This window comes from Heloderma suspectum, chromosome 3 (genome assembly GCF_057233095.1).
Source record: "Heloderma suspectum isolate Gila_16-S chromosome 3, 16-S_ref, whole genome shotgun sequence".
Lineage (NCBI taxonomy): Eukaryota > Metazoa > Chordata > Lepidosauria > Squamata > Helodermatidae > Heloderma > Heloderma suspectum.
In genome coordinates, this window is record NC_139460.1 from 167,566,927 (window position 1) to 167,688,822 (window position 121,896).

At 42.0% G+C, this 121,896-nt stretch overlaps 1 protein-coding gene across 7 annotated transcripts; it reads right to left on the reverse strand.

The window, feature by feature from the left end:
• Window positions 1-5,151: 5,151 nt before the first annotated feature.
• Window positions 5,152-120,277, reverse strand: TDRD3 (tudor domain containing 3). Of its 7 annotated transcripts, none has more exons than XM_084844870.1 (15): window positions 120,051-120,277; window positions 86,101-86,132; window positions 84,083-84,167; window positions 81,564-81,629; window positions 78,722-78,882; window positions 75,852-75,993; window positions 73,817-73,888; window positions 69,625-69,774; window positions 68,580-68,717; window positions 63,200-63,356; window positions 60,999-61,124; window positions 41,598-42,433; window positions 40,529-40,654; window positions 15,118-15,243; window positions 5,152-5,377 (listed from the first exon to the last, which is right to left on the reverse strand). In XM_084844870.1, the coding sequence occupies exons 5-14, from the start codon at window positions 78,793-78,795 to the stop codon at window positions 15,124-15,126; spliced, it is 1,941 nt and encodes a 646-aa protein (XP_084700996.1). In that variant the 5' UTR covers window positions 78,796-78,882; window positions 81,564-81,629; window positions 84,083-84,167; window positions 86,101-86,132; window positions 120,051-120,277; the 3' UTR covers window positions 5,152-5,377; window positions 15,118-15,123. The 7 variants fall into 7 exon arrangements, with proteins under 7 accessions (XP_084700996.1, XP_084700992.1, XP_084700994.1 ...); XM_084844866.1 differs by lacking the exon at window positions 86,101-86,132 and adding an exon at window positions 108,598-108,816; XM_084844868.1 differs by lacking the exon at window positions 86,101-86,132.
• Between the last annotated feature and the right edge of the window lie 1,619 nt (window positions 120,278-121,896).

Here is a 121,896-nt window from a genome sequence, read left to right on the forward strand (position 1 = left end):
TAACTTCAGTGTAATTACACTGTGCTTACCTTCCTTCAAATTTGACTTCAACGCCTCACCAAATGCATGCTCCTAAAATTATAAAATGATCTGTCACCTCAAACTCTACAATAGGGACAAACTAAGAATCCTGTAAGACAGCCATCTCCAACCTGGGCTGTGTTTCCACCAGCGATTTACTCCAACATGCCTGCTCCATGGAGTCTCTGTGGTTCCATGACATCGTGGCCATTCAGCCCCAGTGCCTCATTTTATCACTGAAAAACCACTTCTTTTGAGACTGCTTATAGTCTGACTTTTCCCCGTTATGGCAACTCCATTACTGACCTGTTTCCACAATCGCACTGGACTTGCTGGCTTAGCCCTGCCCATGGGGCATGTAGCCCGGCCTTTGTAGGTGTGTCACTCTGACCTCAGTGACCCAACACTTTCCCTCCCTGTTTTCCGGAAGTTTCATTGCCATTTTGGAGCAGGATGCCGAGGGACCAACTTTTAAAACATCATTGAAAATAAGCACCAGAACACAGCCCATGACCCCAGTCAAAGGGTGTTTTCTCCCATTGTGCTGAATGAGGCTTGCCCTCTCAATGACCACAGAAATGACAGAGAAGCCCCTCAATTGACATGGCACATATCAAAGCCCAATTCCTTAAATGCGATAAAGTGCAATCTCAAGGCTTCAGTCCATTGCCTTAGGACGTAGCTCCTTCACAGCTACCAAATAGAGATCCTGTGCATTAAATTGGGGGCTGGTTTTGGTCTCTTTCCCACAACTAACCCATTAGTGTCTCCCTCAATTGAAATGGCACACATTAAAGCCCAATTCCTTAAATGTGTTAAAGCCACCAAGTGAGGCTGAAATGAATTGCCTAAGGGAGAAAGTACTTTGCAGCTTCTTTATAGCTATCCTGGGGGTTACAATGGGGGCTGGATTCCGGCTTTGTGTGTACTACTCTTTTTCCCACAACAAACCCATTAGTGTCTCCTCAGAATTAACTCCCATTGTGCTGAATGAGGCTTGCCTTTGAATGCCTACATCAGAACTTACAGAGATTCCCCCTCAATTGAAATGGCACACTTTTAAGCCCAATTCCTTAAATAGGATTAAGCACGATCTCAAGGCTTCCGTCCATTGCCTTAGGATGTAACTCCTTCACAGCTTCCAAATAGAGATCCTGTGCGTTAAAATGGGGGTTGGTTTTCCTCTCTTTCCCACAACAAACCCATTACTTTCTTGTCAGAAGTAACTCCTATTGTGGTCAATGAGGTCCTCTGGGTTAAAATGGGGGCTAGTTTCCCTCATTGTGTTCTCCACCCCCCTTCCCAGCACAAGCATATGTGTGTCTACTCAGAAGTAAGTCCCATGAATGAGGCTTGCTCCTGAAATGCAGGTGCATCTGGACTTTCAGGGGAAAGGAGAAAGGGGGAGAGAAGGGGAAAGCCTTTTTAAAAATCCCGTACTCCTCCATTAGCTTCTCCTTCTGTTGTCCTGGAAACACAGCCAAGGAGGCGGGAACACTGAAGTTGTGTGAAGGAAAGGGGGAGATGATCTTGGAGGGAGCAGTCAGGCAGAGATGAAAAGATGCACACATAAGCACCCGTTTTAGGGGCAAGAAAGAAAGTTTAAAGGGGTGTGAGATGCTCCAGACACAGCACTTTGATTTTTTGCCCCCTTGTTAATGCACAGTTGTGGTTTCAATCTCTGTTTTAGGGGCAAGAAGGAATGTTTAAAGGGGTGGGGGATGCTCCAGACACAGTTCTTTGATTTTTCGCTCCTTCTCTAAGGCAAAACAAAAGGGCTGGGAAGGCAAGGAGGAGACTGGCCAGAGCGGGAAATTTCAGCAGGGCAGAGGGGGCAAGGGAGGGGGGAATCGGAAACAGGAGGAGGTGGGAAAACAGAGGGGGTAAGCAGACCCAACCCACTCCAAAAAGGTTCCACCCAGCCATCAATTATAATAATGCAATTAGGGCTCCATGGAAACAACTCAGCCCACCAGGGTACAACCATGATAGACCCGGTCCTTCTGGGATGTGGAAACACACAAGAGAGAAAATGAGCTTGGGGAAACAGCACAACAAAGTTGGGAAAGAAGTGAAGGTGATAGTGTGGAAACACCCCTGGCGTCCTCCAGATGTTTTGGACTTCAACTCCTATCAGCCCCAGCCAGCATAGCCAATTGTCAGGAAAGTTGGACTTTTAGTCCAAAACATGTGGAAGGCACCAGGTTGGAGGAGGCTGCTCTAAGAGCTAAACTACATGCTATGTTAAATGACTAGCGTTTAGCTGATCTTTTTTTTTTTTTTTACTTGAATATAAGCATACAGGGCCCTGATTTGCATCAGGACCACCACTCATGGGTAGAAGTTAAACCTTTCCGTCCAGCCACTCCCTGCCTAAATCCCCCTCCCCACCCGCTCGGGGTTTAAAGAAAGGAAGAAAAATTTCATTGGCACAAGCTACACACTTACACTTAGAAAAAGTTAGGATCACTGACATGTTATGCATTTAATGTACTGTATAGTTTAGCCCGCAGACACAGAGATGAACTAGAGAATTGCAAAACATGAAAAGTTACATAGAGGCTGCTAAAACACTTATATTGTGGTGATTGTATGCCAGGGAGGCTGTGCTTAACAAGTGAGTCAGGCCACTGATTTGGAGAGTCTTAACAATCGTGCCAGCAGGATTGCAGCTTGCGTGTAGGGACTGTCATGACTGAGACATAATTGCTAGCTTCTTGATTTTCATTACGCTTCATCTGTGTAGTGTCTGCCAACTAATTTCTGGCTTATTTGTTCCTTCCAGAGACAATAATCAGGTAAAGACAAACAGTTGCATTGTATTTGAAATTTCAACTAACATAGTTGCTTGATAGCCTTATCTCAGTGATTAACACTGCAATCTGACACATATCTACTCAGAAATAAGAGGAACTTCAGATTAAGAACAAATTTTAGATAATATTGCAAAGCAGTGTCCATCTATTTTTACTTGAGAAATTGAAGTATGATATAAAAACTCCAGTATGATCCTCTTTCTTACTAAGAATGAATAGAATACAATTAAATGGTAATGTGTGTGCCAGCCTTTGTTGTGTACTGCAAAAAGTGTAGTTTAATGGATAATTTCCCTTTCATGGATCACTGCCTTGTTGTGGTGAAGGGGCTTGCGTAACTCAGTGAAGCCATAAGTGGAGTGAAGGCAAAAGGAGAAGGGGACAGCAGAGGATGAGATGGCTAGATAGCATCACCGATGCAATGAATATGGACTTGAGCACGCTCCGGGAGAGAGCACAGGACAGGAAGGCCTGGCGTGCTATGGTCCATGGAGTCACGAAGAGTCGGACATGACTGAACGACTGAACAACAACAACAATCGATAATTTGCTATATACCCCGCTCCCTTAGAACTGGGGTGCAAAACACTGCAAATGCAGCAAAATAGTATTTATAAAAGTGCCCCAAGGAAATATGTAAAAGCAGGAGAATACTAAAATTCATTGACTGTGGCACACAAAAACAATAATTCTGTTTTAAGCTATCACAGCTCACAGTATCAGGGTAGGAAGGGTAATAGCTGTTATCAAAATAAGAAATAAATTAAATGCTCTGAAAAGCAAACAAAATTATGTTTACTACATACCACCAAAGACAAGTTTGAGCGATCAAGGTAAAGTCAAAGCCACATACAACACGAATGATCTTACATGGTTTCCAGAAGATCCAGGGTACTGGACTGCAGGCTTGAGAGATGATGCACCTTCACCATTTGACAGATGGAGCTGTCAACTTGGCACCAAGTGCCTGGATCCAGTGACTTGGTTGGTGTTGATGTGATTGGAGTGATGCACATGATTGGAACTTTCAAACACTGAGAGAACATGCAATGAGACCGTGGGGTCGGTGCAACTGGTGGCTATCACACCACCTTGATGACGCAGTTGGGTCCAAATTTGTGTGACATAATCCTTATAGATCAATTCAGGCAAACCCTTAAACAATTAATTAGTTGGAACTGGAAAGGAGCGTAGGGAACTGCTTCACCGAGTCAGATTCTTGGTCCATCTAGCTCAATATTGTCTGCACAATATTGCATATTGAATATTGAATATTGCACTGACAAGCCAAGATTTCCAAGATTTCAGGCAGAAGCCTTTCTCAGCCCTACCAGGAGATGCCTGAGATAGAACGTGGGACCCTCTGTATGGAAAATATGTTATCTACCACTGAGATACGGTTCTCCGAAGGGCACTTGAGGTATGTGCGTATGCAATTAACATGTGATCCATCGTGTTCCTAGAAAGGAGATCATAACCCATAATACATATCTCAGTATGAACTTCGAGTGGTTTTGAATGTCTATACTACTGTGTATTAGCACAGCCTTCCATCTCCTGCTGCCCTCCAAATGTGGTGGACTTCAACTCACATCAGCCCCAGCCCAGCCAGCATGGCCAACAGTCAGGAATCCTGGATGTTACAGTCCAAAACATCTGGAGGGCACCAGGTTTGGGAAGGTTGTACTAGTGTTTAACAAATCTAATTTGAATTATCTCAGAATGTTGACTACAGATTTCGGCAGCTCCACAAGCTAATCTAGTATGGTAGAGAAAGGGAATTTTATGAGTCAAGTGCAAGGCCTATTGACTATTGAGTCTCTAATTATATCTAGCAGGAAGCTTTTGGCTCAACTCCCTTAGTTTATGTGGCCTACTGCAACTAAGCCTGTTAGCCAGCCTAAGCACAAATAACAGGAACAGTCATGCATTCTTGCCCTGTTTACCCCTGCCTCCACTGGCCACCCCCCTCTGTTTTCCCTATGTTAAATTTTAGATTGTAAGCTCCTTGGAACAGGAAACTCTTCTCTTGTACCCTTTAAAACACCATATGTGCTGATGGTTCTTTGAATAACTAACTAACTAACTAAATCATGGTAGTAGTAGAAGCAATAACCAATACTAGAAGTTTCATTCTAACTGTACCACCGCAGGAAGTAATGTCCTTCCCAGTTCTCAGCTTTTACAAGTCTGAAGTATACAGACTGTATCAAACTTGATGTTAAAACATAAGGAATTAGGATTTCACCCAATGATAATTTGTGCAATAAGAAATGGATGATACTAACTCAGTAAAAAAAAAATGCAAAACAAGCACAGAGTAGAGCATGGTGGCTTTTATTGATGACAGTATTAACAATGGTTTCTTTCATATGTAAAAAGTTTAGCTTCATAGAACTAACTTTAAAAAAATGTCTCTGGTGGATATATTCTGTATTCCCTGTTTGTTACCAGCCTTCTTTGTCAAGTGCCTCCCTTCAGGCAAAGTGAGACATCCTGAGCACTGAACAAACCTTTGAGAGCTTTTCCACAACAAGTACCTGGAGAGTGGAGAAAAAGAACAACAAGAAGATCTCTTTGTCATTTGCACTCCATCTTCCACTGTAAATCAACAGAGTTCGTAGTACAGAAAACATTTGGAAAGACAGAAGAAGAAGTTTAACTTTTATGTTTTTCTGCATTATATGGAGAAATAGCCGTGTGTGTGTGTGTGTGTGTGTGTGTGGTGTGTGTACACAGAGACAAACACACATGTGCACAGTTTTGTGTAATTCTCAAATAATGGTTTATTCATGAGATAAAGCTATTTTTCTTAAAGAGGGAAGACTTGCTGTTTGAATTGATATTTAAGCATATATTAGGAAGTACTAAGAGAAGAAGCCCTTCATGGATCACTGCCTTATTGTGGCGAAGGGGCTTGCGTAACTCAGTGAAGCCATAAGCTATGCCGTGCAGGGCCACCCAAGACGGACAGGTCATGGCAGAGAGTTCTGACAAAATGTGGTCCACTGGAGAAGGAAATGGCAACCCACTCCAGTATTCTTGCCAAGAAAACCCCATGGAACGTATCACAAGGCTAAAAGAGATGACGCCGGAAGATGAGCCCCTCAGGTCGGAAGGTGTCCAATATGCTACTGGGGAAGAGCAGAGGGTATTTCCAAGTAGCGCCAGAAAGAGTGAAGCGGCTGGGCCAAAGCCGAAAGGACACTCAGCTGTGGATGTGTCTGGCGGTGAAAAGAAAATCCGATGCTGTAAAGAACAATATTGTTTAGGAACCTGGAATGTCAGATCAATGAATCAAGGTAAGCTGGAGGTGGTCAAACATGAGATGGCAAGATTGAACATCGACATCTTGGGAATCAGCGAACTCAAATGGACAAGCATGGGCGAATTTAATTCAGGTGACCATCATATCTACTATTGTGGGCAAGAATCCCTTAGAAGAAATGGAGTAGCACTCATAGTCAACAAAAGGGTGGGAAAAGCAGTACTGGGGTACAATCTTAAAAATGATAGAATGATCTCAGTACGAATCCAAGGCAAACCATTCAACATCACAGTAATTCAAGTCTATGCCCCAACCACTGAGGCCGAAGAAGCTGAGGTTGATCGGTTCTATGAAGACCTACAACACCTTCTAGAACTAACACCAAAAAAAGATGTCCTCTTCATTATAGGGGATTGGAATGCTAAAGTAGGAAGTCAAGAAATCACCGGGATAATAGGCAGGCATGGCCTTGGTGTACAAAACGAAGCAGGACAAAAGCTAATAGAGTTTTGCCAAGAGAACACGTCGATCATAGCAAACACTCTTTTCCAACAGCACAAGAGGCGACTCTACACATGGACGTCACCAGATGGTCAATATCGAAATCAGATTGATTATGTCCTTTGCAGCCAAAGATGGAGAAGCTCCATACAGTCAGTAAAAACAAGACCTGGAGCTGACTGTGGCTCAGATCATGAGCTGCTTCTTGCAAAATTTCGGCTTAAATTGAAGAACGTCGGGAAAACCACTAAACCGTTCAGGTATGACCTAAATCATATCCCTGATGAATATACAGTGGAGGTGAGGAATAGATTTCAGGGATTAGACCTGATGGACAGAGTGCCTGAGGAACTATGGACGGAGGTCCGTAACATTGTTCAGGAAGCAGCAACGAAATCCATCCCAAAGAAAAAGAAATGCAAGAAAGCAAAGTGGCTGTCTGATGAGGCTTTACAAGTAGCTCACGAAAGAAGGGAAGCGAAAAGCAAGGGAGAAAGGGGAAGATATACCCAACTGAATGCAGAGTTCCAGAGAATAGCAAGGAGAGACAAGAAGGCCTTCTTAAATGAACAATGCAAAGAAATCGAGGAAAACAACAGAATGGGAAAGACTAGAGATCTCTTCAAGAAAATTGGAGATCTCAAGGGAACGTTTTGTGCAAAGACGGGCATGATCAAGGACAAAGAAGGCAGGGACCTAACAGAAGCAGATGAGATTAAGAAGAGGTGGCAAGAATACACAGAAGAACTATACAGGAAAGATCTGAATGTCCCTGATAGCCATAATAGTGCGGTCACTGAACTTGAGCCGGACATCCTCGAGAGTGAAGTCAAGTGGGCCTTAGGAAGCATTAGTAACAACAAAGCTAGCGGAGATGACAGTATTCCAGCCGAGCTATTTAAAATCCTAAATGATGATGCTGTTAAAGTGCTGCATTCAATATGCCAACAAATCTGGAACACTCAACAGTGGCCACAAGACTGGAAAAGGTCAGTTTACATTCCAATTCCAAAGAAGGGCAACGCCAAAGAGTGTTCAAACTACCGCACAATTGCGCTCATTTCACATGCCAGCAAGGTGATGCTCAAAATCCTACAAGCTAGGCTTCAGCAGTATGCGAACCGAGAACTACCGGAAGTACAAGCTGGGTTTCGAAGAGGCAGAGGAACTAGAGATCAAATCGCCAACATTCGCTGCATCATGGAGAAAGCAAGAGAATTCCAGAAAAACATCTATTTCTGCTTCATTGGCTACGCTAAAGCCTTTGATTGTGTGGATCACAACAAACTGTGGCAAATTCTTAAAGTGATGGGAGTACCAGACCACCTTACCTGTCTCCTGAGAAACCTGTACGAGGATCAAGAAGCAACAGTAAGAACCAGACATGGAACAACCGATTGGTTCAAAATTGGGAAAGGAGTACGACAAGGCTGCATATTGTCACCCTGCTTATTTAACTTATATGCAGAGTACATCATGAGAAATGCCGGGTTGGATGAATCAGAGGTCGGAATTAAGATTGCTGGGAGAATTATCAACAACCTCCGATATGCAGACGATACCACCCTAATGGCAGAAAGCGAAGAGGATCTCAAGAGCCTCTTGTTGAGGGTGAAAGAGGAGAGTGCAAAAGCTGGTTTGAAACTCAACATTAAAAAAACAAAGATCATGGCATCTGGCCCCATCACTTCCTGGCATATAGAAGGGGAAGAAATGGAAGCAGTGACAGATTTTACTTTCTTGGGCTCCAAGATCACCGCAGACGGTGACTGCAGCCATGAAATTAAAAGACGCTTGCTCCTGGGGAGGAAAGCTATGGCCAACCTAGACAGCATAGTAAGAAGCAGAGACATCACCTTGCCGACAAAGGTCCGTCTAATCAAAGCTATGGTTTTCCCAGTAGTAATGTATGGCTGTGAGAGCTGGACTATAAGGAAGGCTGAGCGCCGAAGAATTGATGCTTTCGAACTGTGGTGCTGGAGAAGACTCTTACGAGTCCCCTGGACTGCAAGGAGGTCAAATCAGTCCATCCTAAAGGAAATCAACCCTGAGTGCTCATTGGAAGGACAGATAATGAAGCTGAAGCTCCAATATTTTGGCCACCTAATGCGAAGAGAAAACTCCCTGGAAAAGACCCTGATGCTGGGAAAGACTGAAGGCAAAAGGAGAAGGGGACGGCAGAGGATGAGATGGCTAGATAGCATCACGGATGCAATGAATATGAACTTGAGCACGCTCCGGGAGAGAGCGCAGGACAGGAAGGCCTGGCGTGCTACGGTCCATGGGGTCACGAAGAGTCGGACACGACTGAACGACTGAACAACAACAAGAGAAGAACCTGACAATAAATAAGGTAGCCGAGATACTATTAACTATCTAATGTCTGTTCCTCATTATATAGAGGAATCACCATCCATGCTGTCCATTATAAACTCCAGAGGCTCCATTAAGTCAGTGGTTAAACCAGCCCTGATTTTTAAGTTAACCGAACCAACAGGTCAATAATAAAAAACCCTGCTGGTTTAAGACCAGAGTTAAGCCCTTCTTAAGTTGGCTCAAGCTCCACAAAGCCAGGAAATGGGAAGCTACATCTGATGCCTTAATGGATGTGCCCCATGATGTTGTGCAATGTCACAAATTGTGCTTGCTTACAACTTACCTCTGTTTCAACTCAAAAGTAAGCTCATGAGCCCTAATAATGGATCAGGACCTTTTAGGTGGACAGGGGGCTTTAACCCTTTGCCCTATGCCTGCAATTTATCTTATAACTAGATGCCATTTTGGCAATGTAAATTGGAGGCATGGGGGGTCTGATCCAGATTGGGACCACACTGGGTGTGTGTGTGTGTGTGTTGGGGGGATGGTTAAAGACTCCCCACCCACCCCAGTGTTAGGGTAACAATGTATATAGTAATATGTGAAGTCACAATCCCTAACTAAAGGAATAGGCATGACACAGAAGCCCTCTGTAATAGAATTCCTCTGGAAACACTTGAATACTGGCAGCATTCGAGCTTCAGACTGAAACTGAGTATGCCTGACATAACTTTGCCAGCAGTTGCTGCCGTAGGCTTTCATGGGGCAGGAAAGCCTTGATAACTTTTAAACCGCTGCACAGAATTTCACCAAACCAATTAAAAGCACGCCTCCATGACAAGCCTGAATGAAGTAGTTTTCACCAGAATTTGAAATATATGCTTTGAGCACAAAGGTATCTCATGAGTGTGCTGAATATATTAAGATCTAGAAGGGCAACCCTGAGGTTATGTGCAAAGCAAAAGGGGGAAAAATGTAGTGCCCTCCTTAATACAGAAGTGTCAAGAAGTGGTTCCAAAGCTTTCTAAGAGAACGCCATATAACAGGGTAATATACAGGTTGTTTCTTTTAATGGAGAAAAAGAACAAGCTCCCAATACTATGTTGTAGATTTAATAACTGGCCAATGGGCATTTGATATAGTGTGTTGGTACACAGGAGTGAAGAACCTCTTACTTTAAGAATTAATTGGATGATGAATTGGTTACTGATAGAGTTTTATAGTCAACATTTTCTAGAAACACCAGGAAATTGCTAAAGGAAAAAAAAGTGATGTGGATTTTAAACGAAGAATACAAAACTCTGTCACTTTTCCACAATCTGCCAGCAGACTTTACTAGCTTCAATTAGAAGCAAAGAAAGATAAGGGGGGTTGGTCAGAAAGAGCAAAGGAGTAAGGAAAAAAGAAAGAAAGGAAGAAAAGTTTGGAATGTAGAAGAGCTGAAGGCAGAAGAATGAAACAAGTTGAAAAGTGTGGAAAAAAGAGCTAAAAAGGGGAAGTAAGAGGGAAGAATTGTAGAAAGTTTTAAGGGACTCTGAGGATGATACAGCTGAGCTATAAAACCTAAGAGTTGCTAAAGAAAGAAGACATAGAAGGATAGTGTATGTTTAGGAAGAGTAGTGTCAAGTATGAGCAGGGCAAAATAATTATTCAGCATGTAGCAACAAACAGAATGAGGAGGCTTAGATACAAGCCATGATAAAAGAGTAGAAAGTGTATCACAAAGCAGACAATAACTAGAACAAAAACAACTGGATAGATAAATATGCAAGTTAAGATAGCTATAATGCAAACAAAAAGTCAGGCAAAAGTTAAGGCACAGACTGTCTCAGGTTTAGCTAAAAGAGAAAATGTAAATAAGCCATACTAGCATTATGAACTGTAAGTCTGTGTGTTTTCAACTTGAAGGTGGAATGAGGGAAATAAAAGAAAAAAACGCATTTAGATTATTTGCAAAACATTTATATCATTTGGACTTTGAAAACCATTTTTTTGGGGGGGGGGGTCAGCTGTTGTCTAGGGTAAAAGCCATCTTCAGTCACAAGATGGTGTTGATCTCGTTTTGGTTTGTGCACCAGGTGTGAGAATAAAGTTGAAACAAATAAAAGAGGAATGGACAGAGCAACAGAAAAAGCATAGTGAACATTTACCAGAAAGTAGAAATGTATTTCTTTATCCCAGCTCAGTAAATTAAGCAATTTATAGTTTGTGTGCAGCAGGAAAAGAAGTCAGTAGCACAGTATGTTTTTAAATTCCAGATTGCTGGCATAATAAGCAGACCACATTAGTTTTAAAAAGAATAAGCCAGATCTAAATAATAAAATAAGGAGTTGTGGTTTGATAGTTTGAAACACAGTGTAATATGCATGATGAGTCTTACTGGGCTAAAAAGACTGACTGACAGACATGTTATGAAAAGCTAAAGAGGTAAAAAGGTTAATATTGCTGGGCGGTTCCAGGGAAAAAAAATAAAGGCAGTAAGAAGGTAACATCCATCACCTATTTAAGCTATTCTGGCTATGTAGATCACAGGGATCCCCAAAACAAAACAAAAAGGAGAATTGGCCACCAAGAGGGGACGCTTGGCCCCTAAGGGGCTATGGACCAAAAGAAAAGGAGAAACATTTAGATCAACGTGAAACAAAAAAAAAGAAAAAGAGTTAAGACAATTGTATCCTGTATTTGTTTAATTTTTCAAGATTAATACTGGTTTTGACGCCTGCATAAAAGGCCTTGCAACAATAGTCCTTTTATTGTGTTGTGTTGTTTCCCCTTCCCCTTTCTTTTATTTTTACACAGCAATACCTATAATGAAAGAGGAAAAAGAAGGTGTTGATCTGATACAGTTATGGAGCACTAAGAACCAAAAAGGAAATGTATAAAGGCTTATACATGTTACCTGTTTATGTTTATGTGGGTGTCTTTGTATGTGATTTCGGTTATGAGTCTAATATGAGTTTAGTAAAAAATGGCCATACAATTATTTGTATTTTTGGTTTTACTGCAGTAAAAGAATTACCTTTGTTCCTTCTGCTTTTAAAAAACATTTTTGTTTTGAGCTCTTTTTTTAATTTACCACAAAGAAGCCCAACTTATATTTTCGTGTATAGAACTGATCAGTCATAACAAATACTTTGTGGGTTGAAAGCCAATATAACAACACCAAAGCTTATGTTGCAAGATTTGTGTTTGACAAATAATAAGCAATAACAGTGTGACCAGAAATGCTTAGAAGTAGAACGTAAAGACAACAAGTTTAGCTTTTGCTGTTCTTATCTGTCTTATCTTACTCTAAGAAGGGTGGCTGCAAAACCACCATAACAGAGCTGCAGTTTATAAATGTATAAACCAGCAACCAGACCTATTAGTTTACAACACATTTTCAAAAAAGGTAAAATATTTTATTATATAGCTTACTGATGCTATGCTATTGTTAACAGTATATTATGGTTGTATTGCAAAATACAAAACTATGTAATCTTTACTCAACTGAAAGAACACCAGCGATTTTGTATACGGTTGAATGAAGAATGAATGCATTTTTGTAATACCATAAGTGTAACTTAGGTATCATTCGGGGGAGTATGTCACATAAAATCCTTTAATGGCCCTCTTTATTGAGTGAAAGGGTTCCTGAGGTTTGAATGAAGGAAAGTTACCGGAAGAAACGTGCAGTAAAGGCTTAAGAATTGGGAAAAACAAGGTGTATGTGTAAAAGCTGCCTGGGAAACAAGATGCATGCAATTAGCTGAGTTTGGGAAAAAGTGCTGAACGAAGAGACTTCCAAGATAGCTCAAAACCTGAGGCAAAGGTTGTATAAGCTTGCCAGTATGTGAAGTGATGGTTAAGCTTTCTAAAGAAAAGGTGTTGCCCTTTAGCATCAAATGGCAGAGTTTCCAAAAAGCCACATTAATGTACATCCAGGACACATAGTCAACAGGTGTGTTTTTCCACATCATGCAGACTTGGAAGAAAGAGTATTTAAGATGTCCCCAAATCAGCAGAACTCTGAGGAAGATGGGAACACTAAGAAGCAGCTGCATGCAGCACACCTCCTGTTTCTGAGTATATGACTTGACTGGCCATCAGGTTCCAACATGGGTAATCTGCGTGAATGTAGAAAGTGTGACTAGGTTGAATTGAACTGCATTCTATATAAATAAATGTGTTCTAGAAATTGCATTTGTATTTTGAGTCTTGGTATGTATCCTGTAATCCCAGCTACCTATTCCTAACAAGATCAAGTCTACCCTTCAGGTTTTAATGTTATACTTAACTAAAGCTGCAATCCTGTACTCACTTAACTGAGAATAAATCCCACTGAACTTGCCGAGTTTTTGTTCTGAGTAGACATGTATAGGATTGCAATATAAATGTAATTGCTAAAGGGAATTTATATATCAAGAACCAACTGTTGTGGGTGCACTTCCTGACAACCACTTGAGTGTATTAACATTCACCAAAATAGTAACAAAAGGCAAAATACAGTGCAGGACAAGAGTTATCTGACAAGACAAAGGAAAAAAGGAAAACCACAGATGACACACAGAAGTCCAGTCTAACATTTGATTCCTATATGTAGCACCTTATGTGGATAACCACTCATCAGTATAGCAGTTCTGAATGTGGCAAATCATTTGTTTGAGCAGCTGTTGCTGTGGCTCAGGTGAATTTTAACTATGCCAATGCACTCCATTTGTGTTGATGTGGTTAAAATGCTCCTGATTGTTTTGAGAAGCTGATCAATATGACACCACAACATAATTATGCTACAAAACACCGCAACAGAAGGAAACATGATTAACTGCAACCAAATGGTAGACTTAGGGGACAGTCCTATTGAGATTCCCGTCAGCCTTTGGACTTGGGAGGCTGATGGAATCCTATGCAGAGCAGGAGCAGCACGGAGGGGATCTTTGCCTCCGCACTCCCTGTTGCTCTGCATTTTTGCTTGACGGGTGTTTTTGCCCATCTAGCTAGAGCTCTGTGGAGGGGGAGGGATGGAGGCAGGGGATCGCTTATATCCCCGCTTCTCCGATCTTCTCCCCTCCCCACCCACAGAACTGCCCCCTTTCCCTGCCCTCCGAGGTTGCCTTTGCGACCTCAGAGAAGCAGCCAGCATGGTTCTCTCTGTGCCAGCTGTGAGTGGGAGGGAGTGGGGAGCTCGGATTCCTGGCGCCGAGGTCGGGGTGGTGTCTCCAGCCTCGGATCCAGGAATCCAAAGTATCCTATGGCCCCCCAAGACTCTTGTCTAGGGACCACAGGATTGCTCTCTTCTATTGTAAATTAAATGAATTAAAAAACCTGCCAGTTTAAGACTAGAGTTAAGGCTATCCCACGTTGCTCAACATCCACAAATCCAGGAAACTGGAAGCGAAGTCTGATGCCTTAACTGAGGTGTCCCGTGAATGGTGAGGATGTTGTGCAATGTCACAAACTGTGCCTACTTAAAATTTACCCTCCATACACCCACACTTTTCCCTGTCAGGCCCAAACTCAGATGGGGTGGATGGAGTGCCTGGGGACCAGCAAAGATGCCCACACTGTCCTGGTCCTGTATTGCCTTATGAAGCATCTGAGCCTTACTGTTTTGCTAGAGGACTCCTCCTGTGAGTTGACCCATGCCAGTTTGTTGCTTACATCAGTAGCTGGCAGGAGGGTTAAACAGTGAGAGGGAGCTCTCTTGTAGCAGTAAGGCTTCACAAGACAATACAGGACCAGGGCAATGTGGAGCATCTTTGCTGACCAAGGGAAGTGTTAGACCAAAATATCTGGAGGGCACCAGGTTGGGGAATGCTGCTGTATTGAATGGGAGAGTGGGGAGAAATGTAGGCCTGCTTATGCCATAGCCAGGCCCACAAGTCCCCTAGTTCCTATCCAGATGTGCCACAAACTCCCACTGCATTTACCATTTGTGGCATCCATGCCACAGGTTGGCCATACCTGCCACAGAAATGATCAGTTCAATACATTTTATAAGGAAGCATTCCTTTTTCAGAGATTCTCTCCATGGATAGCATATTTTTAGCTGACTCAAAACTTTAGCCCCATTAGTGCACATTTCTAGACCACCGTGCCCAGAACACTCAAGTAAGTTCCATTCCAGTGAGTTATTTCCTTAACTGCAGGAAGTGATGAAATGAAACATTAGAATATCTTCCACAACTTGTTTGCATGATCATTATCAGCATTTACCTTTGATCAGTTTCTAGCTCTTGGAGGTTGATAGAACTGCTGAGTAGGCCGTGTTGACCGGCGGGGTTGACCATCACCACCTCTGCGGAATTCTAAAGTTTGCTCATAAGCCATTGCTTCCTCCTCCTGCAGGTAAACAACATGATTTAAAATTGTGCACAGCCAGAATTATCACCCTTCTGTGCAAAAACATATCTAAAATGACCCTTGCAACAAGTCTACAGGAACGGTTGGACCAGATCACAAGCTAGGCTTTTCCTGAGAAAAGAGGTCAGACATGTAAATATGAGATCTGGATACTGGAAAGAGTGCAGAGATGCAGTACTTGTAGCAAGAAACCATATAGATTTTTTTAAAAATTCCCCCAGAACTTATACAAGGAGAAAATTAATGTGCAATAATAATGCCAGAAAGGAATCTTTCAAGATGAAACACATGGCAGACAGGTGACAACTACTCAGGGTACAATACAGAATTTTTAACCCTCAGTAATTGATTAAGAAATATCAAAAGGGCGGTTACTTGACTAAAGTGCTTGTAAGGAGGTAAAGGCAATAAAATGCTACAGAACAAAATATGTAGTAAAAATGGTGTGCCAAAAAAAAAAAGGATTATTATTACTCTTTCTGTAAGAATCCAGTATGTGGGATAATGTCTGTAAGTGTGGAGAACTCCGTGGGTTATAAACAGTTTGTGAACATTTTAGTCAGTGGTATGTGTCCATCCTGAACTACTTTGGTTGGCTAGGAGTGATTAGCCAGCATGGTATATAAGTTAATAATAAACTAGAACTTGGGAGACCCAGGTTCAAATCCTTACTCAGCCACGAATTGACTCTTGGGCCAGTTATCATGAGAATAAATTGGGGACACAGGGAGAACCATGTACATTACCATGCACATTTTGGAGGAAAGGTGGGATATAAATGTAATAAATACAAGCACTGTGCCACACTTGAGTATCTGGGATCTGTATAGTTATTAGTTATTACAATGAGTTATAGGTGATCTGTGTTACTGGGACTTCTCAGGAACAGCATCCTCCTGAAGTCGAAAAAGAGGAGGCTTTGCCCAGAACCGGAAAGCATTTTTGAGTAATATAGACTTTTATTGCCACTGAAACTTAACCAGAAACCAGCTTTGAGAGGTTTGCTCTGTTGGAACTGTGTCTGCTTAACTCATGGTAAGCATAATGCTGTTCTACAGCTTGCAAAAGAGAGAAAACAGCAACACATTGGATTAAACAATAATAGGCAACTGCTTGACCTGGCTTTGATCTTGAATGTTCAGGTATCAACTGTGGCCAGAGGTACATTGGTGCCTGCTTAGCCTGGTGCACCAACTAAACCTGTTTCTGGAGACTGCAGGTTTGGCCAGGGTGGCACATGCCTTAGTTACATCATGTCTGAATTATTGCAATGCACTCTACATGAGTTACCTTTGAAAAGTGTTCCAAACTAAAATTGGTCCATAACACTACAGCCAGACTGTTAATAGGGACTGCCTATAGGGAGCATGTGACTTAAAAACAGCAACAATGAAACAGCTACACTGGCTTCCAGTTTGTTTCCAGGCCCAATTCCATGTGGCAGTAATGACTGTCAAAGCCCCCTATAGTCTGTAACCAGATTATCTGAAAGACTGCCTTCTCCCATATTAACCTGCTTACCTAGTGAGGTCATCGCCAGAGGCCCTCCTATGTGTTCCAACTTTCCTAGAAATATGTCTAATTGGGACCGGTGAGATGGCCTTTTCAGTGGCTGTGGCTTGCCTCCTGAGGGAGACTTGTCTCACCTCTTTGGCCTTCCATAAAATGGCCCAAACCTTTCTTTTTAGGTATGCTTTTGGCCCATGAATGGTTGCTACCTTTTAAAAGTTTAATTGTTATGCTCAAATTATTTTTCTTGATTTTTTCATGGTATTTTTTAAAAACTTTCTGTTTCGGTGTTTTATGGCTGCTTAGTGTTTTATGGCTGTTGTCAAACGGTTTTAAATGGTGGAGGGAGCAATCCTATGGGCACTAGACACTGTCAAGACACTGTCTAACCACTTTTTGGTTACTGGGGATTGAGGTCAGAGCCAGGAACGTGGTTTCCAGAAACTGTGCTCCCCACTCCCTAGTAGCTTGTGCGATTGGATACTTGGCAGTCTTCGGAGGCCGACCTGCATTGGATAGTTGGCAGCCTTTGGAGGCTGCTGACTATCTCAGTACGACTGTGCCCTATGTTATTGATTAACTCACGTTGTTAGCTGCCTTGGGCTTGTTGAGGAAAGGTGAGGTATAAATGTTTTAAATAACTGAACTTTAAATGGAAGGCTTTAAAGGGGCAAAGCAGAACACTGCATTTTCTTCAAAAGGGCCAGGACTCGTCCTCAGATCATTCTGTGAAAAAGGGACGTATGAAGGACATATGCTAACCTTAACACTATGCTTGTGTTAGCACCAATTAGTGTGATATTGTGGCCTGTCACTAAAATAATGGGAGGGGTAACTTTTTATGTTTGGGGGAAATTGCCATACATTTATTGGCTCATTTTTGAACTAAAAATATATAGAATGTGAGTGTATGTGTATATAGAGAATGGATGTGAGAAATAAATGCAAACACCCCACAAAATGGCAAGACATTGCTGCAGTTGTGAGGGATGCACCTTCCTTGGGGCAATGGCATGCTAAGGTAGTTGAATAAGTCATACAGGAACCTACATCCCCTTTGGAGTTGATGAATGTGAGGTTGCTGCCTTGGTTCTACCTTTCCCTCAGACTCCACCTCTGAAACTGAGAAACAAACCCCTCAGGAAACGCCTGCTTTCACCTGGATCAGTTGTTTCCACTGACACCCAAGCTTTAGCCCCTTTACTGTCTCTGGTTTCCAGGGAAACTCAATATGCCCACTTGGTTCTCTCAACCCACGACAGGAGAAGTAACAAGTAAATAGATTTAATAATGGTAGTGTAGCAATTCAATCAACACATGGGAATGTGTATTTAAAAACAAATAAAAATTTAACACACGATGAGTTATATGTTGTTATTATTATTCATTAATGCTTGGTCGTAACTTCCCTACCTACTCTATCCCTTTTAAAATCCTACACACAAACCCTACTAACTAGACGTTGCTTGCACGATCCCTAAGGCCCTATCTGACTCCTGTCAATTCATACCTTTTATAACCTCAGAATCCCCCCCCCCTCACACACACACAAGCCCCTCCTATCTTTCACTCACTCTCTGACACATTATTAACCCTATCTTACCTGGGTCACATTCAACAATGAAAACACATACATTAATATAACTTGCATATGTTACAATGAGCCTTGACCTCTCTTTGCCAATACAGGTCCTTTGCAGTTATTTCTCTGGTGCGTTTTGATCTGAGCAAGGGCAAGCCTCTTAAGTGGGATAGATCCCAAAGCAGTGCTGCTGTTGCCATAGGTATGGGTTTACCAGTGTCAGGTGCTGTGGGACTTGGAAGCGGAGTCAGGCACCAGTTTCCTACTCTCTGAGATTCCTAGATGGAGAAAGGAACTAAAGGCAGTCCAAAATGGAGCACTAGCATCATAACCCAAAGGCCTTCTGGTGCTGAGAATCAGATGGTCCTAGAGAGTCTATCCTGTGTTCCTGCCTGCTAAGAAGTTCCCAGCTCTCATAGAATAGTATAGCAGGGTTGGAAGGGGCCTACAAGGCCATCGAGTCCAACCCCCTGCTCAATGCAGGAATCCAAGTCACAGCATCCCTGACAAATGGCTGTCCAGCCTCGTCTTGAAGGCCTCCAGTGTGGGAGAGCCTACCACCTCCCCAGGTAATTGGTTCCATTGTCGTATTGCTCTTAGTCAGGAAGTTTTTCCTGATGTTCAGCCGGAATCTGGCTTCCTGTAACTTGAGCCCATTATTCTGTGTCCTGCACTCTGGGATGATCAAGAAGAGATCCTGGCCTTCTTCTCTGTGACAACCTTTCAAGTACTTGAAGAGTGCTATCATATCTCCCCTCAGTCTTCTCTTCTCAAGGCTAAACATGCCCAGTTCTTTCAGTCTCTCTTCATAGGGCTTTGTTTCCAGTCCCCTGATCATCTTTGTTGCCCTCCTCTGAACCCTCTCCAGTTTGTCTGCATCCTTCTTAAAGTGTGGTGCCCAGAACTGGACACAGTACTCCAGATGAGGCCTAACCAGTGGTGAGTAGAGGGGAACTAGTACTTCTCTGCTGCACTTCATCAGTTCTGCTGCACTGCCATCAGTCTAGGCCAAGGGTGCACAACTTTTTCAGCCCCAAGGGCCACATGTGATGCTGGCTTGGGGATCAGGGGACCGCACACATATATGCATGCACACCAGTGGTCCTGATAGAGATAGCTTTCCTTGCTGCTAGCAGCAGCGAGGTGGGGAAGTGACCTGCATGAAAATATCTGGGGAAGGGAGTGGAGAGCCTTCTTTGGGGTGGGGTGGGGGGTGTTCAGAAGCAGCAGCAGGGGCAGGGAACGCTTGGCAAGCCAGAAATATGACCTTGCCCTGATTGAGGCAATTGGCCCCTGAGGGAGACCACTAGGCTATGTTTCTGCACCACCCATCCGGCTGATGCCAGCATTCCTGCCTGACCATGCCAAGTACTTTTTAACCCTTGGACTCAAGGGTTCAAGCGCTAGAAAATGTGGGTGTGATATTAGTTCTGATGCCTTTTCATGAATTGGGGAACATAGTTTATTTCTCATAGTTTAATTCTGTATATCAAGGAACAGTTTGGTTTACTTGCTGTAGACCAGGGGTGGGCAAAAGGTAGATGTGGATCTACTGGTATTCGCTGGGTGATCTGCAGTAACCCCCTGCCCCAAGTCTGACATCTGTCCATCGCTGCTATAGACTATGACACAGTATGGAAGGTGTTGCAGTGGAATGACTTATGTGGATACCTTCTGTGACTTATAAAAAACTTGAGGATTTACACATATACAGCCCAATACAATGTCAAAATATGTACAGGAAGGTATTTCAAAATAATAGTGGGTTGTATCCAACAGTGTCATTCCAGTAGTGCAAATGACGTTACTCTAGCACAGGAATGGGGAACCTCTTTCAGCCTGAGGGACAAATCCAATTTTGGTGATGCTTTCGGAGGCCACATTCCAGTCATGGACAGGGCAAAAGGGACAGGGCAAAAATACCAGCATATTTGAGCTTAAAGCCTTTACTGCCAATAAGTAAGCTTTAGGAGAGGGGTCTTAACCTTTTGGAATTGGGGCGGGGGGCATGCAAAAGCTGAAAACCCACCAAACTATTGGAGGTCAGGGGAAAGGAACACAGCCATCTACAGAACCCCAAGGGCTGGATTTGGCCTGGGGGCCTGAAGTTCTACACCCCTGCACTAGCAGAAACCACGTTCCGCACTATGAGCAAGGGGAGTTCTGCTTTTGCAAGCATTTGCACAGCTGCTTAAACATCTTAGGTTTACAAAGTGGTCCACTAGTGCTTGCCCAAGGCAGTGGAGCTCCACTAGCACAGCCATTTTTTCTGCTCACTACATGTTGGATTTAAATCTATGTTTGGATTTAAAATGTTCCCACTCTTCTACATTTCTTCCTTGCCTTGCATTGGTGCTCAGTCGTAAAAATTCAGTAACTTACATGTTGTATTTAATTAAACTAAGATGTTGACTTTTGATCGTCTTAATACACTGCTTAATTGGCCAAGTTGAGGTAATTACTCAGTCAGTGGCAGTCTTTATGTGGTGGTTGAGTAAGAACCCCATCATCACCATACAGATATCATATATGATGTTGTGCTCCCCATGAACACGAAGACCGGGTTCACATGACATGTCATGGCTTGCCATGGGTTATTTAACCCATGATGAGCTGAGGCACCTGCAGGCTGCATATGCAACCCGCAACCCAGCAAGAGTGGGTTTTGCAAGGGTTAAACAACCCTTGGATAACCCTAAAACAGACCATGGGTTATGAGAGGGTTGCTTAACCTTCGCATAACCCACGTTTGCTGGGTTCACACGACATGACAACCTCTGGATGGGGGGGTGCATATTCAAAATGGCAGCCGCATGTACCCCACATATGCCGCAGCCTCACCGTGGGTTAAATAACCCACAGTGGGCTGTAATGTTGTGCAAACAGCCTCCAAGTTTGTGTAATTCTTCCTCCTCAAAAAAGGCAGAAAGATGGTTGCATGCCATGCCCAGATTATAAATGATGTTACCATACAAAGACTGTCACTATCCAGGTAAGTGCTTGAACTGGGCCTATGTTTTCTAAATCACAACATCCAGTAAAATAAATCTACAAATGGGTGTAGATTAAACTCAAATATGCTATGTAGATAGTAGAGCTGGGTTGAATAATCAGACATAAATTGAAAACATGATCTCGAAAGGCATTTGATTCTCTTTCACATTATTTGCACCACATATGAATGTGGTTAGTGTGAGATAGACTGCAGCACAGATACCATTTCTCTCCGCATTCCTCTTATAAACTAACTGAAGAAACATGTGACACACCTGCGTAGTATAAATTTGTCACTGCAGCTACATAAAAAGGTAACGATTGTAAGGGAAAGGAGTGTAGTCATCTTTCAGTGCTTTTCGTACAAACTCAAATGTTTTACTATGACATTAGTGATCCCTCTGGTTCACAGCATTTATAGAAAGAGCTAGCAGAGATAAACAGGAGCAATGATTGGAACAGCCAGTATAAGTATTTTTAAACAGAACTCCTGTTCCTATTTTTATCTTAAAGCCAAAACTCAACTGGTGCGACAGAAAATGTCTTAAGTAGAAGTTTGTTCACCTTTAAACTTCTGATACCACCTAAAAAATCGGCAAGCTCTTCCACCAGATGTTACATATACTATTCCAATAACCTATGAACACGAATTTAAATTTAAATGTGAATGTTAAGCATCCCATCTGCTTCCCTCCATTTATTTTAAATTATACTGCAACCTCCTGTTTAAAAGATTAAAAGCAAAGAAAAGGGGGAAATCAGGGAGGAGGGGGAAATATGGAAACATGCAGGTTGGACAATCAGGGCCTGATGCTTGTGTATTAATCCCCCTTTGGGGCTTAGTTTCCATATGATCTAAAAGATAGGTCATATTCACTGGAATTTAATAGGACTTCCCAGTTGGTTAAAAGGCCGCCCTCTCCTTTTCTTCCAACAAGATCACTTGGGGCAGGGGGACTTTTAGTGCTGCACTTTTTCCCATTAAGGTGGCCCCCATACACATTGGGTATCCAAGTTATATCCAAGTTCCACATATCTGAAAGGGAATTGCATGTGCTATGTTCTAAGATGAGGTTATGTAAGAAGCTCTAGGATCATGCCAAATCAAAAGGGTTGTAGCAATGGGGATCTCTGGAATATGGCTTGATTAAACCTTAACTTTGCCTAATGTAGGATAGGATTAAGCCTCATCATCAATGACAGAGATGTCTGTCTATCTTAGTAAGGCAAATCTTTTATTTGCTTGAGCAGTGGAAACTTCTTTCCACATTTCAGAATTACTGATGCATTAGTTCTATACCTTATGTCTGGGACTGTACTCTAGGCCTATAAGCAGTGGCACAATGGGCTCACCAAATATTTTAGTTACTATCCTAAGTGGGCCCTTGTCATCTCGGAGGCTGCCTGCTTCTTTTACGATGGACTTTGGATCTGTATGTTTTGGAAGGTGGCCTCACCGTTTCTTTTGGAGCTCCTTATGTTTAGCTGCATATAGGTCTAGAAAGGCAAGAATTAGGTATGTGGGGCAAGTAGTGTTCCAGATAGATGCTTGCGTAGGGGCAATGGATATCCCTAGGGAGAATGAAATGAAAACCAAGCTGCCATACTGCAATACAAGAGTGAATGAGTAGGAAACCTTTTATGTTTGGTGAAAGAAAATAATACAAAGCAAGGAATGAAAATGACCATTTGCCGCAGCATTTAAACACAACATAAAAAGTCCACCCTCCACTTTCATTTACTTCTGCTCCTTCAAGGAGATAACTTGTACACATTACCCAGGTTATCATCTTGGTTATATCAAAGCCAAGATATGTTATCTAAAGCTACATTCGATCCTTATTGGGAAGGGAATCATAGCTGAGTGGGAGAGGACATGCTGGTATCCCCGCTTTAAAACAATATCAGAAAGGAGGTGATTGGAAACCCTTCTTGAGCTCCTGGAGACCAGCTGCCAATCAGAATAAACAATATTGTTCTAGATGGACAAATATGCTGAGCCAGAATAAGGAAGCTTCCTGTGTAAAAAATGAAGTCTTGAAACTCCGCACTCTCTTTTTGGTAACTTCTGTACCAAAAAACAGATCCAACACAAATTGGTTTATTGCAGTTTCAGTTGTTAGAAAGCTGTCAAGTACCATCACAGTAGGAATTGCGTTCTAGCCCCACCACTCTCTCTCTGCTCTGAAACATCTATCCCAATATACCCCATTGCCAGTTAGCATTGCTAAGTATTCCAGGACCTTGCATGAAGATCTACCTGCCTCCTGCACTGAGATGCACGGACACCAGCACTGCCACACTTTAACAAAACAGACTGTGTCTATAACCATGTGTTTATTTCACATTGCCTCTTTTATCCCACTCATCATTTACTTTCTTAGTCTGGTTATAGGAATGCTTGTACTTAAAACCACTGTAAGCCACTCTGAACTCAAAGGTTCAGAGGGTGGGATATAAATCAATCAATAAATAAAATTAGGAAATGCCTATATAACTAAAGCCATCATTGTCATTATCTGTAATATTCTATATGAAACACCACATGTAGTCCCCAGAAGATCTTGAGTTCTTTATTCAACCTGCCCATGGTTTTGTCCATGGTTTGCCTAGTCCAGGATGCACAGCCCTAACCCACCCCTTTCCCAAAGAGATAATACATGATGTCATGTGTTACTCAGTCTCTCCAGCATACTCAAGTGGCACTGGGGAGATAGGTTCTACTTTTACTCTCAGGTTGTAAAGGCTTGCTAATTGTGCGAAAAGTCTTGTATTCAAGCACACATGTGCATGCAAACACACACACACAGACACTCACAGAGAGCTGCATAACCAAGAGACTGTGCTTGGGTGAAGACTGGGGAAAAAGAAAAGGTAAGATCCTCAAAGGGGAGGTGGCAGATTTCTGTGTGCATTTCTACTTGGATGCATTGCCTTCTGGGTCCATGTCAGTAGTCTAAAAACAATTACTACAAATGATTCTTCTCTCAAGGACTGTGAGGATAAAATGGGCAGGGAGCGGTGTTTTGAATCATGTAAGATACTCCAGGAAATAGACATGTTTTCCCTTCATACCTACACATATTATTCTCTTAACTACTCTGTGAAATAGGTGAGACTGTGAGATTAGCTGAACAGGGATCCAAAAACCAGATCACCTTGGTTTAAATCCAACACATATCCACTACACTGCTGTGGCTCATAATGAATGTGGGTGAGGCTGCTGACCTGATTTGTATCACTGAAGCTATGGCTGCTTCTGGCACAATTTATTCCAACCAGCGCAAAATCTGGCTAGGATCAAGGAACAGAGATACAATTGTTACAGTCATCTGTCTGCAAAGATGTCAACTCCTTCATGAGCTATCTACTGCTGATGTCCCCCAAGCTTATTCTCAAAGCTACCTTGTCTAGTGAGGTAGATGGGCATATTGAAGTTTGTGGCACAGTGGCAGCTAGGCCGGACTGCACCACCCACCATGTTTAGTGAGTCAGTACTATATGGCCACAATGAACAATGTGGTGCTATCCTGGCTTATTACTAGCCAAACAAAAGTAGCGAAGTTGACAAGGTGTTTGCTGTTTTGAAAAGGCTTGGAGACCAGTGGAAATTGAAGACAATGCACTTGTCATGAACAGATCATAATGTGATGAGAGTTCAGATTACACGGGGTCCAGATCTTTGCATGAATGGGAGACTGTTGAAGTGATACAGTCTTTGACCCCTATGAATCCAATAGGTTTTTCAACTGTGAGGTGCTGGATACCAATACCTGCTCAGCTCAAGGCTTGGATGAGCATTAGAATATGCGACTGACTTAGAAATGACATAACATTGTCAGGAAATTATTTGTGCCAAATCAGCCTGAGCACTGCATGAGTTAAAAGCCTAAAGGACGGTGATGGTTGAAGCAAAGGTTCTCTCTGCTGCAACTACATCTACTTAATGTCATCTACCAGTAGAGCTATTCTTGGTAGTGAGTATATGACTATGCCCAGGACACTGTGACTTATAAGGCATTTTCCACATCAACTGATCACATCCAATACATCTCAGCAGCACCAATGGAGAAAACCTAGGCCTGTATCATGGAAGGCTCCAGCTTGCTGTAGGTCCGTAGATCAATTTCTGATGATTTTGCCAAAGGCTGAATACGAGCTAATTGTGTTCTTGACTACTGTCAATCATGGTTAGCAAAAAAAATAAGTTAAGGTTGACTTAGTGGGTTGTCTAGCCTCTGTGTCTAGTGCCTCCATGTAGGATTAGTGAGTAAAGTAGTAGCTGAGCAAAAGCCATTAAGAGATAACAAATTATTATTGTCAGAATACAGGAAGTGAAATTCTAAGGAAGTTAATTTTTATCATCTCAAGGAAAGCTAGGAAAAATATGAGGTCAGGAGAGCAGAGATGCGTAGGCTGCTTACCTGTAACTCTGGTTCTGGTTCTCTGAGTGGTTCTCTGTGCAATTGTGTGTGTGTGTGTGCGCGCGCCTGCCTGCACAGAGCAACATTCAGAACTTTCTATAAATAGGTTGAAGAGCTTTGTCAGGCAGCCTGCCTTCAACCATCAGTACACATGCTTAAAGTGGTGTAACCTGCTCAGTTCCTCATGGACCATCATTAAGCACCAGAGTGAGAGTAAGTCACCTGGGTCAGGGGAGAAGGGTGGGTTGTGTGACTGCAGATGACCACTTGAAGAAACACAATGACATGTACACAATCTGGTTTTCTTCTTTGTGGTTTCTATGCAGTCACACATACGGGAACAGCAAGCTGACTTACCTGGAAATGGGAGAGGTGGTGCTTGGCAATGACAGAGCTCAACACCAGCAGTCCAAAAGAGGCATCTGTCTGAGCCCGAACATCCAGTGCGTAATGTCTGTTGAACTTGGATGGCTATGACCAACTAGTCACAAGCACAGTTGAAGGACAGAGATCCAGCTCAGAAAGGCCGTGAAAAACACAGCAGCTCTTGTAAAGTGCACATTTTGCACTCTGTCATACCATGATTTGAGCCAGTTCATAGCAGAGCTTGATAGCTACCGAAACCCAACACAAGAACTGCTGTTGACGCCAGTAGACGCTTCTTGGGGGCCTCATAACAGATGAAGAGGTCAGGGTCACACTGGAACATGTCTCTTCTGTTACTGTAGAAAGCTGTGGCATGACAAGATGCAGGCTTCAACAAAGCCACTTGCCAGTATAATTGTGGCGACAGCCCATCGTCTTCTGGCGAGTGAATGAGGTGATAACAAGGCTTTCAAATTTTATTATTGCTTGTGATAGATTAGCTCAAATTAAAAAAAAGAAAAGAAAAAAAGCGGAGACAGAGGAAACCGTGCCAGTCTCTCTGTAGGAGAATGCTTGTTCAATGATTTTGGCTATACCAATCAACTGGAACAAGCAGAGAACCCAGATTAAAAACAAGTCTTGGGAAATGGAGAGTAGAGCTTTTGGTCTTCAAGCCCTTGCAGTCACTGAGAGAACAGAAAATATTTTTCCTAGCCCAAAGGCTAGCAGTTTAAATGGTAACATTACTTTGTCAGATTGCCTGCATTTCTAATTCAAAGTTAAAGGTTGCATTTCAGCTGGCTGAGGAACAGCCTTGGTTAAAGCTCAATAGGCTGGTTCCAGAATTAATCAAGGGGACTTAAGTTAACTATGGCTTAAATTCCATTGACTTCAATGGGTCTACTTGAAGTATGACTAAGTCTGTATCCAACCCAATGTGGTTTACTCATTGAACGTAATCATTCAGAAGTAGGACTGAGTTCAATGGAGCTTACTCCCAAGTGAGTATACAGAGGATTGCAGCAATGCCATAATAGTCCTAAAAATCTGGAAGGGGAAAAAATGTCGAAAGCTGTAGAATGCATCACTGGTGCTATTTTGCAAGACTCACGCTCAATGCCTGGTGTTGCTGGGTGGAGTTGAAGCTTCACATAAATGCCCTCGAGTTTCTGGCCATCATTAAAGCCATTCAGGAATCTTTTTTGGGGGTTGGGTCATCCAAGTGGCTAGGAACAATGTGGCCACTGTGCTTTGCATAAATAAGCAAGATGGAACTGGATTAAGAACTCTCCTGGTCTTTGCTTTGGAGTTCTGGGACAGGTGCATACCCAACATTCCTATGGTGATTCACCTTGCTGGCAAAGACAATGAGCTAGCAGACGACCTCAGCTGCACCAGCCCTTGTGCATGGGCCCTCAAGTGATGTACTGTCCACCACCTGCGCCACCACTGGAGACTGCTGCAGATAGATGTTTTCACCATGCAGTGCCAGTTGTTCTGCAACCAGGCGAATGTGAACAGGAGATCTATAAGGGATGGACTCCTCTTCAGGAGGGCAAGCCCTAATCCCATTCACAATGTGGATACTCACAACAATAAAACAAAAAAGGCTGTATTCTCATCTCCCTATGGAGGACAAGGCACTCGTGGTTCATGAGCCTGCTTCTATTCTCCTGACAGGATTACTACTGTCTGCTGGAAGCATCAGACCACTGGTCTGAGGACCGAGGACAGATTCTCCACCCCAGTGTCCTCAACCTCAAATGGACTGCATGTAGGATCTGACCCTGGCCCATCTTTCCAGTAAGTTAAGAGCAGATCCAGCAGGTGGTGTGTAAGCTGTCTACACAGGTCTCTTATACCAAATGGTGTAGTTTCCTCACATTTGTGGCATAGCATGGTTTGACAGTTTATCATGCTCAATAGCTAATATAATATGCTTTCTGCTATTGCTCAAATCCAAAGAAGTAGCTTTCTCCTCCCTTAAAGTTTATTTATCATCCTGTTGATAACCACACTGTATTTTCACACCAAGCAGAGAGCACTTTGGAAATCTTGGCCTCAGCATCCTTCACCAACAGGGCTTGCTCCCACAGTGTTGTTTGTAGCTGACATGAATGGTTTTTGCGTGCCTGCCTGGCGAAATACTGGCAATGGGGCACATATCTGCTACATGCCCCTCACCAAGGCAGTGGTGGCAATGGTTGTGCCCATCCATGGGTGTAGCTTACTACCACAAGTGGAACACATCTGAATGGATGCCCATTGCACCATGGCCACCCACCTGAGAGTGGCCAAGGCAGCTGCTGGCACAGAATGGACCAAAACACACAAACAAACAAACAAATAAAGTAGAAGAGAAAATAAAGGGGGAAAAGGCCTAGCTCATGCTCTCGCCAAGGAAAAGCAAAAGTTCCACTATAGCAGTCAAAAAGGAACTGAGTGGGAAGGCGAGTGCCACACCCCTTTCAGCATACATACGGGTTTTAGGCTTCTCACTAAAGTTTTGTCTAGTTATAGAATGTTCCGGATGTTGCTCTACGTAGGCCAAAAACCCCTATGTGGGACCACAAAGAAGAATGGGCTCCTCTAATTATTCATTCCAGCAGGAAGCTAATGTACATCAAAATTGCTGGAGATTGTTACCAACAGTGCAGTTTCCTTCAGTGTCTAGATTAATTCTTTGCAAGGAAGAACCACAGACAAATAAATTTGTTCACTCCAAGGGAGTGTGGAGGGGCGAAGAGGAGGATACCCTGGTCCGCTAGAAATCATTACATACAACCTGCAATTAAATGAGATTGGTCTCACCCTGAGGACCCAGATCCCTTTGAGGGACTATGCCTGAGAGGAGGGTTTGTGTTTTTTTTTGCTTACTCTTCTTTTTAAACAGTCCAGGCTCCTGTAAATTGGAGCCCAGACTTGCACTGTGAGCATTCAATGAAATCATAGTGATCTGCTACCACCTTTGTCTCTTTCAGGTTGTACCATTTGGATGGGTTGGAAAGCCCTCAGGACAATCAGAATAGGTACCAGGCTGTTCCTCTGGCTGTTGCCACTCAAGAGTGAACTGTATCAAAACAGTATACTACATGCTCTGAGGGGTTACAATTTATAAAACTATCCAACAAAACGTAGTAGACAGCCACCTTCCAAACACACTTTGGAGTACTGCTACCAAAAAGGGTTATGTTGAAAAGAACATTATTTCTGTATGTGTGGGAGAGTACAGGAACTGGTTATCTAGAAGCGTAGCAGTTTTTCCTTCAGTAGAACTTTCAGACCACTGTTTAAGCACGTGTTTTGGTTTGGATTGAGGAGAGGACTGACTGGAGGATCCTGCAAGGGCCTTGTAGGTGAGGTATACAGTGCATTGATAAGAAGTATGTTTGGGTCCAATGCTATTTTCTAGCAGAGGGTTGGAGGTCACTTCAATTAACATTTCTATCCTACTCAAGTTAGAATGTAACTATAAAATATAAAGGCTCTCATTTTCAAGAGAAGATAACCAGGTGTGAGTGGGTCGTTAGGAAGGAGTACGTCAAACCCACCTTGATCCATGAGTTCCAAATGCTTTTTATTTCAGTTCCAGCCTAGTTACAGCACTGGCTATTGGCTATTATAATTAAGGCACATAACCCCTTTGGGCTCCAAAATACGCATGAGATGGTTCCTCCCACTCAGGCTTGGTCCCTCTGGCTCACCCATAGGCAATTAGCTCCTTCTCCTGGAGCTCGTCTAGATGTCTCATCTAGCAAAATTGCTCTTCCCACTTGCCACTGTCTCCACCCTTGGCTTAGCTGCCAAAGGGCCCTTGGCTCCGATATAGGTTCTCCCATCTGGATAGCTTGCTCTTCAAGAGTACAGGGAGCTGTACTCTCCTGTCTGTGCAGTTGCCCAAGAGTTCCCTCCTTCTGGCTTCTAGAAACAAAAGTTAATAGGATTCTACCTTTAAAGATCATTTTAAATAAATAAAACTCTCTCTGTCCCTCCAGCCTTCCCCTGCTGCATCTCTTCTATCACTCCTCTTTCTACTTGCCTCCACTTCAGGTTTCTTTATTTTATTTATTTTCTACATTTCTATACTGCCAAAGCTCTCTGAGTAATTTACAGAAATTCCTTTTCTGGCCATCCACTCTCCTTTCCGGCTCTTTCCTCCTGCTTTTCAGCTTGCTCTGTTCCCTGCACCCTGCAGCACTCCTGCCTTTTATTCCTCTCCTCTGCTCTGGCTGGCCAGCTCCCTCTGTCTTTACTCACTCCCAGCTGATCATCTAGTCTATCAGCACAGACTGTGGAGGAGTGATGGCTTGCATGTTATCAGTTCATGCTGTCACCCTCTGTTGCTGCTCTGATTTGGCCAATTCCATCATGTGGAAGCCCAGATGGAAGTGATGAGCCCCAGCGGTTCTTCACACTAGGCTTTTCAATTGTTTGAAAGTGATCTGTTAGAACTCCAAAAATTGTTGATCAGGGACAATTCATAAGCAGTGCACTTTCAAAGAACTGTTCATTCACTTTCACAAAATCTTTTTTGCCAGAAAAAAACATATCATTATCCAAATGTCCGTGATACCAAACAACTCTCACTTTTAGGCATAAAAATGCATATATGAATTCTTGTTGGTGCAACCTCCTCACATACTCCTGTGACTGCACAGCCACTTGCAATGGCAGCATGTTCTCACAGGGCATTCCTATGTCCCATCCAAGGCACACATTTTTCACCATAGCAGGTCTTTAGGGCTGAATAATGTCAAGTCAGCAAGACATGGTGTTTGGTATGATTTACTCAGGTTAGAAAAAGTTCCATTTCAAAACCCAACAAGCTTCCTTCCCAATATCTTCAAGACTAAATAAAGTATAATTCAAAAAGTGTAAAGTTACTAAAGTTTTTACATCTCTCTAGAAAGCAGACAGAACTGAATTATTGCTCAATAGGACATTAATGTATGTTTGAAGGAATGGAATTGAATCAACCATCTCATTTTGCTTAATAGACTAATTCTGGCTTCGAACTGTTCAGAGCACATACCTAAACCATGAGAAATCAAGTATTATTTGACAAGATTGGGGGCCTTTGCTCAGAAGAGACTCCAAAATGAAGTAATTTTCAGAATGGATTACCTTCCATCTATAACAAATGAAACCCCTTTTGCAACAATTTTGGAATCAAAGTTATTGATGTGCTGGGTGCCCAATGAATAATGGGAGGAAAGGAGTGGAAGAAATAGAAAATAATGAGGTATTTTGTTAATATCCCTTTATTTATACACAGTGGCCCATGTTTATATTTTTCAACAGATTCAGAAATACGAACACTATTTGGTATGGAATCTACATGCACCTAGTAGCATGCATTGATTGTGTTTATGTTTCTAGTAGAAATTTTTAGAAAGCAGAGGGGCAAGCTAAGGAAGAAAGAAGTTATTTGGATTCAATTTCTTGTGCTCTGTAGGCAAAAACAATACAAACTGTACACTTGTATTTGCTTATAGTTCCAGTTCCTCCCTTTTGCATTCATATACTGTCTCCCTCATCCCAATCATCACATCACATATCCAATCCACTCCTCTTCCCTAATTATTGCTGGTATCCCTTGAGATGTGAATGTCTAGAAAAATAAGTGTGTGTGGGGTGGGGGGAGAGGGAGAAAATGCACAATTGGAAAATGTTAGGAAAAGCTGGGAAAATATCTTATGAAATATTCTAAGACAAGCAAGGTTTTAAAATACTGTTGTGGCTGTCCTTTAGTTCTTCATAGGATTTTCTAGTAACTACCTAAGACAAGCTACATCAGCCTTCCCCAAGCTGGTGCCCTCCAGATGTTTTGGACTACAATTCCCATAATCCCTTGCCATGATCACTGGGGTTGGTGGGAGTTGCAGCCCCAAACATCTGGTGAGTACCATGTTGGGGAAGACTGATCTACATTAGGCAATTATAATTTTGTAAACTATAGACACAAAAACTCAAATCAGCCTGCTTCATATTCTTCTACTTTCTACAATGCATGAAAGAAACTGATCTATGTTTAGAAATGTACATATCAAATCAAGAAACATGATACTATGTGCACAAGTAGCTTTTTCCAACCTGTGCAAACCTTCTATTTTCTGAAGTCCATGGAGAAAAATGAAAGCCCAGGTACAGTGCCTATTGATCTTCCAAAAACAAATTTTGCTTAGCAAGAGAAACTTGACATGTTTCAATTATTATTTTTAATGTCACGATGTGGGTCCCATGTAGTTGTTGTCCACAGTAATTATGACACCTTGGGTGATAATACACTACTAAAGGGTTATTATAAACTTTAACTCAAGATCCAGATTTACTAACAATCCTTAATACTGTGGTCTCTTAAGGCTGGAGACAGATACTTTTTCAAACTGCTTTCAACTTCGAAAAAAGAGAGGGACTGATTTTTGGTATGTGCCTATGGTTAACAGGTATTGCTGTTCTGTTCCTTCTGTTTTTGGATAATGTTGTGGAGAGCAGCCTGTTCCTAAGTTGAGATAATAGAGACTTCTTATCTTAATATTAATGGTTTCTGTTTTCAACACTTAATTTTTTAAACTATTTTCTTAACTGGCAAAAACTATTAGTATGTTCAGTTATCTTTGGGTACAAGGAGCTTCTGGCTCCATCTCTAACACTGGGTATGTTTCTAATTAGTTTACATTTTTAATTTTCATAAGTTTTCCAAAGAGTATAATTGTATGTGCCGAAGTTATACAAAATACATTACTGTATGCTCTTTTTTTACTGCTTTAAGATTAGATGTGGCAGGTTGCAGTGTATCCCCATACTCAAACAGCAGCTCTCCTGTGCATGGCTGTAGGCAGCTTGGAACAAGAGTCTTGTAGCCACTTGGAGCTTGTGGAAGATAGCCTTTTTCTTTTGCACCGACCTGAAACATTCCCCCATGTGGTAAAGGGCTCAGGATAAGGGCTTGCTGCCAGACCCTAAGTTCATCTTCAGGATACTATAAGCTCTTAGGACTCAAGCAGGTCCATTCCCCCTCTCCCATCCATACTGGAGTTTTCAACAGCTTCAACATTCCATGGCTCAGTTGCTCTCAGACATAGGCTTAATTGCTAGCTACTTATCTGCCTGGTTTCTAATTATTTTAGACCCTTTGTACCCTGAGATGGGAGTGGAACACCTCTCACAGAAAAGAGAGGGGAATTCAAGATGTTACTGATTGGTTGGGGACAGTGGAAGACAGTCTAGAAAGACAGGAACCCAATGTGAATCTTGAAGTTCCTTCTCCAGACAATGGGATGTATTACAGTACTGAGGGCCACATTCTGAAAATTATTCAGTTTTGGACTCTGTTGTAAGCAAATGTTCCCAATCTTGTCAAATAATACTTGACTTCTCATGGTTTATCACATGAGAATTTCTCTACTGTTTTGTTATGTCTAGGCCCTCAAAATTCTGTAAGTCCTGGAAGCTCACAGGTCCTAGAAGCTCACAATGCTATTTTGGTTTTGTATGTGTGGGTTTTTGTTGTTGTTGCCATGTTGTTAATAAAAATAAAAATTTAAATGTGCATACTTTTATGTGCCTAGGGAGTCCTTGATTATATAGAAACCACTACATCATTTTTGGGCAGCCCCATTTCTTTGTTTAAACTGACCAACTAAGTTCACCGTTAAAGGAAATTATAAAAATACATTTTAAAAAAAAATTGTAGTCCCCTCCCCACACATGCCTTTAACATTGCTGGAAATTTTACTTTTCTAAGGGCACAATCTTATGCACGTTTAGACAGAAAATAGTCCTACAACTCCCAGCTGGCTAGGAAATGCTGAGAGTAACAGACATTTTTTCTGTAAACATGGGGAATGCTGGGACTTGTAGGCCTTTTTCTGTCTAAGCATACATAGGATTACTCCTTAAGCGTTTCAAATTCTGCGGATTCCCATATTCTACAGAGGTTTAGCAGAATTTGAATACAAAGATCCAGACTGTTGGTTGCTCAGTTTGCTCTTAATTTCACTAAACATTGATGTAATTATGTTGTATCTAAAAACTGTTACAAAATTGGCCAAACATATTTCAATATGAAGGTCCCATGTTGAACTGCGTCTGGTCAATTTTGGTTTTAGACGTTTTGAGTCATCAGGTTTTTAAAATTATTTGTATTATATATGTTATTGTTACATCTTGTATTAATGAATCCTGTACAGTAGTCGTCCTGCCACCCCTTACTTTTGGTGGCATTGGTTTCTGTTAAGGACTTCTCTTTTTTTGCCTTTTTTTTTTTTTGCCCATTATGTTCTACCTTACAGCACTTTCTTAAGCCTCTACTTTACATGAAGCAATATCGAACAGTAATTTGTGCCGCTACTACAATGCAGCTCTGCTCTATTTGCATTTTAAGGAACATTTCACACACTACATGTAACCACATCCATAAAGGTTGGTTGCTTTCACACTATACCTTTTTCATGGCTTACAGCTACAAATGTTAAGTGTGTCAAGGAGCCCCAAAGACTCCTTCCATCATCAAAAAAGCCAATCAAAGACCAACAGATGGGTTCTGGCCATCCTAATCTCTCTCAGGATGCTGTGTAAGGTATTGGTGCCTGCATCCAACTGTTCACCTCTTCACCATTATAAATGCTTCCAAGTATAAGCATAAACAAGGCATGACACACAAGTACTTGCCAGAATAGCTTACAATCTAAAAAGGATGGGCTAATGTCATACAACTCTTGGACGGCACAGTGGTGCCATGCTAGGGTATGGGTAAAGAGGCAGTGCAGCAATGTCTGCACTATCTGACCCAATGTCTGCACTATCTGGTTTGGATCAGAACTACTGCTTAATCTGTGTCCGTTACTATTAAGACTTCTCAAAAGACTCCCTTCCATGGCACAAACTTAATTATTTGAACCCTTTTCAAGTGTTCCATGAATTATAGCACATGGCAAGGAGAAGAAGTCAGACTATGTGGCAGAGTTGTGAAATACATTGTAAGGCAGGGATATCTGCTCCTAAATGAGTGAGTGTGTGTGTGTGTGTGTGTGTGTGTGTGTGAGAGAGAGAGAGAGAGAGAGAGAGATCCTGACTCTGGCAGGGCTGAGGAGCAAGTGGCATTTGACTTCTGCCATTGCTATTAGGTGACATCATGCTCAAGTAAAAAGATAGGGTGCTGCTTATCAAATAATAATTTTAATACTCATGGAATATGTGACTGTGGTCAAATATAGGTGGCCTGTTGACTAGCCAGTTTTAAAACATCCCGAACCTAATTTTAACAAAAAATTTTGGTGTCAAATCTAAAGTGTAGAGTGTAGAACTGTAAAATGTAGAAGTAGTTTAAAATCTCCCAAGGCAGTACCTTTTCCTTGCAGTCAGTTCAATCCAGATTTATATGACAGTTTCAGTGAGTCACTTGCCAGAACTAATGAATTTGCAGGGGGTGGGGGGGATGACTACCCTAGATTTATATTTCACAGTTAATACAGGAAGTACATTTAAAGTACAACAAATAAAGGGGGTTTTACGTTAGTTTTATGCTAAAAACATTCCTCCCTCTACCCCTGCCATCGACCTCTAAACTGGCATGTAACACTTGTCCAGAACCTTCAAGAATTGTGGATATGATTGGTAATATAGGCCACTAAAACATCTCACTACTTATTTGGCAATAAGGTTGTTAACCCAGTTTGAGAGCCTGGATAATGTTTGTATATACATTATGTTCACCATACAACCTGTAACCAACATACATTGTGAATGCACTGTTTTCCATTGTTCCTTCTTCCTATTGTAAATCAAAGCCTTATAGATGATCATTACACCACATATCTTTTCCTGGTGGGTAGTAAAAATTTCCTTACCACTTTTCAGCTTGATACATATGGCCTAGATAACCTAGGATTAAGACAGCTTGCTCTCATATAGATTGGTCACCTATGTGGGATGGACACGTAAGTATATAGTCTAATAAACACAGTGTACAACTTTGCTCATGTGGACAAAACTCTACGACTTTATTTGGGCATTGGTGTCATTCCCCACTTTGTTTTAGTGGTGGTTTCTAGCATACTACTAGTAATATAAAGCTAGAGTGTGAGAATTTGGAAAAGAGACTTCAGACATGCAATAGGATTACTTTATATTCAGTTTTCTGAAATTACTAAAAACTGAACAAATGTATGGATTAATTGTACCTAACTTTGCAGTGTTGGATATGTTCTAGGCCAGAGGTAGGCAGAAGGTAGATCCCCAGATGTTTTGAACTTAACTCTCATCAGTCCCAGTCAGCATGGCCAATTGTCAGGAATGCTAGGAACTGAAGTACAAAACATCCGGAGATCTACTTTCTGCCCATCCCCGTTCTAGGGTACACTCAACATGTACAACAGTGATGAGACCTGACCAGCGCCCCACATGAAGTCTCTGTGCATCCTAGAAAATGCTCCAGAATCCTCTGCAATGCACAGGAGTTCTTTGGCAGTCACGTTGATGCGTGAAGTGTTCTGTGAAGGTAGAAAGTTTAAAATCACTGGCTGATGTAAAAGCTACATGTTTGTCAAGATGGCATCCATTACTGAAGCACCTTCTCTTGGCAGCACTTCAATATTTCTGAGGGATTAGTAGGGCTGGAGTAGCCTAAGCAGTAATTATGAACCACTATATTATAACCAGATGGTGAAGTTCTACCTCTAGAAGTAAAGCCAAAAGCTACAGGAGATTACTGTGAAGCAGTCAAATATATGAGAGAAAGAAGAAATATTGGTATTGACAGTGAAATTTGATACTGACAATTATGTAGTCATTTGTAAAGAGTATTCCTTAAATCTGAGAAAAACATATAACACTTTAGGTTTAAGTTATCTTGTGTTTATTTTACATTTCTACAGCACAGACTTAATTTAGTCTGAAGTCTCTGAACAATGCATGCTTTTCAATTTTATTTTAAATGTTGCAAAAGAAAAGCACTTTATTCTCGTGATGGCATTTAATTTTGGGCTGATTTCTTGCAAACATATACCTTTATTCTGTGATCACTGCTACATTTAGCACAACAGTGGATTACATATATAAGGGTACATATCTATAGCCAAGCGCAATGTTCAAACAATCCTTGAACAATGGAAAGTGCAAGCTTCTTTGTTGTCTACATTTTCTATTGAAAGAACTGCATGTCAACATAGTAAGAGCTCATTCAAAAATCAAAACCCCACATTTATTGCTTTATGAAAAATACAGAATTCATGTAGCCCTTTCATTTAGTTTTTATATAATGGAATTGCAATTACTACAGTAATACTACTTTCCTGAATTCCTTACCAGATGCTTTGGTATTAGTAAATGGATGCTATTTTGTCTGATATGACACAAGGAATATGGTGAAGAACCTTGAGTTAAAACCATACCAGGATTTAACCTGTACCACTCCAAAAAACTATCACTTTTTGTTGGTTACTGAAAAAATGGAAATTACTGAATTCTAGAGTAGCCAAGCAAAAGAGAAGAATGCCATTTCAAAGTACACCTCCAGATGCAGTATCAAAATTCAACAAATGAAAATGCATAAATGGACAATTCTTCCACTGGTCATGGTATGGAGAGTAAGCTGGATGCCTACTGCAACCAGAGCATCATTCCCACTTGCACTAAGTCCAACGAATCCTACGGGTGGATTGTATGCTAGTTCAGGCTGCTGTTTATCCTCAGTTTAAATACTAATATTATTACCATCTATTGTGCATAATTTGAGGCAAGAGCATTAGAAACCGCCACATTTTTTAAAGAAAAATAAAGCACACAATTGGTAACTTTAAAGTAATTGTGGGTAAACTGGTAACTTTTCTCATTATACACTACATGCCTATTTCTCAACACACTGCCTGTGATCCTCTCCAAATGACCTTTTCTGGAGCTCAATTTCTCACCTGCCGCTTGTGGTGACTTCTGCTATTCTAGTCCTGTCTTCCAGATTTCAGATTTCATGATGCTACAGACCAGGGGTGGACAACCTGAAGCAGTCCAGGGGCCAATTCCTCTCCCTCTCCTTTTTGTGGTGGGAGTGTGGCCTGTGGCCACACTCTGGTTGCACAGGCCACACTCCGGTTGCACAGGCCACACTCCCACCACAAAAAGGAGAGGGAGAAGTTTGTTTTAAGACTCAGTAGCTGCTATGGAGATTGATAGAAGACAAATTTAGCTTGTGTTCTAGATAAATTTGTCCATTCTAAGCTGCTGTAACAGTTTGCTACCTAATTTTGGCAGCAAACTGCAACTTTTCCCCTGAAAAATGGAACAAATATGCACAAGGGAGTGGGGAAGCGACCCACGGGCCATGTGTTGCCCACCACTGCTACAGACTATGCATGCCCACAGGATCATAATGAAGCATGGTGGCTAGAACTGATTTGCCTGCAGCCACCACAAACCGAAGGAGCACTAGGCAGGTGATATCTCTCGGAGTAACATGTCATGTAATAGGCTGGCCAAGCCCACAATCTCCCCAACTAGTATAACAAATCTCCTCTTTAGCGGAACACCAATACAAATGAGAGAACTAGCACTGGGTGGATTCCCCAATCCCACCCTGCCTGCAATGGAAATTTGAAATGACTAGATTTATTTGGTGGACTACCTGCTGGATTTCTGAAAAACTAACTGGTCTTTGGGTCAGGAGTGTATTGGGCCCCTAGGCTAGGACAGCAGCTATGACATCATCTTGGAGCCCTTAGTGTTCATGACAATGTGTCCTGGAACTTTCTCCACTGTCCCACTCTGAAGCCCTGGATGCTGCACTGGATGCTTGCCTCAGTATCCAAGATGCTTGAAACCATGAGATGTGTAATTCTCCTGGTTCCTACACTTAGATGCTGCAGAGATCATATGTTCCAGTGTCCAGGGCCTCAATAGCTACTTCAATGTTGGTTGAAGCTCTTCCATCATGTGCCCAAACAACTCTGGGAGATGTGCAGGAAGGACTCCAGGGGAAACTGCAGCATGAACTGTGGCAATACCCAATACATTTTAGATTCGGCTAGACTCCAGAGAGCCTAGCGGCTGCTCTGATATGGACAGAGGAATGGAGAAGAGGAGACTCCAGACATCCAGTGTCTGTACTCCTGTTGTCCCCAGATTACAGAATTCATCTTGTCAGTAGAAAGAACTCTCAGTAAGAGAACGCAGAGGCTTGTATGAAAAGGTAAACACAGGTTGTCAAGGTCCTCCACCTGCCAGAATATATTTGAAGTGGTATGAGAGGATTAAACTTGAGGAATTATCAGTAGCGTGAACACATGTAGCAAGAGTTCTGGTAATTGCTACTTGAATTGCTGTAATAAGTCATAAAATTTATAAACACATTAATGGATTTAAAAATTTCTACTGGGCTGTCAAAAATACATGCAAAAGGAGTCAAAGACAGCACTCCAAAATTAAAAATGTAAAAACTGATTTGAGTGTTCACTCTTCCATGTACTATTAACATAGCAGAAGTGGAGTGTCATAGTCAAGATGGCCAATTATGCAGACAGCCCCACTAAAACTCCATTAAAAGGCAATGGGTAGTAAACCAATGCTGCATTCATGCATGGATGCTTGTATAAGGTTAATTCCCCCCTCCTCTACTTTAACCCCCATAGGGTTGGGGAGACACTAAGGAAAGGCGTGGGATGTGGGGTGAGGGACTGCAGTATGAGTGGGTCATCCAGGAAAAAATTGTGCAAGCTTCCTTCCACTGATATGCTCCAATTAGTTTAAAGGTTCTTGCATGAAAACCACACTAAACAAAACTCACACTTTACACCTAGTCTTACTTAAACGGAGCTTTGCACTTTTTCATGAACTCAGCATATAAGACCTTTTAGAATGGCATTTTTATGAAAGACTTTTAAGTTTTTATGATTATTATACCTATCTAATATATTTATGTAATGTAACATTTGTCAAAAGAATGAGCACAATTAAAACAATGATAGAAACAGTTCTAATTTTAGCTGTACATACAGAGAGATTTAAAAAAAACCTTTGGAATTTAAGTCTTATGAATTCATCATTTTCTAAACTAAACTAAACCATATGGAAGCCGTCAATCAAAACCCTTAATCTGACAGAGTATATTTAAAAACCTTATCAATTTTTCATATAAATATTACTTTGCTAGTGACTCTAGAGTATATTGCCGAAACAATTTACATATTTTTATTACATGAGAGTAAGACCACATGCTTCATTAAGGCATTGTTATGGATGGATATGCAATAAAGAAGGTCTTAGCCAGTTCTAGAATTCTTTTCTTCAGGCTTTTACTTCAAAACCCTCTGCACGATTACCAGTCATCTGTTTATGGCTTCATTGTTGGTAAGAACTATGTACTTTATCTCTTTGTATACAATTTATTATCACGTACCCAGGTGTCAGCTTGAATGGGCCTGATGTTGCTTAGTAACACCTCTTCATAGTTTCCATAATCACAGAACTTAACAACTGCTGTTGTCCCAGAGGAATGAAGAGCTTCAATTTCTGCCCGATAAAACTGGAAAAAACACAACATTTTATAATAGAAGTCCACATATTTCAATTCCAAACGTAATAATCTATGCATAAATTGTGTAATAAAAAGAGATCTATTATAAAATTCGGAAGGGTGAAAAAACCAGATGTACCTAGTATAACGAAAAGCACAACAATACAGGTACATTTGCTTCTAGGTTCCCCTCACATAAAATCAGCAGATGGGAACTTTGAGACTATCCTTCCTGTTCTGAAACATTCCTACTGAGGTGATCTCCTGTAGGATACAAGCTTTAGCCAGTACACCAAAGCAACCAAACTAGCGAGGTGTGTGAGTTAAGAGCACACTTGTTTGCTTTTAAGGCTATTTACAGTGAATTACAATACTAGAGAATAATAATTTTTTTAAAAAATGAGAAATCAATTCATTCTAACAATAAACTATTACTTTTTGTTTATTTAATTATAAATTATCTTACATTTCCTTCAATCTCAAAAGGCATCTATAGCTTTTAAGTTTATAGGTTTTATTAAATATGCTAATACAATCAATTAATTGGCTGAAAGCCTTAACATCTCCTGTTTATACAGTGTGAGCCTACATGGCTACATATTCACCTCTTAAGATTTCTTGTGACAAAGAAACATTCAGAACAGCATCGCTTTTAAGAGTCTCACCATCTGCTTTGCATCTATCACCCATGCAAATTAGTTCGTTGCTTTTAAGAAAAAACTCTCTGCAACATGCAGTGCTACTGATCTGGCAAGGAATTTCTTACATCTACACATCTCAGCATCAGAGAACCTCTTATTTTTCAAAGGAGGATAGAAAAGCTCTACAAAGTATTTATTAATTAAGCCAATGTCTCCTTTTCCCCAAACCAACCATACTTTATGATAGTACAAAGATGGCTTATCCACTTAATCAAGTCAACTGTATTACATCTGCTTTGAGTAGCACATACCTTGTTGTCTTCCCAGTAAAGAGCAAAACATTCATCCCCTGGTTGCCAGCTTTTCCCATACTCTCCTGAAATAGATGGTACCAACATTTTTTCTGGTTTGATGGGCCCAGATCTCTTTTTGGGCCCAATATCATAGTACATTTTTCCATCAAATGATGTGGCCATGTTGGGTGCAGGCAATTTAATAGGTCCAATTCTCCTTCCTTTCTGAAAATGTTCCAAATCTCCATTTGGTACAGAACTAAAACGATCAGTTCTAATAGGATTTTGGTAATCTACGTTAATACCAAAGTGCTGCTCTTTCTTTAAGCTGGTGTAAGATTCATTTGTTAGCATTAGTGATTTCCTATCATAAAAATTGTCAGGATGGTGTATCTGGGCTTCCCTATTCCCTTGTTTCTGGTTATTGTTATCAGTTGGATCTTGAGCAGCAGAGTTCTCCTTCATTTCCATGGGTGACACAACTTTTCCTTGTCTGTTTTGCTGAGGATTGTCCCTCCTCTTGAAATGAAAGTCACCAGGGTGAATCGCTGTGGGGTACACAAGATCTTTTCGAGAATAAAGTCTATCACACTTATTTCTCTCTTCAGTCCACTGGTCAGAGCCCAAAGAATGTTGCCTTTCAGAAGCTCTGGCTCTTAAAGACCCACTCCCCTCCATTATGTGCCTCAAATTTTGACTGTCTCTCTGAAAGCGTGGTGGCTTCTCATTCCTTGGCTGCCTAGTTTCATTGCGAAGAAGATGTCTTTGATGGTTATATACTTTTATACCGTTTTGCTCAGTATTCAGTACTCTGTGTTGTCCCTGTTGCTGCAATGGTATCTGTAGCTTTGGTTCTACAAAAGAAATATGACATCTGTTAGTGGTACAGCTAATTTGTATCAAACCTTACTTCATAAACACAGTTTAAGCATTAGCAATATTTAATTTGGGAACAGAAATGGAGTTATCTATCCGGCATAGAAACAATGTATGGGGTTTAAAGTTACATTGTGGTTCTCAACGACTGGGTTCACACAATCACCACAGCCCACCATGGCTTATTTACAGCTGCAGTGTGTGCTGGCAGCCATTTTGAATATTCAATCCTCTAAAACAGACCTTGGGTTATTTGAGGATTGTTTCCCCCTTCAACAACCCCTACCACCCAGGTTTGGATGAGATTGGGAGTGGAATATTCAAAATGGCCAAGGGTTCAATCCACCGCTTAAATAAGTCATGGTAGGCTACAGTGATAGTGCAAACTGGCCCAATGTGTATTTATTAAAGACTTTTATCCTGCCTTTCAGAAAAGGCTTCCAAGGCACTAAGAATATTAAATACTCAAGAATTAACATTAGATTAAAATTAAGGGTTTTTTAAAACCACAAAATGATACAACTGTAGAAAACTGTCATTCCCAAGGCATAGGGTCATTTTGTGCATGCCGCTTCCATTTTCGGTAAACAACCTTCAATCCGAGGTTGTCACTGTGATATACAATCCCAGACCAATGGGTTATTTAGGGGCTAAACAACCCAGCAGTTAACCCAGCAACAAACTATGGATTAAATAACCCACAATTTGCCACCATGACATGCAAACAGAGTCATAGTATTCCATGTGGTGAAGCCAAAGAAGAAGCTGATTGCAAGGGTGCAGAATCTTAGGACCAGGAGCCCAATCCAGGCCAACTGGGTTCCTCAGAGGATCATGCCCCTTCCTCCGCCACCCCACCTGGTGGTTTCCCAGTGTTTGTGCAGTTTTTTCCCCATTCTAAAAAGTTGAGAAGCCTCTGCTAAGGCTTAGTTACTGGCAGTAAGAGCTTTAAGCTAAGGTATGCCCCACCTTTTTTGGCTTCAGCCCCCCCCCCCCCCCCGCCAATGCAGCCCCTGAGAGAGTCTCCGAAATGGAATTCAGCCCAGAGGCTGAAAGAGGTTCAACACCCTTGATCTACTGGTATGAGCTATATTAGCAAGAAATGTGGGAAACAATTCATGCACTGCAGGTGGCATTAAATGGGTGTTTTACGAAGTTACATGAGTTAAACATTTGGATCAATCTGAAGTTAAGTACTTCATATAACCATACAAAAACAGCAGAAATACATTTCAGTGGGAGGCCTGGGAAAATAAAAATGTGTTTGCCTGGCAACAAAATAATAAAGTCAGTGCCAGGTGAGCCTACCCCTTGGGAGAACATTCTACAGTTGATGCCATGTCGAAGAAAGCCCTCTCTCATGTCACAGTGCTTCTGCTGCATAAGCAATGGCATTGTTTTCATGCCATCATTGGCGAGTTTTAGAATTGGAGCCTACATGGTCAATATTAGGCATACAAAATTCAACGGTTTTTCAGAACCAGTTCCATCGTTTTATTTACAAAGGAGGGGTGTATCGCTACATATAACTACAGAAACGTTTATTACATTTTAATGGTTTCCTTTTTAACTCATTTTTGTGTTTTTTCTCTCTGCATGCCATAGCATACTCTCTGCAGCACCTCAGATCCCCCTGAACCGTCTTGTTAACTCTTCTTTTTCTTTCCCCACTCAGTAGTGGACTCTTTCCTCCTATTCCGCCACAGGTCTGCACCCACATCTTTTTCTGTTTCCTCATCTACAGGTGTCTCTCTGTACCTGGGAGGGATCTCTGCATCCTTTTTCTCTTCATCCTGTGGTGCTCTCATCTGCAGCACCCAGGTCTCAATGTACCCCATTTATTTTTCCTCTTTCTTTATCCTACTGGTCCTTGCAACCCCATATTTCACTTCCCATTTTTCTTCTCTTCCATCTTTTGTTGCTGTTTGTTGTCCTCCTACCACTTTATTCTACTCCTTCTTGCTGGATTGGGTGGTAAAAACACAAAACTCACTCTCAGTATTTCACATGGAGAAGAAGGCTCATGCATAGGCAAGCCATGCAGCATGGCTGGTTGTAACACACTGGAAAAACTGGCTCTAACTCTATGATGTGCCTTGCAATGCAGGAAGAGGAAAGTGAGATGTAGTGATATAGGCCCTATCCCCACTTTTTTGATGGCCTTTGGCAGGCCTTAGAAGTTCACACACAGAAGTAGTTCAGACAAGCACCCAATGCAGGCATTCAGGCTACTCATGTGAGGGCTCAGTGAGGAGGGGACATGGGCATGCACTCCTGCCCCAATGTCCCTGTTTGCTTAGTCCCCAACCTTTTTTTTTTAGAATTCCCAATTGTGTGGAGGCTTTTACTTGTATTCAAGTGAGTGCATGTAGAAGCACCCTTCAGAACTCCCTGCTCATTGTGGGAAGGTGAAGGACTGAAGGGATGGGGCTTGTGTACCTGCCCACATCCGATGCCCACTTTTAGCCCCCAGGGAAGCAGGCTGAACACCTGCATAGGGCTATTGTGGCTAAATCCACAGGCTCACATGTTCTCTTCTCCCCTCTTGTACAGATTTCCTCCTTCCTTTCCTGGTCTGCTCCATAATTTGCTGTAATGTCCAAACTGAGCAAACTATGGCTACTACAAATCAACAGCTGTCACCAAACCACAGCTTAGAGTAGATATGCCAATCATATTTTGGAAGGTTAGCAGTAACCATAGCCTTCTTGACTTGGATGTTTGACTACGGTTGGAGCAAACCAAGAATGGGAGGACAAAATCTATCAGAGGAAGGCATTTTATGGGATGCTCACAACTGCCAAACCATGGCTTGGCTGTGACATCTGAACTGAACCAAAGAGGTGGGAAAAGGTCACAAACCAATGAGTACTTGACATTTTGCTAGGGACCACAAACAACCAGGAATAAGGCTACGAACAGCCCATGGGCCTTAGCTTGTGCCAGCTTGGCTTGGATTGTAAGAGGAGCAAACTAACCAACTCCATCTTCATTATTATGCAGAGAATATATCAGCATATGTAGCAAACTTTTTGTTCTTATTGGTGTAAAGCTGTTAAGGGCACTTGTTTTTTAAAAAATGAAATTCACCTGTTTCCGTTATTGACATTGAATTCAAATGTAAATATGTTGTTGCAAACCTTGCTTTGAGCAACAGTTGTTTTTCATTCTCTAGTCAGTTGTTTAGATTGTTTAATTAATGCTTGAAGTTTAAAGTGTTCAAGGAATCTAATTTGGTCGATCTCCCTAACATATTTTACTAATTCAGACTGAACACAGACAAAAACATTTGTTAGAACTATTTCATTCAGAGCCCACCTTGAGGCAGGCAGGTCAGTGGGCTGGTGTAATTCTCTGTCACATCAGACTATTTGTATTTGACAGTAATTTTAGTCTTTGAAAGCCACCATCCATTAAATAAACATTGATTTTATTAAACATCATGGGCTGATGTTTCCAACCCAGTGAATTTCTGTGGCCTCCTTTAAAGGGAAAGAGGTTAGTTTGACATGATTGTTTCAAGGTCACAGATTCAAGGGAGCCTAAGTGAATAAAATGATTGACTGACAGCTTAAAAGGGAAATGCTTGTCATCTTAAAACTACCTAGCAAAAGACAAAAGCTTTCCTGTCTTGCAATTAAGGCAAAGACTGAAGAATTTTCCAGGCCATTTCCCCAAACTTCTTAACAAAATAGCTGAGGAGATGTCTAGCTGTGTGACAAAACATGTCTTATTTGAAAATGTCAAATTAAGTTTTGTTACAACTGTCCAGAAAAAGTGTTTATTTGCCTTTTGAGAATTTTGGCTAATGGCTCATTGGAGAATGAATAATACAACTGCAGATGGGGGAAGTTCCTGTCAGTTCACTTAATGTTGTAAAAGGGAACTACTGATCTGCTGCAAGTAGTGTGAAGTTGTAAGGCAAAGCCCCTTATTGTGTCGTTTTTGGCAACCCCCTAGGGACTATGTAACACCTCCTTTTTTTAGGCAACAACCCATCCTTAGGTCAGGGGTACACACCCTGCAGCCTGTGTGTCCCCCCCCCGGGGGGGGTGCACTCTACCCTGATCATCCCGCTGCAAGTACATTTGATTTTGTCACTGCCACAGAGTTCTCCTGCGCTGGCATTCCCTGCCTCCCACTGCCAATCCACAATGATTTTGCTGCCAACCCCCACAGCCCACTGCCAATTTGAGGCAATGCAAAGCGCCCCCACTCTAGATCCCCAGTTATGCAGAGTATCATTACTTCACTTCTGACTTCTGCATCTAGGATGTAGTCTCAGAAGGCCTGCCTTCTGAGTGCTGGAGGCCAGAGCATCTTCTAGGAGATGTTCTGGCAGCAGCTGTCAGAGGGCTTTATGAGTTCTGCTGTCAGTGCCACTGCTGCTGCTCACAGAAGGGAGACAGTAGCGCCGTCTTTAAAAAGTTGAAAAGGAAGTGGATGGTGGAGGTGGAAGTGTGATGTGTGTGTGTCTGCACTCATGAGTGCCCGCCACCCCAGCTGTCACCAGATGTGGCCCTTGCACCCGAATGGTTGTTCACCCCAGTCTTTGCAAAAATTTCCTGCAGATTTTTGCTATAACTTATTTAAAGGATGAGTCCTAAAACATTTTGTGCCTGGTTGGTATACAAAACATGTTTTTCCCAGTTTGGGCCTTGGAGGGTTCTATGATGTATTGAAATAATTTGTGGGAGCATAATAGAAAAGATGCAGAGTAGGTGGTGCAAAGTGTATACAACATGTGCTAAATAAATCTTGTTTTTCAGATTTCACTTCAGGAAAAAAATAGCTCTGAAACCCTCAGCTTGATCTTTCAGTTGCACATTAAACAATATTTTTTCCCGTTTAGCCTGCTATCAAAACTATGCAATAACTCCTAGAGTAAAAGATCTCTTAACCTCCTTTTTTATTACTTTTCACACTCACAGTATGTTACTGTGATGTGTGCTTCATTTTTCCTCCATGTAAAGTAACTATGCAGACATACAGCTAGGACACAATTTTGCAGAAGACCTATTCATCAATATTTTCTACTGCCTTTGAATCATCTATTTAAAAATGACCACCTTTCAACTAATCTTTATACTTTGTTAGACAGCGGAACATGTTTATTTTTTTTGTTAGTTTTATGTATTCGCATTTTATTTAATATTGCCAAATAAGGAAAATATTATTTCCCCATGCAATAACATGCAGTAGTCATGATTCTCGGAGAAATTACTGTCCTGTCTCCAAAGGACTCCTCTTCAGAGGAAGAGTGGGAGTCCCCCAGCCCAAGGGGTGCACAACAGAGGAGGTCCTCCTCACGGAGGAGGTCTGGGGAACTTGAGCTGAATCAAGTGGCTCCTGGGCCCTTGGGGGAGACAGCCATCAACATAATTAGCCCCCTCTCAGACTTGGGGGCAAATGCCAAGAGGCCAGCTATCCCCAGGAAGTGCAGGAATCAAAAGGCCCAAGCCTCAGTCAGCTACCAGACACAGACGTGCCACCCAAAGGAATAGGGACTCCATGAGTAAAGGTCTAGCTCACAAGTAGACCTTTCCTCAAGTGACACTAGTGGCGTGCAGCTGTGCTCTGGGTGGGGCTCTGAAGGCTCAGGTTTAAAAGCCTTCAGTTCCTGACACTATGTGCTGGAATAATGTTTGAATATCAGCTCCCTGACACCTATCTTGTATTTCCCTGCTATATCAGCTTTTCTCTGAATCTCCTTGCATTTGACTTTGGACTGCATATTACTCTTGTTTTTGGACTTGACCCTGTCTGGATCCCTGGAACTCTGTCCCAGCACCGCTGTAAGCAGGAACTATTCTGAAATATCTATGCATTGACTCTCTTTACCTAGAGAGAAAATGGAGTGCACATATAGCAATAAGGTACTGAAAGTACTGCCACTGGTATAAAAGGAAAGCGTTTTGCCCTTGTAATTATACTTCAATAGTGCATTGTTGCAGTTTAATAGCAGGTTAAACAGCTGGTTTTTGTGTGTATAATAGGCAGTTGAAAAACCTGGCCTCTGGCTCCAGAAGCTATATTTTTTTCCTTAAGTGAAATCTGAAAAATAAGATTTTTTACTCACATGTAATATACATTCTGTAACGTCTATTCTGTATCTTTTCCATTCAGCTCCCACAAATTATTTCAATACACTACAGAACCCTTTGGGGCCCAAACTCATTTTCTAAGCCCTTTTTTCTAGTTTGCCTTGTGGCCTAAATGTGCTAATTTTTGTTTCCTTTCAAAAATGAAAGCAACTTTATTTAGTAATCAAGTTAACTGAGTTTCACAGATTTCAGCTGGCTTATTAACTACAAGGTACCAAGGGATTTCCCCTTCATGGATCACTGCCTTGTTGAGGCGAAGGGACTTGTGTAACTCACTGAAGCCATAAGCTATGCCATGCAGGGCCACCCAAGACTGACAGGTCATGGTGGAGAGTTCTGACAAAATGTGGTCCACTGGAGAAGGAAATGGCAACCCACTCCAGTATTCTTGCCAAGAAAACCCCATGGAACATATCACAAGGCTAAAAGATATGACGCCGGAAGATGAGCCCCTCAGGTCAGAAGGTGTCCAATATACTACTGGGGAAGAGCAGAGGGAATTTCCAAGTAGCGCCCAAAAGAGTGAAGCAGCTGGGCCAAAGACGAAAGCTCAGCTGTGGATGTGTCTGGTGGTGAAAAGAAAATCCGATGCTGTAAAGAACAATATTGTTTAGGAACCTGGAATGTCAGATCAATGAATCAAGGTAAGCTGGAGGTGGTCAAACATGAGATGGCAAGGTTGAACATCGACAACTTGGGAATTAGCGAACTAAAATGGACAAGCATGGGCGAATTTAATTCAGGTGACCATTATATTTACTACTGTGGGCAAGAATCCCTTAGAAGAAATGGAGTAGCACTCATAGTCAACAAAAGGGTGGGAAAAGCACTACTGGGGTACAATCTCAAAAACGATAGAATGATCTCAGTACGAATCCAAGGCAAACCATTCAACATCACAGTAATTCATGTCTGTGCCCCAACCACTGAGGCCGAAGAAGCTGAGGTTGATCGGTTCTATGAAGACCTACAACACCATCTAGAACTAACACCCAAAAAAGATGTCCTCTTCATCATAGGGGATTGGAATGCTAAAGTAGGAAGTCAAGAAATCACTGGGATAACAGGCAAGCATGGCCTTGGTGTACAAAACGAAGCAGGACAAAGGCTAATAGAGATTTGCCAAGAGAACACGCTGATCATAGCAAACACTCTTTTCCAACAGCACAAGAGGCGACTCTACACATGGACATCACCAGATGGTCAATATGGAAATCAGATTGATTATGTCCTTTGCAGCCAAAGATGGAGAAGCTCTATACAGTCAGTAGAAACAAGACCTGGAGCTGACTGTGGATCAGATCATGAGCTTCTTATTGCAAAATTTCGACTTAAATTGAAGAACGTAGGGAAAACTACTAAACCATTCAGGTATGACCTAAATCATATCCCTTATGAATATACAGTGGAGGTGAGGAATAGATTTAAGGGATTAGACCTGATAGACAAAGTGCCTGAGGAACTATGGACGGAGGTCTGTAACACTGTTCAGGAGGCAGCAATGAAATCCATCCCAAAGAAAAAGAAATGCAAGAAAGCAAAGTGGCTGTCTGATGAGGCTTTACAAGTAGCTGAGGAAAGAAGGGAAGCAAAAAGCAAGGGAGAAAGGGGAAGACATACCCAACTGAATGCAGATTTCCAGAGAATAGCAAGGAGAGACCAGAAGGCCTTCTTAAATGAAAAATGCAAAGAAATCGAGGAAAACAATAGTATGGGCAAGACTAGAGATCTCTTCAAGAAAATCGGAGACATCAAGGGAACGTTTTGTGCAAAGACGGGCATGATAAAGGACAAAGAAGGCAGGGACCTAATAGAAGCAGATGAGATTAAGAAGACGTGGAAAGAATACACAGAAGAACTATACAGGAAAGATCTGAATGTCCCTGATAGCCATGATAGTGCAGTCACTGAACTTGAGCCGGACATCCTAGAGAGTGAAGTCAAGTGGGCCTTAGGAAGCATTAGTAACAACAAAGCTAGCAGAGATGACAGTGTTCCAGCTGAGCTATTTAAAATCCTAAAAGACGATGCTGTTAAAAGTGCTGCACTCAATATGTCAACAAATTTGGAACACTCAACAGTGGCCACAAGACTGGAAAAGGTCAGTTTACATTCCAATTCCAAAGAAGGGCAATGCCGAAGAGTGTTCAAACTACCGTACAATTGTGCTCATTTCACATGCCAGCAAGGTGATGCTCCAAAGCCTACAAGCTAGGCTTCAGCAGTATGTGAACCGAGAACTACTGGAAGTACAAGCTGGGTTTCGAAGTGGCAGAGGAACTAGAGATCAAATCGCCAACATTCGCTGGATCATGGAGAAAGCAAGAGAATTCCAGAAAAGCGTCAATTTCTGCTTCATCGACTACGCTAAAGCCTTTGATAGTGTGGATCACAACAAACTGGCAAATTCTTAAACAGATGGGAGTACCAGACCACCTTACCTGTCTCCTGAGAAACCTGTACGAGGGTCAAGAAGCAACAGTAAGAACTGGACATGAAACAACCGATTGGTTCAAATTTGCGAAAGGAGTACGACAAGGCTGTATATTGTCGCCCTGATTATTTAATTTATATGCAGAGTACATCATGAGAAACGCTGGTTTGGATGAATCACAGGTTGGAATTAAGATTGCCAGGAGAATTATCAACAACCTCAGATACGCAGACGATACCACCCTAATGGCAGAAAGCGAAGAGGATCTCAAGAGCCTCTTGTTGAGGGTGAAAGTGGGGAGTGCAAAAGCTGGTTTGAAACTCAACATTAAAAAAACGAAGATCATGGCGTCTAGCCCCATCATTTCCTGGCATATAGAAGGGGAAGAAATGGAAGCAGTGACAGATTTTACTTTCTTGGGCTCCAAGGTCACCACAGACTGTAGCCATGAAATTAAAAGATGCTTGCTCCTTGGGAGAAAAGCTATGGCAAACCTAGACAGCATAGGAAGAAGCAGAGACATCACCTTGCCAACAAAGGTTCGTATAATCAAAGCTATGGTTTTCCCAGTAGCAACGTATGGTTGTGAGAGCTGGGCTATAAGGAAGGCTGAGCGCTGAAGAACTGATGCATTCAAACTGTGGTGCTGGAGAAGACTGTTACAAGTCCCCTGGACTACAAGGAGGTCAAATCAGTCAATCCTAAAGGAAATCAACCTCGAGTGCTCATTGGAAGGACAGATACTGAAGCTCCAATATTTTGGCCACCTAACGCGAAGAGAAAACTCCCTGGAAAAGACCCTGATGCTGGGAAAGATTGAAGGCAAAAGAAGAAGGCGACAGCAGAGGATGAGATGGCTAGATAGCATCACCGATGCAATGAATATGAACTTGATGAATATGAACTTGAGCACACTCCAGGAGAGAGTGGAGGACAGGAAGACCTGGCGTGCTATGGTCCATGGGGTCATGAAGAGATGGACACAACTTAACGACTGAACAACAACAACCAAGGGATTTAAACTGGGGACTTCTGAAGTCCAGGAAATTACCGGCCCAATTGCTGTTACACTGCAGTACCAGAACTACCGCTCTTAAGTCGAGCCAGAACCATTCACTTTGAGGAAACAATACATTCCAGCCACATGTAACTCCTGCTCTGAGCTGTATTTCTCAGTCTGAACTAGAGATTTGGCCTGGAAAAAGAACTGAAGAATTCGGGGGAAAAAACATTTTTTCCATTTTTTTCCCCCCAAGGACTGTTGTTGTTTTTTTCTGAAAAATTGGAAAATTGAACATCTTTGGATTATGAAATGAAGTATTTATATATTGTTATCCAGCCTTTACCCTCCCCGACAAAAGGATTTCTAAAAACTATGTACCAAGAACACTTTTCTAGAAAGACTAGAGATGCAAAATGTCTGGAAATAATGAAGCCATGGGGGGAAACGGGTTTTTTAAATCCTCTGTAAGATTCCCAGCATAGTTATTTCATTCCTTATTAAAAGGATTGATCTAAAGTATATTTTACTGATAGACATTTATGCTTAGTTTCCCAAGATGTGAGTAGAGTCATCATAATGCATTCTTGACAGTAAACGTGCATTCTTGACAGCTTGGGTTTTGTTCTACAGAGTCCTGTATTTCTGATGCTGTAGCAGTCATTTAATGGAGTTCTAATCTATTCAGACAATAATTACGAATTTACTAACTGAGTTTACTTTTAAAAGTTTTAAAATATGATAGTTTTATGAGCAAACTAAGTCAGACAGAAAACAACTTTAGGAACAGAAAGGCTGCCTTTCCTAAAGCAGCCCTCCCCAACCTGGCGCCCTCTGGCAATTTTGGACTACAGTGCTCAGCATTCCTGACCATTGGCTTTGCTGCCTGAAGCTGATGCAGAGAGCATCAGGTTGGGGAAGGGTATATTAAAGCAACAAAGTGACTTTAAATCTGGAAAGAGCACTAAAAAATAAGTATTATTTTTCTATTTTTCCAAAATTTCCAATTTTGGGGGAGGGGGCAGGTTTTTTTCCATGGCGTCAACATTTCCAGAAATTTTCCATCTCAAGTCTGAACAAATTATTCAATGAACCAGCAGCACAGACTGTCTTACCTCACCTTTGGCCTGGCTTTGACTATGTTCTTGCCTCTGGCACGTGCCAAATTTGCCTTTTGGCTACACCTCTGCCTTTAGCCCTTGTTTGTCTGATCTCTAGCCTGTCCGTGACTACATCCTGTGCCTCTTGTCCATTTGACCTTGCCAGAATGCACACCTAGCTGCAGCCTGCCATGAAAGCAGGCCCCAGGCCCAGCACTAACCAAGACATTAAATATGGTTGCCACTGAGCCTCCCTTGCCAAAATTGCTTTCTGCTTGCACACAAGGACCTTTAGATCCTCAAAATTCTCTTTTTCCTACCACCCCCTTCAGGCTTGATACCCAGCTACCACAGCTGTATTTGTTTGCCACTGGCTACAGCTAGGGACAGGATATGGTGATGGTTGTGTATAGGCCAGCCAGAGTTATTTGAGGGTTGTTTCTGTCAGGGTGGACACCGAGCCCATAGAATCCCAGAGTAGTTCTGATTCTGAGGAAGAGCAGTCGCTCCTGGGAGAGGAGTGCGCTCCGCTTTCCCAGGGCCCACAGCTGGCGGAGATTCCTCCCACCAGCATTCCTAGACTTGAAAGCAGTCCAGGGAGTGACCGAGCAGAGATAGCAGACTTAGTGGATGCGCGGCGCAGACGCACAGAGCGGCGCCAAATGGAGAGCGCGGAAAGGAGGCGTAGCGCCCGGTTGGCGCTCAAAGAACGGTTGCGCCCAGAGAATCCAAGGGAAAAGGGGAGGGATTCTCCCTAGTCCTTATATTCAGGGGTCTGCCAGTAATTGCCTTTCAAACAGGGACCAACTGTTCTAACTTAGGGCATAGGGATGCTGCTGCTCAGATCTAGTTGCTACCTGTAGAGCTGTTAAGTTGTAAAAGAAGAATAAAGCTTTGAAAAGAATCCCTTTGTCTGTGTCTGGACTTGGCTACTGGATTAGACTGAGAGAGCCCTCCAAGGAGCCCTTGACAGTTTCCTCCTCAAATAAGCCACACCACCCAGATTTGGATGACATGACAAGTTGCGCCCAGGTGGGTAATTAGGTTAATGGTGCACGGCACATACTGCCAATTTAAACAAGCCACAGTAGCTTAAATAAGCCACACTGGCTTTTTTTGATCATGCAAATAGGGTAGAAGGCCTTGTGGACAACACAGCTTGTCTTTCTCATGTTTTGTGGTACACATTTTAAAGACACTATTGGAGATATGGTGACTATGAATCTGGGGGCTGTGAGCAGGTGGGTGTCCATTCCTCTGTTTCCTGTCATTTGTTTGGGACAAGCTGTGAGTGGAAATGGCTGCATCCCTTGTATCAAACTGTTGTTAAAATATTTATATTCTGCCTTTTCATTTAAAACATGCTCAAGACACATTACAACAAAAATATCAACACACCTCAGAAAACAAGCAGTTTAAAAAATTAATAGAAGACAAAACTATGCCACAGCAACTGAAACTCCATAAAACCCCATGATCTACAGAGTATAAACAAGCAGCAATTTGACAAGCCAAATACCTGCTGAAAAAAAAGGTCTTTACGAGATGATAGAGGGGGCACAGTAGGTTTCACTAAGCAGGGAGTTCCAAAATCTAAGCTGGGAGTTCTACAGGAGGCAGCGGTCCCATGTATACCTGCCAATCACATTACAGATACTGGGAAGACATGGAGAGCCTCTCCAATTGCTCTTAATAAGCAAGCAGGCTCATATGAGGTATCCTGGTCCTAAGCCATTTATGGCTTTAGAGGTAATAAGCAGCACCTTGAACTGGGCCTAAGAACAAACTGAAAATGAGTGAAGCTGTTGCAAAAGGGAAGTAAAGAACCATTCCAATCAAAACTAGGTGTTAAATTCTCAACCAGCTGGAGTTTCCTGACAGTTTTCAAAGGCAGCCCTACCTAGAGTGCATTGTAGTAATCTAATAATGAATAACTAAGGTACGTATCACCATTGCCAGACTAGTCCTCCCTAGGAATAGGTGAGGCTGGCACCAGTCTAAACTAACCAAAGTACTTAGTCACAACCTCCACATTCAAGAGAAAACCTGAATCCAGGAGTCCCTAGACCGCAAACCTGAGCTTAAGACAATCCAATCCCAGTCATGTCGAACGTTTCTGGAAACTGGCAGTCCTCCTAACTGGATTTACCACTGCAGTACATAAAAGCTCTTTATGAGTATACATATCTATTTCAAGTGCTACTTTTTTGCCCAGGTTATGCTCCTTTGTCAGGTTTGAATTCCAAGTTATGAATGATGCTCTTGTGTTAAGAGCTCAACATACCTTCCAACACAGAAAGCCCTATATACCCTTTACTCTAACAAGCACAGGGCTGCACCCTCCTCTGCAGAAAACAGAGAAAATTGTACAGTGATACCTTTCCGTTACTATGGAAAGCAGTACAAAAATAAGGTAAGCAAATTAAGATTGGTGTCAGAGCGCATGTTTAAATTGGGCGAGATTGCATGTCACACTAAGCCACACCAAGAATAAGCCACAGTGGGTGGGTGGCTTGTCTGTTACTCGTGACAGATTGCCCGCATTGCACCTTGCTGTGGCTGGTTTCTCCCTCAGTCCCTCTCAGTCCTCCCAGCTGTTGCCAGCACATATTCCAGGGGCTTTTGCAGCAGTAATCCTCATTCCCTATGTAAGCACCCCTTCTGCAACTGGTCCGCTAGGGTTGCCTGCTCATGAGGGAAACTCCCACTGCCTCCCGCATCAGATCGCCAAAGGGATTTAAGTTTCTGAGCCTTTATGAATGCATTCTCACTTTTTTTTTAGGGTGTCTGCCTGTTTGCTATTGAGCCCAGCATAGCCATATCCCCCTCTTGTCAATGTCCTTGTCAATTTCATCCTCTACTTCAGTCCTTCCCTTGCTAGTGAAGACTTTTTTTTAAAGGCTGCTTCACATTCTACTGAAGTACTAATAAAAAAAAAGGTAAAGGTGTCCCCAACCAGTCGTGTCCGACTCTAGGGTGCGGTGCTCATCCCCATTTCTAAGCCGAAGAGCCAGTGCTGTCCGAAGACGCTTCCGTGGTCATGTGGCCGGCATGACTGAACACCAAGGTGCACGGAACGCTGTTACCTTTCCCGCCAACGCGGTACCTATTTATCTACTTGCAATTTCTTGCTTTTGAACTGCTAGGTTGGCAGAAGCTGGGACTGAAGATGGGAGCTCACTCCGTCACGCAGCACTCGGGTCTCGAACTGCTGACCTGCCAACCTTCCAGTTTGCAGTTCAGCATCTTAACCACTAAGTTCAGCGTCTTAACCACTAAGCCACCGCGGCCCCTAATTAGTATTAGAAGTACTAATACCCAGCCCTAAAACTCCTTCTTTCCTGCAGCCACCAGCTGCTTTCAGCTCCCCTGCCCCCTTTTGTGCTTGTCGCTTCCCTCCACTGTTCTCCGCTGTTAGGTGTCAGGTGGACATGAGGGTTACTGAGCAGTGAGCAGAATCACTAAATATATGCAAACAAAACAGTAAAACTAAGGGGAAAATTGCACAAATTTCCTAGCAGCGGACATTCTTTCTTGTGCACATGCACAGAACCAAAACTAAAAATTTAAAAATTGTGAATGCATTCAGGACGCTCTCCAGTGTCCTTTCTTCAAGATTTCTATGAAAAATAAGAAGAATTAAAACCCATCCTGAGGCAGAGGGCACAGAGAAGGGATAAGGAAGAATGGTGGCAACACTAGCGAGATCGTGAGGAGTGGCATGGGTTTTCACCACTTTTGCCAGGTGGCTTTCTAGCCATTCCCAACAACGCACAATAGAATTTTCCTGCCAGGTTCAGATGTCACAGAAAAGCTACCTTGAGAACAAGGCACCCTAAACAACCCTACTACAAGCCATGCATTCTTAGGGTGGCTTGTTTGCAAAAAAAAACAACTCATGACAGAAAAACCACTCCAGGTTTGGACTCACACTAAGCCACCCTGCAGTCACCGACAATAACAACCCACCATGGCTTAATGTGATATGCGAACCACGTCACTGATGTGTCATAAACCAAAGTCAGCTTAACATTAACACCACTCACTACACATCACATAACCAGAAAAAGCTTCCCCTTCTTCTGCCCCTCCCACAGGTCACAGAGGTATTCCCAAGCAAGAAATCTGCAAAGTTTCAGAAGGACAGATGCAGGGACTCAGGAGTTACGATGCTTGAAAACTAGTTTAAGCCTTTTACATGAAGCATGGTGGCACTAGAAGAATATCCATCTCAGAGTGCCATTCATGCCCTCCCCAAAGCACAGTAATGGGAGCTTATGGTAAAACATACCCTAGGATTAGAAGGTGGACCACTTCTCACTCAACCACACTCCCTCCCGCTCCTCCCCTGCAGAATTTAGAAAAAGAAAAAAAAAACCCAAAGTATCTGCAGGAGACATAATGTCTGCACCTCTCCAAAACATGAATCGCAAACAAGGCCTCGTTCTGGATCAGCTTTGGTTCTGTTGGCTTTGGAGGAAAGTCTGTTTTGCCTCAGGATCCAACAGCACTGGAACAAAGTCTGAAACCAATGCATATGGTAGTTTCACCAGCTTGTCTTCAGTTGTTTGAGCTTTGCATTGCTCCCCTCTTAGCACTCCCCTACACAGAGAACACCCAACTCTGATCTACTTTGGTCCCCATTTTTCCATTTAGTTGCTACCTTCTCCTGCACACCTTGTCAACTCATTTTGAGATGAAGATGCAAGAAATCTAGAAACCAGCCTTTCTTAATTTGTTGCATACTCCCCAGTAGATCTACCTGTACTTTTTCTCAAACTCAAAGCCAAATTCTTAGAAGGGAAATGCTACCAATTCTCCCAAGTACAAATGAGGTCCAATAAGATCTCCTGATTATCTTGCAACATTTTGCTTCATGATTTGTTAGCCCATCAACATTATAATTGGTTTTATATATTTAATTAATTAATGATTTAATAGATTTATATATCACCATCCATATTCAAAAATATCTTTAAGTGGTTGGTCGATCAAATATTTGTTCTAAATGCACAGTCAGAACAGAGACTGCTTGATGTCTTCTAAGTTACTTCTCAAACATTCTGCTTACATACAGCAATCAATCTTTCCCTTTGCTTTTGGAAACTAAGCGTGTGACGTTGCAATAACCTACATTCAACAATATTGTCCTCTTTGGAGGAAAAAATAGAGCAGTGAGCCACAATGTTCTGCATGATATATCCTGAAGTAGCAAAGCAATGTAATGCTTACCAGAACTGCTAAAGAATAGCTTCAAGGAAGAAGCCAAATTACATTAACCACAAAAATGTGAGTTACATAAATATCAAAAGACTCAAATTTAACATGTGCCTTGAGACAACAGCTGAATCTGTGGAAAGTAAAGCTTATTACACATGCACTGACGAACTGTCAATAACTGGCTTATATTAGAAGAAATATCCATCTGCTGTCAGTCATCCAACAATTCTGAAAAAAAAACAAACATTTAAAACTATTTGACTATTTTTAGCAGTTTGGTAACCAACAAGGAGAAGTCCAGAGAGCCTCAAAATGCACCTTGATTTGCAGTAATCTATGTACCAGACACTATTTGTGGACCGCCAGGATGGATTTTTGAGATCGGAATAGCAATATCGCCAGGAAATACATCAGCATACAGAATAAACCTTCAGCAATAGAGTCCTGTTTCAAGCAGACTACTAGGACTCAGGATCACAGAAAGTAAATCAAATGGCCATCCCAGTGTGTCTCTTAGCAAGTTCTCCACGCAGTGTACATATTCTGTTGTGCCATCTGGCAAGAACTCTAGGGGAAATATGAGATCATTATCACTTACAAATCAAGTATGGATGCAGCAGAACTACAGTTTGATCTATTCAGCCACAACATATTTTCATGTCTTTACAAATATGAAAGGCTCTCATTTTTGACACTAACATACATTGCTGACTTGCCTATGATATAATCAAGTAATTTGTATTATAAACAGAATTAGAATCCCAGGGATACTTCAAACAAAGGCATTATCGTGTCCTGGATTTTTCCATAGTGTTTTGGAAATTTCTCTTTGGTTTATATTTCGTTGCTTTCAAAGCAATAATAGAACAAACTCCTTTACCAGTTGGCTTCCAGTCCTCCTAAGAATTAACATGAAAAGGGAAATTCCTGTTCTATCAAAACTTCATATAAAGTATTTTTCCTTTTCTTTTTTTTTTTTAAAGTTCAATCCTAGAAACAATTAGAATTGCAATGTCTGGAAGCAAATTACTATTGTCAAGTACTAATGTATTACTAGGGCTAAAATATTAATATTTATTGTAGAATTTGATTTCAAAGGGTCCATGTGGCAAATGCAAATCCCAAGTAGCCAGATTCTTTGACAAAATACTGTGCATTTTACAACAGTTGCAAACATAATAAAAATGGGTGATGATGATTTCTTCTAGGGCACAATCCTGTACTCGTGATCTGCCAGCTGATGGGCCATATGATTCAGCAGAAGAGTCACTACAATGGCAAAATGTGAAATACTACACCAGTGTGAAATAAAGATCAGTGATACACTCCACCAGCAAAAGATATGTGGCAGAAAGGGCAAAATGGTGGTGTCATGGGCACAAAGGTGGAGAGCACACTTTTGTTGTATCATGCATTTCTCTGGGGCATGACTATGCCCCTGTCGATAGCGCAACTTTACACCAGCCCCAGACCTGCACAAGTAACTTCTCTCCCATTTACTTAAGTTTAAAATGTAAACTTAAAAGCCGACACCGTGTCAATGATAGCCCTGCCCATGTTGCCACAACAGAGAACAGGATATAGTGTAACTTAACATATTGCCACCAACATTTAAATTCCACACAGGGAGGCTACAACTCAGACAACAGGATAGGCAGCATACAGTGCTCTCTGTCTGGCTTCAGGTCATGCACTTAGAGCTCAAAAGGAAGAACTTTGGTGATGGAAACAGGCAGAAAGGGCACTTTGCCCAGCCTAACTCCAGAATAGACATGGGACCTGAGCAAATTGCTAAAACTTCTCCTCCTACAACCTGTCTGAGGGCTCCAAGCACAAACACTCCAACAGCAACCTTTCACTCCACTCCAACTGGGGGTCCAGGAAAAACAACCCACAGAGGTCAGCAAGGTAAGGGAAAACATTTGCTGCAAAGTAGAATGGCTGTGACTGTCCCTCTTCCATAAGAAGGCTACATGGCATGTGGGCAACATCACCGTCTCTTTCCCTGATGGAGAGGCAGCACCATGGATTCTGCAGTCATGTCTCTATTGTTTTCAGATTTCCACTGTTTTCAGATTTCCTGAGTGGCGTCCATTTCCCCTTCCCTCATGGACTGGGTGAATATAGGATTCAGAGGCCATTCCGCCTGCTTAGTGACAGTTTCTCTCTTCCCACAGCAAATTTAGGGTAAAGAATTTGCTCAGTCATTGTATCAGTGGTGTTTTAAACTAGGGCTACATTTTTGCATAAGTCATAGCTACTTGAGGGAGGACACAATCCTGCCAGTGAAAAACACCTCAATCCTACTTTTTGTGTGCAATTCACAGTGGATTAATAGCGGTGTCACCATCCCTGTCATCATCCCCCCACAGCTGAAGCTACTGGATCCTTGGGGGTGAGGGAGTGGTTTTCAATGCCAACGGTTTTCATGGAACTGATCCCCTTCTGCCTCAACCCTATTTTAAAACCATTTCCTCTAATCCATCACCACCATTTTTTTTTGCAGACTACTAGCCTTCAGTGACAATGCATGGCCAGAACATTAATTTTACGAACCCTATCGAGATTGGACCAGTGAATTCACCAGATCCCCTCCATGAAAGACACCAGTGGGAGTTGAACAGCCAAGCCCCCTTTGTAAAAAAACAAAATAAAACACCACCACTTCCCACCCTTTCTACATACCTTCAACTGCAAGAGTACCCATTTTGGACTCCAGGAAGTCAAACAATGTGCTTGGAGCAGATGGCCTAGCATTTCCCAGTTCCTCCTCATCTTCAGGTCTCATTCGGCCTCTGCCCTTTCCTTTCCCTGGAGATGAACCACACAGCACATTTAGACATGGACAAATAAACTGAGCCTAAGTGGTGAAGCAACTGAAAATGAATACAACTTAGACTTATTCTGTTCCCTTAAGATTTTTCTTATCAACTAGTTAGTTGTTAAGAAATACAATTAAGATCCATGTTATTAAAGAGCATCTCAAAAATATACCTAGAGTTTGTGTAATGTGAGAGCTTCTGTATGGCATTACTCAGTATTATCAACTGATATTAATATGAAAGTGAAAAGCACTACCTTATTACAATAGCAACTGCAGTTACAGTGTTGGATCTATGACCCTTAAAATGAATCTTTTACATTATGTCCACTCAAAATGACACATGAGTCATTTATCTGACATATACTCAGCACCTTACAATAAGGAAATTCTTCGCCTATTTAACAAAAACAGCCAATATGCATTGGCTCTTCAACTTACAACAATTTGTTCTCTTTTAAACAAACAAACCCTGAACATGGACTTTAGCTGAAGGGTGTATATATCTGAATTGGTTTCCTCCCCTCTATAAAAATGAAGTGGAAATTAATGGCAAATCTTCAATTAAGAAACCAAATACAATAATCAACCAAACAGAAGAAAAGAGCCACAAAAAAGCCAGTTCGACATAAGGGAAGCCAAAACTGACAGCCAAAAACAGTAGCAGTCAAGGTAGATGTGGTAGAACACGACACAGACATTGGTGAATGAGAACATTTTATTCTCTAATTTTACCTTTTATGCAAACATTTTCAATATGATACCTGTACATTATCTTAAAAGTTGATACTAGCCATCGTCATGTCAGGTAAGCATTCAGAAATGGTTCAGAAAACAAGTTCTGTGCTAACAGTAAAGCAGACTGCATTACAGGGCATGCACTTACAGAAAAACATAGCCTGAATAGAATCACATTAATCTGCAATATCGTATTTTGTTTAAAAACTCCTTCAGTTGTGCTTTAGCCAATGATAAAACATGCTGATCACGGGTGATGAAGTGCATCTCCTCTATGAATGTGAAGCCATTTCTCCTCTTCTGCTCCCACCCCACATGACATTAATTAAGCCTATGCGAGGTACCCATCCTTCTTATTTAAGAGAAAAGAAAAAGAAAGCACCTGGAAGAATGTTCAAAAGGCTTCTGCTTAGACCAGTTTTTCATATATACATAAGTGATGTTTAAAATATCAAAAGCCCTGGAGCCTAAGATTTGGTAGAGTTCAAATACAGGAACTTGAGATCAGTTTATCTCTACGGTTTATGGTTACGTGCTCTTCTCTTCTCTACACATTCTCTTTATCAGTTTTCCTCATTTCAAATTTCTCCGTCATTCCTTTCCTCCAACCATTTTCTCCTAGTCCTTCCTGCCCCCTCATTTTCTAGGCTCTTGTGCCCCTTTTCTCCCTTTCTGTCTGCCCTGCATCTCTGAAGGATCTTAGCAGCTCAGCTGAGGACTTCTGCCTCCTGTGTCCTCAGTCACATTAGGGTACATCAGCCATTCACATCAAGAGGCTTCAGCATCACCACTACAAATCCCTTAGTGGGTTACAATATCGATTGTATGTACCATGTTCTGTATTCTACACCAATTAAGGGTGGGGACCTTTTTCTGACAAGTGCTTCTTTCCCTCTGGAGTAATCTGTTGGGAGCCAGATGCTGGTAATAGGCAGGGTGCCTCTCCCTTTCTGCCATCCCCCTTTCTCCCTCCTCCTCCTCCTCTCCCCACCCAGCAGGCTGCTAGGGGAGGGACAGATCAGTCTGGTTAGATGTCTGAATTGCTTGCTTACAAAGCACTTTCCCCTACACTCCATTTAGCCTCCCCCCCCCACTGTTTTTGCCCCCTTCCTGCTTCTCTCCCTCTTGGCTTCACCTTCTGTGTATGAAATTAGGCCAAGGGCTGCAGGTTGTCCATCCCTCCTCTAACCCATCACCAGCAGTGTTATTTGGGAAGAGATTACAGGTTGCAGCTTTGTGGAAAATATTGACAAAACTTTTGGCTGCAGTTCAGGATAATTGGTTCCTATGAAAATGCTTCTCTGTGAGACAGCCTTTGAAGTTGTACCTCGAATGGGTGGCCCTTGAACAGTCATCTGTTTATTGCTGTTCAGAAGAAAGTTTAATGAAGCTTCAAGGTTGTTGCTATTATCCATAAGTGCTTGCCTCGCTGCTTCCTTGCTGAAACCCATTTCTGTTATGTGTTTGAGGGCCTTTTCATCAACCTTCAGGAGAGACAAGAACAAAAGTCAATCACAGGATACAATGTACTCCAGAAAACTGTTTCGTTTTAAAGTGGACATTAATATTAAATTAAAACGTTAATTAACATGCAACGTACAAACACTTAGACAAGCCTACTTTGTTAAAGTATGAGTAATCTCTGAGGAAACCAATGGCTGGGTTCACAGAACGCAACAACCCATCATGGGTGACAAGCCACAGTGGGTTGCCATGTCATGCAAATCCAGACTGATTCCTGCAGGGTGGCTTGTGCATGGGCAACAAGCCACCCTAACAACCCACAGCTTGTTTTGGGTGTTGTTGACCTCACAATGGGTTGTCGTGTCATCTGAACCTGGCAGTGCCAACTCATTGTGGGTCGTGGGTATCAGCAAGCAAACCGCAAGAGCAGAATAAACACCTGCCGCTCTTGTCAAGCGATCTCACCCATAAGCGAGCGACAGCCTCTCCAACAATGCCCAAGCAGCACTTTGGAGGAGCTGTCACTCCTTCATTAACCCTTTTTAAAAAGATTTCTCTCCCCGCATGAAAATGGGTTCAAAATTTTTTATTATTATTTTTCAGCCCCAGTAATGTGTGCAAGTGTCCCCATATTTAAAAAAACATATTAGTTTTTTGTCATTTTTGGAGTTGCGCAGTTGCCCTGCTTCGAATCCCCACTCGCTGAGCCCTGAGCATGTTATTTTCATAGAGATTGGTCCCCTCCACACTAACCGCAGCAACCTTTGACACGGCTGTCAAACATAGCCCTGGTTACTGTGAAAGGGTGCGAAAAAGGGGGTGGCTTGTAGATCCCTAGGAAAATAACATGCTGGGGGCTCAGGCAAGTGGGAATTTGAAGCAGGGCATCCCCAAAGGTTGGGGCAATACTTAAAACCCTGGGTATCATCCTGCTAAGGGGATAATCTGCACCTCTTTCCTCCACCTCTCAAGTGTCAAAGGCTGTAAAATCAGCAGTGAGCCTATGTATTTTTGACTACAAAAAAAATTAATGAAAGAAAATACAGGGACATTTGTGTACGTTACTGGGGCCAAAAAAATAATTAAAAAAAATTCAGTCCCAATTTGCAAAAGTGTGGGAAGAGGGGGGAAAAAAGGTGAGAACCATGACCAGGGGCGTGATTCCATTGCAAGGGGACTTAGTGGCAGACAAGACAGGTTCTGCTGCCAAGTCCCTTGGGATACCTGCCAGGGCCAGCAGAAAGACCAAGATGGAAGGAGGGGGAGAACAACCCACGGTAAGTCCAATCGTCTCTTTGGCTCACCATGGGTTGTTCCAATGACAAGCCACACTGTGTGGCTTATTTTGCAAGGCTGTGTGTGGAGTTTGGTCCCTATCCTACAAACCCCCAAGGTTTTATAGCCACCCCTTTTGTTTGCTGTACTAGGGATTTTTGTTCCCCTGGGGTAATTGCACAGGGTTTTGATGGTGGATCAGGTGCCTCCTGACTAGGAGAGCCCTTGTGTGACGTTTGGACCCGATCCTGCAAACCCCCAAGGTTTTCTAGCCAGCACCCCCTTTTTACAGCACTTGAGATTTTTGCTACTTGGTGAATGGTCGTGCTGGGTTTTGATGGTGGATTGCATGCCTCCTGACTGGCGGAGGCTGTGTATGAAGTTTTGCCCGGATCCTGCAAACCCCCAAGGTTTTCTAGCCACCTTGGATTTTCACTGCTGTCAGGATACTGGGTTTTGATGAGACATCGGGTGCCTCCTGAGTAGGGGAGGCTGGCTGTGAGGTTTGGTCCCAATCCTACTTATTTCCCCTGCCCCCATTTACACTGCTAGCTTAGTTGCTTTAACGTGTTCCTGAGCACTAAAGCCAGCGAAGAGCAGAGCAGTAGCAGTTCTGACCGCTCTTCCCACACAGCTCTGCAGTCAGCCAAAATAACCATGGGTTATCAGAGTGGGTTATTTTGGCTCAATAAGCCATCATGAGTTAAAAAAAAAAAAAAACACCTCTCACCAGATGACACAGTAACCCATGACGGGTTAATTAAGCCATCGTGGTTAAATTAAGCCATCGTGGGTTATCATGATGTCCAAACCCAGTCAATGTGGTCAAATAACCATCACAGTTATAATCATCACCTCCCTATTCACTTCTTCCTGTGCCTTTACCAGGAGAGATGTAAAAGGCCATGAAAAATCCAGAAAAAATGGGAGAAAACTCGCCCCCATGCCCAGGTTTTTCTAAGTATCTTTTTTGTTTTATTTTTCTGAAAAGTTAGAAAAATGGAACAATTTTGGATTATGTAAGAATCCAATTTTGGATTCTTTTAGAATGATGAATAAATATTTAAGACAAAATGTTCATATATTGCTGCCTGGCCTTCACTCCCCTAAATGATTTCTAAAAGCTACTTAATAGGGAGATGTTTGGAGGAAGACTACACATGTAAAATTTCTGGAAATCTTGAAGCCATAGGGGGAAATCTTTTTTAATCCCCTCTGTAAGATTCCCAGGATCGTTATTTCTTCCATTCCATATTAAAGTTATTGTTCTAGTGTATCTTTTACTGATAGACATTGAGGGATGTGCCAAGTTGTGTTCAGTTTCCCAATATGTGATTGGAGTCACCACATCATAATATGTGAAGAAAATGTGCGTTCCTGACAGTACTGGTTTTGTTTTATAGAATCATGTGCTTCTGGGCTTGTGCTGATTAACCTCTGTAGCAGTCAATGAATGTAGTTCTAAAACCCATATGTGAAAGAAACATTGTCGGTTATCCCATCACTACATTCATGCAACTGAACTTGTGGGTTATCCCACCTATTTCTTTTAAACAAACAAACAAACAAACATTGAGGCTTGGGTCTATGGAATTAACTACTGCAGTTTTTAATGAAGTTCCCAATTACACCTCACCATTAGGGAATGCTGCCTTGGCTATAAAACCTTTAACCACTGCCACCAAAATAAACCCTCTCAACCTAAAGGAAACTCAGTAGTGTGGTTCTTATAGTGTAGGCATGGGGCTGACACCACCACTAGAGATAACCTTTAAAATTAACAAAAGTTAGGATTAACTTTATTAAGGGGAAATATTTACCAAAGGGAATAAAATGACACTCTTCAAATAGGTTAAGATTGCTTAAAGATAGTTAAATTAAATATGCTTGGTCACTATTCCTAATACATAAGAGAGTCTTTTCCAGCCAGGTAAGGTCTCAGTAGGTTTTACTTCAGACCAGATTCCTATAAACGCCACCCCAACCAATTCCTCACAAACAGGAACAGATGCTGTACACTGGTCTTTCTCTGCCTGCATCTCTTGCTACTTCTTGTTTCTAGGATGATTCAGATGTTTCAGGGACTACTTGTTGAAGTTCCCTCTAGTCAAAAATAAAACAGGAACCTAAAATGTATTATGTATAACTTGGTTTGCTCATACAATTATAATGTTTGGTATATCACATTTAAAAGTATGATTTATTCAAACAACAACTACACATTTACTGAGTTTGTTCTCAAATCTTTTTAATTGTAATGATAATTTTATGAAGCAAATCAAGTTATACATAATACACTTTATGTTCCTAAAGTAACAAACTGACTTTAGATCTGTAAAGACAGCTTTAAAAAACTGCATAATTTCCCCCAAAGTTTCCCTTTCCCTACCCCCATCCCCCAGAAATAAGGGTTTTCCCCTGCATGGCTTCAAAACGTGCAGAAATTTTACATCACTAGAGCTATTCTGCCTCCCACTGCAGCCCATATGCCATATTTCAGGCCTTTCCCCTGACTCTCAGGAGAGATTTTTCAAGAGGCATTGGGAGGATGCAGTGGGGATGAACAGGTGGTAAAGCCTCTTTTGCAAGTGGACTTTTGCTCCCACAGCACTGGATACAAGCCAGTGTATTTTCTGGGATGGTCAAGTTAGAAATGGGCCTGTCCAATCATGTTCCAAGTATCGCAGCTCTGTCATTCAGCTGTCTGCCTCTAGTAAGTTTCAGGAAAGCCACCATTCAGCCTGATCAAGGGGTTCCTCAAGTCCATCAAAGCCCTTATGCACAAAAATGCTTGCCTGCCAATTTCAATGGGGGATGCATGTACCTGGCTAACCTCAAAATTCAAGTCAGTGTGGAAACTCATTCTATAGGAGATTCATGCTCACCGAGTCTCAGACCAAGGTACAAAAAACTATTTAGGCTCTTGCAAGTTGTTTGGATTGGACTCTCTATCTCCACACTTGAACAGCTGACCTCCATGCCATACTGCAAACTACTTTTGAAAGTCCCCTCACTTTCAAAAGCAGTTGGCTGAGCAGCATGAGTAACTGCTGTTTGAGAAAAGCGTACATCTAAAGCGCTTTGTACTTGTGGAACTATTTTTTCAGATCTGGGTCCTGGCCACAGCTTGCAAACTTAATACAGCCCACCTTCCTTCCTTCCTTCCTTCCTTCCTTTCTCTTTCTCTCTCTTTCTCTCTCTTTATTTATTTATTTATTTAATTTCTATACTGCCCAATAGCCGAAGCTCTCTGTTCACCTTGCAGATGAACAGTTGTCACAATGCTTTTTAAAGAAATATTAGTGAATTTGATGCTGAACTACACAATCAGCAAAGCAACAGCACTTATAATCAGGGTTTTTTGCCTCTGAAAACTGGCAATATCTTGTCAGTAAACATATTTAACACTAATCTGTCAAAAAACTATGGTAGTGTTTTGCAAGCAATGGTATACCCATAACCTGCATAGTTTTGTCTTTTCAGGTATGACTATGAAATTAAGCATTCTCTCTTGTTGTAACCTTGTATCAGTTTATTTAAAATCCAAGGTACTTGTTTTATCTAAACTTTTCATTTCTAAGCAACATTGAGGAATAATAAGCAGCATTTAGTACAATTTTAGCAATCAAAATGCTTTAAAGACATTAGTTCAATTATCCTTCCAAAGCCCTAGCCAGTAGGTTGGTGTTATGCCAATACTGCAGAGAAACTGAAGAGATAGTGACTTGTTCAAGGCCACACAATGAGTTCACGGCTGAGGCAAGAGTTGAACCAGGGACTGCTTGTGTTAAGACTGCAATGCTACTATTAATTCACTTCTACTTCTAGTAGCTCCAGAAAACATCCAATTTTGAGTTAGCTGAGATGTCTATGTTCTATACACAAGCTAAAGAACTAGCAACTGAACATCTTTTAATCTTCATACAAAATACTGATGATGGCAGGTGTGCTGAGATCCCAAAGCTTACCAGTTCTCGATAGACTCCTTCATTTTTCCCCTCAGGTTTCAACTTCTCTTTTTGGAACACTTCCCTGCTTCGATTCCCTCCTGCACTCACACTGAGATTGCTTCTAGTACTGCCACCTCCACCTCCAAATGTCTTGGTCTTCAGATAAGAGAAATGATGTTTCAGTAAATCCATGGCTGTTTAACTTTATTTATAAAACTACTGAGAAATTCAATATGATTATACCCATTTTAACATTCCTGCAAACAGAATTCTGATTTCTTAAGTCCATTCTGTTCTTTCCTGTTCCACATAACACTATAAAAAGATTATAAAGCATAACACTATAAAAGATTATAAAGCACAGAATTTTGGATTAATCTAAGAAGTTAAAACAGAAATTGTAAGGAAGAATATGACCCACATATTCACATGTTAAACTCAAAAACAGTATAGGTACAGCGTTCAGTATTCAATTTAACTAATAAATCTTACATTACTAAAACTGTTTGCATTCATACAAAGCAAGGTATTTCAGTTAAAATATGTTCTCTGTAGGAAACCAGGTAACACGCACACCAGCTAAAGAACCCAGAGTTAACAGACATATTGTCTGTAATTCAGTATGCATGCACATTATCTCTGTGAAGCTTTCTTTGGTTGGTGTGTCTGTTTTTCCCGAACAAACTATTCCCCTACATTTTTGGAAACCAGGTATTGGGACAAAGTTAGACAAAAGCATACTTTTCAAGAAAGCAAACACTCAAGTTTTCTAATTAGCTTAAATGGCTATACTCCATAGATATGAACACAACAGAACTGTGTACATTTCCAAGTTTATTGCATAGTTTTCCTTTCAGTAGTTCTCCATACAAACTCCTCAACCAGTTTAAAAGCTCCCTGTCTCCCTTGGATAATTTCCTTTGCTAGATCACACCAAATACCTTCATACGTGTTTCTCCACATACCGTACCAATAGAGGAAAACATGGACATTGTTGTATCCAAAGAGGGCGCAACTTGTTAATAAAATGGAAGTAAATACTGGATCAAGCTTTCATTCTTACCTCCTTGCTTTTTGCTACTTCTGCAATAGCAGCTGTTCGCTGTTTTTCAAATTCATCATTGTCTCCAACAGGTTTAGCCACATTTGTCACTTGCAGAGTTTTTCTCCGATCAAGCTCCCTGCTGTCTACTTGCAGCTGAGATACACATCTCTGGCAACATAGAAGCATTTTTTGAAAAACAGACAAATCTACCAGACATTTCACTGTTCATATAATAGAATCAAATCACAATTTACCTGTGTGCTTAACTCAAATCATGACCTATCCTGAACAGCCCAGTTTCTACTATATAGGAACCAGGCTGACACAAATACATTCTAGGAGAGCAATTGTGCTAGGCTGTTTCAGCAAATATAATAAAGCATTTGCCTCAAAGACTAGGATATGTAAACTGATTAAAAGATGTTTCATGTACACAATGTCTGTTGTTCAGTATATCTCTCTTTGTCATTTCATATATGAGACTGTACACATGCAGGACACAGCACAAAAACTTTTAGAACTCCAAGTAGCCCAGCTTACCCTCCTGAATTAAGGTTCCTACCTACTAGGCAGGCAACAAGGTATGGGAACAGCTTTACCATTCAGTTCCTTCCTGATCACATGAATGCTGAATCCTTATGGCAATGAAGGTAAATGAGATGTGCAACTTGCACATGACTTCAAACTTGAGCACTTAGCTAGTTTTGAAGTCTGAGATGGGCTATCTTCCCAAATTTTCCCTGTTGCTGCTGCTGTTAAAGAGTTGCTCCCACAAGAGAGAAAGGGGCCTTCCCTGTGTGCCAGCCTGCTTGTTAAATCTGGGGCAGAAGAAAGTACTGTCTATGTGATGGTGTCCATGCAAACTCATGAAGTAGTGACTTTTCCTGCCTGAAACTGAGAATTTACTAACCTGTGAATTCACCTTCTACTTGTTCACAAGACAGTGGTCCATAAACTGGATGCTCTCCACTCTGTTCACTAGTAGGCCGGATCCCTTAACTAGAGAAAGACTCGGCTGAGAGGCCAGACTAGGAGGTGGTACCTCCTACTTCCTCTCTTAAGACGAGAAACTGCTGATGTAGCAATGACCAACCCCAGGCCCAACCCAGAAAAGCCAAATGAATGAGTAAAGAACACCCACCCAAGTGGGTGGCAGTTGTATTATCTGGTGAACAAGTAGAAGAATTCACAGATAACCAAATCCTCTGTTCTCCCTATTTGGTGCCAGGCACTGGGGCTTAACAGAGCAGATAAATCCTAGCCTCCATGAGGTAACAAGATGCTAGACTCAGGGCTGGGACATAGACTGAAGGGCCCTTTGACCCAAGTCTGCTTCAGCAGATGCCAAGACATTAACTGGTAGCGTCTTGTGAAGGTTTGAAAGGAGGACTATGTTGCCACCCTACATAATCCTTCACTAGATGACACCGACCTGAACGAGCCGCTATCTCCTGGGCAAAGTGTGGGCCTAAGATCTCTCCAGAAGTGGGCTTCACTAGGACCTTGTAATGCACAATTTATGTCACTTGTAGGGAGAGGTCTTTGAGGCTGTCTTAAATCTATCCCTAATCTTGTAGGTAATGAAGAGATTCAACCTGTAGTGTTGCGTTTAATGAAGATAGATTTTTAGTGCTCTCCTAACATTGAGATAATACCATTCTGTCTCTTTGAAATTAGAGCAGAAGGAGTGGAGGATCAGGTCCTGTTCATGATGAGAGCATGAATTCACATTCTAGGTAAAGGAAAGGTCCAGGTGAAGAGCTACACTATCCCTGTAGAACATTCAAGTACTTTTTCACACAGCACATAGTCAAACGATGGAATTCGCTACCACAAGATGTAGTGATAGCCACCAGTTTGAATGGCTTTAAAAAGGGGTTAGATAAATTCCTGGAGGAGAAGACTATCAATGACTACTAGTCCTGATGGCTATGTGCTACCTCCAGTATCAGAGACAGTATGCCTGTGTACACCAGTTGCTGGGGAACATGGGTGGGAGGGTGCTGTTGCACTCGGTGTCCTGCTTGTGGTTTCCTGGTTGATGCCTGCCTGGCCACAGAATGCTGGACTAGATGGGCCCTCGGTCTGATCCAGCATGGCTCTTATGTTCTTATTCAGAAGGTCAGCTCAACCTGATCTTAATGACCTGGGATGAGGAGGCAGACTTCCCTAAGGGGCTCTAACAAATGTCTTGTGAGAGCTTCTTTTATCAAACGGAGTTGCTTGGTGAGGAAACAGAGTTCCATTGGGAGGGGCGAGGTTCATGGCAGCTTTTAGAAGCTACACAATTTTATAGTAGGACACCAGAGACAAGAGCCAAAACAGAACCTAACACATCCTGCCTACCAAAGATGTTAGGCTTATGGCCCAGGCATGACTATCTTGGAGATATTACAGAATAATAGGCACTGAAACTGCTAGTGGGCTCTGGTCCTTGGCCTAACACCAATGGTTAATGCAACTCTAGGCTGCGTGGTAGGACAGGAAGGCCTGGCGTGCTATGGTCCATGGGGTCACGAAGAGTCGGACACGACTGAACGACTGAACAACAACAAGGCTGCCTGGTGCAGACATGAAGTAGCCCAAGGCTTTTAGGTTCCAGGAAAAATGCTGGAAAAGGTCCAGTTTTGGGTACCAAAAGGAACCCTGGCTGAGTAGCCCAGTAGATGTGGGTGGGGTGAAATTGTCGTCTGATGACAACAGCAACCCAGGAACACCTCAGCCATTTAGGAGAGACAAGGATTAGGTTCACCTATTCCCTCTGGTGTTAATGTTCTCTGTGTGGGGATCTCTGGTACTGAAGAAGAACTCTGTGGTCTTTGCACTGTGAGGGGTCATAATGAGATCCCATGAGGGGGTTCCAAATTGTGTCATTAACTGAGAGAAAACTACACCGTAGTCCATTTGCTGATGTCAAGATCTTGTCTGCACAACCACTCTGTCTGAACAATTTCCTCCCTCCTGATATGGAGGACGTTGAGCAACAGGATTGGTTCAGCAGCAAAAGTCTAGCTGAGAAGTATAGGTTGTCCATTCACACCCAGAGCCAAAAATAATAAAAATAAAATCCAGTGGTGTGTAAGGTAAGAAATGAGAACCAGACACAACTGAAGATAGCTGCTTGCTCACAAGAGGCCCACCTTTATGTAGATTTCATAACAGGAAGAGTCCAGCAGCCCACCTGCAAAAAGGAGTGGGAATGAGAACGTTGGGGAAAGGACCCTTTTCCACAGGTGGAATGGAGGGCATGTGTCAGGGCAAGGGTCATGAGGCTTAACGTTATGCACCTATCTAACCTTCCTGATGCTTCAGAAGATGATGGTAGGTAGACAGCCAGGGGAGAGGGAAAAGGAAGGTAAGCTGACACAGGTTGGCTAGTAGCCCCTCAGAGCCAGGAGTCAGGAAAGGACTCTGTTCCCAGTTCCTTTCTCCTCTTTTCTTTTATTATATTAGTTTTTTTAATTTTAATCTTTCTTCAGACCTGCTTTGATTACACAGGTTATTCATTCATTGAGACAGCAGAGGAAAGACTGGCCTTAGCTAGGGAGAGATGCGTCTTAGTCCAGCCTATGGTTGAGCCTTTTTTTAATTAAACAATCCTGCTTGCTAGAAGACGGAATGGAGTGTATCCAGTTTTTGGACCCTGGCTGGCACCAAATAGAAAGAATAGAGACTTTTAACCCCCAAAGCAAAAACGTTCTCAATGCTGTAGGCACATGGGCAGGAAATGGAGAAAAAAACCTCGAAGAGTGCAATGGGGGGAAAGCTCAGTATGAAAAACCAAATGAAGAAAGATATTCTGCAAAATATTCAACTGCTAAAAAGGTAAGCACCGTGTTCTCTCAAGTGGCACTTGTCCTGCCCCTTGGAGATTCTCTAGTAGGGAGCAAATTATTTTTTTACATGTATTTTCTTAGTTATTCTAATTTATAAATAAATATTTAAATATATTTGTCCAGCATAGTACCCAGTTAAATAATGATCCTAAAAAACACTGCAAATTAAAAAAGAAAAAGAAAAGCTCAAGTACAATTAACTGATCATTTAGCAAAAAAGGTGCTGTCACAACATATATAAAAGACTATTTTTAACTAAATTTTAAGTCACTCAACAGTTAAGAATGAATATTCCAAATACAACAGAACTATAGTTATGGTCTAAAAGTGGCATTACAGACGTGGAAGTCCACTTCTTAAAACATGTGACATACCTGCCCAAAAGGCACAAAGGGAGGAGGTCCACCTTCTGTTCCTATGTTACTTCTGTTGTGTTTTGATAAGCTCTGTAAAATTAATCAATGTTTTCATTAACTGGTAAGGAAAAAAATGAAAAGGAAATAGGTGGCATCTTTCCAATACCAAAGCAAGAGGGGCGAGAGGTTTTCTCTCCCCTACCTATCATTCCTTGCACCTACCAACTTATTAATAAGCCGTATTAGGGCCACAGATGTTCTGAGCATATTTCTCAGAATTTGTTCTCTCACCCTCACACATGTGAAGGCACAGAAGAGCTTGAAAAAGTTGAATAGAGCCTGCAGACTTCCTAAACAGGACTATATAATTTAGATTGGACATTAACAGCAGTGCTGATAGCTCATGTCCCTAAAGAAATAAACAGATCATTACATATACAGGTCATTTTACCACAAATTAAAAGTGGCACAGATTCAGAGGTATTTAGGATTGAAACAAGGCTACACAAAACCACATAGTACTTGCTTCATGTTTGGCACATTGCTGCTCTAACATCATGGAGAGATAGCTGTTCTAGGAATTGGCCACACAACACAACCCAGTGTTTGATGTGAATTAAGCTTCCCCCACCCTGTAACAGTTCATCAGCAGCACACAATGGTCTTGTTCACTTATTGGTCACAAGCAATGTGCTGGTGCAGACTAGTCAATCACTCCTGCTTTGCTCTTCCTGCCAGTGGGAGCAGCTAAACTAATCAGGCAGCAAATGTTTGGCATTATATCCAGACCAGGACTCCTAGTTTACTGTTCCCCTAACAAGCAGGAATGAGAAGTCAGGGTTTGTTGTTGGTTTCCAATGACTGGCTTGTTTGGGAGTCAAGTCACGAGTTCTGGTTTGTGTGGGCAGGAGTGGGTCGTCTCCAAGCTTACGGGATCTACTGTTTTTCCTAGAACCCCATCAACTGGAGCCATGTACAAAACAGTGACTTGGAAAGAGGGGAGGGAAGACAGAATTAAGGAACAAGACACCCCTGAGTACACCTCAGACCAGGAATTTGTGTTCGAGTGCCAGAATTGAGCTCCAAGACTTTTCAGACAAAAAATAACTCCTTGGTCCCTCCGAACTCTCTTAGCTTGAACATCCTAATTTGCAGGGAAGAGTTGTTGCAACTGTTCAACAACTGGGAGTCAGAAAAAGCCTTGATGATCTACTGCAAATCACTCAGTGATCTACCAGTAGATCCCAATTTACCTTCTGCCCATTCATGACCTATATAAGCTCTTATGCCTTTTCCCTTAGCTAAGCCCTCAAGGTAAGCTAATATGCCATTCCCTAGCTGGTACATTCAGAAAACCTGAGAGTTCAGTTACAACTAAGAGGAAAATAATCAAATCAACATAGAATTAAATTAACCAAGATATAGTTCCCATTATTTCCCCCTATTTATAATCAGATATACATACTGCCATTCTATAGATAACTTATATACAATGCATTTTTCCTAACTTCTTCCTGAAATGCCTCAGAAAGTAGAGGAGCTTTGAAGTAAAATTAGGAGGCAAACTGAAAAGACCCCAGAACAACATCAGGCATGTCAGAAAACTCATATATAGCAGACACACAGCTATTTGTAGCATCAAAGTTAACTACTAGAGAGAACATTAATAAAGAAATTGGGCATTCCAAATATAAAACTTTTAGTGTCCATTTTTTAATTTGATGTCCCAAACAGCTAACAAAACCAGCTCACCAAATTATCTGGTTTTAAATGCTGCCATTCCATGGAAATATTTTTAACCATAGCATAAAATATGACAAGTCATTATCAGGCATAACTAATTGTGCCAACCAGACATAATCACAATGATCTCTCTCTCTCTCTCTCTCTCTCTCTCTGTGTATATGTGTGTGTATGTATGTATGTGTGTGTGTGTGTGTGTGTGTGTGTGTGTGTATATATATATATATATATATATATATATATATATATGATAAACAATTTGAAGATAAACATTCAGCTTAAGGTAGGAAAAAGCATCATGTTACCTCACCCTTTGCAACTCCCACTTTTCTATAAGATGTTCCACTTCTCCACCAAGGATCACTGCGTTGCTGTCATCCAGAAGGAGGAAGCCATTTTTCACTTCCACAATTCCCAATAGTTTAATTTTTGTTCCAGGAGGAGTGTTCAGGCTACAGACAAGAAAAAGAGTACATCTTTAAATGTTGCCAAGTTACCAGGACAATACAGTACAGCGTTATTACAATTATGTTGCCCTGAATTGCCTTGAATGCAATAAGTTATAAGTAATTTGTTTTATGTATTACATGTTAAATAAATTTTCAAACACATACTATTTATAACAATGTGAAACCACATTGCATTGTTTTTAAAATGCCAAACTGCTGCAACATCACTAGAAAGAACCCATTGCACTACACAGAACTTAACTGCATTTTAAGACACAGCTAAAAGTCACAAGAAGATGCATGGCCCATCACTATCACATTATGCAGGAAGCATAAGAATCCATCTCCATATTTTTTCTGACAGCACTCCTTGAAAACATGTTTTACTGTACACTTTTTATCAAGTGTATCCATTGTTCAGTGTCAAAACAGGTAAACACAAAATGCAGTTTCAAGGCTGCAGCATCTACAAAACATTAATCATTATGATGTCAGTTTTCAGCTGTTCCGCTCATCCATCAAACTGACTGAGTAAATTAAGACAATCAGCTCTCAATCACTTCAAAAATCAAGTTCAGACTAGGAATACTTGGGCAGGAATGAATCCTGTTGCTGGAAACAAAAGAATAGTACATGAAACTGGAATATAAGGGATCTTGCCTCTATGGGACTGCAATAGGACATGCATGTTCATGGTCTTGCGGGAACCCCAAGGAATTAAAGCATGGACATTAGCCAAGCAATACAGAAAGGGTGTAGAACTTTATCAAGTATCTGCAATTCCTAAACAGCATCAAGAGCTCTCCAGTGTGAAGCGTCATGAGACATTTCAAATCTGGATCAAGCACGAGCTGAAGAGAAAACACTCTACTTTCTCTGTGGTCATATACTGGTGGCTGTAGTTAACAGTTACATTCTGTGCTAACCAAAGATAAAGCAAGGAACCTAATAGTGATGAGGGCTGGAACTTGGTCTTCCATATTCCTAGGCATGGTGAAGCTTTGGTGCACAGAGCGTCCTTATGTGGCCCACCAGTTTCTTCCCCAGGCACTCTCCTTCCCTCTCCCAGCAGAGAAAAGCTCTTATCTTTGGAAAAGTTCTTATCTCTGATCAGGGGCTGATCAGAAAGGTTTCCCCTCTGGGGAGAGGGGCAGCTAGGAGGAAGCTGCTGAATGATTCAGGCCTGTTTACTTCTGAGGCCTGTCCCGCTTACTTTTGAGTAGACATGCAGAGGCCTGTCCTGCTTACTTGTAAGTAGATATGTTGCTCATGCATGTTTCTGCCTAGACATGCAGAGGATTGGTGTTTGAGATGCTATCTGAAAATGCTGCTGAATGATTCAGTCCAGCTTACTTCTGAGTTGGCTTAAAATTGGTAAGAATCACTTTTTGGCTCTGCCCACTCTCCCTTTGGCTACACCCACAGATAGAATAAACCATCCAAAGACCTTTGCCACATCAAAATTTGGCACTTGGACTGAAAAGGGATGGGTGGTTTAGATATTGTCCTTTGCCAACAGCTTTATTCATGAGTTACCTCCTACGCTACTATTATGATTGTAGCTGGAAATTCAGAGCTAATCTAAGCTACCTGCAATTAGCAATTTTAATAATTATTGTTGGATTACCAAAGTCCTCACTGGCATTCCCAGCTTCTCTCTAGCTTTCTCAGGCTTTTCTCCCCCCCCCCCCCCCCGTTGTCCCATGGCTTTTCCAGGCCTCTTTCCCTCCGTGTTGCTGGTTTTTCCAGCCTTCTCCCAGCTGGGAAAGCTGGGGGGCAGGGGAGAGAAAGACAGTGAGGAATTTGGGGGAATGTATGTTTGTGTGCGTGGGGGGCGGGGGGGCTGTGGGGTTTTTTTGTGCATTTGGGGAAAATGACTTGGAGGGGCATGTTCCTATTATGGGGAAATTAATTTAAAATTATTTATTTAAAGGTGATTTAGGGAAATTGGTGTGTCTTTTTGTGAAATAGGCATTTCGTTGGAACAGAAATGTCTGGGTTCATATGAGTATGCTTGTTTTCTAGCCTCAACAGTTTGTCTTTCTATGAAATGGATATTCACTGCAGTAGTACATTTTGTGATTGCCAACACCCCATGGCAGGCTTTTTCCAGTCCCCCTCCAACAGTCAATTTTGGTCAGTGCCAATACAGTGTCTCAAAAATCCAAATGCACCCACAGGAGACCAGTTGCAGACACCTGCTATATGCACACCATTAGCACATTAGTAATGAAATTTATGTCATTTCACATACCCAATTCAATCAGCTTATCAGATGCAGTTTCAGCTGTTATCACCCCATGTCAAACTCCAATCCATTACATGAATGGATACCATAAACATAATCACAAAGTTGCCCAAGGAATCTGGAGGAGAGCTTTAATTATAGTTATAATGCATATCATCCTAAAGCTTTCTATTTAATTCAGTTTTTATAGTGAGAGTATACAACATACTTCTTTCTCTGTCTTTTATATAGGAAAACCAATGGCTGCTACATAATAGGGCCTATATTAGCTTCTTAAATCTTGGGGGAATACACCGGAAACAGAAAAAGGTATAAAGGAGTTTTATATAAGAAAATTTCTACTCAATTTCAGGAACAAACTCTTTCTCCTTTAGAAGATCGTGCAAACACAGAAGTATTCTGTATATTTAAAGTGCATTTAGAGATTTCAGACAACTAAAGTGCTTTAAAAGTCACTGTAAGGTAAAAATAAGCATTGTTTACCTTATTTTTGACATGTAATTATATTCTATTGCAGTGCAGCTTGTGTGCCCATCAGTCATCTGCAAACGCAGCATTCTGGGAGCAGCCTGAGATTCTTCATTATCCTTTGGTGCAGCTATATTGCGAACTTTTTGGATCTGCAGAACACATGGACCTTCTAGCTGTGAAGACCAAGGGCAAGGGTTTTTTAATCATCATCATTAGCTTTGTTCTGTTTTGTGCTGGTGCCAATTCACTGCTGAATTCAGTAACCTTAAGTAGCATGTGGCTGAATTTCTGTCTGGATACTCTGATAGGATCCAAAGAACAGTACAATGAGTCTTGCGTGGCTTTTTCCTCAGACAATAGTGCCCCCCTCTATGGTACAAGGAAACTGCCTTTGAAAATGAGAGGATTTTCTAAAGCAGTTTGAAGCATGGGTTCCAAAGGGAATAAAACAGTCAAAAATTCCACAGGAACACCCATATTCTTGGGCTTGCCTAAATAGCTCTTTTGATCACAGGCTGTGTCTCATGTAGAACTGTTCAACTCCAGCCCATATCTACAGGCAGTCAGTACTGGAAAATCTATCTACAAATTGACAGATATGTCCCAGTCCCAAAGCTGGGCATCAATATCTAACCATAATTTCCCTCTTCCTCTCTACCCTATGAAGCCATTTAGATAATGTCTTCTTCAGCTCACTAACCCCACAGCAGTGCAAACATCCCTACTTTTTCAGCTTGTCACATGGAGATTACAGACATTTAAACTATATACATTTAATTATACAACTGTGCCATCCAAATTCAAAATACTATATAATCAATGCAACTGTCATCCCATCAGGGAAGAATGGGTCACTTTAATGCCTAAAATCAAAAAGACAAAAAACAGGATCTGGATCTCACCCTCACTACAACAATGTAAAAAATAGATCCCTTCATTTCATTTACATAACTAACTGGTTATTTAAAATATTTCTAGAGAACACCTAGATTGGCAACCTAAATTGCTGCACATTAAACAAAGTAGTCCAATAATAACTATTAAGAACAGTGCTAACTGCACATAGCTTAGATTAGCTCTGAATGTGTCTAACACTGAAAATGATCAGATTTCCTTCAGATGATCATTTTACAAATTTGAAATATTTTAACTCTATTCACAATAAAGTATGCTGTTATTCAACATTTTTCTTCAAATTTAATCAAATATAGCCATCTTGTGGCTGAAGCTTGTAAGTCATGCTTCCAAGGTCCATGAAGAACTAGAAGAACTATACTGTTACTCCTTCACTACTTTTGTTCTGTAGAGAGAAAACATTATAATTTGTGGGGAATAAGCTTATTGGGCAACTAAGTCCATTCACATTTTTATTATTGAAATGCAAAACTTGAACACACATAGTTCTGTCTAAAAAAAGAAGCTTTTCAGAAGATTCTTCCAGTGGCTCAGGGAGCAGGACCTCTGCACTCTCTCCAATAAACCTGTGTAACTTTTCACTTCCCTATATATTGTTGTTGTGTTGTTCAGTCGTTAAGTCATGTCTGACTCTTCGTGACCCCATGGACCATAGCACGCCAGGCCTTCCTGTCCTCCGCTCTCTCCTGGAGTGTGCTCAAGTTCATATTCATTGCATCGGTGTCCCTATATATAGTGCCTACCTAATCTGATTAAGTAAGGACAGACCTGGCTGGGAAAGACACATCATTCAATGGCCCTCTCTTATTCAAATAATCTTACAACAGGTTAGATTCATTCCACGCTAGCTGTAATTTCTCAGAGATATGGTGCAACATGCCTTGAAGCACTTTTACTAGTTTTAGTACCATTTTAGTCTCAACAGTGGGACCAATCACTATGACATTCTTACACCATATCTATCCTTTGTATTTTGGAAATGGCTAATACTTTTATGAACAGTTCATATTATGAACAGTTCATATTGTTACATGACAAGATACCATAACCCATTTAATGCGTAACTGTGAGGACTGTGCCAAAACAAGCTAAGTACTACTTTATTTTTCTGAAAAGAGACAGCCTTATTAGTATGTAATGATAAGCCAGGTTACCTAAGAATCCTGGCTTAGCATTCATAGTCAGCATGCTGCCGCATAGTGCCTGATTGCACCAGTGGGAGCATCTAAGCAAGCCAGGAGCTCATCAGCAAGGAAAAGCTTAGTGTTACATCAAACAAGCCAGGAATCAGAAACCAACTACAAACCCTGGCTTTCAATTCCTGATTGCTTGGCAGAAGTCCTGGTTCAGATGTTAACACTAAGTTTTTGCCTCCTGGTGAGTTCCTAGTTTGTTTAGCTGCTCCTACTGGCTGAAGGAGCCAAGCATGCATTAGCATGCTGCTTGTGAATGCTAAACCAGGATTCTCCATGTGAACCTGGCCACTGTTTCAAACAGCATTTTGCAAATGTTTATGTTCCCAAACAGGCAGATAATAAATATTTAAATTATGTTATATTATATTATATTGACGCTCATTGAGATTTATAGTGCCTAACCTAAGCCTAAAGATAGAGCACTATAGATAAAATAAATCAATTATTTTATATGAAACTAGGTCAAGGGGATCATTAATACCAGTCTTTTTAAAGCCATTTATATTCTAGCTCCCCACATCAGTCCTATGTCATGTTCTATTGCCATGAAGTAACAGATAACAGAGGGGTAGAGAACCCACCCCAAATAACTGACAGTAGCCTCTGCAGGGAAGATGCCATCAAGGTGGCTCTTGGGAGTAGGACAAGGAAAAGGGGGGGGGGACCAATTTGGCTGGAATAGCTCCAGGAATAAGTTCTCAATAGATCATGGACAATCAGAAATATAGTAGCAGCGTTTTTACCTTTTCCACCTTTCCACCATTGATGTCACTTGGGAGGAATTTCTTGCCAATGGCTCTTAAGTCAGTCTAAAGTTAAAATAAAATAAAATTTAAGTACTGTTTTCCAAGACAGATACCAAAGGCTGGGGTGGGGGACAATCGATAACACAAAACCATTAGGTAATATGCTGTTTCATCATAGTGAGGCATACTGGTAAACATACCTCTCAAAGAACCAAGTAAATATGATCAAGCCCATAATTATCACATATACTCATAACTTTTAAGCAGATACCTATTTTATGCAACAATTCAATCTCCAAAAATGAATGATTCCTGATCAAAATGAGATACAAGTAATATTACACAGAGGGCTCTGCTCTGTATCCAAGGCCCTCCTCCAGGTGCCTCCTCTGAGGGAGGCTCAGAAGAAGGCAACAAGGGAGAGGGCCTTCTTGGTGGTGGCCTCCCATTTGTCATCTTTTCACACTGTCATCTTTTCGGAGCCAAATTAAAACTGCCCTCTTCTCTCAGGCATTTGGCAGCATATAACAAATCTTTTGATCAGGTCCTGGACTGTCTCTGGATGATTGTTTTAAATTGTTTAAGATACATGTTGTTCCTGTGTGTGCTATCCATTCTATGTCCTTATGCCAATATTTTTTTTATACTTTATCTAATGTATTTTAATGTATTTTAATTTTTGTGAACTGCTCGGAATGAACTTAATCTCAAAAAAGGTTTCTTATTGGCTAGTATCCAAGACACATCTATCCACAGATTAGATTTTCTTCTTATACGCAAGTGGATGAGTTATAGAATTAACTCATTTACGCTTCAAATTTTTGTGTTGACTTTGAGCTTGAGCTCTATACTATTGTCCTAAACATACAACAGTTGACCCAACATGAGAGATTTCTCTCATCAATTTTTATTAGAAGCCTTGATATTTCAGTAGTTTAAATGTTACTTTTTTATCTGCCCACCTCACCATCCTCAATAAAATTCATACCACTATTAAGGAGGCAGTGAATATTCCATGAACCCAATGTATTGTTGAATATCTCAGCATTAAATAACGACAAAGTTCTAGATCTCATGGCTGCAAATATGCAGGTAGTGTCAAACGGGAGACATCTGTTAAGGTTATAGAATGGGATCTAAAGAGCCCTGAAGCAAACAAAAACTAGAAAGGACTTCAGTGCACAAGTGCATGTCACTATTTCCCCCCAGTTGCAAGCACCCATTATACCTTACAAACAGCTTTTCAGGATGTATGATAAACTCCAACAAGATGTGAGTTGAAAAGCAAATGGGGGGGGCAGCAGTGTACAGTGAACACTACACATGGTCCTATGGTCCCAGGGATAAAAAAAGCAAGGACTTGACAAGGTGTCAACGCCCTTCAACTTTATTCTCTCCCCACAACCCTATTTTGTCTCTCTAAATGTTTACTGATACACTCTGACAGTATGCTATGTAATTGTAATATATGCCTATCCTATCACCTGCATATCCCTTGAAGCAAAATTATCATAGGATTTAAGATGCGCTTCTGCTCAAGAAGTGCTTTAAAATGACACAAGAGGCAGAAAAACTAAACGAGTCAAGTACTGCAGGAACATACATAGTGTAGGAGCTTGAGCACAAGTCCCTTAAACTTTCAGGTTGTCATGTATGAATCCAGTAGGTGATGCTCCATAAAAGATTCTTCTAAGGGTTTCTGGGGGAATTATATCAAACACTAGCATAACTCATAACTAAATACTTTATACATATAACAAGACACTGGTAACACAGATAGCTTTACCTTGCTTGCTTTGGAGAAGAGAAAAAAGATAGGGACTTCAAACAGTTAACTATATCAGTATTATTTCTGTTTTAACAACATTATGGCAGAATAAATTCCCTACATTTGAAAAAGAAAACCAGCTAACAGACAAAAGAATTCCCATACTGCTGTTACAGAAATAATACTCCAAACTTGATTTATTCAACATACCTAAGAGCAATACACATACACACACACACACACACACGCACACACAAGAAAATATACTGACAATGCTTCATTCAAGTTACACTAGTGACAGAACCTGGCTCTTTAAATTTACCAGGTATTTTTTATATATATTTCAAGTCAATACCATCTTTCCAGAACTCTTCTGAACAGAAACCAAATTTAGTACGTTTTGTGGCCTTTGGATAAATATTTTATACCCTAAAAGTTATCCCTTTACTGAGAACATAGAAAGATGGTGATTAATAATCATTGGCTGACAAAGGAAAAAAACTTCATAATCCCTTAAAAGTGATTTGGTTCCGTGTCTCCCCACCCCCAGCTAAATACATACTAGACAAAACTTTTAAATTGCATATTACTATTCTAGACTTGTTTTGTTTTTTCTAGTAATTATTTTATGGTAAACAGCACATTTAAAAGTACTGTATTTTTATTATATCAACCAATAACTAAGCTAATGGTCACAATAAGTGACAATTCATAACAACCGTTTTAAAAGTTCACAAATTCTACCTACATTAAGTGCAATCAGGATAATATCATTAATGTTGACTTTGTCAGATGAATTTGTGCAAGCCTCAATTCCTTCATCTGACAGGTACCTATTAAAAGAAAATATGAAGATTTAGTTACATATATAAAAAACTGAAATTAAAAAACCAGCATACAGTACCTTTATTCTATCTATTACAACTAATGAAAAATCAGATGCGTTTAAGTTAAAGAGAGAATTGTGATTCCATTAAGGCAATACCACTGCCAATTTGGGGGTATTAAACCCATCTGAAGAGTATGCCTTCAAATGTACCAAGTACCAGATGGTGGGGAGGACTCTTGCCTTTATGGGGCAGCATCCAATGGTGTCATTCCCCAAAGTCAAAAACTACTAGCGGAGTTCTGCCAAATCTTTCTGTTGCACAATTGGCTACGGATTATGCTCGTGCAACCCATTGTGCACCCAGATGTGGAAGTGTAGAGCACAACCGGATGCACAACAGGCTGCTCAAACATTATGCACAACCGGCTGCAAAACGGGTTGTAATTTTAACCTTACGTAACTTTAGTTGGATTCAAATGTAACTTTAGCTGTATTCTTGTCTTGAACATAGTTCAGACCCTAGTTCCTTCCAGTGCAACGTCATTTAAGCTAGGGAATGACACAGTTGGATACTGCCCTTGATCTTCATGTCAGCTTTCTAGAAACAACTGGCTGGTCATTTGAGATGGAAAATTGCGTTCTGATATGACAGGCAATCACCAAAGACATTTAGATTACTCACTGGTGAGGAGAACTTTGGCTATTTTCTAAGACCATGTTTGACAGGGGTGTAGCATCACTGAGGTTTCAGCATTTCTAGTTTGCACTTCCTCCAGCCTCAGGACTGAACAAGAAACTTTAAGATTTGTCACAATAACATTTACAAGTAAAAAAAATCAATGAAATACTATTTCCTTATTGGAGGATTAGGAACATGCTTTGTGCTTATGCATTCCCTCCTCACCTCATACATTCCAATTCTCTCCTTAGTTCCAGGTTAGTAGCAACGCAGTTTGCCATTATGTCCAAACTAGGCAAACCATGGTTTCCACAAAATATGTCCACAGGTTTGTCCACACATTTTGCTTGAAGGTATTTTCTAGTTCTGCTATGTACAAGCCATAGCTTGCCTGATTTGTGTGTAATGGCAAACTAGTTTGCTGCTGCTCTGGAAGTGAGGAAATTGGAGCACATAAGCAGAACCCTTGTCCACACAGCATCAAGTCAGTTTAGAATTATATATGAACAAAGTATTTCCAAAAAAGGGGAACACTACGCCCAACTGTCAAATAGCACATCAGAGTTGCAAAATGAATTCCAGGTTTTTCAAAGGTTTACATTAAGGTTTACATTATCTGTGTAAAATGTTGCTCTAGCACAAGCCTGTATGACTTGTGAGACACCATGTCAAACATAGCTCACCAACCATGTAACAGCTGCACAACAAGGGATGGATATACCACCTGTTTTTGCTCCCTTCCTGGAACTGCATAAACAAAGGGATTGTCAAGATCTGGCAGGTTTTAATATATGGAAAATGGGCAACATTTGGCTTGGTGGGTCTCAATTTGTACAGGCCTGCCTGCTTTAGAACCAGGGTAAGTACATCTCCTTACAATTTGCTTGCTGCAAATCAATGGATTGAACATATTTCACTTAAAAAACAACACCTAACACTTTGCATATTAAAATACTAGAAATAAAAGTGAAGCTTTTAAACTAGGCATAACTGTTACCTGTCCCAAATATAGAAAAGCACTATGTTGATTTTTATTAATTTGCCTGCATATCTATACTCTGTAATATTTCAGTGAAATCTCCATGAAACTGGAGAACCACCCAAGCTCCCAGCACCTCCCCAGCACAGTAAAAATGCAATTACATAAAATATTGAAAGAGATGCATAGTGGAAACAGAGTTCAGGGATTGGGCATCAAACCTAGTAACTATTATTTCATGCAAACTCATTTATTTTGAGTACCATTTATACTCCGTACCTTCAATAAAAATGACTCCCAGGATGACAATACTATAAAACAATTTAAACAATAGAACAGTAAATCAATCAATCAATCAATAAAAGAACAAGAAATAAAAAATAGCAGATTGAAACACAGATTGCAACAACAGGGGCAAGCTACAACAATTCAATTGATAATTACGTGCCAACTACATAAAAAGTAGTAAGTGGATATTTCACTGCCTATTGCAGCTCTGTCAAGATGCATGGGCTGTGTTTGAGCCAATCATCTTACACCTGAGGGATGATAAATACATATATTTTCATCGCTTTATCAGCAGCATCAATTGATGGCCTGTATATAAATGGCCATCACAGAACTGCCTTTCAAGTCTTGCCAAAATACGGCAGGACTATCACAGGGAATTGCATGTTGTGATCACTGTGATCATATTATGCCAGCATTATACTATTTTCACCAGCACGTGGTTTATCTCCAGGCTCAGTTCAAATTACTGGTTTTAACCTATAAAGCCCCACACTGCTAAAGACAACAGTATTTGTAGGACCTCCTCTTCCCATATGTTCCTAGAGATGCTGTGAGATCATCAGATGCCCCGGTTGGAGTATCTCTACATACTAAGATTTGGTAGGTGTCTATTTGTGATTGGACCTTATCAGTGACAGCCACCACCCTGATTGTGAAATGCCTTCCCCAGAGAAGTCCACCTGATGCCCACTTTATTGAATACTTTTTTATTCTCTCAGGCCTTTTAGCTTGTTCCACACTTACTGCCCAGTTGTATGTTAAACGTGTGTCTTAGTCCTGTTTTTAATTCTGTGGATTTTTAAAATTCTTCTAGTATTTGTTGTTTTTGATATTTTTGTCTTTCTTACTTTAAACTGTGTATTTAACTGGGCTTTGTTGTATTTAACTGGGCTTTATTGTGTGTTATTTGCTATTTATGTACATTGTCCCGAGAGCTTTGGCTACAGGGTGACTCACAAGTTGAATGAATAAATAATTGCATATAACAGTAGAGATGGAACTTCCATATAATTTTTGTGAGAAAAACTGGGTAAGACTTGGGTTACATTTAAAACCTGGGTAAGGTTATAAATAATAAAAATAAAATAAAAAATCTGCATTGTTGACTGAGACAATGCCCAATATTTATTTACACAAATTGTTCTAGTTTCAACTTGTCATTTTACCACAGCAATGAACCTTTTCTTAAAAAAAGAAGCAACTGACTAAAAATATGAGCATACAATCCTGGAACTGATTTTTTAATTATTTCTTAATATTAATCTGGCAAACTATAAATCTTTGTTAATGTAAACCAGACTTCAATTTTGGAAGCAGTATTTATATTCAACAAATTATTTATACTTCATAATACCACTCAAAAAGCATTTTTAAATGTTTTGAAGTGAGGAACTGAAGCAAGGGTAGGATATGGCATAATGTGATAAAGGACATGGCTGGACAACTGCTATATACTATGCTAACATCTTATGTTCAACCCTAAACCAAATTATATTTAACAAAACAAACAGAATTATCTTGTCTATTAAAGTCTAGAACAAGTCACAGTGTATAACTATGGAATCACCACTGGGTGGAACTATTGCTGCATAGAAAATCCTGGATCTCTAAAAATAAAATATTATTTTAAAACTCAGGGATAATTTCCAAGTATAATAATTATGGTTGGTTTTAGATCTAACACTAGTTTTATTGAGTGGTATACTTGAGATTTCTGGTCATATAGCAACAGTAAGGAAATCAGTTTAATCTTCTTTAAACAGAAGTGACCAGCTTAAATATGCATTCTCTCTTCTATTTCATGAAGTTTACCCATTATGCAGAGCAATCATATGTAGGTTTGCTCAAAAGCAAGTCTCACTGAGTTCAATGGGACCTAATTTCAGATGTGTACGCATACCTAAATCACAGAATTGTGAGAATGCAAGAGACCTGAAGGTAGATTAATACAATCCACTGTCTTAGGGAGCAATCTTATGGCCCATAGACAGCATCTGAGGGGCTACAGGATATTTCAGATTCCTTGATCCAAGGTTGGAGACAGAGGAGCTCCGATCCCACCCCCTCGCAGCTGGCACGGAAAGAAATGCACTGACTGCCCTCTAAGTTTAGAAACTTGACCTTTGAGGATGAGGAAAGGGGGTGCTTTGGTAGGCGGGCAGGGGAGGAGACTAGAGAGGCCAGGATATGAGTTATCCTGAGGCCTCTCCAGCGTCTTTCCCTCGCCTTCTGAAGTGCCCCAGCTAGATGGGCAAAAAAGCCCATCTAGCAACAACTGCATGGCGGGAGAACAGGGAGGCGAAGATTGCCTCTGCCACTCCTCCCACCCTGCATAAGATGATCGCAAGCCTCCGAGTTCAGAGGCTTACAAGTCATCAAGAGCGCAACCCATAGGGTTGCACCCTTAATGTATGATCTACATAGCACTTAAACCTAAACTACACATGTAAGTTTCCTGCACATTTACCAACTTTATCTAGACTATTCTGCACAAAGGAAGAATGTGGGGAGGTGTTAGTGCCAAGTTTGTCATACTGGATACATCTTCATCACACTGTCACTCATGAGACTCTTCCATCAAAGGTCACAAAAGAGGAAAGGGGAAACATGCAATGTTCAGAAGATGTTATGAACAGCAGTCTGTAAAAAAAATCTAGAGATCCTGCATATTAAAAAAAATATTGTTAAAATGGACTGCAATCCATCTGCAATCATAACACACACTTACTTAAAAGTTCAGTAGTGATCAGTGGTATTTAGTAATTTCATCTCAGCCTTTGAATCACATCTCATATGGGTTATTATAATAGTGGCCACAATCCAGCTTGTAGTGCAGTTGTTGGATGCTGGAGGAGGAGACAGAGGATAAAATCTCCACTGGATGCCTACAACTAGTTGCCACAAAGGACACTGTACTAAAACAGTGTTCTTCACTACAAGGTCAGAGGGCCACTGGTGCTTCCTAATCACTTCAAGTTTAATCTTGAAAATCATTTTAATCTTCTCCACCTCTCTCTTATATTCACTCCCTCTCCCCCTCTTTTTTTACAGTAGATGCTCACTCTCAACAGGGGCTCTCTAGCTCTGCCTTGCTGTTTGCTTCAGCAGGTGGGCTGGCTGCTGTGTTGTGGGCTATGGGAGAAGACTTCAGGAGTGGGAAATCAGGAGACCTGCTGCTTCAGCAGTAAGATGGCTGGTGGGGGTGGGGAGAGAAGAGAGCACAGGAACAATCAGCCAATTGGCCCTGGAGGTGGAGGAGCCCAAGAGGCAAAAAGCGATGTGACTGGCTAGCTGCACTGGTTCACTGTGCAGACGCTGGAGGGAAAACTGAATGTGTAGGCGAGAGAGTGCACTGTGGACCTGCACTGGGAGATTCCGCACTACCAAGCAGAGAACACTCAGTGACAAGAAAAAGATCCAACCCAATCCAAAGACTAAGAATGAGCCTGTCAAAATTTGATCTGGTGATTGACTGAAGAGTCTTTTCTTGGACAATGTAGAGGGGGATGGGGAGAAGAGGCCTGAAAAGGCCCCTAGCAGAATCCGATGCACAGTATGCAGTATGTATGCATACCTAAATCACAGAACTGCAAGATTGTAAGAGACCTGAAGGTATTTTAATACAATCCACTGTTTTAGCAAGCAAAGGCCCCCAGCTAAGACCAATGCACAGTGTCACTGCTTGACTGGTAAGGGGAGGGGAGGGGGAGAGCCGCCCCCCCCCCAGCCTGGGAAAGGCCTCCAATTGGCCTCAGTGGTGGTACTTTGTGCCAAAGTGACTCCTGCTTGAAAAAAAGTGAAGATCACTGCACTAAAAGGTTGGACAATTACCACCCTGAGCCTTAGGATAAACTGGCAACAGGGCAGGTGGGGTAGATTTAAGTAAATGAGGAAACTGGTACAGGTGTAATTCCTAGGTCATATTAATGCTGGCTTTTCAGCTTAATGTCCATGGTGCTATAGACAGAACCAATTAGCTTTCAACCAGTTAGCTATGAACATCTGCCACTGTACAGTAAGGGGCAAACAACTTGTTAAATGGAAAAACAGTGACTGAATCTCCAAACATAATTTTCTTATTCTAAAAGCAGTCATGGGGGAGGGAGAAATTTGGATGGCAGTACCTGCATCTTTTTCTCTCCACAACAAATAAGGGAAAGAGGGGCTATGGCATAGGACAGAAAAAGTTAAACTCTTCCCCCAGCCCTGATTTAAATCCCCACTCTGCAATCATGGCTGTTCTTAGAAAATTACATAAAAAGATTCAATCTCTTATGTAGTGTGTAGTTTCACCCTATTCCATGAAGCGGGGGGGGGGGGGGAGAGAAACCTGCTAAAGAAACATCTAAGTCAGTTCTTAATTTCTTTTAGGCAATTTATCTTCTACTTAGTTCATTATACACTGACCTAAAATGGATGGTGATGCTGCTACAGTGATTATTTTCTTTTCTCTTGTTTAAGTTTGAAGGAAAAGGAAAAAATGGGGGAAAAGAGTGGTGAAGAAAAACAAGCATATACAGTCATGTGAAAAAGAAAGTACACCCTCTTTGAGTTCTATGATTTTACGTATCAGGACATAATAAAAATCATCTGGTCCTTAGCAGGTCTTAAAATTAGGTAAATATAACCTCAGATGAACAACAACACATGACATATTACACCGTGTCATTATTTATTTTACAGAAATAAAGCCAAAATGGAGAAGCCATGTGTGAAAAACCAAGTACACCCTTACTGCTTCCATAGGTATGAAGAGGCGAAGTAGCAGCCAGGTGCTGCTAATCAAATGCCCTTGAGTAATTGGTCATCAGCAAGCGTGACCACCTCTATAAAAGCCGAAGTCTCAGGAGTTTGCTGGTCTGGAGCATTCAGGTGTGTGTTAACACAATGCCAAAGAGTAAAGACATCTTAGAGAAGCAATTGTTGCTGCCCATCAATCTGGGAAGGGTTATAAGGCCATTTCCAAACAATTTAAAGTCCATCATTCTACAGTGAGGAAGATTATTCACAAGTGGAAAACATTCAAGGCAGTTGTCAATCTTCCCAGGGGTGGATGTCCCAGCAAATTCACCCCAAGGGCAGACCGTGCAATGCTCAGAGAAACAGCAAAACATCCAAGAGTTACATCTCAGACTCTACAGGCCTCAGTTAGCAAGTTAAATGTTAAAGTTCATGACAGTACAATTAGAAAAAGACTGAACAAGTATGGTTTGTTTGGAAGGGTTGCCAGGAGAAAGCCTCTTCTCTCTAAACAGAACATGGCAGCACGGCTTAGGTTTGCACAGTTGCATTTGAACAAATCACAAGACTTCTGGAACAATGTCCTTTGGACAGACGATACCAAAGTGGAGATGTTTGGCCATAATGCACAGTGCCATGTTTGGCAAAAACCAGACAGAGCATATCAGCACAAACATCTCATACCAACTGTCAAGCATGGTGGTGGAGGGGTGATGATTTGGGCTTGTTTTGCAGCCACAGGACCTGGGCACCTTGCAGTCATTGAGTCGACCATGATCTCCTCTGTATATCAAAGTATTCTAGAGTCAAATGTGAGGCCATCTGTCCAACAGCTGAAGCTTGGCCGAAATTGGGTCATGCAACAGGACAATGATCCCAAGCACACCAGCAAATCTACAACAGAATGGCTGAAAAAGAAAAGGATCAAGGTGTTGCAATGGCCCAGTCAAAATTCAGACCTCAACCCGACTGAAATGTTGTGGTGGGACCTTAAGAAAGATGTGCATAAACAAATGCCTGCAAACCTCAATGAACTGAAGCAATGTTGTAAACAAGAGTGGGCCAAAATTTATCCACAATGATGTAAGAGACTGATAAAGTAATACAGAAAACGATTACTTCAAGTTATTGCTGCTAAAGGTGGTTCTACAAGCTACTGAATCTTAAGGTGTACTTAAGTTTTTCACACATGGCTTCTCCATTTTGGCTTTATTTCTGTAAAATAAATAATGACATGGTGTAATATGTCATGTGTTGTTGTTCATCTGAGGTTATATTTACCTAATTTTAAGACCTGCTAAGGACCAGATGATTTTTATGTCCTGATACGTAAAACCATAGAACTCGAAGAGGGTGTACTTTCTTTTTCACATGACTGTAGTTACAAAATGAAATGTGCAGCCCCTGTTCTGGGCTGGAATTTAACATAGGTGGTCAGTCCCGGATCTAAAAATATTGTAGACTACTGCTCTAAACATTTCCAGAAGTCAAGTTGATTAGGCAGGTTGTGGCTTCTAGCCTTTGTATGCTTTAAGTTGAATTGATGGTTTCCCTTGCTCTCTGGGTCCCAAGTTATGTATGGAATGCTTCAAAACTAGTATTTGGCAATTAACATCAGAGACTGAATTTTGAATGAAACTGCCCTAAGTTGGGAGGGGGAAAGCATGTGAATAAGCAATTAATACAGACTAAAGTAACGGCATACACCTCTTCTCATGTAAACTGTTAAATACGTCAGCCATTAAACAGAAAGGCAGAAAACTCATTTATCTCAAGCCTGAAGGAGAAAATATTTCTGATCCAAGATCAGAAGCACGGCACCACTAAATTTAGTTTACTGATGGAAAAGACAAGAACCTTGTTGAAATCACATCACTACACAAGTAATGTGTAAAGTCATTACACAAGACACTGCAGTAAGTAGCAATCAAGGATGCTTGCACCAGAGGTTCAAAAAGGATGTGCCTACTCGGGTTTACAGCCCAGAGCAGTATCTGTACATTGATCATTTAAGTCATTGCTTGAAGTTCTATAGCAATTCTTCAAAGCCTTTATGACAAATTTCCAAATTGCTGTTAGTACCCAGAAGCAACAAGGCTCATGTGAAACAAATGCATCATCAAATAATGGCATAGCATAATGGCTACCAACTAATACAGCTACGAACTAACTTTTACTAATTAGAACAAAATTCAGTTTAAAAGTACCAGCATCATAAAAGGGCCTTTGTATCAGCCGATGTTTCTTCCATTTACGTTTCTAGAGATTATGCACAAAATGAACACCATACTGTCCTGTAGGCATGTGATAAAATGGATCAATGAGCAATTCTCTCACCATGTTTCCAAAAAGTTGCAAGAAATATAAATTATTTTGGTGCAGCCCATCAAACACAGATTCAATCCTACTCTATCGCTGAAGAGAGAAGGAATAGGAAATAGGAAGGCATCTTGGAGGAGATTAATACTAAGTTGGCCTGATTTAATACTAAGTGTGACCTGATTCCACCAAACGGCAGAGTACCACGCAACATTCCCCCTACTTCTTCCAGTCCTTTCCCAGTTAATATAATGCACTGTATGAACTCTACCAGTTCTATTGACACTGGGAACCAATGGTGCAACACCCTCCTATTTCAGAGGCTTTGTTTCCAGGAGCACATAAAGTCAGGAATCCAGTCCTTTCCCCAACCTTATTTTGTTACAGCTGTATCCCCATTCCCAAGGAGTTTACTCTAATTGAGGAATGGTTATGACATAGGGTTTTTATCAAATATGATAATCTATGCTACACATTACATTAAAATGTGCACAGTATTCAGTATTAAAACAAGTGTTTTTATTTAAAATATAATTTAATTATGTCATCCTATTCCCATGCAACGTACTTCCACCAAAAGATACAAACCATCTGGCATATTAAATAGGCGCTCCAAAGTCAGCGAAATGTCTCTGGCAGGGCCACAGTAGATTACTATAATGCAGGGAATATGTACAACCGAGCCCCCCTCCCCTGGCTTGTTTTAGAATCCTGCAACTGCTCATGTTCAGAGCCATGCTTCCACCTCGGCTTCCCCAATCAAGAAAGGCGAGAGGGAAGTAACACCCTCAGCTGGCACTTCAAGGCGAGGAAAGGGGAAGGGGAAGGAAAGCCAACTGAGCAGCAGCCTGAAGGAGCACTCCTTGAGACTATGCTCAGATGGGAGCTGCTTTCCCACCCCCTCTCCCTTCTCTAAGAGGTTGGGACCTCACCTGAGGCCTTCACAGGCCACCTGGGAAGGCTTGACAGGCCAAATTAGGCCCAGAAGTTCCCCATCCCTGCTTTAGAAACGCCTTTCCATCAGCATCTAGTTCAATAAAACTGGACTGGAAGTGGTCCCTGGGAGCTGCCAAGTAAGTGGCAACATACAGATACCATCTCGACTAGCAGCCATAACACCCATATTTTTTGAAAGCAACCACACCTTGCCTACTTGGGGACATCTGCTTTTCCCTACATAAAGTAGGTACTGTAGCTGTTAGCCAGGGCAAGCATGTATAAATTTATTACAGGGATGGGTAAGATATGGCCAGTGGGCTACATGCAGCCCCTGAAGGCCTTTCCTGCAGCCCCCCACTGCAGAAATGCCACCAAATCCCACCTTCACCTGCAGAACCTACTATGTAAGTGGCACTTACTTAAGCTGCTGCTGTGGCTGCCACTTCTTCATGCCTCCTCTCCCTCCAAACTGTGCCGCTGCCAAATACCCCTTCCACTTATTCCAGCTGCTGCTTTCTGATCTCCTCTCCCCAAATCACACCACCAATGAACCCTCCCCTTCACTTATGCAGGCTGCTTCTCCAGCCACCGTTCCTTCTCTCCATACCCCCCACTCCTGCCACCGCCACTTTCTCCAAGCGTTTCCAGGCCTTTGCTGCCAGCTGGGTTTACTCCTCCTCCCCTTCCCATCCCCCTTGCCATTCTCACAAAGCAGACACTGCAGTCTCACAGGACTCTATGGTACATGCCCTCTGAATGCAGAAGCCAAAGTGTCTCCTGCAAGACACTCCATCCCCTGATCTTACAGGGCTCTCGCAGGACATCAGTGCTCTGTCCAGGCAGGAAAGGGAAAAAAAATATAGTAAAAATTAAGAAAAAAAACACAAAGTTAACACTGGAAATTTGTAGCAAGAATGGGCATAAAATACCAATCCCATAGAAAGTAAGAAGGGGAGACACAAAGAAACTAAATAAAATAAAATGCTCTGGTCCCGCTCCCTTTGGATAGTACATTTTATTATTTATACAGTACCATCAATGTACATGGTGCTTTACATCATATGCAAAAGAAATACACCTAGTAGGCACTGAAGTTTACAACCTGAAGTTCAGTGGTGGAAATGGAAAATGCAGGAGGACAAGAATGAGACAGACAAGGGACATATATAAGCAATTTAATTCAGGACATACCCTGCCATCATCCACACTCAGTGATGTAACATTTGCAATTTACTCGGTTATGAGAATATTTTCATTTCAGTAGGCTTCTTTAAATAACACAGAATAGCTTTGTTTTGTATTTTAGAGATCCACAGTAAAATGCCATAAACCCAAGCTCTAGGCTCTATTTTTAAAAAATCCCAAAAACAATACTTGGTAATCATCTTGGTGATTACAAAACAGATTAGAGAGCTTAGTAGTTCTATATATAAAGCTTGACATAAGAATTATGCTAGGTTAGCTTGGAATATTAACACTTGTAAGCTATTGCTCTATCTTTGGGAATTCATTAACACCATTGTTATTCTCAGGATTTACAAACAGAAGTTACCATTAAATATAGGGAGATGTTATGTAGGATTAAAATGTTAAAAAGAGAAAGTGTAAAAGTGGAGGTGGTAGTGGCAGTGCTGAAGTGTTGAGGGAGTCAGAAGATGTAGATGTTATTAAGATTAAATGGGGGAGAAATATTTAGTTAGATTTTTATCCAGTATTTCCTCCAAAGATCTCAGTGTGCTACAGATATTTCACCCATCCCTGTATCTTTACAACAAGCATCCTGTGAGACAGGTTATGGTTAAAGGTAGCCATTGTTCCAAGATTACTCAGTGAGCTCCAAAGCTGAGTGGGGAGTTAAATCCAGGTCTCCTCTGCCCTAGTCTGATATTCTAACCACTACACTGATAGATGAAGCAGATGAATTTGGAATGGGCAATGCCATCCCTTTCCCAATGGCTCAGCCAGATGCAATAGACACATACACCTTCTGCCAAACTCACTGTTACACCTTCCTGAAGTTTTAAAAGCAGCGTGATATGCAACAGGGGAAGGCATTTAATTTTCTTTAGCTCCTGGCCATGGTGGACTTTTTTTTAGTGCCCTTTTATTTATAATACACAAGTTCAGCTGGCGGTGTAAGTGAATACATGTGCATGCACACACACTGCTTATTCCTAAAAGAATTTCAATCTACAAAGCTTATAGCAGCCCCAAACACTGTTTCTTTGCTAGTCAGCTACAAAAACTTGTTTCTCCATCACTGGCTACATTAAAAATCACAAAACAGAAGAAAAAGAAGTTCTCAGGTGCCTGAATTTTTTTTAAAAAAATTCTGCCCAACATGTTTTGGAAATTTCTTTCCTCAGGGGGCTGCTTATCTTTTCCAGATGTATCGAAAAAAATGCTACCAGTGTTTTGTCTATCTTGAAATGCTCCTATATTAAGAATCAGCTGGTTCTCCTCTACCCCCTGCATGAGCAAACACACACTCTGGCATATAAGGCATGATCTGCATTTCCAGCTGGCCCTGACTGACATTCATTGTTACTGGTCAAGCTGGTATTTCTTAGTATACACCACAATGCAATTCAAAAAGCAAACATAGCTGTGTTAGAAAAAAAAGAAAAAGGAATCCAACAAAAAGTTTCCAAAATCCATATCACTGTCATTATTAGGCCAAATCAAAGGTCATTTTGCAAGCTTTTGTGTTCTCCAGAACTCTTCATCAGGGAACATGGTAAACAAAGCAAAACGTTACAGTCTTAAAATGGTAAACGAGAAGAGGCTGCAGATATTTAAATTCGGTTATATGAGGTGCAGAGATGGTTTCAGGTTGCACCTAGGATCCTCCCAAGGGCTGCTGGGAAGAACAAAAACAATAGTTGATCCTCCATTTCTGAAAATATGAAAAGCTGGTACTCCAAAACAGTCTCCATTCTTAGGTGCAACACACAGGTTTCCTGGTAGGTGGAAAACAGAAGTATAGAGAAACTAGATAGTTTTTATAGTAACAAAGCTGCAGATAATTTTAGATGGTATACTAAGTAAAAAGAAGCCAATAGAAATCAAACTGAATAGCTTTACCTAGTAGTTGGAGGAGATGTACTCTTGCCTGAAAAAGAGTTCTGGAGAACTTGAGAGCTTGCACAGTATTTTGTGACCTTCAAGTTGGCATAATAAAGGTATTACAGTGACACAGATTGATTTTTTTTCTTTTGACCACAGCAGCTACTATACTTCTGTTTCCCATTATGACACACAGAATGTATGTGGAAAGAGGACTTATAAGTAATAAGGACTCCTAGAAGTAAGTGCTGTGCAGGTTTTGCCCTCCCCACCACAACACTGGGCTGGTTTGCACGACACAACCCACCACGGGTTAATATACCCGCAGGGGGTACTGTGTCATGCCAGGCACCCATGGGTACCATTTTTGTATGGTGCCTGGCTTGCTGTGGGTTGTTGAATCATGTGAACCTAGGTGGTTAGACAACCCTCACATAAACCTAAAACAAGCCAGGGCTTATTTGAGGGTTGTCTTACACTCAAACAACCACTCCTACCTGGGTTCACGCAACAATCCATGCCAGCAAGGTCCACGCAAAAATGGCACCCGCAATGCCACAGCACCCGCAAGTAAATTAACACACGGTGGGCTGTCATGTCATGCAAACCAACTCATTGTCTCAAAGTGCATTTTTCCACCCTTCAGGAGATAGAGTCAATCATGTAGCTTTATGGAAGCCATTTACAGGGTACTCTCAAGGATACTAGTGGGTGGGAGCTAAACCTGCTCCTAGTGGCCCAAGTCATTAAGAACCAAGCCTGCTCCTCTCTGCATAACCCCGCCCTTTTGTTTTACTTCTTGGTCACTGTACGGTGTGACAGAATGCTGGGACAATAGGACATAATGCTGGGAACCAGCATTGATCATCTTGGCTAGTTACTAAAACAACAACAACAGGATGGTGTTTTAATTAAGTTTGTGATCATTTTTGTAAGAGTTACAGACTTCAGAGTCTAAACAAAAACAACAAGGGAAGGGCAGGGGGAAAACACAACCCAAAAGATATGGAAGGCCAAAGGGAAGAAATTGAGGTGAGAATGACAACATTTTTGAAAATATTACAAGATCTGTTTGTTTTGAATAAATTGTATCTCATTTTGCCCATACTTTCAAGAAGAAACAAGGCACTGAAAGACTAGAAACGCCGTAAGCGCCAATCAATGCAGCTTTTTCCACTACGCAAGGTTCTTCCAAGACTTTGATGCCACACACTACACTCTCGCTTTCACATCGTCTTTTCACCTTCATGTCTCATTCACTGTTATGGCACTGCTATCTTTCTGATCTTTGTATCGGGCAGCAAACCATATAATCAAAAACTTTTAATGTACATTTATAACATAGCTTTTGTGACCCTTAATGCCACTGAAGTTGGGAAACCAGTGCATATTAATACAACTTTAAAACAATACATTTTGCAGTTTTCAATGATACATTAAGAATAGTAGCATGCAAGGCAATTCATACCACTGCAGAACCAAATGATCACAATATCTTTTAATGAAAATAATTTGAGAAATGTAGATTCCCTCCCACAGACTTTGTTTCAAAATAATTAAATATGTATTTCCTAGAATTTCCACTGGAAATGAAGCCAGTGAATGCCAGTACTTAGGCTTGGAGCTGTACCAATTTCAAAGTTGACAAGCATATGGCAATTTCTATATTGTTCTATATTGGAACAGGCATGTAAACAGCCAACCAACCAAAATACACTTTTTTCTTCTCAGGAAGGATTGAACTTGAAATCTATTTAATTATTCTTCATTCAGCTTTCACACTATTATGGTATTTAGATATAATTGCTAATAACCTATTTAGTGCACAATTTACTTCATCAATACTAATCACAGTGTAAAAAAATAATAAGTTGCGTGCAATACTCAACATCCTGTAGGCTCAGCATTAAAGGCCCCAGGAAAAATACATCTGTTTTTCAGCCATCTCTCATGGTTTCTAATATACTTAAAGCTATGTTTATACTGCAAATCAGTCTTCAAATTAAAAAAACAACAACAACACAGATCCATGCTGCTTAAAGAGTATTAAATCCCAATAAGATTGCAGAATGGCCATAGTTTGTACTGAGCATAACCAAAAATGAAAGATTGCCATTAGGTGTTATTAGCAGGAAGGATTATCAGACAAAGGATGACACAGATTCAAAACCACATCAATTATTGAATTGGAAAATTAAGTGTGGTGTTAATCTAACTACCTAATATGAAAAGAAATGTGAGAGAAAGACCATTTCTGGCCTCAGTTTTTTGTGCTGCTACTAATAACAAACAGGAATTACCATCTCTAGACTCTAAACCTAGTATCCCACAACCTTGTCTCTCTGGCCTACAGATTCAAAGCCCTAGCACAACTACTTCCTTCCTGCCATTAGAACAGCCCCTCCTATCCCTAAGCCATGTGAGAGATTTTGCATTGGTCCTCCCTGCACAAAGGTGCCTGGAGTCAGTAATGGGTTGGATGGGGACTAATATATTGAAACTTGATGTGGAAAAAATGGAAACGCTGTTGGTAGGTCGTTCTGGATGGATAGCTTGCACTGTCTGCTTCACACCTTGGAGATGGGTTTAGATCCAGTCTTGCTTATGAACACACATATAGTGGTGACTGCATGGAACTCCTTTCACCAGTTTCAGTTGATGTACCAGCTGTGACCCCTTCTGGAGAGAGATGATCTCGACACAGTTGTTATCCAGGTTTTGACAACCTCCAAGCTCAGTTTGTTGTTGTTCAGTCGTTAAGTCGTGTCCAACTCTTCATGACCCCATGGACCACAGCAAGCCAGGCCTTCCTGTCCTCTGCTCTCTCTCGGAGTGTACTCAAGTTCATATTCATTGCATCGGTGATGCTGTCTAGCCATCTCATCCTCTGCCGTCCCCTTTGCCTTTTGCCTTCAATCTTTCCCAGCATCAGGGTCTTTTCCAGGGAGTTTTCTCTTCGCATTAGGTGGCCAAAATATTGGAGCTTCAGCTTCAGTATCTGTCCTTCCAATGAGCACTCAGGGTTGATTTCCTTTAGCATTGACTGATTTGACCTTCTTGCAGTCCAGGGGACTCGTAAGAGTCTTCTCCAGCACCACAGTTCGAAAGCATCAATTCTTCGGCGCTCAGCCTTCCTTATAGTCCAGCTCTCACAGCCATACATTACTACTGGGAAAACCATAGCTTTGATTATACGAACCTTTGTTGGCAAGGTGATGTCTCTGCTTCTTACTATGCTGTCTAGGTTTGCCATAGCTTTCCTCCAAAGGAGCAAGCGTCTTTTAATTTCATGGCTACAGTCACCGTTTGCCGTGATCCTGGAGCCCAAGAAAATAAAATCTGTCACTGCTTCCATTTCTTCCCCTTCTATATGCCAGGAAGTGATGGGGCCAGATGCCACGATCTTCGTTTTTTTAATGTTGAGTTTCAGACCAGATTTTGCACTCTCCACTTTCACCCTCAACAAGAGGCTCTTTAGATCCTCTTCGCTTTCTGCCATTAGGGTGGTATCGTCTGCCTATCGGAGGTTGTTGATAATTCTCCCAGCAATCTTAATTCCGACCTGTGATTCATCCAACCCGGTGTTTCTCATGATGTACTCGGCAGATAAGTTAAATAAGCAGGGTGACAATATGCAGCCTTGTCGCACTCCTTTCGCAAATTTGAACCAATCGGTTGTTCCATGTCTGGTTCTTACTGTTCCTTTTTGACCCTCGTACAGGTTTCTCAGGAGACAGGTAAGGGGGTCTGGTACTCCCATCTCTTTAAGAATTTGCCACAGTTTGTTGTGATCCACACAATCAAAGGCTTTAGCGTAGTCAATGAAGCAGAAATGGATGTTTTTCTGGAATTCTCTTGCTTTCTCCATGATCCAGCCAATGTTGGTGATCTGATCTCTAGTTCATCTGCCTCTTCGAAACCCAGCTTGTACTTCTGGTACTTCTCAGTTCCCATACTGCTGAAGCCTAGTTTGTAGGATTTTGCACATAACCTTGCTGGCATGTGAAATGAGTGCAATTGTATAGTAGTTTGAACACTCTTTGGCATTGCCCTTCTTTGGAATTGGAATGTAAACTGACCTTTTCCAGTCTTGTGGCCACTGCTGAGTGTTCCAAATTTGTTGGCATATTGAGTGCAGCACTTTAACAGCATCATCTTTTAGGATTTTAAATAGCTCAGCTGGAATACTGTCATCTCAGCTAGCTTTGTTGTTAGTAATGCTTCCTAAGGCCCACTTGACTTCACTCTCTAGGATGTCTAGGATGTCCGGCTCAAGTTCAGTGACCGCACTATCATGGCTATCAGGGACATTCAGATCTTTCCTTCTGTGTATTCTTTCCACCTCTTCTTAATCTCATCTGCTTCCGTTAGGTCCCTGCCTTCTTTGTCCTTTATCATGCCCGTCTTTGCACAAAACGTTCCCTTGAGATCTCCGATTTTCTTGAAGAGATCTCTACTCTTTCCAATTCTATTGTTTTCCTCCATTTCTTTGTATTGTTCATTTAAGAAGGCCTTCTTGTCTCTCCTTGCTATTTTCTGGAACTCTGCATTCAGTTGGGTATATCTTCCCCTTTCTCCCGTGCTTTTCACTTCCCTTCTTTCCTCAGCTACTTGTAAAGTCTCATCAGATAGCCACTTTGCTTTCTTGCATTTCTTTTTCTTTGGGATGGATTGAGTTGCTGCCTTCTGAACAATGTTACGGACCTTCGTCCATAGTTCCTCAGGCACACTATCAGGTCTACTCCCTTAACTCTATCCATCACCTCCACTGTAAATTCATAAGGGATATGATTTAGGTCAGACCTGAAAAGTTTAGTGGTTTTCCCTACGTTCTTCAATTTAAGCCGAAATTTTGCAAGAAGCAGCTCATGATCTGAGCCACAGTCAGCTCCAGGTCTTGTTTTTACTGACTGTATGGAGCTTCTCCATCTTTGGCTGCAAAGGACATAATCAATCTGATTTCCATATTGACCATCTCGTGATGTCCATGTGTAGAGTCGCCTCTTGTGCTGTTGGAAAAGAGTGTTTGCTATGATCAGCGTGTTCTCTTGGCAAAACTCTATTAGCCTTTGTCCTGCTTCGTTTTGGACACCAAGGCCATGCTTGCCTGTTCTCCCGGTGATTTCTGGACTTCCTACTTTAGCATTCCAATCCCCTATGATGAAGAGGACGTCTTTTTTTTGGTGTTAATTCTAGAAGGTGTTGTAGGTCTTCATAGAACCGATCAACCTCAGCTTCTTCGGCCTCAGTGATTGAGGCACAGACATGAATTACTGTGATGTTGAATGGTTTGCCTTGGATTCGTACTGAGATCATTCTATCGTTTTTGAGATTGTACCCCAGTACTGCTTTTCCCACCCTTTTCTTGACTAGGAGTGCTACTTCATTTCTTCTAAGGGATTCTTGCCCACAGTAGTAGATACGATGGTCACCTGAATTAAATTCGCCCATGCTTGTCCATTTTAGTTCGCTGATTCCCAAGATGTCGATGTTCAATCTTGCCATCTCATGTTTGATCACCTCCAGCTTACCTTGATTCATTGATCTGACATTCCAGGTTTCTAAACAATATTGTTCTTTACAGCATCGGACTTTCTTTTCACCACCAGACACATCCGCAGCTGAGTGTCCTTTCGGCTTTGGCCCAGCTGCTTCACTCTTTCTGGCGCTACTTGGAAATTCCCTCTGCTCTTCCCCAATGCTATATTGGACACCTTCCAACCGGAGGGGCTCATCTTCCAGCATCATATCTTTTAGCCTTGTGATACGTTCCATGGGGTTTTCTTGGCAAGAATACTGGAGTGGGTTGCCATTTCCTTCTCCAGTGGACCACATTTTGTCAGAACTCTCCACCATGACCTGTCTGTCTTGGGTGGCCCTGCACAGCATAGCTTATGGCTTCACTGAGTTATGCAAGCCCCTTCGCCACAACAAGGCAGTGATCCATGAAGGGGCCAAGCTCAGTTACTGTAATGCAATATACATGGTGCTACATCTGAAAAGTATTCAGAAATTTCAGTGGTCCAGAATACAGCAACTACATTTATTTATTTATTTATTATTATTATTAAATTTATTAATCGCCCATCTGGCTGGTCACCCAGCCACTCTGGGAGATGTACAACATAGAATAAAACAGTTTAAAACAATAAAATTCTACAATAAAAACATTTTCTAAAATACCCTAACCCACCCCAAAGGCCTGCCTGAACAACCACGTTTTTAATGCATGATGGAAGCTCATTAAAGAGGGGGCATGGCGGAGTTCCCTAGGGAGGGAGTTCCACAGAGTGGGGGCCACCACAGAAAAGGCCCTCTCCCTCGTCCCCCCCAGTCTAGCTGTCCTGGCTGATGGGACAGAGAGAAGGCCATCTGAGGCTGATCTTGTTAAGTGGCCTGTCTGGTGCTGCTGGAGGCGCTCCTTAAGATAGGCTGGGCCGCAACCATATAGGGTTTTAAAGGTCAAAACCAACACCTTGAATTTGGCCCGGAAAACAACTGGTAACCAGTGCAACTCCTTCAGCACTGGAGTGATGTGATCTCGCCGGCAGCTGCCTTTAATCAGGCGAACCGCCGCATTCTGTACCAGCTGCAGTTTCCGAACAGTCTTCAAGGGTAACCCCACGTAGAGCGCATTACAGTAGTCTAAACGAGAGGAGACCAGGGCATGTACTACCAATGGGAGCAGATGGTCAGGAAGGAAGGGGCGCAGCCGCCGTATCAGATGGAGTTGATACAGCGCTGTCTGGCTCACAGCTGACACCTGAGCCTCCATGGACAGCTGAGAGTCCAAAATGACCCCCAGGCTGCGGACCTGGTCTTTCAAGGGTAGCCGTACCCCATTCAACACCAGGTCAACATCCCCCAGCCTCCTCTTGTCTCCCACCAAAAGTACCTTGGTCTTGTCAGGGTTCAGCTTCAGCTTATTCCTCCCCATCCAGCCACTCACCGTCTCCAGGCATTTGGACAGGGATTCTACGGCCAACCTTGGTGAAGATTTGAATGAGAGGTAGAGCTGCGTGTCATCTGCATATTGATGACACATTATCAGGGACCTGTCATACCAAACAATTTCCATCAATACTCAGAGATCTTCACTAGCTCCCCTTTCCCTCCCAGGCAAAGTTCAAGGTACTGGCTTGAATCTACAAAGTTCTAAAGCAGGGATGGGCACTTGTGGTCCTCCAGATGTTTTAGCCTATAACTCCCATCAGCCCTAGCAAACATAGCCAATGGAGGATCATGGAAGCTGCAGGTCAAAACATCTGGAGGGCCACAAGTTACCCACCTCTACTCTAAAGAGTCTGGGACAGGGTATCTACGAGACTGCCTTCTCCTTTATGAACTTGCCTCTCTGCTAAGATTATTGTCTGAGGCCCTGCTCTAAGAGCCAAGTGCCCCAATCTTTGGACGTTAGACAGGTGATGACCAGGTCAGGGCCTACCTTGTGGCAGTGCCCCAACTGTGGAATTTCCTTCACAGCCAAACATGTCTGGTCCCAACACTGTCACCCCTTAGGCACCAGGATAATAAGAATGCCCTGCTCCCTTTGGCCTTTCATGGGTAGATAATATATATGGTTACGTATTTCTGTTCTATGTGTAAGGTTGTTAGATTGTACTGTTCTAGTATTTTATATCAGTTTCACCTGCCCTGAAGATCACTGTAGTGATGGAACAGAAATTATTTAAAATACATAGTTGAGCCTTGGCTCCTCCTTTCTTCAAATCCATATCTCTTCCACCCATGGTTTCCTGAGGGGAACCAGTTTTTCATCCCAGTGCTTACTTTGTTCAACTTTTTCCAGCCACCTTACTGGCCTGCTTCCATAGCATTCCTGAGTCTCACCCCTAATATCCATTGTACACACACAGACACACCTCTCCTGTACTTTCCCCCCCTATCCATTCTTCCCTCAAATTCCTGTCCCTTACTATGCTACCTACTCTGCACTCTTTTTCCAGCCATTTTGACTCTGGACTCCCCCAAACCTTGGCTATTTCCAGAGACCACTTCCCAATTTTCACCACACTCAACAAAAATTCTCTGGCCCCTAGGGCTGGTATGAAGTTAACCCATTCCCAACCAAATGGATGGAACTGTTTTCCCTCACAGAATCTGGATTGCAAGTGAACTGACGATTTTGTTTTCTGAGAAACTGGAATGTTTGTGATCATTCTGACCTACCATCCCACCCCAGTTATTGTCAAGAAGCTCCACCATGACAAACAAAATAAAACATATTGCAGCATCAGCAGCAATCATGCGTTAAGGCAAGATACAATTAAGAATGTATCAGTTGATACAGAAAGAAAACACTCTTATTTACAAAAACCATTATAGACAAGAGTAACATGAAATGTAAGCAAGAGAGCAATAGTGCCACCAAACAATAGCAATAGTTAAAACACTAGTATGTAGCTGGTCACTCAAGTTAATGGAAGATGGCTTCAGATATTATAGTAAGTGCCACTAAAATGCTTCTTTGTATATCCAAAGGGCAACTCACATGGGAGACATGCACTCTTTCAGATTAATTTATTGCAGCATTCACCAGCAGTGTCAAAAATGTCCATTTGAATTTAAAAGATTAGGCAATTAGTTTAAACACAATGTACAGAGTAGGCAAAATAGATACAGTATTGCATAGAGAAATAGTACGGAAGGATGTCAAGCTCAGTTCCCTGCAAGATAGAATGGACAACGTAACAGCCTCCACCCTACCCCAAAACCTGCCTTGCTAAATCAACAATTCTACAAACAGAATCATAAAGTGAACAGAGCATATCATACTAAGGTGCTCATAAAGCATATGCTCCAGATTACTCAAGCCAGTGAGACAGGCCCTACACTATCGAAGGTGCTCAAAGAAATCTACAATCCAAATATGCTATCAGAGTAGTACCCAAACGAAAAGCAAAGGTGTTATTAAACTTTTATACACAACTTTTCCAGTTCCCATGAGCTGCCCAAAGCAACTCACAACTAAAATATTAAAAACAATTAAAATATAACAATGCAAGCAACAATGCAGATAAAACAGGTGGAGAACCAAAAGAACAGACATCAAACAGGGCATAGGCCTGCTGAAATAAAGATTTTCAAATGGCGCTGAAAATCTACCAGGATAGGCGTCAAAAAGATTTCCGGGGCAAAGAGTTCCATAACCTAGGTATTATATAGAGAAAGTCCTATCCTATATTACCAACAACTAAGCCTCTCCTTATGACCTAAGTGGACAAGCAGGTTCATGTAGGAAGAGATGGTTCTTTAGGTATCAAGGTCCTAAACTGTATAGGGCTTTAAAAATAAGAACCAGCACTTTGAATTGGGCCCAGAAACAGATCCGAAGCCAGCATATAACAATGAGTTACACGCTCCAAAATAATGACTTCTGGTCAGAACTCATTGCTGCATTCTACACCAGCTGATGTTCCCAGGCAGCCTCATGTAAAGTTGTTACAATAAACCAATGTAGATATTACTAGAGCCCTATTCACGTGTTCATGTAAATGTGGTGAATTAGTATACACAGGTGTATGCACATTTAATATATACTGTACTCGTCTACTTGCATACATTTCAATTACTTGTATGTTGAGCAAAGCCTTGTCTCACATTCTCCAATGCTGCTGGAGTAATGGGAACTGTTCTAGTTCCTGAATGCTATCCTAGTGAGCTTTGCCCTGTTGCCAGTGGCAGATAATAGCTTCAGTAACGTTTCTTTAATGTGTCCAGCATAGCTGAGGCACTTTCAGGAACAGTTCTGTAAGCCAAAGTTTACTTTCTGTAGGACAGGAGGTCCCAGCAAAAAGTTGAATTTAACCTGGAATGCCATTATCTTAGCTTTAGTTTATTTTCTTATTTGAGTGGAATGGTGATTTCTTTGATTGAATGCCTTAATGGAAACATGAATTTTGTATTTTCAAAATGGGGGATGTCCCAGCAACCCTAAGGGCAGCTCCTCTGAATGTCTGCAGATGCCTCCTCCCCCACTTTATTTTGGGACTCTGAACATGCAGACACTGTGACTTCACCATCAAGTCAGGGGTTTGTTTGTTTGTGTCCCATTCTCTCTCCCCTCCCCAACCACAACCTTTCAAACCTGCTTTTTTTAACTGCTTGCCTTGTGAAAAGACCTGGATATCTTAACAGCTTGCACATTTTTTGTGATCTTTTTGTTGGCCTAATAAATATGGATTTTGGAACTCTTTCTGAAGGATTCTGACAGTAAAGCTGGCAGGTGGGGAGGGGGAAAGGGAGTGGGTGGGAAGGAAAGCCCCAATAAGGGTGGTGAAAGACTAGCTTTTGACCTTCTTTTCATGCCAGTAATATTAAACAACCCTTCAACTTTTATTACATTTTGCCATTGCATGCAGGGTTTTTTCTATAGCTCAGTGTTCATTCTTTCACTGTTTTGCTTCCTGCATGCAGGAAGAAAGCATAAAACCAACAATGGAGCTTTTAAAAACAACATATTTATTATTTATTTATTTATTACATTTCTATACAGCCCAATAGCCAAAGCCCTCTTGTAAAAATGAGCCTTCTGAGAAAAAGGCAACTGGATGATTTGGAGGTGGTTATCAGGCATCCAATCAAAAGAGCCTCAGGGCTTCAATGCAGTCTTGGAACCACTTTACTGAAATTAAGAGGACTTAAAGGCAAACTTATCCATATCTAACTTCCTTATCCAACTTCCAGGCATTTTCTCTGATGCTTGCATTCAACTTTAAATTACTTATGAAAAATTTTTTTTTAAGGAAAAACAATGAAGAGTCTTGTGGCAACAAAGAAAATCCCCAGTGTGGCAACAACAGTATGAAACAAAGTCCCATTTGCAGGCAAGGTGTTTCCTAGATGTTCCTATCTTTACAGCACCTACTGGACACTCTTCAATGTTACATCTATGATTAGAGTGGGAGTTTTGAATGCCAGGAAAAGCAACTCATATGATACACACTGCAGAAAGAAGAAACCATGGGTATTCTCCACACGAAGGAGATCTCACACAAGCTAACACCTGGATTATTGAGGGTACAGTTCCACATGTAATGTTGCGGCAAATACGTGCAGACATACACGTACAATCAATTCAACACAAGTTAATTCAGCTGAAATGGTGTATGGTAACACCTGAATAGGTTTTATGGCAGGGGTGCAGAACCTCCAACCCGTGGGCCAAATAAACCCCCAAACAGCCCTCTAGAGCCATATGGCATGCTCACTGGTGCAAGCATGGGGTGGATCTTCCATTGTGATCCTAGATAACAATCCAAAAGATAATGTGTTCTACAGCAGGAGTCTTGAACCTTTTTCGACCCATGGGCCAAATTCAATTTCAGAGAAGCCAACAACCACATACACAGAATTCCAAATAAATCCAATAAAGACAATCTAACTTATGAAGTTACATCTTACCTATTTGTGAAGAGTATTTGGTTTCTGAGCATATCTAGAATTCCTTGCAGAGAGGATGATTTGAGCATATCTGACAGCATATCTGGCCTCCTAAGTAGAAGTTGTTAGGAAGACACAGCCTAAGAGACTGCGAATCTGTGTTCAGTAAAAGCACAGTGGAGGCTCTGTTGTTCTAACCAATACTGAGATATCCTCCACTTCTGATTCCAGTAGCCTTGGCTAGAAAATCAGAAAAATAATTAGCAGTTGGGTGCACCATCTTAATGGCTCCCTTTCTCGAAGCTCTTATCTCCAGGAAAGCTTTATCTCTGATCAGCAGCCGATTGTAGAAAAAAACTTTTCCTGCCAGAGAGAGGGGGCAGGGCTTGGGGAAAAAGCTGCTGAATGATTCAGTCCTGCTTCCTTTTGAGTCGTGTCCTGCTTCCTTTTGAGTAGATACGCTGAGGCTTGTTATCTGGGATGCTATTTGAAAATACTGAGGGATTCATTCCTGCTTACTTCTGATTGGCTTAAAATTGTTAACACATTTTTGCCACACCCACTTTGCCTTAGGCCCCACCCACTGATGAAATGCAGTCCTTGAAACATTTCCCAGATTGGTCTTGGACTAAAAAAGGTTCCCCACCCCTACTCTAGATCATTATTTACAAGACTGGGTGAAGTAATCATTCTGAAGTCTACTGTTTAGGTGACTGATTTATACAGTGAAATATTCACAAATCAATGAAAGTTTGTTGCTCTCTGAAAGAACATATTGTCCTCTTATACCATGCATATCTCTAGCTGTGTTAAAGCTTGTCAGGCACATATACATTTACAATCATCAGAAACTTCATGTCAATTTGTCAGTTATGTGGGGCAGAAAACTTTTACTGGAAAGTTTTACTTTTCTTAAAATGCATTTTTCCTAAAATGAGCTAGTAATATAATGAATGTTAACTGGACAGTTTTGAAGTTGTAATTACCCTTTTCAGATAATTATAGCTCCTTTGTCATGTTCCATCTACACGTTCCATCAATACACACTGGGCAGCTGGAATGTGGCATTGGCTTCACCCGACATATATTGCATCTGGTGACTCTGCCCCAGACCTCTGCACTTCCAGTAAAAAGAACAGGCTGTACATACAAAGGGATCATAAACATCATCAGGAACACTGGCATGAGCAGAGGTTCCTGGCTGTGAATACAGCTGCATGCACATAGAATCCAATCGCACCACGGTGAGGCTGGGGGGAGGGCTAACAGGTGCAAGCCCACTCTCCTTTGTATTGAGTGAATGTGTGAAGAGAACATGAGAGATGGTTCATAAACAGATATACAGATCTTTCCAAATGTACACGTTGGGCTGCTAAAGTTAGTATGTTAACAGATGTCCGTGCCTTCCCTCTCTCCCCACACCCCTTAGATGTAAGGGCAATTCATACCTTCAAATATTTATAAATATTCCAATAAAAATAATCTCCAAATAAAGCTTTGCATTTAACTGAATATTTAAGCCATATTCTGTGTTTTATTTTATACCTTTGGCTTTTGAAAAAAAAACTTTTCAGATCTTTATACAGCATGTAAAACTAACAGAGCCAGTCTTCAACAAACCCACTTGCCAAAAGGCCAGGAGCAAGAAAGTCTTTGATCTCGGGGAGCAAAAGTGCTCAGGGAGGGAGATTACACTACAGTGGCTAAAGCAGGCTGCCAGAAAAACCTGAAGTAGATTATTGGGAGAGAGTCTGTTCTTTATATTATATTCTCAGGATTATATTCTCAGGGGTGAAGTACAGCTGCTAAGTTCTATGAGGATAGTGATTGGAGAGGGGAGCAAAAGATACTACATTGAGAAAGTATATGGAGAGGGAGAGAAATGAACTGAGCAACACCAGAGAGAAACTGAATATTATGTGTCTTCTACTCAGCCTACCAATCAGATCTGCAGCATTCCCAGGAAGGGAGGAGAATGTGGGGGAAAAAACCCTTGCTTGATGCCATTCAGAACTAAAGAACAGTTGTTGTTGTTGTTCAGTTGTTCAGTCGTGTCCGACTCTTCATGACCCCATGGACCATAGCATGCCAGGACTTCCTGTCCTGCGCTCTCTCCCGGAGTGTGCTCAAGTCCATATTCATTGCATCAGTGATGCTACCTAGCCATCTCATCCTCTGCTGTCCCCTTCTCCTTTTGCCTTCAATCTTTCCCAGCATCAGGGTCTTTTCCAGGAAGTTTTCTCTTCGCATTAGGTGGCCAAAATATTGGAGCTTCAGCTTCAGTATCTGTCCTTCCAATGAGCACTCAGGGTTGATTTCCTTTAGGATGGACTGATTTGACCTCCTTGCAGTCCAGGGGACTCGTAAGAGTCTTCTCCAGCACCACAACAAGAAAGCATCGATTCTTCGGCGCTCAGCCTTCCTTATAGTGCAGCTCTCACAGCCATACGTTGCTACTGGGAAAACCATAGCTTTGATTAGACGGACCTTTGTCGGCAAGGTGATGTCTCTGCTTCTTCCTATGCTGTCTAGGTTTGCCATAGCTTTTCTCCCAAGGAGCAAGCGTCTTTTAATTTCATGGCCACAGTCACCGTCTGCCATGATCTTGGAGCCCAAGAAAATAAAATCTGTCACTGCTTCCATTTCTTCCCCTTCTATATGCCTGGAAGTGATGGGGCCAGATGCCATGATCTTTGTTTTGTTAATGTTGAGTTTCAAACCAGCTTTTGCACTCTCCACTTTCACCCTCAACAAGAGGCTCTTTAGATCCTCTTCGCTTTCTGCCATTAGGGTGGGGGGGTTTTGTTGTTCAGTCGTTTAGTCGTGTCTGACTCTTCGTGACCCCATTGACCATAGCACGCCAGGCCTTCCTGTCCTGCGCTCTCTCCCGGAGTGTGCTCAAGTTCATATTCATTGCATCGGTGATGCTATCTAGCCATCTCATCCTCTGCCGTCCCCTTCTCCTTTTGCCTTCAGTCTTTCCCAGCATCAGGGTCTTTTCCAGAGAGTTTTCTCTTCGAATTAGGTGGCCAAAATATTTGAGCTTCAGCTTCAGTATCTGTCCTTCCAATGAGCACTCAGGGTTGATTTCCTTTAGTATGGACTGATTTGACCTCCTTGCAGTCCAGGGGACTCGTAAGAGTCTTCTCGTCTGCCTATCTGAGGTTGTTGATAATTCTCCCAGCAATCTTAATTCCGACCTGTGATTCATCCAACCCGGTGTTTCTCATGATGTACTCTGCATATAAGTTAAATAAGCAGGGCGACAATATACAACCTCGTCGTACTCCTTTCCCAATTTTGAACCAATCGGTTGTTCCATGTCCGGTTCTTACTGTTGCTTCTTGACCCTCGTACAGGTTTCTCAGGAGACAGGTAAGGGGGTCTGCTACTCCTATCTCTTTCAGAATTTGCCACAGTTTGTTGTGATCCACACAATCAAAGGTTTTAGCGTAGTCAATGAAGCAGAAATAGACGTTTTTCTGGAATTCTCTTGCTTTCTCCATGATCCAGCGAATGTTGGCCATTTGATCTCTAGTTCCTCTGCCTCTTCGAAACCCAGCTTGTACTTCCGGTACAAAGTACTTCAGGTACTGCTGAAGCCTATCTTGTAGGATTTTGGGCATAACCTTGCTGGCATGTGAAATGAGCGCAATTGTACAGTAGTTTGAACACTCTTTGGCATTGCCCTTCTTTGGAAATGGAATGTAAACTGACCTTTTCCAGTCATTGTTGAGCGTTCCAAATTTGTTGGCATATTGAGTGCAGCACTTTAACAGCATCATCTTTTAGGATCTTAAATAGCTCAGCTTGAATACTGTCATCTCCGCTAGCTTTGTTGTTACTAATGCTTCCTAAGGCCCACTTGACTTCACTCTCTAGGATGTCCGGCTCAAGTTCAGTGACCGCATCGCCATCAGGGACATTAAGATCTTTCCTGTATAGTTCTTCTGAGTATTCTTAATCTCAACTGCTTCTGTTAGGTCCCTGCCTTCTTTGTCCTTTATCATGCCCGTCTTTGCACAAAACGTTCCCTTGAGATCTCCAATTTTCTTGAAGAGATCTCTACTCTTTCCCATTCTGTTGTTTTCCCCGATTTCTTTGCATTGTTCATTTAAGAAGGCCTTCTTGTCTCTCCTTGCTATTCTCTGGAAATCTGCATTCATTTGGGTATATCTTCCCCTTTCTCCCGTGCTTTTCACTTCCCTTCTTTCCTCAGCTACTTGTAAAGCCACATCAGACAGCCACTTTGCTTTCTTGCATTTCTTTTTCTTTGGGATGGATTTAGTTTTCTGCCTCCTGAACAATGTTACGGACCTCCATCCATAGTTTCTCAGGCACTCTGTCTATCAGGTCTAATCTCTTAAATCTATTCCTCACCTCCACTGTATATTCATAAGGGATATGATTTAGGTCAGACCTGAATGGTTTAGTGGTTTTCCCTACGTTCGTCAATTTAAGCTGAAATTTTGCAATAAGAAGCAGCTCATGATCTGAGCCACAGTCAGCTCCAGGTCTTGTTTTTACTGACTGTATAGAGCTTCTCCATCTTTGGCTGCAAAGGACATAATCAATCTGATTTCCATATTGACCATCTGGTGATGTCCATGTGTAGAGTCGCCTCTTGTGCTGTTGGAAAAGAGTGTTTGCTATGATCAGCGTGTTCTCTTGGCAAATCTCTATTAGCCTTTGTCCTGCTTCGTTTTGGACACCAAGGTCATGCTTGCCTGTTATCCCAGTGATTTCATGACTTCATACTTTAGCATTCCAATCCCCTATGATGAAGAGGACATCTTTTTTTGGTGTTAGTTCTAGATGGTGTTGTAGGTCTTCATAGAACTGATGAACCTCAGCTTCTTCGGCATCGGTGGTTGGGGCACAGACATGAATTACTGTGATGTTGAATGGTTTGCCTTGGATTCGTACTGAGATCATGCTATCGTTTTTGAGATTGTACCCCAGTACTGCTTTTCCCACCCTTTTGTTGACTAGGAGTGCTACTCCATTTCTTCTAAGGAATTCTTGCCCACAGTAGTAGATATAATGGTCACCTGACTTAAATTCGCCCATGCTTGTCCATTTTAGTTCGCTGATTCCCAAGATGTCGATGTTCAATCTTGCCATCTCATGTTTGACCACCTCCAGTTTACCTTGATTCGTTGATCTTACATTCCAGGTTCCTAAACAATATTGTTCTTTACAGCATCGGACTTTCTTTTCACCACCAGACACATCCACAGCTGAGTGTCCTTTCGGCTTTGGCCCAGCCGCTTCACTCTTTCTGGCGCTACTTGGAAATTCCCTCTGCTCTTCCCCAGTAGTATATTGGACACCTTCCGACCTGAGGGGCTCATCTTCCGGCATCATATCTTTTAGCCTTGTGATACGTTCCATGGGGTTTTCTTGGCAAGAATACTGGAGTGGGTTGCCATTTCCTTCTCCAGTGGACCACATTTTGTCAGAACTCTCCGCCATGACCTGTCCATCTTGGATGGCCCTGCACGGCATAGCTTATGGCTTCACTGAGTTACACAAGCCCCTTCGCCACAACAAGGCAGTGATCCATGAATACATTTATTTAAAGAACCAGAAGTTTTGCTTTGTAAAATGATTGATCCCTCAACCTCTCCTAGTTCCCTAGCCCCAGCTATGACTGGCTTCAGTCTCTCACACCCACTTTCCACACCACACCAGAAAGAAAGGAGAACTGCTGCAGTGAAGAAAGAAAAATGTGGAGTGGATTTCTTTGGGAGAGAGGGAAAGACTGCATCTCCTAGCTTTTTTAACCCTGGTTTTGAGAACAGATGCTTGCTGTGTTAGGGCCTGCAAAGACTGGGGAGGGGCATTTTTAACTTTCAGAAAGAGACCTGCAGGGGACACAGGTTTATGGGAAACAATGCCATTTGCATTATTAACCTTTCTGCTTATTTATGTAGGAACTGCAGGCTGCCACTTACTGGGTAGAAACTGAAAAGCACTTCATTTGTATTCAGATACACTTTTACTATATTTTTGCTGGATAGCAGAAATAGTTTTTGACTATTAAACCCAGGCATAATTTGGGGATTCTTAATTTTTTTTAAAAAAAACATTAATTCAAGTAAAATGGGTATGCTTCCCACACACATTACAATAAAAGCTTACAACAGCCTTTTACAATATCCATTATTTTATTTTAATTAAAAGTAGTAAATAAAACTGCTAAATGATCGCTGTAGCTTAATCATTTTTTTCTTCTCCACAGTACTGGTCCCTGAACTCCTTATGGAGGGAAAGACATTTAGGCTTGCCTATACCTTCCCCCACTCCAAATATTTAATAACTAACAGGAAATAACCTTGCTTCATATCAGTAAACTAACATGTTTTAGCACACTTGTAAACTAGCCAACCAAACCACCCAGCCCATAGTATGGGCTGAACAACTCCTCTGAATTATTAAAGATTCATAGAACCCTAAATATAGCATTTAACTAATCCATGTTGTGTAATTAATTGGTATAACCGGAGGGTACACCTGACAAAGGTGAAAAGTATTACGTTGTAACAAAATCCTACAAATACAGCATAACCCCTAGATCTCCTACTGAGTTGTGCAAAGTTCTTCAAGCGTATTCCCCTTGCCAAGCTACCTTCAGCACATACTGGATCAACAGAAAAACGGTGGGAAACAATATTTTCACTGAGAGGACCTTAAGGACCAACTGTGAATCCAAAGACCTCCAAGGAGTAATAAGCACCTTCATTTCCTACTGCATAACAAATAGCTTTAAGACTTCTCAACAGTTTCAGCCTAATTTTTACAGCAGTCTTGCTACTTCTTTTTTTTACTAGCCTGCTTTTTACTCATAAGAGGGAGCCCTCCTATGAGTAAAAAGCAGGCTAGTAAAGTTTTGTAGGCAAGGACAGCAGCAGGATAGTGGGGAAACAGCACTGTTTCTCCTTCAGCAGTTTCATACTGACCGCAGTAGAACTGAAGCCCCTTCCTCCACAGCCAGCTGGGAAGCTGAACAGGCTAACTATGGAAGGAGAGAGCACGCTTCTTCCTTTGCCAGCCCACTCACTTTTCTGGGGGGAATTCGATGCAGTCACCTGCCTGGAATTCCTGGTCATCTTTTTGATCAGACAAGTGATTAAACAAAAGACTGCTTTTCAGGCCAACAAAACAACTTTTGGTGAGAAGCGTGTTCTTATGAGTAACTGAACCCTGTCACTGAGAGATAATGTAGAACAGCAGCTAAGAGCCTGAGCTGTGAATCAGGTAATACCTAGTTCATGCCTTGTTTCTCTCACAATTCATTAAATGGCCTTAAGCAAGCCTCTCTTCCTCAGCTGCCACATATGCAATATAGAACAATACAGAGCCGCTGTAACTAGGACTCAGCTCTCATATAATGAGATACTGTGGGTTAATTAACCCATGATTGCCAGGCACGAGCAGGAACAAGCGAGAGAGTTGTGTCCAACATGCTCCTCACTTCCACTTTCAATTAACAACTGCCGATTGTTCCATTTGTAGGTTGTTAATGTGACATCCAAACCCAGACACTCTGGGTTGTTCGGGGTTAAACAACCCAGAGTTAGCCTATGATCTGTTGTTGAGTTAACTCTGGATTGTTTAACCTACAATATCACGTTACATGTGAACCAGGCCTAGGAGTAACTGAGATGATGTATGGGAAACTCAACATTCTAAAGTGATAAGTACTATTAAGCACAGGAGTCCACAGATCCCCTCACTCATTTCCTAGGGCAACTTTCCTTGCCCAGCATATAGACACCCTTCCCAGAGTTCACACAAACACAAACTGCAGAGAACTTGGAGAAAGGGATTTCTGTACTGGACATGGGAGACGAACATGAGCAGAGAACTGTGCAATTCAAGATAAGATGCTTAGGTGTGCAAATCACTTGGACATCTAAAGCACCATATAAGTTTAGGTTGTACACAGCCACTCACCTGGTTTCTTCAGATGAATAAAAATCAGTCCCAAAGAAGATTTACAAGCTGCATCTTTTAGCCCACAAATGACTAACATAAACATGTGTGGGCAGGCAGGCTTGTAAAAGTGCACATGAGCTAGTAACTTTTGTAAACCTGTTTGCAAAACTGATCAGCCCAGCTGAAAATAGCCCAGATACTGCATTTAAAAATATTCACCCAATATAATCCCTGTCCTTCCCCTTTCTTTCCCTCCCTCTGCTGCTGCCCCCTTGCTGTAAAAAATTAAGTTGTAATTCCTTGACAGAAAGCTGTACCTTTTCCCCACTTGCATTATCCATATACTGCCACCTACACTGATGCTGCTATATAACATGCACTACTACTGAGACAACTACTAATACTCTAGGCATGTGTATGCGTATCTGCCAACTTGGGATACCAACAATCTGATGAAACTTTCTGCAGGAGTGATTAAAACCAAGGGCAAGGATATCCATTGGAAACAATGGCACCTATTGGAAGGGCCATAGGAAATAATGGGAGTTGAGATTGTCTATTGACCTGACTGGGCTCCACTGAAATTTCTGCAAGCTACAAAGAACCTAGAAATAGAGCAAGGACAGGATTCTCAAAAGAAATGGAATGGGCCACAGAAATTGAAATGAAATGGCTTAGATTGCTTCATCTGTTTTATTATTTTAAATGTTAAATTTAATCTTTGCTTTAATATGATTTTAAGATATTTCAGTAACAGTGATAGAAACTGTCTTGGTTTTTCTGTTTTGTAATTTTAAATGTTAAATTTGATGTTAAAGGCAGCTTAGAAGTCTCTTAATTAAGTAATTAAGTAATTAATCATATTAACCACACTGATAGGGAGAGAAGATGGGAACAGCAATGACAGACCATGAGAGATTGGAATGACAGTCCCTAGGGTACGTGGGAGTCAGATAACAGCACCTGAAATGACAGACCCTAGGACTGTGGTGATGGGTCCTGGGCCCCTGGGATGGAGATGGCAGGCCTGGAACTGTCATGACAATCAGGACTTGTGTGATGCCCCTGGGCCTGTCATGACAAGGTTGGGATTGGTGTTACAACCTCTGGGACTGAGATGACAGCTCCTGGGGGCTCCTGGGACTGAAGTGAGAGCAGCTGCAAGTAGAATGACACGCCTGGGACTGGAATGGCAGCTCCTGGCACTGAAATGACAGGACTGGGAAGAGAATGAGATTATGGACCCTAGGAGTTGAATGACAGGCCTTGAACTGTAATGATGGTCCCTGGGACTGGGATGACAGGTCTGGGATGACGGCCCGTGCAACTGTCATGACAGGTCTGAGACTGAGCTGATGGCCCTGAGTCTGAGATAAAAGAGCTAGGAATGGAACAACAGGCTTCCGGTTGTGCCATGATGGGCTCATGACTGATTTTGTGATCTACGAATGCAATTAATGAGCTTAAGTTTATCAGAGAAGTATTGGTCTAAACATTTCTCTTACATGACCATAAATATCTGACAGCGTATAACCTATGCACATGAATCAACATTTTTCACCATAAAATTAAACTGTGTGGTTAACAACGATGGGAGGAAATTCAAAATACTACCCGTCTCCCCATTTTGTGTTCTGTACATACATCTTTTGGGAGTGGATATTTTATCAAACGATAACAGCTTTAGTCCTGTGACACCAAAATTACTTGAACTGCTCCCCACTAGTGACAACACATTGGAGGTTTAATGGTGCTTGATGGCAGGCAGAAGCCTGATACAACTTTCTCCCAATGAAACAATTCCTTCTTTGAAGGAGAAGTTGCTTTTGTTTAAAACATATGCAAATATTGTGCATCTCCTGATTTCATTATTTGTGACTGACAAAAGACACTGCCTGTGTCTTTACATCTGCTTACAGGCAAATAAGTTTATTTAGTTACAGGACAAGAATATGGTACCACAGACAGGAAACATAGATAGCAGTAAATGTAAGTCTGCACAGGAACTGCAAGTGTAGGAAAATGAAATACAATGTGTTGGCTCCTTCATAAAATTGTACCAAAATCTTCGTCTTAGGATTGAGGAGGAAACACTCCCTCAATACCTTCTGCCATTCACAAATAAAGAAATCAACAGATGGTCGATGTACAGAAGATGCATGCAAAGGCAACGCCACGCAAAGACTGCATAGTGTTTTGTTGCAGCTGCAGAAAGTGGCATCATGCTGCTTTCCTACTATGAAACAACATAAAATTTGCAATATATTTCATTTGCAAAAAGTGTGCATACTATTAGGAAGTAAAGCAAGTCCTTAGGGGGGCGGGGGGCTGTCACAAAACACTACTTGCTGTCACTAGCAGTTTTGGAAAACATTCACTCCTGAAATATGTTAAAATAATGTGTGCAGATGATGTACCTGGACGGGGTGGAAGGGTTGAAAAGTTTACTGTACTTTAACTAACATGTTTGCCTATGAGTGTTAGTCTCACTGATCTAATTTGACTGGAAAGATATGTGTTAATACCTGGCTGCATTACAAAGTTAAATTTATTATATTATGGAAGAAATAAACCAAAGTCTTACTTATGTGATGAATTTATGAACCACTGTGCCTAGATATACATGGCTTCCAGACCTGTCATTTCAGTCGTGGGAGCCATAACTCCAGTCCCAGGACCATCACCTCAGTCCCAGGGACCAAAACATCTCTGTCCCAGCCCTATCATTCTGCTCCCAGGGGCTGCCATTTCAGTCTGTCACTGCTTTCCCCATCTTCTCACCCTGCCAGCATGGTTAACATGATTTATTTAAGGGGCTTCTAAGCTGACTTTAACATCAGTTGTATCATTTAAAATTATTAAACAGAAAGAGTAGATCAAACCATTTCTATTTCCGTAACTGAAATATCTTAAAATCATATTGAAGCACACATCAAAATTACCATTTGATGCTTTGACTTGGATTCCCGCTCTGATCAGGGGACTGGACGCGATGGTCTTATAGGCCCCTTCCAGCCCTACTATTCTATGATTTAAAACCAATGGAGCAATCTAAGCCATTCCATTTCCTCTGAGGATCCATCCCTTGATTTATTGGTAGCTCATTTGTGGCTCGCATTTCATGTCAATGGAGCCCAATTAGACAAGTGCCAACAGACAATCTCGACCCCCATTATTTCCTATGGGCCTTCTGGCGGCTGCCGTTGTTTCCAATGGACATCCTTGTCCTTCGGTTTAGAATGCCCCGGCTTCTGCCACAAGAAATTGGTTCGCCTTTTCAGGTACCCTGCGTCTTTTTTAAAAAAAATGTTTTAATTGGTTAACTCTATGAGCGAGAACTAGATGATGATGATGATGATAGTGAGCCACGCAGAAGGCCTGGAAGGAAAGGCTGCAACTCTTCTCCCCACTCCCAAGTGAAAGCGGCAAGAAGCTCCGAGCACACGAGCCATGAAGAGCTCTGCAAGCAACCGGGGGGGGGGGGACCAGCGAACAGCACCCCCGAGCCGAGCCCCTCCCCGCAGCTTACTCACCAGCCTGACTCGGAGAGGGTCGAGGCTGTTCTGTCAGCCATGGCTCCTCTTCTTCCTCACAAAGTTCCTCTCGCGCGAGGGGGGGAAATGGGGGGGTGAGTTCCCGTCCCACCGAGAACAGCTTTAGGAAAACTACGCGGGGGGGGGTGACTGCGCGCCCAAGGGGGGGAGGCCCGGGCGGCGCAGAGGAGGCCTCAGCCCCGCCTCCGGCCAAACCAGAAAGCCCCGCCCCCCGCTCCCCCGCTCGCACGCTCCCGGAAGCTAGGCGGCTTCTGACGCCAAGGCGTAGAAGCGTCCCCCCGTTTCCGTTTCTGCGCAGGGCCATAGAGCCGTCGCGTCTCCGTGGTCCTTGGCGGCTCCGCCCGCTGCTGCCCCCGCGGAGACTGCTGCGCCGCGGCGGCTGCCGCAGGGATGTTACGGGGATGGGCCTTAAAAAGAGCGGCTGCCTCATCTCCCGCCCTCGCGGCGCTCTTCCTCGGAGTGGCTCGGCGCGGGCAGCGGCGCAGCCAGCCCAGGCCCACGCGCGCCCCCGTGTCGGCGGGCGCGCGAGCGGGCGAAGTGGCCGCCGCCACCGCCGCCACCGCCGCTCCTCCTCCTCCTCCTCCTCCACCGGGCAGCCGCCTTCCGCTCCCTCGCGCGTCCGCCGGCTGCCTCGCCTCGTTGGCCCCGCGCTCCTTTCGCCCTCCCTCTGGACAGCCCTGCTAAGCCCGAGCCCTCCTGCTGCATTGCCGGGCGGAGAGGGGCGAGCAGGCGGAGGCAGCGGCCAGCGCCGCTTGCCCGGGGTTTGCCGCCGAAAGAAAGCTGAGCCACCGCGGGGAGGCAGCGGCTGCTCCCGCGGGCCGCGTCACCGCCGCTCCGCGCTCGCCGCGTCTCTCCGGGGCCCCCAGGGGAGGATTCCGTTGCCCGGGCGGAATCCCCGCTGGTGCCCGCAGGGAGAGTTCAGGTCAGCAAGGGGGGGATGAGCGGGCTGCGCCTGGCATGGCCGGCCCCGGGTGCTGCGCCATCCAGAGGAGGTGCGCGAGGGGGCAGAGGCGACTGCTCTCGCGCGCTAGGCAGTACTGCAGGCCGTGCCCACAACGGGTAACTAAGAGAGAGCAGTAGGAGTGGCTACTGCCCTTTCGTGCTTGCGGGCTTCTTTGCCTGCCCCCAGAAGCATGCCAGAGAGAGGGTGAGCCCGAGGAAGCGGCCACTGCCTCCACGCAACCGCTCAGGTTTCCCCTGGGGCCGTATGGTAGCCGTGCTGTCATCTTCCCTTTCCCTCTGGAACACTGCGCCTGCTTGTGCACCTGAACTGTGGACGAGGGATGTACGAAAATCACCTTTCGGGGATTATGCTGATGGTGTGGGGGGGGCGTTCCGTCCCTCCCCCCAGAATCCTTGCGGGGGGGAGGCGCTCACAAATAGCGCAGCATCTACGCTATTTCGTTCCCCTTATTTTCGCCATCTTAGTCTACGTAAATGTTTACGTAGACTAAGACGTGCCAAAATAAGGAACGCAAATGGCGGCGCCCATGGGCGCCGCCATTTGCGTACGCGCGTTTTTTTGGTTTTAGTTTTAAGTCAGCCGTGATAGGCTACGTAAACATTTACGTAGCCTATCACGGTGTTTTTTTAAAATATAGCCGTGATAGGCTACGTAAATCTTTATGTAGCCTATCACGTTTCTTTTTTTTTTTTAAACCTGGAAATGGTGGCAGTGGCAGCCGGTCAAAAGACCGGCTGCCAAACCGGAGCCGCCGCTGCCAGGAAGATCTGCCCAAGGTAAGTCCCGTCCCCGGGGGGGTGGCGGGCCGTTTCGCCACCAATTTCGGGGGGCCGAATGCGCTGGCATTCGGCCTCCCTGAGA

What these genes read in the sequence shown, in the direction of transcription:
- TDRD3 (XM_084844865.1), bottom strand. Translation starts at nt 108,677, where the DNA reads ATGCTGTCAGATATGCTCAAATCATCCTCTCTGCAAGGAATTCTAGAT. An exon ending in CAAATACTCTTCACAAATAG is followed by an intron (nt 84,168 to 108,597) that starts GTAAGATGTAAC and finishes TTCTTTTAATAG; the next exon opens with GTACCTGTCAGATGAAGGAA. An exon ending in AAGGAGTCTATCGAGAACTG is followed by an intron (nt 63,357 to 68,579) that starts GTAAGCTTTGGG and finishes TCTCTCCTGAAG; the next exon opens with GTTGATGAAAAGGCCCTCAA.